The 144,179-nt window shown below is 38.2% G+C and overlaps 7 protein-coding genes and 3 non-coding genes across 14 annotated transcripts; 3 read left to right on the forward strand and 7 right to left on the reverse strand.

Moving 5' to 3' along the window:
• Nucleotides 1-18,232: 18,232 nt before the first annotated feature.
• On the reverse strand, nucleotides 18,233-20,487 carry rps11 (ribosomal protein S11). The gene is made up of 5 exons (XM_030141498.1): nucleotides 20,417-20,487; nucleotides 19,790-19,930; nucleotides 19,491-19,566; nucleotides 18,800-18,929; nucleotides 18,233-18,432 (listed from the first exon to the last, which is right to left on the reverse strand). Exons 1-5 carry the CDS (start codon nucleotides 20,429-20,431, stop codon nucleotides 18,309-18,311), a joined length of 486 nt encoding a protein of 161 aa, XP_029997358.1. The 5' UTR covers nucleotides 20,432-20,487; the 3' UTR covers nucleotides 18,233-18,308.
• On the reverse strand, nucleotides 18,534-18,618 carry LOC115425047 (small nucleolar RNA SNORD35). The gene has a single exon (XR_003936178.1). It is a non-coding gene; the product is annotated as a small nucleolar RNA SNORD35 (small nucleolar RNA).
• Nucleotides 19,038-19,122, reverse strand: LOC115425044 (small nucleolar RNA SNORD35). Its single transcript, XR_003936176.1, has one exon. It is a non-coding gene; the product is annotated as a small nucleolar RNA SNORD35 (small nucleolar RNA).
• On the reverse strand, nucleotides 19,646-19,729 carry LOC115425043 (small nucleolar RNA SNORD35). Its single transcript, XR_003936175.1, has one exon. It is a non-coding gene; the product is annotated as a small nucleolar RNA SNORD35 (small nucleolar RNA).
• Nucleotides 20,488-23,429: 2,942 nt separating the features above from the next.
• Nucleotides 23,430-26,659, forward strand: LOC115424312 (apoptosis regulator BAX). The gene is made up of 6 exons (XM_030141496.1): nucleotides 23,430-23,540; nucleotides 24,378-24,426; nucleotides 24,513-24,674; nucleotides 24,797-24,932; nucleotides 25,028-25,132; nucleotides 25,241-26,659. The coding sequence occupies exons 1-6, from the start codon at nucleotides 23,510-23,512 to the stop codon at nucleotides 25,337-25,339; spliced, it is 582 nt and encodes a 193-aa protein (XP_029997356.1). The 5' UTR covers nucleotides 23,430-23,509; the 3' UTR covers nucleotides 25,340-26,659.
• A 2,470-nt stretch (nucleotides 26,660-29,129) lies between these two features.
• map3k14a (mitogen-activated protein kinase kinase kinase 14a) lies at nucleotides 29,130-47,058 on the reverse strand. 5 transcript variants are annotated; one of them, XM_030141475.1, is made up of 17 exons: nucleotides 41,247-41,417; nucleotides 41,033-41,150; nucleotides 39,781-40,050; nucleotides 39,611-39,689; nucleotides 39,286-39,496; nucleotides 38,583-38,969; nucleotides 38,280-38,414; nucleotides 38,060-38,189; nucleotides 37,745-37,873; nucleotides 34,438-34,542; nucleotides 34,188-34,345; nucleotides 33,950-34,100; nucleotides 31,921-32,229; nucleotides 31,728-31,837; nucleotides 30,246-30,384; nucleotides 29,652-29,752; nucleotides 29,130-29,556 (listed from the first exon to the last, which is right to left on the reverse strand). In XM_030141475.1, exons 3-17 carry the CDS (start codon nucleotides 40,034-40,036, stop codon nucleotides 29,395-29,397), a joined length of 2,562 nt encoding a protein of 853 aa, XP_029997335.1. In that variant the 5' UTR covers nucleotides 40,037-40,050; nucleotides 41,033-41,150; nucleotides 41,247-41,417; the 3' UTR covers nucleotides 29,130-29,394. The 5 variants fall into 5 exon arrangements, with proteins under 5 accessions (XP_029997335.1, XP_029997336.1, XP_029997338.1 ...); XM_030141476.1 differs by lacking the exons at nucleotides 41,033-41,150; nucleotides 41,247-41,417 and adding an exon at nucleotides 47,023-47,058; XM_030141478.1 differs by lacking the exon at nucleotides 41,033-41,150 and having other exon boundaries at nucleotides 39,286-39,500; nucleotides 39,618-39,689; nucleotides 41,247-41,418.
• Nucleotides 47,059-54,742: 7,684 nt separating this feature from the next.
• gpatch8 (G patch domain containing 8) lies at nucleotides 54,743-81,543 on the forward strand. Its single transcript, XM_030141465.1, is given in 14 exon segments — nucleotides 54,743-54,873; nucleotides 58,735-58,812; nucleotides 66,377-66,449; nucleotides 75,513-75,580; nucleotides 76,768-76,854; nucleotides 76,981-77,124; nucleotides 77,224-77,354; nucleotides 77,692-78,394; nucleotides 78,396-78,536; nucleotides 78,538-79,001; nucleotides 79,003-80,228; nucleotides 80,231-80,349; nucleotides 80,351-80,443; nucleotides 80,446-81,543. Coding segments are annotated over 14 exon segments (4,470 nt in total). The 5' UTR covers nucleotides 54,743-54,828.
• Nucleotides 81,544-82,999: 1,456 nt separating this feature from the next.
• Nucleotides 83,000-87,533, reverse strand: gosr2 (golgi SNAP receptor complex member 2). The gene is made up of 6 exons (XM_030141494.1): nucleotides 87,360-87,533; nucleotides 87,087-87,151; nucleotides 86,256-86,364; nucleotides 85,639-85,771; nucleotides 85,368-85,508; nucleotides 83,000-84,220 (listed from the first exon to the last, which is right to left on the reverse strand). The coding sequence occupies exons 1-6, from the start codon at nucleotides 87,386-87,388 to the stop codon at nucleotides 84,059-84,061; spliced, it is 639 nt and encodes a 212-aa protein (XP_029997354.1). The 5' UTR covers nucleotides 87,389-87,533; the 3' UTR covers nucleotides 83,000-84,058.
• A 14,090-nt stretch (nucleotides 87,534-101,623) lies between these two features.
• On the reverse strand, nucleotides 101,624-106,477 carry wnt9b (wingless-type MMTV integration site family, member 9B). The gene is made up of 4 exons (XM_030141489.1): nucleotides 106,311-106,477; nucleotides 105,458-105,711; nucleotides 103,713-103,978; nucleotides 101,624-102,246 (listed from the first exon to the last, which is right to left on the reverse strand). Exons 1-4 carry the CDS (start codon nucleotides 106,394-106,396, stop codon nucleotides 101,785-101,787), a joined length of 1,068 nt encoding a protein of 355 aa, XP_029997349.1. The 5' UTR covers nucleotides 106,397-106,477; the 3' UTR covers nucleotides 101,624-101,784.
• A 3,867-nt stretch (nucleotides 106,478-110,344) lies between these two features.
• Nucleotides 110,345-117,313, forward strand: arf2a (ARF GTPase 2a). The gene is made up of 5 exons (XM_030141497.1): nucleotides 110,345-110,414; nucleotides 113,139-113,293; nucleotides 113,416-113,526; nucleotides 113,641-113,765; nucleotides 115,200-117,313. The coding sequence occupies exons 2-5, from the start codon at nucleotides 113,149-113,151 to the stop codon at nucleotides 115,359-115,361; spliced, it is 543 nt and encodes a 180-aa protein (XP_029997357.1). The 5' UTR covers nucleotides 110,345-110,414; nucleotides 113,139-113,148; the 3' UTR covers nucleotides 115,362-117,313.
• The last annotated feature ends 26,866 nt before the right edge of the window (nucleotides 117,314-144,179 follow it).

Genomic DNA, 144,179 nt, shown 5'->3' on the forward strand with positions numbered 1-144,179 from the left:
GCACATTCAGATTATGCTCAGTGAGAACTGGGCCACTGTGACAATGTCTCACCGAGACGGTGGGAACTGAGGTCATGCACAAATTGGATGGTGCTTTCTCAGGGGAAACAACTAAGTGAAAATTAAAACAGTGGAAAGCAACAAAAAAAAAACACAACAACAACAACAATCTCCATTACAGTGTGGTGTGGTGAAATGGGTTTTCAAAATGCTGTAACTGCGGTTAGCCACGGCAGTAAATTTATGGTCAGAACTCATGGTGAAAGAGTGGAAATGTTCCCCCATTGTGAAATGATAAAAGAAAGAAGCAACACACAAGAGCATAAATAACTACTTAAAGCAGAAGTGATTTTTCATGTGTCTTCATAGCACATGAAAATCAAAGTAATCTCTGCTTCATCTCAAACACAAAATCACAGTAGCCACATGTAAGTCCTGATAAGAAACGAGATCCACCAGAGGAGGCGAGATGGAGAGATCAATTACTTTGAGGTTCCCAGGATCCAGGCTCTCTCCAGGGAGAGTGGGCTCCTGCTCCGGCGCTGCGTGGGTCTCTTAACTGTCATTATCAGCGATGGGAGCCACAATAGGTCAGAGAGATGAGATAACATTGTGAGCAGTGGAGCAGCAGGTGAGAGGCTCAACAGGGCGCGATTAGGTATCAGAGTCCCAGGGTGTAGCGTTGCCTCAGGCCTCCAGGGCCCCGGCCCCGCCATCTGCCAGGGTGAATTCCTCTTGGTGTTGGGAAAAACGCTCAATAGCTGCACAAACTGCTGCTGTGGGGCGTTGCTTTGAGTTACTCTGGTTACCTTTTATAGTAAGAAAGTGTTACACTTGACGTGTCTTTTGTTACAGTCTCAAACACAACCACAAAGAATGCGAAAAACCCTTGCAATGAATCGAATGTCTATTTTTGTAGTACTGCTCCTTAACTTTTTGCCCTTACTTTTATGTGATGTGCTGTGAACTGCAGAGTGTGCTTTTTGGAAGTATAATAGAGCAGGTGAATGGAGACAGTGAACATAAGGGACTGTGAAGTATCATATAGGGCAGGGGTCTCAAACTCATTTTAGTTCAGGGGCCACGTACAGCCTAATATGATATAAATTGGGCTGGACCAGTAAAATAATATAAACAATAGGATAAAAACTTATAAATAATGTTGACGCCAAAGTTTTTTTCTATGTTTTTGAATGAAAATAAAGTCAAATTCTGTAATGAAAATGTTTACATCTACGAACTCTACTTGAACATAACATGAACATATCTGATCAACCTGAAAATTCTTAAGAAAAATAAGTGCAATTTCAACAATATTACACCTTAGTTTTTCATTTATACATATGCATCACAACACACAGATCACAGTGGATCAACAAATACACACAACATTTAGTAACAGGCAGAATATTGGTACAATTCCACATACTTCTAATAAGAAATTTCAGGTTATTCGCATTTTTTGTAAAAGGCTAGTCTGTAAATGTAAACATTTTTGTGTAATTTTACTTTTTTTTACACTACAACAAAGAGACAAATTTGTAGTTTTCATTATTTACAGGTTATTGTGATGGTATTTTACTGGTCTGACCCACTTGAGATTGAATTGACCTAAAATGATTCTAACATCCTTCTAACATCGTACTTCTTGAAAAAGGAAATCTACAAAGCAAAATATTTAAATAGTATTAGATAGTAAAAACTACGGAAGAGGATTAGGGCCATTAGTAAAAGAAAAAATAAGGTCCAATACACATATTTTTTATGATTATTCTGAGAAAAAAGTCAGAATCCTGACTTTAATCTCAGAATTCTGATTTTAATCTCAGAATTCTGACTTTTTTCTCAGAATTCTGACTGTTTTAAATATATATTTTTTATTATTATTGTTCTGAGATTAAACTCAGAATTCTGAGGAAAAACATCTGAAATTATGACTTTTTTATCAGAATCCTGACTAATCTCAGAATTCTGACGTTTTTCTCAGAATTCTGACTTTAATCTCAGAATTCTGACTTTTTTCTCAGAATTCTGACTTTAATCTTGAAATTCTGACTTTTTTTCTCAGAATTCTGACTGTTTTAAATATTTTTTTTTTATTATTGTTCTGAGATTAAAGTCAAAATTCTGAGGAAAAACGTCTGCCTGTTTTCTCAGAATCCTGACTAATCTCAGAATTCTGATGTTTTTCTCAGAATTCTGACTTTAATTCCAGAATTCTGACTTTTTTCTCAGAATAATAATAAAAAATATATATTGGACCTTAATTTTTTTTTTCCAGTGGCCCTAAATCTCCTCCATAAAAAAACTGTTAAAAAAAAAAAAAAAGACACACACACACACATACACACCACGCCCCTCACCCATTCAGTCAAGTCACACATTCACACATATTTCGTAATAATATTTGAGATTAAGTAAGATTTCAGCTGTGTCCAAAACCTTCTTTCTATTACTGTATTCCATCTACAGACCTTTATCATCTGTAAGGCTGTGAAAATAGTCCTGCTTAGATATGTAGTCCAGGTCTTGCAGGTTTTCTGGACTCCAGTTTTTGGGGCTCCACTGTACGGTCATCACTCAGTGAGAACACACCCCAGGGATGCTCTGATGACAGCCGTGCTGGATAGTTCACACATGACCTAAGAACGCTGCTGCACGCAAAAACCCTGTCCTGTGACCTGCCAGCTCAGCTCACACTTTGATCTGACAACGTGGTGTAAAATTGGAGATGCCCGCTGCACAGATAGAAGCCAGACAAGCAGTCTATCTGACAGGCAGGCATGAACACAGCTGAACATGAGAATATTGAATTAAGAGCCGTTTAGGATGCGGCTGCGAGGCTCTCAGTTTACAAGACAAGCCAGGTGAGCAACGATCAATCAAAGTTTTGTCACTGATCCTATTTTGATACGTGGCTCTGCAGGAACCAACCAGCAGGTCAGAAACTTTATCCATCACATCTTTCACTCACATGGAAATTTAAAGTCAACAGTGTAAATAACCAGTGTTTTCCTTAGCCCATAAAGACCCAGTGCTACTTTTGTGGCAGTTCTCAAATTCATTTTTCTCTATATTTAACCCATAAAGACCCAAATATCCACTGGTGATCTAAAGCATCTACTGATCTAAACTGTTTAATACCTGTTGATCCACTAATCCTATCAATAATTGTAAATCAGGGGTGTCAAACTCATTTTCTTCCGGGGGCCACATTCAGCCCAATTAAATCTGAAGTGGGTCGGAGCAGTAAAATAATAGCATGATAACCAATAAATAATGACAACTTCAAATTGTTTTAGTGCAAAAAAAACGTTCAGTTATGCCAATATTTACATTTACAAACTATCCAAACAAAAAGGATGTGAATAACCTGAAAAAAATGGAATTTGTTACTAAATGTAAGTACAATTTTATCAATGTTATGTCTCGACTTATCATTTATAAATATGCACAAAACATTTAGTAACAGGCAGAAAATTGTTAAGATTGCACTTAATTTTCTTCATTTCTTCATTTTGCTCAAGTTATTCACATGTTATTGTTAAAGGATAGTTTGTTAATGTAAATATTTTTCATAATTTAATGTTTTTTGCACTAAATCAAAGAGAAAAATTGATGTTGTCATTATTTATAGGTTATTATGATATTATGTTTTAGTCTGATGCCCTAACTTGCACTTTGCAAATTCATCCCGTGGGCCAGATTGAAACTTTTGGCGGGCCTGTTTTGGCCCCCGGGCCGCATGTTTGACACCTGTGTTGTAAATAATTGGTGTAAAATACAGTTTGTCATCTTTTCATGGTCATCAGATATGACCCATTTGGACGTTCAGAGGCTCCGTAGTGAACGTGGAAACACTGTCATCTTCTACAACACTGATTCACCAGTAAAATCCATGGAGTTGGATTAATGACAGTGGATGGAGACACTTATTTTATGCTCAGTTAATGAAATATTTTAAGGAAAAAGTCACTTTTTATTCAGTTTTCTCTGTTTCTGATGTAATAACACTTAACTATAATTTGAGCTGTTATGACTATCTACATGATCAGTAAACTAAAAATAGGAAAATACCTGATTTTCACTGGGAAAATGCAAAATAGATGATTATTTTAACATAGATGGTGGCAAATCAATTAAGTAATGTTAAATATAAAGAAAAAAATATAATTTGGGAACTACCACAGAAGTAGCACTGGGTCTTTATGGGTTAACCTCTCTTAAGTGATCTATCATTGTTTAGTATAATATTATCCTCAGTATTTTGCATTGTTAAGTGGAAATGAGGTATTTTCCTGTGTTTACTGTACTGTGATCATGTTGATGTTCATAAAAGCTCAGATCAAAGTTACTAGGAAAGGGTTATTATATCAAAAACAGTCAAATACATAATTAACTAAATGTAAACCAATCATCTCTAACCACTGTCATTGATCCAACTCCATGGGTTTTACTGGTGAATCAATCTTGTAGAAGATGACGGTGTTTCCATGGTAACTACAGAGTCTCTGAACATCCACATGGGTCATGTCTGATGACCATGAAAAGATGATAAATAGCATTTTACATTACGGCTAAAATTTACTTAGGGGGTCAAATGAGTGGCCATTTTTGTCAAAAAAAAAAAAAAGTTGTAAGAAATGCATAGAACTGTGTTGAAATAATGCTAATACATTTGTGCACAGACTACTGATATTATTTGACAGTGGAAGCTATATTTTCAGAAATATTGGATTTTGAATAGTATGTGTATGTGAAAACTTTTGCTGGTGGACAGACGTGACATTACCCATGATGATCTGGTCAGTACCAGTACTTTATTAGTTATAAACTTATATACTTACTATTGCTAATTCTCCTCTTATACATAAATGTTAGAATTGTGGATCTAAAACAATAACAGCTGACGCAAAAACACAAAATGTGGCAGTGGACGGATGTGACATGGTTGTTACAGATCCCATCACACTGATGCTCGGCAGCCATGTCACCGTTTCCACAAATGATCCCTGTGCAGAAACTAGGATCAGAATTATTTATTGTATAGTTCATCATCATACTAAAGAGTAAATAACAATATAGAATTGTTATTTCTTTATAAAAATGCTTATTATTAGAAAACTGTTGATTTAAAAAGTGATGTGTGACATTCTTAATGTATGTATCTGCATAACATAAGCAGGATGGATCAGCACCATACTCCATATTGCAACCTGTAAAAATAAAACGTGATATTTAGGATATAATCTGGTAAGAAAAATTGGGGAATCTAAAAGAATAGAATATTTGTTTTTCAGGTAAATTCAATTAAAATATGACTTGGCCATTTGTGACATGAAAAAATAGCATTAATTGTGATGAAATTGGACATTTTTGACCTGAAAACATAGTTCATATGACCATCAGCGTGTTGCAACAGAACTGAAACCCTGTAAATTTGCATAACTTGCATTTACCAACACAGAGTTCCTTTGGGGATTCACTTATATTGATTTCTTATCCACAAAGACATAAATAAGACCTCTAAGCAAATTTTAGCTGATTAATTATTAACATGTATTGATAGGATTAGTGGATCAACAGGTATTAAACAGTTTAGATCAGGAGTTGATTTTGGATGTTTGGGTCTTTATGGGTTAATTTAAAGAAAAAATGAAGAGTCAGCATCATCTGACAGAGATAAAAGAAATGTGCAAGTGAGGAGCAGCAGCCACATCTGTTAAATCACTTAAAATCAGTTAAGATCGTAGATATCAGACACTGATTACTGTGACCAGAACCTCTAACCTGAACACCATAGATCTTGACATGCTCATTATCAACCGTCTCTACTTTCACTGACCCAAAACCAGTATCAGACTTCTGCAGTAATCCATCCCTTTGCATCTATTGGTACAATTTTCAGGCATATAATCATTTATGTGTTGCCTCATACAACGCCAATATTTTTTTCAACAGGATGCCGTCAGACTCGTCTGTCTTTCCTCTTAGAACACTGGCTGTCTTTGTGCGGATCTGGAGCGCTGATGACATGTCCAGATGTAAAGGGTGGCCGTGTGATGACCCTCAGTGGCGCCCACAGTGTTCCTGTTGTGCATAACGCTGCTGTTCACTGATGGGTGAATATAATAATAATAACAACAGCAGTTACAAAAATAACAGGAAGAAAGAAAAAAACATACAAAAAAAAATTTACAGGTTGCAATTAATCACAACACTACATCTGCAGGTGTTTAGGGAAGCATGAGTTAGTCTGGAATTCACACTAATAAAGAACTTACTTCTTATAAAGTCTGATTTAACCCTTTACCCCTAAGACATTATTTCAGGTAAATGTGCTGCTGTGAATTTGCGTCTGTTTCAGTGTCATAAAAGCTGCTGTGAGTATGTGCTCATGTTCCTTTTCTTCAGTGGTTTTGTTTTACTGTTTTAGGGTCAAAACAGGGTGGAATAACAGAAAAAGACAAAGAGAGACATTTAAGTTTTACAGATTTTTACTAAATAAAGCACTCAGAATGTACATCAATAAGAGATCTAGGGTATTTAACATGAACTGTGAACTGGAACACACTGAACAATGACAAGTATTTGAATTTTTTGGCCATTAGTTTTCTTTTTCTTTTTTCCAAATCAGTCCAGCTGCTTTTTGGTACCTGGTTGAACTCCAAAAAACAAAAATAAAGGAAAATTGCCACAACACTGGATACAACGGGGAGGGGGTCGCACACACTGAGCGTGCTCAGATGTCAGCTTGTTTGGAATTTTTCTCTATTGAGCAAATGCTTTCATTTTTAGGAATATTTCAAATAATACATTTAAAACGCCCACCACAGACATATCAGGAGTAAAAGGGTTAAAAGATTTAATGTATGGTGTAGTTTTTACATTAACCCTTTCATGCATGAATTATGAGAACCTTAGTCAAGATGGTTTTCGTGAGTGTTTTCTTTCCTCTTCAGGCATGTAAAAACAATCCAATTGCTTTTTTTTACCTCCGCCAAGGAGGTTATGTTTTTGCCAAGGTTTGTTTGTTTGTCTGTTTGTTTGTCTGTCCGTTAGTGTGCAACATAACTCAAAAAGTTATGGACAGATTTGGATGAAATTTTCAGAGTTTGTTGGAAATGGGATAAGGAAGAAATGATTAAATTTTGGTGGTGATCGGGGGTGGGGGGGCCCACGGGGGGGGCCACTGATCAGCCTTGGCGGAGGTCTGCGCTCTCCGAGTGCTTCTAGTTTGTTTTTTTTTGTTTTTTTTTGTTTTTTTTTTTTTAATGAACCTATTTTTCACGGAGTTACAAGAATGTCCAATATATGTTTATCATTTGAAGTAAAGAAATGTGTATTTAACATCAGAAAATGATGTACTGTGGGAAAACTATTCAATAAAACACTTTTAATGCTCCTAGTCTGATGTTTTCTCATATTTTTACATATTCTAATACTAGTTGTTACTCACTTTATGAAGATATTATGCAAAAAAACAAAAACAAAAAAAATCAAAACTGCTCTAAGAACAATTAGTAATTGATTTGCACTAAAACATGCTGAAGCAGAACAAGTTTAACAAAACAGTAAAGTTACAGTAATGGTATAATTTGCAACTGAAATACAGCCAGTGATGCATGGCGTCCAATTTAGTGGACATGTTTAATTGTACATTTCTTCCAATGTAATATAAATATCTTGAATTTTTAACACTGCTATTAATCCTTAGATGCTACTTGATGCTAGCATATTTTTTCTACCTTGAGGGGTGTCCTGATATAGAAGGATTTACCAGATATTCCTGGGATGTTCAGCATTTCTGACTTCCTGTCAGCCATCTTGGTTATGAGTAAAAAAAAAAGAAATGCACTTCCCATGACTGTCCAGTAGATGACAGTGTATGGGATCATGTACAAGCATTCACTGTGCTGGCAACTTAAACATCAAACCCCATAAATATACAGGGGAACAGCTTTGGAATGGCTGTCCACTGTAATGACCACTATGCATGAAAGGGTTAAAATGGACAGAGTAGCAATAGCTTGATTCCTCTGCAAAAATAAAACCATTGCTCATTTAGTGTCACATTTAGTACATTTACTGTCATGGCCTATGAGTCTGTTTGATGCCAAGATAATATTTGTGTCCAGGTATTAGGAGGCAGGATTGGTTATCAGCTAATTGGCGGCATCTCAGCCCACTGCTTCTACAAATGTTTAAAAGATCAGCGTCTACCTCATTCCAGTTGGACTCTCTCCGGTGCCACATCCAGCCACTCCACTGTTCTGTTGCAGATCTCAATCTGAGTTCAGATCTAGTAACTTGTTTGTATATAGTGTGTAAATAAATGGTTTCTCCCCTCTTTTGTTGCATTATGAGCCAGACGTAACAAAGCTGGGGGCTCATCCGGGATTTGAACCGTGGACCTCTCGCACCCCAAGCCAGAAGCATACCCCTAGACCAAATAATACAAAAACACAACTGCAATGATGATGCAGTCAATCAATCAATGTTAGCCCATGGTTAGTTGGTAAATCAATGTGCTATTATCTTTTAATAGGTAATGTATTACAGATTAGTGTTTATTTAAGTATGGTAATTACTTCATTGTTGTAATGAAACATTTAAATACTTTTTATCACCACTTAACACTACTACAAATCAATATAAAGTTAATATATATGCTATCAAGCAAGGGATCTGTAGCTGTATGTTTATGCTGCCATGGTCTGGTAAGTTACAGATTGTTTCAAGCAAAGAGATCAACAAATTTGAAGGACTTTTTCCCACACAGTTGTTGCAGACCATAATCATAAACCCTTGGAGAGAATACTAACTACTTGTACTTTTCTGACAGATGTAAATATGATTAAATAGTTTTATAAATCAGAACATGCCAGTGTTTAGGCATGCAGTGAGGGGTAGTGAGGGCTTTAAAGTTCATAATGAACCTCAATAGGAGTGGTATAAGTATAAATCAGGGTTTGCAAACATTTTTTAAGGTCATATTCAAGCTCTTTTCAAGCACTTTTAAAGGTCATATTCAGATTTTTCAAGCACAGCATCGTATCACTGGGGTAAAATACATATCTACAGGAATGCATATACTCATGATTTTTTTTTTTTTTCACTTTTTATCACAATGGTGCACATTTTATTATGCTACAAACATCTAAAATTATGTTTCATAAGAGCAAAAAGTTTAGAAATTAAAGGAGAACACAAAGTTTTATCCAAAAACAGGCAATCCACTTGCTGTTCTTCAGACACACTTTCACCAAGACAAAGATTAAGATGAAAATGTACCTTCTTTTTTGACATAAAGTTTTATTTTTCAAGATGTATCACTTCTCTGTAAGTAGCTTTGGTTTACCATCTAATCTGGCAGAGTTAATGTTAAAAGTAAACAAATAAATCATATCATAGAGTTATAATTGCAAGCACTTTCAAGCACTTCAACTCAACTTCAAGCACTTTTCAGACCTCGAAAACACAACATTGAAATTCAAGTATCTTCAAGTATTTCAAGCACCTGTATGCACCCTGATAAATAAATAATTTTGCAAGAATATATTCAGATGTATCACCCTCTTAATCACTAACATTTTGATCAGTAATCAAGTAAATAAGTTATTTCATCACATATTTTAGCCCAGTAACTGAAACTAAATACAGTTGTTTCATACTTTAAGGGCTCATATTTTGCTAAACCCACTTTTATCAGTCTTTGGTGCATTTATTTGTGTATTTGGACCCTAATAGTTCATAACGTTTGAATTTGAATCCTCCAGGTGCTGCAAAGCTATCTTTATACTAATTCCAGCAAAAATCTAGTGGACTTCTACAACCCGTTTCACTACCTGGTAAATTTGTTACGTTTTATAACTAGTTACATCACGGCATTTGCACATATAAGGTCAAGACTTCCGATGAACTTTTCTCCAAGTACGACTTAAGTGTTTATCAGCAGCAGCGGTTGTAGTAAAAGCTGAAAATATGTTCAGACTTCGAACCGATTACCTAAAATGTTCAGTTGTTGGTTTTATTAACGAACACAAGTAGCTGAACAGGACAGAAAGCACGGAGGGGGTGGGGCTGAAGTGGCTCATTTGCATTTAAAGGGCCAGCGCTTAAAACTACCTTTCTGGTATCATTAGTCAGAAATAGGGTTAAAGATGGACCTGCGGAGTTGAACGAATGAATAATTCAGACCCAGGCATAGAATTTATAGTTCATGTAGACCACAGGGAAATGTTTTAAAATGCATAATTCCATTTAAAACAGCTAAATATTATTCCTTTAATTATGATGAGTAGATGCATATACAGTGCAAAGAAGAATGAATAAAGGAATAAATGTATATTCATCTGAGTTTCACCTTTGTGTCCAGGTCTAGTTGAGTGTTGCACAGCTTGCGATGACCTGATGGCCTGTTGTTCAGAGTTGACAGAGGATGGAGGGCTTTATCTCTTACGGTCCAGCTCCTCTAGATAACATGACCTCCATCTGTTCAGCTCATCAGGTCTGATGCTGCTGCTGCTGCTATTTCTGCAAAAAAGCAGTTTGGGTGCTGCTGACAGACCCCTAGAAAACAAGGGTCCAGCATGGGACTATACAACCCCCTGCTGCCCAGACCCCCGCTGGGCCACCAGAAGGCCTATGTTTTGATAGTGGCCATTACCCTCATCTGGGTGACCCTCTGAGCTAACATCCCTGCCATTAGATACACAAGTAAGCACGACCGCAAGTATGCACCATGACACTGGGTAAACATGTTGGCGAAGTGGTGGAATGTGAAGTGAGTAAAACAAGACAGTTCAAAGGTTTGTGTGTTCGACCGCAGACAGCGGAGAGACGTCCATCCACATCTACTACATGGGTGGTAATGTTTACAGACTGCTGCTGAGGAGTAAATGTGTTCAAATGTGTTTCAAGCGAAAATACAAAGAGCTAGAGTAGAATTTCCAGACAATATGGTGCACTTAAGCACCTCTCTGTGAGCAAACAATAAGTGATGTATGGATTTAATTTCTACAGAAGCACTGCCTCAACAGGACATGTGTTTGGTTATGGTGTCTGGGTTTGTTCCCTCTCTACAGAATAGATTTGTTTTGTACACATAGAAGGCCATCTGCTGTGACCCCGCTAACCCGGGTGGGTCATCAGATGTGACGGATGAAGCCCTAAATCTTCATCTACAACATTCACCCTCACCTTTTGGTAATGGCTCCAAATGGAAAACTCAAAACAAAACCAAAAACTGGCTTTTCAATCACTGTGACTCACACCAGCACCTGGAAAATGTGGGGTTTTTTTTGTTTGTTAAAGGCAGTATTTTGAGTATCAAGATATTGTTGCAGACTTGTTGTTGATTTGATTGATTTTGATGTAGTGATTTATTCCGAACATGCAATGAAATTTAACATATATGTAAACAAGTAAAAAAATAAATAATAATACACAAATCAACAATCAAGACAATCTTAGAAAGAAGAACATAACAATAGTTCCATTTACATGTCCAAAAAAGGGTGGGAAGAAGTGCAGATTTGTTGATTCCCCCGCAAAAATAAAACCGTTGCTCATTTACTGTCACATCTAGTACATTTACAATAATACAAATATAGTATTGCAGTGATAATACAGTTAATTAATCAATGTTAGCCCATTGTTAACTGATAAATCAATATCCTACTGTCTTTTAATAGGTAATGTATTACAGATTAGTGTTTACTCTATTGATGTGTAATGTTATATGAGTAAGGTAATTATTACATTGTTGTAATGAAATATTTAAATACTTTTCAGATGGAAAACTCAAGTGGTGCCAGGCACAACAAACCCCGCCCCTCGCATGTATTGTAGCTTATTTTGGCATCGATCCAGCTGACGTCATCATATGAACTGCCTTTATATATGTGCCAAGTTTGAAGTAAATCAAAAAAAAAAAAATTATGTGTTTATAGACATTTGAAATTTCACCTATTATAAGTAAATGAGAGAGAAAATGATTTTAAAAATTCATAAAAAATTTGACCTCGACCTACTTTTCCCAAAATGTAATCACATCTATTCTAGGTCACTGGCAATCTATAAACCCAATTTGGTATGAATTCAACCAACAGTTCTGCCACTACAGACAAACAAAACAAACCAAAAACAATACCCCTTGCCTCCCCTTTGGGCAAAAGTGACAGAAGTGAACAAACAAATGTGACAATTTTCAAAAGTGAAAACTGTAATGTATTTTATTATATTGTTGTTATTGTCATCACTCGCAATAAGGATGCACGGGACGTTTATTGCAAGAGTCAAGTTAAATCAAAGGACTTTAAACAGAAACATAAAAAAACATGTCTTGTAAAAGATAGTATCACAATGACAGTGTCGGTGTCTTTTATAATGTTTCATTGCCTGGTAACACTGATGTTTGGGTTTACTCATGCGACAATCTACTCCATCATGTTCATACAATATTAATTTTCCTGTGATACAGAGTCAATACATGATTGATGAGAAAATTATAAAAGCTGATGTTCGATTAAATTAAGACCAAAAGTGATTTCTTTAGCTTAAATGGTGCAAAATGTTAACATCAATTAAGTAGGCTAATTAATAACCAGATAACATGCAACCTATTCCTTGGATATTTCTGTCAGAATTATGTTTTGTTTTTTTTTTACTTTTTGAGGGATCAGACTTCCACTCTCACATTGTGGCAGTGTGTCTTCATGTGGACTGGGTGGCCTGCTGGGCTGTTTGGCTCCCTGGGGTGCCTTCTGGTAACAGGGCCTGTCTCCTGCCTTCATCATCATCATCACTCACTCACTTATCCATATAGTTGTGATAAGTGTTTATCATATAGTTCCATTGATGGTAGAGTTTCTATCATTTGTACTAACTGTTGTAGTAGTAGTACATCTACTGTTAATACTTATGTAGTAGTAGCAGAGGTGGGTAATCAAGTCAAAGTCCTGCCATATCTTGGTTTCAACCTGTTCACTTAACACAGGTGATTCCGCTAAGTATCCCATCTACCTGGATGAGGAGTTCTGCTCATCAAAATGGGCTGGTTCACTGCGACTACAGGAAGCTCAAATGGACAAAAAGTGGAATCAATGGACTGTTTACAGAGCTCAGAATGGTGGAAACACTGGATAATGCGAATGTAATGAAATGTGTGTAATGTGCCCAAGCAATGTTGGTTTATTTGTTTTTTGTTGTTTTGTAAATATATGTGTTGAAAATTTCAATAAAAACTTCAGTGGAAAAAAAAAACAAAAAACGGCTGGTTCAGGGAATAGGTTGGGACCAATACATGACAGGACTTTGACTTGATGAACCTGTGATTACCCACCTTTGTGTAGTAGTAGTAAGAGTCATGGACCTTTGTTCTGGTTTTTAGTAATTATACTAGCACATACTGATCTACTTTTTTTTTGTAATTCAAGTTTTTATTGGAGTTTTCACTTGGTACACGACAATCAAACAAAATTACTTAATGTTAACAAATAGGGCTTCTATACAAACATGAAAAGTATCAAAAATACTACAAAACGTGGAAGGTCCCAAGAAGAAGAAATTAAAATAAATAAAATAAAATAAAATAAATACATACTAGAGGGAAGTAGTTCAGCTGTCATCCCACTGATTGTCAGTTATAGTTATGTAAGACCAGAATGGCTCCCAAACTGGCGCTGTGGTCCCATCCCTATTGTTAAACTTATGCTGCATACATTCATATGAAGCTGTCTTTATCATCATGTTGACCCATTCTTTAAACTGTACGGCTTTAGGGGTTTTCCAGTGTTTAAGAATAATCCTAACTACCACTGAGACCCCAACCATGATAACAGAAAATTTTCCGTTTGATACGTTAGCTATATGTCCTTTTTTTTCAGGCAGCTGATCTATTTTTGACTGTTCTAGTTCTAGTGCATCAATTGCATCCATGTGTCTCCCCCTACTTCCCCCCCTTCTCCCCCAGCCTGTCCATCTCTCTCTCTCTCTCTTTAACCCCAACTAGTCAAGGCAGACGGCCATCCTCCAGGAGTCAGGACCTGCTTGAGGTTTTTACCTGTTAAACGGAAGTTTTTCCTTCCACTGTCACCACTCACAAGTGTTTGCTCCTGGAGGTTTCTGTTGGGTTTCTGTAAATTGGCTTGAGAGTCTAGTTTCGACCAGCTCTATATGTAAAGTGTCATGAGATAACTTTTGTAATGATTTGGTGCTATATAAATAAGTTTAATTTGATTTGATTTATTGAGGGAACATCCTGAGACCGCCCTGCCCTCCTGTAGCGCCTCAGCCTGTGGAGCGACAGAACTGGGAAAGCCCCACAACTAAAGAGGCCAATCTGTGGTTAGTTAGAAGCTGAGACATTGCTGTTTAGGTAAACAGTGTATTATGTTTGGATCTGTTAATGCACACAACAAAACATGAGTGAAAACTGTAATAGAGAGAAATATTTGGTTATTTCAAAGCAAACATGATGATTCACATAATGAATGTTAATGATGAAATGATGGGACTCTGTGCACGGCTCAGATCACATTAACCACTTTCTCCCCTACACGTCATCGCCATATGTTCCACATTGACTGGAGGACTGGGAAAGAGTATCTACAGCATCATTATGTTAATGATGACGCCTCTGCTGTGGCACTCAGCAGACAGACGGAGGAGTGGGTGGAGGAGGGAGGGGGGTGGGGGGTGGGGTCGCTAATTCCCATACAGAAAAGCTGTCATCTCTCAAACATAAAGAGGGACACATGCAAATGACTCAGCTGATGCAGACAGGCCATGAATACACCGCCATCTATGCTTGTTGAGTGTTTGTATCTGTATTGTGTTTCTGTGGATCTCAGACACTATTTAGCATCATGAAGCCTGAAACTGGACAATCCAAGGAGGTCATGTTGTTGCTGCAGCATCATTAAGTGGGATGCTCTGGACACTGGATTTGTCCACATAACAGGCTTAGGCTTCAAAAGAAACGTGCAAAAAAAGACCAACATATGTCACATGTGTTGGTCATTTTTCCACATGTTTCTTCCATGGCAACTACACTAAGTATCTTAATTCTCTGACAATAATTCCTACTGATTTGTTGTTAGAAGCATGTGCATGAGTCTTTATGGACAGCAAGTAATGCATTTTGTAAAGACTGTAAAGTCCTTGAAGACAAATCACTGATGTGTAAAGTTGGGCTGTATAAATACATTTTAAGTGATAAAAGCTGAGCTCCATCCTTCTTTTCTTCAATTTCTTGTTCATTTTAATGCCTGGTAGAACTAAAGTTATAATTCTTTGGACAAATATAATGATAACAAAAATAGCTCATAAGATTTTAATTTCAGAGCTGATATCTAGTCATTTTCCATGGTTTTCTTGATAATAACCAAAATCACTTCAGTTCTTACATCAATATCTATGGCATTGTACTGCCAAAAATAGTGCTTTTAGGCATTCCATGGTTTTCTTCTGTCTGTTTTAGTCACATGACACACAAGAGTTAGTACTTAATTGCATAACCATTGTTTTTGATGACTTTTGGTGGTGTAATAATTTTTTCACCAACTGTGTAAAGATGGAAGATTAAATTAAAGATTACACTATTTAAGTGCTGCTTGAAGTATTTCAGGAAAAAAAATCAGGTGGTGGATTATGTATGTATTCCTTCAGGAGCAGGTGTTTCATTTGAATAATAATATGAAACCTTGCATTGTACATTGAATTGCATTGGGTATAGTTGAAAACATGAGAATGAAGTCACATTTTGTTTTCTTGTATATGTATGAGTTTTCATGTTTTCTTGCAATCTGTTTTATTTCTAAGGACTAAAGTAGGATTATTTTGTTTGTTTTGTTGCATATTCGAAATAAAGTAAATTGAACTTGACTGAACTGCTCCACTCATCGGCAGTTGATGTCACCAGTACAGCGGTTATATGTCGCCCTCTGGTGGAAGTTTACTATAAGAGGAGCCATGGTAACTTGTGAACCACTTGGGGGCACTGTTGTCCACAGATATAATAAAATGGACAATTAGTGTGTGGAAGTACGTTTAAGGTTGGATCCATTTCATGATTCTATATGGAACTTGCTTTATTAATAAATTGAAATTTCACTTCAACTTCTCTGCTAGCTCATAGACTGAGACAGATGGAGAAGACAAAGTCATCTACAGATGCACAGTTCAACCTACCCTGAAACACCCAAAAAGTAACCTGATGCACCAGAAAGTCAACTGAAATAATGGAAGTCAGAGACATTTTTGGCCAAACAGAGTAACTGACTATATACAAAAATATCCATATCCAAGACTTTAATGATCACATCCTCCTACTATTTATTACATGGAAAATTATTCATTTTTTGAGTTTTTTTTTTAAATAAATAAATAATTCATAATTTGAATAATTAAGATGGCATTTAAAGGGTTAACATTCTGAAAAGGATTGGATTGTTAATAGTTTTGAGTAAGTCTGAAGCTGGTAAAAAAAACAAAACAAAAAAAAAAGAAAAAAAAAGGAATTTTTGTGCATGTGCATTTTTGCAGGAAGGTGTCCAGAGGGGGGTAAATTAAATATGATGAAGGAATAAGAGTTAAAAAGAGACTGACGTTTACCCCTCTCCTCTCAAAAATGTAATCAGATTGTGGATTTGTTCAAAAACTGCTGCTCAACAAAATGGTTATGGCTGTGCCAACGTCACATGAATACTACTACCTGCTTCATTCACAAATTCTCTCAATCTCTGCCCACACAGCGACCATGACAGATGAATGTGAAACAGAAGCTTATTCATCCACCTGAGACCCAGGAGAGCAAAAGTTTCAGCTTTTTATACATTAAACAATTGTCTTGATTGGAAACTGCATAATGCCACAGTTTTTTCAGATACATTTTTAAAATATTATTATTATTATTTTTTAATTGAATGTTCTTTGCAACGGACAGCATTTTTTAAGTAAAACTGTGAAACTTTTGTCCCCTACAAGACAAAAATACATTGCTGGGTCTCAGGAGGTTATACTTGTCATAGCCAGGCTCATGGACTGACACAAACAATGTTCTGCTATTTACCTGGTTTTCTGTATACTATTGTTGGGGGAAAATCACATTAAGTTCTGTAATTTTATATTACAATACTTGTCCTAGCATTTGCTGCATGCCCTATTATAAATTAGTATAGATCAAGACACCAAAAATAGTATTTAAGCTATTTTCCCAACTTCATTACAGTTAATAGGGATATAATATTGGAAATTAAAAGATACTATTAAAGTGCATTAATCATGCCTCATTTAATTACCAAAGTGCTAATACCATATTATTTTTAATCTTCTATTAAAAATTTGATTTCCATCTGATTAGAAATTCTTCCAGACCTACAAATTACTTGAATCTAATTCTACAGTGTGAGCATGGTAAAAATACACCAATTTCATGTACATTTTTTTGAAGTTTGAAGTTCAGACCTAAACCAAAAGGATCTTCAAGTGTAGGTTAAGATCCACATCATCTGTAATGTGTGAAAATGGTCCATTGGGAGGATTTTAAAAAAAAAGTCTATTTATGTACTGAAAGACTTGAATGACATTTAGACAGTCATTCCAATTTCTCAGTTAATACCAAAAGTGGACAGTTGTGTGTCAAAAAGACATTAGTTAACAAACATAAATCAATGGGTAGATGGTAATTTTACAGCAAGTTCTAAAATGTGTTGAAAAGAGCAGCGCAGAGCAAGGGACTTAAGTTTCTATTACAAAAGCAATGTTACTGGCAAAATTGTCTCTACTCTGCAGAATTCGACTCTCATGTTGACTTTGTTACAATGCTGTAGGACAAACATGGAAGAAAGAGGCAGGGGGTCTGATAATCAAAGCAGAACTGGAGGGCAATGCATTTCTCCAAGTTATCTTAGCTATGGTTCCAAATGTGAGAAGTCATTAAACCTCATCATCTACTACTGTGTGCACTGCCTCGACACAGACACACGTGCTTTGATGACAGTGTGACCTGAACAAAAAATGTCTGTCTTGTCAATATGTCAAAAGTAGACTAGCCGATGCATTAAAAGAAGTTTCAGATCAAGATAAACTTTATTGTCCCATATGGGAAAATTTATGAATGTCAATGCTATGAATAAACCAGTGATGGAGGATACTGCGGAGGTGCACAACTCCATCCCAGATTTTCAAACATCAATGTGAAACATTTAAAAAATGGACAGCTGAAAAAGCTATTTAAACAATGTGATTTTATTTGACATTAAGGCAAGTTCGCAACAGCAAGCTTCCTTTCAGTCATCTTGCACCTAAAACTTTTGAAACTGCTTCTTTGCTCCAGCAGCTTTTGTCACTTTGAGGACGTTGAACCTCACGGTTTTGCTGAGGGGTCGGCACTCTCCAACAGTGACAATATCTCCGACTGTGACGTCTCTGCAGAAAAAAAGATCAGTCAGACTAGAAAATACAGACTGGTAGGAAGCCTTCTGTGTGCCAACAATGATTTAACTGTCTTTGCGATGAGTGTGAAAACCCAGGCTGCATCAGCGTTGCCATAAGGCAGTGTCGTCAGAACCCAGTGGGCTTGGAAGACCATCGTGAGAAAAAGCATCATTTGCAGCAAAATATGTTATTTTGTTCCAAGTAGATTTACTCCAAGTTTTTTAGGAGTCAACATTTAAGTTGCAGCATGATGATTTACGTATTTCCTTTTGTGGCACATTTTTAGTCAAATGAAACGACATTCTTCAGTTTCAAGTCTGGAGAAAAAAAAAACAAAAAAACAAATGAAGTGTGGTACCTGAAGCAAGGAGACAGATGGACAGAGATGTTCTTGTGCCTCTTCTCAAAGCGGTTGTACTTGCGGATGTAATGCAGGTAATCACGTCTGATAACAATGGTCCTCTGCATCTTCATTTTGGTCACCACACCTATAGAACAAACAAAATGTACAGTATTGTTAACCAGCCTAATAAAATCTCCAATCTTTGGGTCAAACTACTAAGATTTGTATAAATATCTCAGTTAATTCAATAACTGTCACTACATCAGTGTTGCCATTAGGCATTGTCGTCAGAACCCAGCAGGCTTGGAAGACCATCGTGAGAAAAAACATCATTTGTAGGACAGTCATAAGAAACTACACAGAAATGAAAAACTATTTTGGAGATATTTAAACAAATCTGTCAGAATAATTCATTTTTTTGCTCAACAGTTCAAAATCTGAGGTAGTACTATGAAAATACAATGAAAGAACTATACTGGATGAACAAAGAGTTGTTTACTGCATGTCCCTTTAAACACTAACCCCATATTCCACATTGTGTTAGCCAATTATGTGTAAAGATGCTGAAGGGTGTACTCATTTAAGTAGACTTCAGTAGAATTCCCATTTAACTCAAGTAACTGATACAAAAACAATTTCATATTAAAAAACACTTTATGAGCCAATGTCAATACCACAAGATTAATATGTATAAGCTGTGACTGACCAGAGAGGATACGGCCACGGATGGAGACATTTCCAGTGAATGGGCATTTCTTGTCAATGTAAGTGCCATCAATAGCCTGGAGGAGAAAGGACCATTGTTAGTGTTATCAATCCAAACATTTTAATCTACAATACAAATGTGAAAATTGTTTTAGAATTACTGCATCAGCTTTGCCAAAAGGCACTATCGTCAGAACCCTACAGGTTTGGAAGACCATCGTGAGAAAGACATCATTTGCAGTTTAAGACCTAAACAGCTTTAGGTTTATGTTGTACAAGTTTGCAGACAACTCCAGTTACCTCTCTTGGGGTTTTGAAGCCCAGCCCGACACTCTTGTGGTAACGGGGGAGCTTCTCCTTGCCTTCCTTGCCACCATCAACGGCCAGAACACGCTTCTTGTTCTGGAAGATAGTGGGCTGTTTCTGATAGGCCCTCTCGGTCTGCAAAACAAAAGAAACAATCAAGTTAAGACATTCTAAAGCCTGAGACCGCACTCACTTCTCCATATTTCCGTAGATCCGATGAGCCCTTCCATACATCGTCCCCTGACCCGGCTAGCTAGCGTAATTCTCTTCACTGATACCTCAAATTTCTCAACAGCTAGGATATACATTTAGCTAAGTGACCTAGTACATTACCCAATGGACTAGAAACAAGAATCACTGACTTTCGCCGCTATAGCAATGCTAGGTTAATAGCAGTCTGAGGTAACGCTGTTAGCTTCAATGCTAACTCAACGGCACACGAGGGGTACACAGAACAGCAACAACAAATGTGTAATATGACGGCCTCTGTGTGGCTATAAATGGCTCCGGACTGTGTATTATTCACTAGAAAGGACAGATACTTGATATAAGCTCACTTATATGTTTAATGAAATGCTTATATATCGATTTAAAACCACCACGCCGTTTTCCAGAACGTACTTGTGCATCCGCCATCTTTGCCTGCCGAGTCGTAAAGAGGCCTGTGCATGCGCGCGACGGACGGAAGTCTGCGAAATGCAGGAAGTGACGTTATAAGAAAAAGGTGAGGCTCCAGAAAATCATATCAACATGTTTTTGTTTTTTTTTTTGTCTGAGGAACTTTAACTAAATTATTTTTTTGTTTTCACCTTTTTTCCCCCCAACTTTATTAATCAAAATCTGGTTTTACATTTCAATCACTTTCATACAAAAATACATATTTTTTCCAGACTGAGCAACATTTTCAAAATTTAAGAGAACAATATTAATAAAGAACATCATAAAATAAAATAAAAATTAAATTAAATAAATTAGAATAAAATAAATAAAATAATTATCAAAATAAAGTCAGAGGTCTAATCAGGAATCAACAAATTTAAATTTTCATAGACAATCAAGGTTTGTTTGGTTTTTACATGTCTTAGTGTCTTTTTGAAATTTGCCATTTCATTTTTGTAAATTGAGAACAGTGGGGACTTTAACTAAATTCTAAAGATAGGAAAATGTGAAATTACATCTTGAATATAAAGAAATTTGTTTATTTGCCCAATCTTTTCTGGCAACAATTAAAAGAATGACTTATTTAAAAAGTATGAGACCAAAGTTTGGTACAGACAGTAATAATTAATACAATGTGATTGCACAAATGACATGAAGAGAAAATACAATTTAGACAGAAATAACTACAAAAAACGCTCATACACAACTTATTGGACATAGTGGAGCACTTTGTTACTTCAAAGTGTTATGTTAAAGATAAATACGAGTTTGCAAAAGGTGAACTGTTTTTACTAATCTTGTCATTTACTGATTTGTTGGATACCATATCATACCATACCATACCATACCATACCATACCAACTTTATTTATACAGCACTTTAAGAACTTTGCAGCTGGGCAAAGTGCCGTACACAAATCATGAAACAAGGGAATAAATGAGTAAAACAGTGATATCACAGGGTGCAAAGCGGGCTAAAAGTCTTTGTTCTTTATCAGGACTTTAGTCTTTAAGATCAATATAATTATACATTTTTGTCCAACAATCTTTAGTTAATAATGAAAGGATATAAATATACAATTTGTGCATTTAAAAAGATGTATAAATCCACTATAATAACAAATTACAGAACATTATCTGAATAAGTGAATATCTAGTTATAACACAGAAGTACACATAAAATAAGATATTATTGTGATGAATTAATTATCATAAGAAGATATTATCACATTTATTGAACATTGTATTTGTAGTAAATATTTAAAGTGCATATAAATTTTATAGTTTATAATAAAAAACGGTTGATTATGCAAATCTGATTGTGCGTGAGGTGACCAAAAAAATGTATGTGAATGGTTTGTATGGATGTTATGTGTTACTATAAAAAATATACAGAAGAAAAGGTGTGTTAACAAAGCAAAGGACACAGATTTAATTTAATTATTAGTTCGTATAAAGGGGTGGGAGTCAATAAGTTATACTTCTTCCCACTCCTTTTCGAGTGCAGAAAAAAATTGTTTGACCATGTTGTATGGTTCTTTGTTATCTGATGATTCTGTGTGCTCGAAATAAAACTACACTACAACTACTACTATTACTACTACTACTACTACTACAAAAACGTTCTTTCCATTTCCTTTCCTTTCATTTTCTATGTTATATTGCAAATGAGGCCTAAATAAACTCAGTATATTCTGAGACTTAATTTATATAATAAATAGAATACATGAAAAAAGCTACTAGCATGTATTTATTTATTTATTTATTTATTTATTAACTAACCCTTTCATGCATAGTGGTCACTACAGTGGACAGTTATTCTACAGCTGTTCATGGATTTTGTTGTTTTAGTTTCATATCAGCCAACACAGTGGATGCTTATGCATCATCCCATACACTGACATTGAAAACATTACTGTAACTTTGCTGTTCTTGATAAACCTGATCCAACATGTTCGAATGTAAATCAATTCCTTGTTATTGTTATTAGACTGTAATTAACAACAAAAGTTTTTTTTGTTTAGTTTTGGTGTTTTTTTGGCATATTATGTCCATATAGTGAGCAATAACTAGTATTAGAGTACATTACAAACAAAAAGTTAAGGATATTTCTTTTATTTAATTATTATTATTATTTTTATTTATTTATTTATTTAGGTCTTTTTTGTGTGTGTCATTTTTGCCACTTGTAAATAAAACTATGTCTGGTCATTTAAAAAAAAAAAAAAAAGTGTTTCAATTCAGTTCACACACAAAGAAGTAAAAAGCGTTGTGCAAGAATCCCAACTGAAAAAAATTGCCCAAAAATTAAAAATATCCATAAGTTTTTATTTGTAGTGTATGTTAAAATGTGAGAAAACATCAAATAAGGAGAATCTAATGTTTTTATTTCATAGTTTTCCCACAGTATATCAGTAAATACATGTTTCTTTGCTTCAAAAATTAAACGCATGGTGCCCAGCTTGGTGGACATTTTTGCAACTCCATGAAAAAAAGCTTCATAAAAAAAATAAATAAATAAAAAAAATAAAAAAAAAAAGTTTCATTAAAAAAAGAAAAAAAATTATTCGTATTGTTTTTTTGTTTTTGTTTTTTAAAGAGGAATAAAGAAAAAAATTCTTGACTAATGTTCTCATAATTCATACATGAAAGGGTTCAAATCGATCTTTGTTCCACATAACATATCAAAACTTGTTGAAGTTTAGTCCGATAAAATAACATAAATACAAATAGTCAGTGATAAAAGTAATTAATTTTCTATCTTTTATTCGAAATTTATTGCTTGGTTAGATAGATATTAATTATAAAATTGACAATAAATGTACGATTATAAATCACAATCGAACCGCATTCACTATTTTACGACATTTATTCCAATAATACTTAATAAACGTGCAAAAACACCGGCCGTTGATGAATCATTGTCACGTCACCGTCTGATGGATGAGCTAATCCACGAAACTAGAGCCGCCCTTCCAGTTCCATCTATGTCCACAAACAACAAAAATCGTCACATGATTGTACGGAAGTGCTAACAATCTAAATAGAAGACAAGATGGCATCGCACCCGGGAGGAGGCGACCAAGGTACAGGCTACCGACAGAAATATTATAAAAAATGTTTTTCACTGTGTCAGGGTTGATAGCAGTGGTCTAGTTCCATATTCCCTGCTTCTTTGACTAACAACGACTGATTTATGGCTCGCATTTTCTATTTGCCCGATCGCACTCACATTAGGTCAACTGATGTAAGCGGTTAGCAAGGCAAGTTAGCTCAATTAGCCTCACGTTAGCTAGCAGTTATTACTCTGCGTTTTACCGATAGCATGTTTAGCTAATTTGAAAAAAAAAAAAAAGATGCGGGAGAGTGGCTAAACAAACACGTCTTAATAAAAGCGCTTGAGACATGTCAGGATTCTTCGTTTTATGTCTAGAAAGTCTGATTCTAATGTTTTTTTTCCGATCCGGAGCTGGTTGTCATTATGTAATATTGTGTAGACATAACATTGTCTAACTTTAGCTAAAATTGTCCTAGCCTAATTAACTTGCCCAGCAACAATACCGTTCTATAGATAGACATGGTTTCGATACGGTGCTTTCTTTTTTACGATTTAAAGGTATCTTTCAGTTTCTTTACACGAAAAAAATGTGGGAAACAGTCAAGTATTAAAAAAAATTGAGTAACGATTAAAAATAAAATAATGTTTGTATAAATTACCTGCATTTTCAACTGTAGTATAAAGTAACAATTTGGGTAATTTTATTGATTTGAATAAGATTCATCACTTGTCATCTTAAAGGGTTAAAGAGTTAAATTTGTTTAACAATGAATAACAAAACTTCGTCAGATGAAATATAAGAGGAAGTTGCAAGCATAAACTGTATTTTTTCTTCAATGATTTAACACTGGCTTTTATTTTTCAGCCAATTCTAAAGATCAGATGCTGGAAGTAGGAGCAATTTTATTAAAGGAGTAAGTATAAACTGTGCATGTAGTATCCTCATCAGCAAACATTAGAATTTAGTATACTTACTGTTTCTCTATGTCGTCCTGTTTAGTTTCATATATGAGCGAGTTAAGAGACATGGAGATGGCAACAGTGTAACAGTGACCAGGGCACAACTGGGTGGATCACAACTGTGTGACCCAAGCCAAAAGAGACTTGCCAAGTGTCTACAGCAGATCGGAGATGAGCTGGATGGGAATGTGGAGCTCCAAAGGTATGATCTATGTTGGTTAAGTTCATGAAATACCTGGTATAAAAGTGTTACAAACTCCATTGTATCTCAGTGTGAAATTTATAATCAACCTGTTCCTATTTGTTGAATGTTGTCTTTCCCAGAATGATAAATGATTCTGCGCTCAGTCCTTCGAAAGACGTGTTCGTGAGAGTTGCTTGTGAGATCTTTTCAGATGGAAAATTCAACTGGGGCCGGGTAGTTGCACTGTTCTACTTTGCTTGTCGACTAGTTATCAAAGTAAGTGAAGCAGCATGTTAAACCTTACCAAACCTTATGCAGTAAGTAAAATAAATAGTATTTTGTATTGCTAACTTATATGTAAAACTTGTCAGGCTCTTGTGACCCAAGTTCCTGATATCATCAGAACCATCATCAGTTGGACCATGGACTACCTCCGAGAACATGTGATCAACTGGATCAGAGAGCAGGGTGGCTGGGTAAGGATGAACCAGCAAATGTTTGTAAATTCTTGTTCACGTGGCTGCTTGTATGGTACTTATCAATATCTGAACCTGTGTTGTTTTTTGTTTTGGTTTGGTTTTTAGGAAGGTATTCGTTCTTACTTTGGCACTCCCACATGGCAGACTGTGGGTGTTTTCTTGGCTGGTGTGCTCACCACTGTTCTGGTCATTCGCAAAATGTGAGCTGTTCAAGAACAGACAGATGAAAGATGAAAAGGCCTGGAATGGAGGGAGACGGGGCAGGAACAAGGACAAAATCAGAGAGGAAAACAATAAGAAGTCTTGAAGAACTGGAAGAACTTGTATTTGGAGATGATAAACCACCCTTCGTCCCTGCCTCCCATTCATGTGGAAGGACTGGGAGTTTGACTGAATGCACTGTTGTGCCCATGATCTCTTACGCCACAGAGGAAGCGAGCAGTGCATGAGTAAATGCACCATAATGGGCTGGAGAGTTTGTCAGACCTGAATGGGGTATACATTTTAAGTAATTTATTTTTACGGTACAGATTTAAACAAGTCACTGCAATCTGTTTTTGATCCTATTTGCCTAAAGATCCATGGACAAAGTTCCCCCTGTGCATTATTTTCATTACAGTTCTTTGTTCATGTCTGTTTTCTTTTCTGATCTTCCCGTTCTCTCCGACCATCTCATCATGGTTTCTTGCTGTCATATGTTCATATGTATTTGTGAGTGTTTACTGGTGTAAATTACTGATGTAATGATCTGCTGGCAATCAAAGTGTTGAGGGTGGTCCCCAAAAAGTTGAAATATTCTTTTTGACAAGTAAGATTAGCAAATAAGATGACACGCTTAATAAATACACATAAGAGGTTGTACAATAAATGTAAAAATAAATAATTTTGTTGCTTCCTGTAATTACATAGCTCAACCTTTTTTCTGTGAATTAAAATTTGAAACATCATAGCCAAGAACTATGTACAAAGTTAAGTTTACGTGTTAAGATAGTGTTGAAATTAACATGATCTCAGATGATTGTCAGTAAGTTAAATTTAAATTCTCTTGTGTAACTTGTTGTCACATGCCTCCTTTGGGCATTTCAACCAGCATTGTGACCTCAGCGTGGTTCACGTTGACATATATTCTGCCTATGTTTGTTTTTTTTCTCGCTTTGTGGTGCAGAGCCACATCATGAACTGACATTTCCTGTGGTCTGCAGAGGATGTTGCACTGCAGACAAAGTACTCTGAATGCTCACATATGCTTACCTCACTTTATACATTTTCAAAGTACTGTATTTTTGTGAGCTATTCAAACAGCAATCTTATCTACACAGCAAAACGCTTTTTATACATTTTTCTTGTTTGTCAGTGCCTTGGTGGGTTTTCTTTTTTTTTTTTTTTAAACTACAAAAGGAATTTGATATTCTGAAATTTTCACCTTTTCTATCACATTTGTAAAGCTTGATATTTGTTTCCCTGAAAATCTTTTTGCAGTGACTTTGTATGTTGTAAAATGGAAAATAAATCTTTTAAGAATTACTGTTAGTATGACCGTTAATCACTCAGAAGGACCCAACAGAATCATTTAATCCCTGGAGAGAAGAAGGAAACCACAAGATTAACAGTTATTCAAATTTACACATGGTCTATGGATAACAGGGCAAAAATAGTAGTTAAGTTTTGTTTTTTGTTTTGTTTTAAATGTTCATTTAGTTTTTATTGAAAGAGGTGATATATTTCCAATATTACCATTCATACAGATGTTATTTATCTATTAGAGACCTTTTCGTATTATTTTATACATACAAAAGTGTAAAAATCAATATACGAACCGGGTGTTCACAGTTTCGGTATTTCTCACTTAAAAACAGTCACAGCATGAAAATACCCCTGGGTTCTTTAAACATTGCACGTTTATGCAGAAAAACATAAAACAAAAAATAAATACAGGGAGATTATAAAAAAAGATTACATTTTTAGAGGAGATACAAATTCTGGGTGGCTTGAGTATACAAACTTGATCTATTTGTCCCATCATTTTCACTTTTTCACTGTATTTTCTCTCTCCACATGGATTGTCATTGCTTATGTACAAGTTGAAATTTGACCTGATAGTAGTAGAAAGTCCAGGACATTTTCAAAACAATTGTATCAGTTATCTCCTTAAATTCATGAAAAAAACATCTTATGGAATATGTAGGAAATTATCTTTGAGCTGTCAATATGTTGAGGTTATTTCTGTAAATTTAATGCTCAGTTGTATGATTATCTTTGTTTAAAACCTAACATCATCAAAGCTAGTTTTGATGGAAATTGGGCCGTAAAATAGGCCTATGAGTGCTGCTGATATTAAATACAGGAAAGCCAGTTACACCTGATCTCATACTTTAAAGTATACCAATGCAGAAGCTGGAATTTTCTTTTTTTTAATTCTCTTTTTATTGGGATTTCCCATGGTTCACATGTTTATTCACATAACAATTCGCCATTCTCATCCATTCATCTGAAAATTACAATTGTATCACACAGCGATACGTCAGTGACTCCACAGACAATACAGATAAGGATGATTGGTCTTTCCTCAGCAAAACAAAAGATGTAATTTATACAATACAAAATTAACCCATGGAGGCCCAGTGCTACTTTTATGTCAGTTCCCAAATTAATTTTTCTCTCTATTTAACCTTTCTTAAGTGATTTATCACCATTTATTATATCATTCTCTGTATTTTGCATTTTTTTCAATGAAAATCTTGAATTTTCCCATATTTAATTTACTGATCATAAAATCAGATGTTCATAAAAGCTCAGAATAATGTTGATTGTCATAATATTGGAAACAGAAAAATGACAAAAAAAAAGTGACTTTTTCTACAAAATCTGTCATTAACCGAACATAAACCAAGTGTCTCTGTTCACTGTCATTGATCCAACTCTACACGTTTTACTGGTGAATCAATGTTGTAGAAGATGACAGTGTTTCCACATTCACTATGGAGCCTCTGAACGTCCAAATGGGTCATATCTGATGACCATGAAAAGATGAAAAACTGTATTTTACACCAATTATTGACATGTATTGATAGGATTAGTGGATCAACAGGTATTGAACAGTTTAGATCAACAGATGGTTTTGGTTGATGGTAGATGATTGGGTCTTTATGGGTTAAGAACTTAACTCCCTAGAACAGGAATACTGGGGTGCACCTTTGTGATAATAAAAAAAAAAATTAAAAGAAAAAAAAACATTGATACAAAATGGTTAAAAAGAAAAAAGGGGTGAAATAGACATTAGACATGGCTTTAGAAAAATAATGGTTGAACTGGTGTAACATACCTAATCCATCTTTCCTATCTTTTCAAAAACAGACCTTGTTAGAAGCTGGCATTTTCATATAATTTTTTTACAGAAATAATTTTAAAGACAAAAAAAGAGAAAAGAACACTTTCCCTGTCTGAACCTCACCCTAGTGGGGTACAAACACTCAATTTAGTCAACTATTTTCAGTTGACTGAATAAAAACTGTCTCTGTGCACGAAGTGAACAGAGTGATCGATACAATGATGCTATACAGGGGTTGGACAAAATAATGGAAACACCTTCACCTCAAGATGATAATGCCCCAATCCATACAGCTAGAATTGTTAAAGAATGGCATGAGGAACATTCTAATGAAGTTGAGCATCTCGTATGGCCGGCACAGTCCCCAGACCTCAACATTATTGAGCATTTATGGTCAGTTTTAGAGATTCAAGTAAGACGTCGATTTCCACCGCCATCGTCTCTAAAAGAGTTGGAGGGTATTCTAACTGAAGAATGGCTTAAAATTCCTTTGGAAACAATTCACAAGTTGTATGAATCAATACCTCGGAGAACTGAGGCTGTAATTGCCGCAAAAGACGGACCTACACCATATTAAATTATATTTTGTTGATTTTTTAAGTTGTTTCCATTATTTTGTCCAACCCCTGTAATTGTGAATGAAGTGAATTAAAACAACACACATTTCTTTCTGCTGAATGTGGTTTATTGAATAGGAAAACATGTTATTGGGTAAATGTAAACATCACAGGGGTAAAAATGGCTCAGTGGCATGACTGAATCGTATGTAAATGCAAGACATAATCTGGCAGTTACACATCACCATGACCTTTCTTCAGATTTAAGACAGATATGCTGAAAGCGACAGATCAAACCTTGGTCCCCAGACAACACACAGAAGGCGCAATTCAACAGTAAGTGTGGTGTACAACAATTAAGATGACACTGGGCTTTATCTGGTCTCCAGCACACCGTCTCTGACCCTCCATTTCCATCCTGGACTGAAGTCAGGAGCAGACACACAGCAGAGCTCAAGCCCAGACTCCTGCACTTCCTCATCATGAGCAATCTGCTGGCCCTGGAGGGTCTCCAACGTGAAAACCCTCTCGGATATCTGAGAAGGAGAGACATTAAAGATACAGTGAGATCTGATTCTTTAACAAGGACTTAAATAGTGTGCAGCTCTTAGAAGAATCTGCTGGTCCTCACCTGATCACTGATTCCTGTGGCGATGTGGCCCACCTTCACACGGCGAGTCTCTCTGATGCGGATGCTTCTCCTTTTGAAGTCTCTGATACACACGTCCACTCCTGAGCACAGAGAGAACCACATGGTATCAGTGCTTTGAAATGTTAGTTTTGGGCTTTAAATTAAAGGGCTTAAAATACAGAATATTTCAAAAATGGGAAAATTATGTGAAGCGATACATACCAAATGAGACTATCTGATTTAATGTCCTTTTTTATTTTTATCTTTTATTCTGTATTACTATTGCTCGTAATCTTTCTTTTCTAATGAGTGTTTTACAAAGCTAGATATGTCCATGCTGTTCTCTCTCTGGATGTTTGAAGAAAAAATTAATAAATAAATAAATAAATCAGTTTTAATCCCTAAGAAAGTGGGACAGAGACAACCAGAAATGTTTTAGCCTCATTGTACCTTGTTTAATGGAGAATGTGTTTTTAAATATGTACACTGTGAGGAATATGTAACAGATTAATGTAACTGGAAGACGTTGTGTCTCATGCTTCAATAAAAAAAAAAACAATAAAAAAGAAAAGAAACAGAACATTTTGTATCTACCTTCAAAACAACAGGGAGGTGGCAGCTGCGAGTGACCGAGGAAGTCCATGCTGAAAACCTGCCCGTCCGGCTGACTGCTGTAGGAGAAGACACCAGAGCTGAAGTCATCTCCTGGGCTCAGAGACCAGCGGCCAGAGTCCTGGGAAGAAAAAAAAAAAAAAAACATCGACAGGTTCATTATTACTTCAGTCAAAATGGTTTAGCGTGTATTGTTCATGAACTCCAGTCATAGTTTTCATCTATTTTAAATGTCTTTTCTAATTTTTCATTTCAATGCAACATGTTAGACTTCTTGAAAACCATGTGACCACAACTGTCCCTGTGACTGACCAAAGGTTTGTTCTAATTACTTTGACATACACTGCATCCTCCTAAATGATAGCACATGGTCAGGTTATCAGACAACACCCTTATCATATTAACATAACTGATAGAAGGATTTCAATAGGTGCGTGCTATTGCTCTTTTTCCATCTTTTATCTATTTAGCACCACAAGCGCCAATTCTTTCAGAAACTTTCATTAGCTTATAGTTATGTTTAGCCTTTCAGTTTATTTTATGGTTTCATTTTAGTTACATAAGTGCCAAAGTAGTTTTACTTTTAATTTTGCTTTTATTAATTTTCATTGTGCTTTTAGTCTTCTGTACAGTACTTTAGTCCACTGTGGTTGTTTTAAAATGTTTTATAAACAAAGTTGGATTGGTTGGATTGGATTAATTTTATTTAGAATTGACTTGTTTCAATTTGGTTTTTATACAACTTTAGTTTTTCAGTTAATATGAAAGTCTGATAAACATAGACTGGCAAAGTTCTTAACATTGTTCGATCCACAGCATAAACTAGTGCTACTCTATAAAGATATACTGTCTTTATAACTATTTAAAGTTGAGCTTTAAATAACCTAACACACCAAACCTAATGTTGCTCGCAGCTCTATTTCATTTTACTTTTGTGTAGCTTGTTTTTCACAGCTGGTTTTAGTTTTATTTAATTATAACAGGGTTCCTAAGGTTTCTACGAATTAAATTTAAGACTTTTTAAGACAACATAGAACAGAATTTAATGCCCATTTCACAGCCATACTGGAAAAAATTTGCGATTCGTACAACTTAGGAAAATGTATTTATTTACTCTAATGCCTTGATTCCCACCATCACAAGTTATTCCTCACCGGGGATCTGCAAAGTTAGCGATAATTGGTTCCTAATTTCAATATAAATTGTCAGGTTGGAACTAAGTCGACTAAGTTACTTTCTTTGAAGCTTGGACATTTAAGAGACACATTTAAACACAATACAGCCAACAAGTTTAAGGTAATATAACTTAAGACCTACCATATAAACTCTAATACCTTTTAAAGATGCAGATTTGTAAATTCAAGACTTTTAAGATTTTTTAAGACCCCTGTATAACCCTGAAAAATATGGAAGCTGTTGCATGATGAAATGAGCCCAGACAGATAGATGAGCACTCTAGGTTACCTTTTTGTCCAGTTGGTCTCGATTGGAGTAATAGTCACTACTCAGGCAAGACAAGAGCTGTTCCTGCATCTCAGCCGAATGAAGCTGAGACAGACTGCTCAGGTAGAAATCTGCACACAAACAGAAAAAAATAATGAGGAATTCGAATGGAAAACACACCAAAAAGTAGGCAGAAAACTGACCAAAACCATACCTCGCTCCAGTTTGCGCAGCTCAAGTTCAGACTTGGTGGTCACCTTGCTGCCAGTCTTGTGGATCGGTTCGTAAACAGGTGTTTGCAGACGGAGAGGTGAGCCCAGATCTGACTTATCACAATTAGCTTCATCTTTTTCGTCGTAGCTCTTCTTCCTTCTCTCTGGAGTCTGCACTTCCTCAATAGACTCCTGATTGTCATCCTCATCCTGAACGCTGCTGTATATGTGTTGGACGGAGTCAGGTGGTTTGTTGACAACATACAGGGGCTCTGTGTACGGTCCTCTCACTGGGCTGCTGAGTCCTCCCACTGAAATCAGACAAACACAATTAACCCTTCACCAGCTGTCTAGGTTAATGTCTTAGTTAGAGTAAATGCTTTAAGTATTGTAGGTAGGGTAGCATTGGTATGAGATGCTCAGATATTCACATTCACAGAGTTTCACGATATGGTACTGAACTATTATTACCCCGCCACCCAAAGGGGAGGCAAAGGGTATTGTTTTTGGTTCAGTTTGTTTCTTTGTCAACACTTTAGCAGCAAAACTATTGGTTGAATTCATACCAAATTGGGTTTATACACTGAACAAAAATATAAACGCACCACTTTTGTTTTTGCTCCCATTTTTCATGAGCTGAACTCAAAGATCTAAAACTTTTTCTATGTACACAAAAGGCCTATTTCTCTCAAATATTGTTCATAAATTTGTCTAAATCTGTGTTAGTGAGCACTTCTCCTTTGTCCTTTGCTGAGATAATCCATCCACCTCACAGGTGTGGCATATCAAGATGCTGATTAGACAGCAGGATTATTGCACAGGTGTGCCTTAGGCTGGCCACAATAAAAGGCCACTCTAAAATGTGCACTTTTACTGTATTGGGAGGTCCGGGGGGGCGTCAGAAAACCAGTCAGTATTTAGTGTGACCACCATTTTCCTCGCACAGTCTTCTTCATGAATTCTCTGAAACAGCTTTGGAGATGGCTTATGGCAGAGAAATGAACATTCAATTCACAGGCAAAAGCTCTGGTGGAGATTCCTGAAGTCAGCATGCCAATTTCATATTCCCTCAAAACTTGTGACATCTGTGGCATTGTGCTGTGTGATAAAACTGCACATTTTAGAGTGGCCTTTTATTGTGGCCAGCCTAAGGCACACCTGTGCAAAAATCCTGCTGTCTAATCAGCATCTTGATATGCCACACCTGTGAGGTGGATGGATCATCTCAGCAAAGAAGAAGTGTTCACTAACACAAATTTAGACAGATTTGTGAACAATATTTGAGAGAAATAAACCTTGTGTGTTCACAGAAAAAGTTTTAGATCTTTGAGTTCAGCTCATGAAAAATGGGAGCAAAAACAAAAGTGGTGCGTTTATATTTTTGTTCAGTATAGATTGCCAGTGATCCAGAATAGATGTGGTTACATTTTGGGAAAAATAGGTCAAAGTTAAAATTTTTTAGGAATTTTTTAAATCTTTTTTTTCCCCATTTACTTGAAATGGGCAAAATTTCACGTCTATAAAAACATCAATTTTGTTTCAATTTACTTATTATTATTATCATTATTATTAGTAGTAGTAGTAGTAGTAATGTTAAAAGATTGGAAACAGGACTCTTTTTGGTAGAACAACCTCTAAATATGATTGAAACTTTTGTGGAAGTATACTGTCACCTTCCTGAAATAATTGCCTAAATCATCAAATACTCAGTTTCTGGTTAAGTTTTTTGTGTTTCCTGAAATATCTGAAAAGAATGACTTGGAGAGTGACAATATGCAAAAAGTCTCTTTTTCTAACATGAGGTTTTAGAAGTTTTACATTTCTTGAAAGATCAAAAGACATTATAAAGAAATAGGCCTTTAAAAAGTAATCTGTCTATAGAAATAAATGAGCCAAACTGTCTTTGCAACGACCTAAATGCGAGGGAAAAACACGCTTGCCCTCTTTTTAATACTTTAGATAAGCAAATGTATAATGTATGATGACTGTCTACTGTTACACCACGGTATGCTTTCAAACACTTTTGCCTACCTTCTTTCAGAGCTCTGGCAGTTTTTGCTTTGAGGTCAGATGCTGAGGCTCTCTTGACTGGATCCTTCTGCAGTCCTGCCTTGATTACTTCAGCCGTGAGAGGGTTACAGTCAGTCGGGATCTCTCTCAGAGGCGGCGGCTCGTGAGCAATCTGCAAAAATCACAAAATCGTCTCAATAAAGCACTGGTGTGAACGCAGCAAATTCAACATCTGTAATGAAACAGCTGAGCGCAGTACCTTCAGATAGAGTCTGCAGGTGTAGTATCGAGTCCAAGGCTGACACCCGTTGATCATGTGAAGAAACATACAGCAGCTGCTCCACACATCTGCTTTGGCTCCGCGGGGTTCACCTTTCACAATCTCAGGGGCCATATGTGTCTCTGTACCCTTCAGATCTGTCATAATTTGGGGAAACAGTGAATTTAGACACATTTTCAATTTATTCCAGTACGTCTAAAACATTGCTCTAAAGCTGAACGCTAAATACCTTTGGACCTGCTGAGGCTCTGTCCCTGTTTGTCGAGCCTTTCTGCGTGTCCGAAGTCACAGAGGAAAGTGTCCTGACCGTCGTCCGACAGCAACACATTGTCAGCTGTGAGAAACAAGCAGTAAAAACAATCTAGAATGTTAATCTTGGCGCTTCTCTGATCTTGGTTGATTTCCAAGACCTAAGCAGTGGATGATATAATTAGAAGTGAAGCAGCTGCACAGACACAAACAGTCTGGACACAAAGGAGGAAAACAAAAGGGAAAAATTAAGTCAGAGAGGGACAGCTGCTGTAAAACACTTTAATGTGGAATGGATGTGGTGGGGAGTCAAGAAAACAGGCAGAAGAAAAGCAGATTTGCTGTAAGCCCTGTTTTTCAGTGATGTTTTCAACACCAGGTGGCGCCTGAGCTTCAGCAACCCAAACTTTCTATTTATCCATCCTTCTCTTAAAAGTCTTTTCACTGCTCTTCCTCTTCTTAGTATTTTCAGTTTCTTTTTTCTGTCTCTTAAAACTTTTTTTCAACTCTATTTTGATCTAGAACTTTCTGTCTGTCACCGCGTTGATCCTCCTCCCCCATCCTCTTGCTAACAACTTCCTGCTCCTCGTCCCATCCCCCCCCTCTCTGTTTCGTTCTCCCTTTTCTTTCGTGCTCTCCTGATTCTGTGCACATGCGCCGTTTTCAAAGTGCAGCGGTGAGTCACACTGTGGGAAATTCCCAGCCTGTGTTTTCTGCGGTAGTCTAGTTTCACAACACAGGTGCTGAAGATCGAATCTAGTCTCTATCTATGACACTTGTGTTCCAAAAAACACCTGTACAAAGACACTGATTAGACAGAGACTTAACTCCGTCATTGTGTTTTTGTTTTCCATCATGGACCACAATAAGTAAAAGTCACATTGACACATTCTGTTTTACTGTTATTACACTCGTGCCACTTTGATCTGTGTATATTTGCTCTGAGGAAACTCATCTTGACTCATCATCTTATCTAATACCAATAACTGTTATCTGTTTGGGAGGAGGTCGCGATTGTTAATTTTTCTGTCACTACATTTAGATCAATATTTAAAATAATAATGATTATTCTGAGTTGTTACCATATTGATATGATGTATACAGTTCCGGAAAAAATTGTTAGACCACCCCTTGTTTTCTTCAATTTCTTGTTCATTTTAATGCCTGGTAGAACTGAAGGTACATTTGTTTGGACAAATATAATGGTAACAACAAAAATAGCTCATAAGAGTTTAATTTTAGAGCTGATATCTAGCCATTTTTCCATGGTTTTCTTGATAATAACCACAATCACTTAAGTTCTTACATCAATAACTATGGCATCGTACTGCCAAAAACAGTGCTTTTAGGCATTCCGTGTTTTCTTTTCTGTCTATTTTAGTCACGATACACACAGGGGTTAGTACTTGATTGCATAACCATTGTTTTTGATGACTTTTGATGGTCTAATAATTTTTTCCGCGACTGCACTATGACTAGTTTAGATTTTAGATGCTACATTCAATGGTTGTGAAAGTGCTCAGTTACAAATTCAATTCTTGCCTTCAAAATGTTAATTAAGTGAAAGTCTAAAAGTATTGGAAAGAGTATATCCTGCCATTAAATAATATATATTATTACATTATGAATTATGTATTAATGTGTTTTCCTTAATAAGACATCATCTTATCTTAAAAATAAATCTACAAAGTAACAACTCCCTAAAGTTACTTGCATTATTGGACTAAAAAGTGAAAAGTAGAAAACAGAACCTTGTAGAGAGAAGTAGAAAGTAAGTAACTAAAAAATGTAATTAAGTACTAGAAAAAGGTTCTCAGTTATCTTCTACACCATCTCGACTTCCAGGAGAAATGAACAATAGCTCAAGACAAGAGACTGAGGCTATATCCATATTAATATATTTATGTTGTAAAATGCACTGCTTTTGTTACATTTATGCATAACATCTATATTACTTTTGTATTTTAACCTTGAAAAAGCTGAAACTAGGAATGCACTGATTGCACAATTCTTGGCCAATAGCCGATGTTAATACCGATGTCAGCAGTTATTTTATCCCCCAGTAACAAAATAATCATTATATAAATATAAAAGAAGTTGCTATTTTAAAGTCTTTCAGCCCTTCATCACATGATCTTTGAATGAACACAGATGCAAACATACAATCTGGTTGATATATTGATGCATCCCTTGCTGAGACTTTTGGAAATACTGAGGGTCCTGTTCAAGTTTGCAAGCTCAAACAGAAACTTTTAGAAACAAGGACACATTCATTATGAGACTTTTTCTAGCAGATGACAAGCTAGTCTGTTTGTCTTGTCTTTGCAAGCAGTTCCTGTACAGTTAAATTAAGGTTTTTCAGCTATTCAGCTAATTCACGTGACATTATCAGCTCTACTTATCATGTGATATGTGTTTCAGGCATGTTAAAATACTAGGATATTTTCTCTGAAACTTTGTAAAAATGCTGCTACTTAAACCGCCACTTTAAAGGAACTATATGCAGTATTTGTACTCTCAAATATTTAAAAAAAAAATAGCTAAAATTACCATTAGAGTAATCATTAGATTAGATTTAGACTTGTACGGGATATTTACGTGACCATTAGAGGGAGTAGTGAGTCATTCTGTTGGTGAGGAAAACTACACCACTGGACACAGGTCTAAGTTAAATAAATGCAGTTTGATGCTGAAGTTGCAGCATTTGTTCTACACAAATGAGTTTTATTATGAAGTTCTGGGGTTCAGACTAAACTGTGACAGTTCTGACCTTGTTTGGACACTTACAGACAGATCTTTGGTGTAGCTACTGACACAAACCATACAGAAAAGAGGTGATTTGTGGTTATACTGTGGCCGTTTTTGGTATAAAAACAGACCTAAGCTAACAGAGCTATAATGTAAACTATCAGCTGACGCAGCACATGAAGATTATAGGGCACAGCATTATTTTGACCAACAATCAAAATAAGCAGCTAAAAAAAAAGGAGCAATGAGTTTTAGTTTGACAAAGAATACCATAATACAGATGTGTGTAAACAATCAACTTTATACTTTATTCAGTGAGTAATACAGACTGTGGATCCCTAGTGTTGATTCATTGGTGGTTCTGGTAGTGTGTTATGGTATGTGACTTCCCAGTGTTGTTGAGAGTTTGGAATACCAATACTACATAGAACCCCTTGAAGACAAAAATGTATGACTATGGATTTAGCTTGAATTTATGGCATTTTATACAATTATCACAAAGAAAGAATAAGTGAAATAGGTCAAATATCATAACATACCTTTTATATCTAGATGTGCTACTTTTTTCTTCATCAAGTACTCCAGTGCTGTAAGGACTTGGAAGTGGTAGTGGAGACTCAGGTCCTCTGGCAGTCGTCCACGCTCCGCAATCAGCTGGCCCAAGGAGCCTGGAATAACAGATAAGGTGAGACCATAATACGTGCTAACAAAAAACATCTAATTCTGCTATTCAAGCCAATCAGGTGCTGCAGTGATAGAGGATATTATTCATCACATCTCAGCCGTCAATTTTCAGCACCAGTGGTGAATACTGTAAGCATGAGCTGTGTGTAAAAGGTTAAAGGCTCATTTACCAGATTTATGGTCCATCAAAAGGACAACATTAGGCCCCTCTCTGATCACTCCTAAGAGTTCCACCACGCGAGGAGACTTGAGGGTACTCCACGTACCCGCCTCCTCACTGCTGAACCTCTTAAGGGCAATCTGTGAAGAAGGAAGGACAAAAGCGTAAACAATCATACAGACAGAATACACTTCAAAACTGCAAGGCTTTAGGAAAAAGAGGTGTCTTACCTTTTTGACAGCAAATCTGAAGCCTGTGTTGACATCTTGAGCACTGTGTACTTCGCCATAAGAACCTTGCTTGATGAACTCTAAGAAGACATACTCCCTCCCTTGTCTGTATTCGGAGTCCACAATCTGGATTTGCTAATAGGAAGAGAGAAACATAAATATTTTAGACCTTGACACAGAGACAAAAGTATCAAGTATCTTTGATTATTCTTATATAAGACAATCAAAAGGGAAACATCGCCTCGAGCAACAAGTTCCTTAGAAAAAACTGGTTATCAAATAAAAAACTAAGGCAAGGCCTACCTGATTGTAATAGACTAATCCTTCAGTGGTGATAGAATCAGCTGCTGACAGCTCATCTTCTTCTTGTCTCGCCTCTCTTTCCACCTCTTTAAAGAAGTGGCCAGTGTAGCACGGGTCCCCCTGACTCACGCTGCCCCTGAGGCCCGCTAAGGCCAGCGAACAGTCACCAAGACTGCTGGAGGAGTCCGAGTCGCTGTCCTGCCCATATGAGTCAAGGGGTTCACAGATCAGGTCCCCTCCACCCCAGCACCTCTGCTGTAGCTCAGTACTTCTGTTGTATCCCGATGGGCTATAGATAGACGACCTCTGACCCTGATCGTCTGAGCTTTCTATGCTGCTACAGCAAGAGCTACTGAGGTTGCTTCTGTCATCAAGAGATGGCTCACCCTAAAGGAAAAGAGCATCAGAACATCCAATCAGAAAAGTGATGTCCTCTCAAGTGAGTTTATTCAGGAACTGAACTTTTTGAGAAATGAGAGGTGGGTGTGACTATATTCAGTGATTCATATTTACAACACAGGAAGGCTAGCGCTTACTTGGAAATATCTAAAACCACGAGCACATTTCTCTTTTTTGTTAAGATGATTCACAATGTAAGCGCTCAAAACAGGACTAATTTGTGCACTAACTTACTTCTCACTTATGATACCATTAAAATTCTTTCACATCCAAGTTGAATATATAGTATGACCAGATTTCATACCAGGATCCAACTTCCACTCTCTTGTTCAGGAACTCCAGAAGGCACACGATGTCTGAGGCGCTGTTTCTCCTTCTTCGTCTCCAGTTTCTTCTTCCCCTTGCGCTTCTGTCTCTTCCGGGCCTTCTTTCTTGGCGTGACCTGTGTTGATGAACTGTTTGGCTCCTGGATGGAAGCTGTGGTCGGGCAAGCCACGTTGTTGTGTTCTGAGACACTGAACCAGAGTAGGACAACATTGTAAATTTACTAAATGGGATTATCATTGTCAGTTTAAACACGATAAACAAATAAAAGGAACTGAAGCAATATCATTGAGCTAATGTCTCACCTGCTGTTGAAGCAGTTGGGAGCAGGAACATAACGTTCGAAAACAGATGGAGAAAACTCTTGAGAGTCCTGGGGTTGACCTGGAGGAGAGGACTGTGTTATTGAATTGTCTATCCTGGCACAGTAATTACATTTATTATATTGGAACAGATTATGAAAAGATATAATTACTTTCTTGTGCAATAAAGCCTGAGGTCTTCAATGGTGTTTCTCCAACCTGTGCCGCAGACCCTTGCGACACAACTTTATTAAAATACCTTAAATAATTATAGGTTATTAAGTCGATTTTGCTGTCTTTCGCCTCTTCGCCCTCGTCTTCAGTGTCTTGGTCCACAGCTGAACAGGATGGGTATGATCCCTTCAGCTCAGCCTGGGATGACCCGGAAAAGGGCGCTGTTGAATTGAAAATCCTCTGCCTCACCGCCATTTTATCTAATGGATCTAGAGGAAAGAAAATCAATAATATGGCATGAGAAACCTTTGAGCTTACAAGAACATTGATGTTAAATATACTACTTGTGGCGATACACATCATAGAAGCCCAAGAAATTCTTAGTGGTATCTCTGTCGTCACAACCAAATTTTTATATCAAAAGTGACGAAAAGCACTAAGTAAGTTCAGAAAATTACTGCTGCATAGTCATTCACATAGCTGCTCTCTATCTTTACTCATTAATGGCTTTTATAAATGTTTATATTGATGAATCTGAATGTGTTTGTTCTTGTAAAACATGTAAAACATTTTTTCATGATGGAACAAACTACTGTATCGACTAAGAGAAGCCTTAGGCACCAAAAGAGCTATAAAAGGGACAGCAACAATCAAAATACAAATAAAGAAGTTACAGTTTAACTTATTAAAGGGCACAGATCACCATTTTGAGAACATTGAAAGTCTGAAAGTTCTGCGGTGAGCACAGAACACAGGAAATTCAACCCTTCCACCCTGGCCTTGTTTTGACAGTTGCAACCGTCTTGTCAGAGGAAGTGAAGTACAGCAGATCAGGCAGAGCCAGGTTGGATGTCTAATAAAGATCTGCATGACTAACTACCAGTGACTCGAAAGGTCAAATCGTCACAACGCGGATGACCATAAAATCAGCACGCTCTATCACACTGCTCTCATGTAAGCTCTTGTTACATGCATAAAATACAGTTCACTTCAGGCATCTAAAGGGTATTAACTGTAAAGTGGGCCTGCAGTTTCAGCATGTTGCATCAGCGTGTCCGTAACATTTGCCTCCTGCTTCTCCCTGTCGCTGCACAGTTTATGGATGTTTATACACATACATCGCTGACAAGCTATATTTGTATCCAAAGATTAATCCTAATATCCTGACAACAGAAATCACATGGCTCTAAGAGGATACCCCACTAATCTTTACCCAGTCTTGCTCTAGTTCAGGCTTTAATAATGTCGTACCTTGTGTGCCGACTTCATGCGCTGCAAGACAACAGTGCCATTCAATTGTCACTTCCTTCTTAAGACACTGCACCGGTCCTCTAAAGCACCACTAAACACCACACCCCAAATGAATTTACTTGGAACGGAAATAGAGAAAAAACGACTGCAATAAACAGACAAACCACAAAAACATCTCTGTGTATGTGTGAGGCTGTGGAGTTTGCAAACATACCCACAGATGCCAATTCCAGATTGCTTTCTCTTTCCCTTGGACTAGCTCTGAGTCTACATTTGTAAAACTAGGTGCTCTGTTTTTCAGCCTTGTCCTTCATGTTCTGACTCTCAATAATGTTTCGGCTCAGTCTTTGCTGCCGCACAGCTCGGCTTGATGCTGGCTCACAGCCAACCAGGGGGCGGAGCTGGCTGACAATGACTTATGGGAAATGCATCTCCACTTCCCCTTATTTCCCCCTCCCTACGCTCCCTCCAACAGGGCTGGCTTACGTTGCTTTTCCCTCTAACTAGATTAAAGGATAATTTTTTTGCTTATGTTTTTGATGATCAACTGTTAACCGCAGACAGTGACAAAAGGAGATCATGACCCTATCGGGATAATATCAGGCTTTACTAAGAAGACAAGCCAAATATCATTAAAGTGTTCAAAGCAAAAGCAGACATTTACCAACAAAGTCAAAAAACCTGCAGAACTGTCATGTTTATTGTATTCACATGTTCCAATAATGGATGCTCTGTGCAGTTTATAGTACAGACACTGTGTCATTTATGATCTTAACCTTTTAGTACAAGACCACAATGAAATGTAAAGAGTTTTGTGACCTTTCATGTGCTCTGATATGTTAACAAGCATGTTCCTCTGGATAATACACAGGAGTCTGTCACACGTTATGGCACATCCACTCTCCTCTATTCCTCATGACTTACAACTGAAGGACGACAATAAGACAAAGTTCCCAACCACCTGGTTATAAAATCCTACAGTCTGACATTTGATATTATAAGGATTGTCTTCATGGAAAACATTTGCAAGACTTTGGAGCAAATATATGAGCTGTCAACTGTGAGGTATCTAAGAGGAAACTGTTGCCTTTCTGTATCTGAAATGATCTTGCTTACTTTTTTTCAGCAGCAAAACAACCTACATATACAAGAACTGCTACAGAACACAGGAAACTCAGAAAACCACTTAAGAGGCTTCAGCATTAAGCATGAACAGAGGGTGAATTCAAGTTATTTACTACCTCCTTAGTGATAAGGCAATTATTTAATGTCATGGCAACAATATCTTAGGCAACACAGACTGTAAAAGCAGAGCAAATACAGGATTTATTGCAGGGACGTTGCTGTTGATTACACTAGATATGATATAGACTAGTCACACAATAATACATTATTTTAAATATGAAGTGGTAGAATCCATGGCTGTCTAGTTTTGCAGAGAAATCCAGGGCTTAACTCCACATACAAGAGGTGGCTATATTGAGCGGACCTCTGCTGTACACCCACACAGATTAATGAAATTCCAAAGCCTTTAGTAAGGGCAGCGCAAGGGGACGCAACCTGAAGTCGGCTGCAGAACACACACAGCCAAGCATTCCTAAAGAGAAACACCGGCTGCTTCTCAGGAAAATGTCACAGCTAGGACTAAAGTGGTTTCAAGAACCATGCTATCATTGCACGCACAGGTTTACAACGTGCTTTGTAAATTATAAAACCAGACCATTCTTCATCTACTGTTAATAATTACTACAAAGTGGAAATATTTCATGTTGTAGCAGCAACGTGTGCATATATTTAATCACAACGCTGCAGCTTATTTTCATTTATTGTTCACTTATCACAATTTGACAATGATAAATGATTTAAACTAACTGATAATATTCATTCATCTTCTGAACCTGCTTTATGCTCACTAGAGTCGCGGGGTTGCCAGGCTGCCAAAATCCCAGCTACCTATGGGCAAAGGCGGGGCACACCCAGGACAAGTCACCAGTTCATCGCAGGACTGACATATAGAGATGAACAACCGATCATTCTCACATTCACTTTTACAGGCAATTTTAGGTAGACCAATAAACCTATCAGTGCATGTCTTTAGATGGTGGGAGTACCCAGAGAGAACCCACACAGAAAGGTCCCTGGTTGGAATCGAACCCAGGACCTTCTTACTGTGAGGCAACAGTGCTTTCCACTGCACCACCCGTGTCGTCCTAATAGATAACATGCTCTCAGAAAATGTTAAAGCTGCGTATGACTTTCGTCACCGATTTTTCATCAAATCTGTAAAACCTGAGTCATACACACTTAATTAAATCATACATAATATTAAATCTAAATTACAATGTTGTAGTAAAGGTACAACACAAATCATTACAGAAGAAACACTGCGTTAATTAGTTTTCAGATTTGTATGTTAATCAGTCACAATTTAAAGCAGTGTATGACTTTGGTCACCAATTTTTCATCAAATCTGTAAAACCCCAGTCATAGCCTAAGTATCACGAATCCGTAAGTCTATCCATGATTACGCACCTGAATCTCTTCCCTCACGGTGAACAATTTTGACGTGTACTCCACCATAAACAATCCATTTGTTTACAGACAGAGCCCATATGTCAGTCAGGCATTTTCGGAAATTTGTCGCAAAGTGCATTGTGGGAAGCCAAGCTACACGCAGCCGCAGTAGCTCGAGGCAATGAAGACGTTTCTGTGTTTGTTGCCGCTGCGGCCATAATGCGGCTGCGTTTTGCTACGTTTCCTACAATGCGACAAATTTCTGAAAATGCCCAACTGACATACCGACTCTGTTTGTAAACAAATGGACTGTTTGTGGTGGAGTACACTTCGAAATTGTTCACCATGAGGGAAGAGATTCAGGTCAGTTATCACAGAAAGGCTTACGAATTTGTGATACTTAGGCTATGACTCGGGTTTTACGGATTTGATGAAAAATTGGTGCCCAAAGTCATACATTGCTTTAAATTGTGACTGATTAACCTAAAAATCTGAAAATTAATTAACGCAGTGTTTCTTCTGTAATGATTTGTGTTGTACCTTTACTACAACATTGTAATTTAGACTTAATATTATGTATAACTTAATTAAGTGTAGTCTATTGCCCATGTTAGAGCATCACAATACTGAAATTTAAGATGACAACTGCAATAGAAATAATGAATATTAAGAAATTTTTTATTTTCTCTCTGTTCTATTTTGTATCTTATAATAGTTCAACTCCATTGAACTCATGGCAGAAAAAGGGCACAAGATGATGTCATTAGAAGAGTGAGAGTCACACAGGAGAGGACAATGTGTTAATTATCTACCACAGTTTTTGTTATTTTCACACAGCTGTTATTACAATGAGGCGATCTTGTAAAAATTGTATTATCTCTACTTCTGTAATTACTGAAAAGATTTTTTACATTATAACCACAGATTTAGACCTGAGACACAAACAGTGATAGACTTGAGGCAAAACTAGAATTTCTACATTTTTATACTGTAAAAAAAGAGATAAACAACACAGAATATGTACGTAAGTGAAGCTAAAATTCATATAACACTAGGTACAGTAGGCTACATCATGAGATACTTGATATCCAAAGCAGTACTGGGAAGTAGAGATAGAGAAAATAATCCATTTGGCTGGTCAGCATCCACAGAAATCAGCTACAGTAAAGACTGATATTACATTTTTGCACTGGAAATAGTGACTCTGTGGGAAAATAACAGGTCAAAAGATAAAAATCACTCCCGCATTGATTTTTACAGTTTGATTCTCAGTTACTCAGTTGTAATTCAGTTATAAGTGATTCAGACATATTCAGTTTTGTATTAATTTATCACTTTGTCTTAAGTGATAATACAAACGTCTCTTAAGTGATAATACAAATGTTCAGTTGATGTGTCTTTTTAGTAAAGTGAAAAATCATTTTAGACATAACACATTTTGCCTAATGCATAAGATGGGAATGATGGAAAAGATGGGAATGACATCATATTCATCGGCTCTGTCCTGCTCTAAACCTATTATTATTACTGTGTAAATCTTATAAATTCACAACCGTGCGACATTAAAGAGAAACAACCAAATAAAAATGTACCGTTTAATGTGTTCAAAGTTGGTCTTTATTGCAACTTTATCAATTCTACTGTTGACAATGAAGTTACATCTAACTGTGTACTGGAATATGTGTAGACATTCACAGAAATGGCATTGAATCATTCCTGTTCTCTGCATTTTGTTTGTATTTTGCAGTATTAAGGAGAAAGGACATTTGGTCTGACAGAACACTACAATTTCTTATTTAACAATAGACCCAGGCCAGGGCTGTTAAGCTGTAAATGCAGGCCATGAGTTTGACTCAGGTCCAAGAGGGATCTATCACAATCATGTATTCGTTAATGCGGACAAACAGCAGAACTTGTGTCTGTCCATCCAGCGCAATCTGTCCAATCTCACAGGACTAACAAAAGTAGATATGAGAGAAAATGATTTGTTAAACCCATAAAGACCCAGTACTACTTTTGTGGCAGTTCCAAAATATTTTTTTCTCTATATTTCACTTTTCTAAAGTAATCGATCATCATTTTACTATAATATTATCTTCTGTATTTTCCGTTTTTTTAGTGAAAATCAAGTATTTTTCTCCAAATGGGTCAAATCTGATGACCATGAAAAGATGACAAACTGCATTTTACTAGGGCTGTGTATTGGCAAGAATCTTGCGATACGATACAAATCACAACACTAGGATCACAATATGATATATCACGATATATCATGATACTGTTAAAAAGGCAATTTTTCTGTTTGTTCTTTTTTTTAAAATGATAATTTCCTCGAAGAATTAAATTACTCCAGAAATCTGCACAAATACTAAACACATTTTTATTTGATCACAACAGGATCTAATATTATATCACAAAATTTCCCTGTGTTAAAACTTAAATTCTGTTTTACAGACATTACAGTTTAAGATCCTGTTCAAATGTTCATATTCTATTAGTTCAGAACTAACATCAGAACATTATTTTAGTTCAATCCCAAGACAGGAACTAACATTATTTAATAAAAGAGTGTTAAATAATAATAAATAAAATATGAATACAAAAACCCCCAAAAATGAACCTCCACAATATCCGCATTTGAATAAATACCTAAAAAATATCGATACAGTTCTTTTTAATTTTTAATATCGATACAGTATTGTGAAATGAAATATCGCGATATACTGCAGAACCGATATTTTCTTACACCCCTAAATTTTACCCAAATTATTTACATGCATTGAGAGGACTAGTGAATCAACAGGTATTAAACGTTTTATATGAGTAACAGATTTTGGTCGCTTGTGGATGTTTGGGTCTTTATGGGTTAATCAGTAATATGTAATTTGGGAATTCTGAGGAAAAAATAGTAATGGGAATTTGGTGTGTTCTTTGTATCTATGCATGCTTTATATATATGTATGCTTTTAATTAATCCTAATGGTAGTTTGATGTTAGGACTCTGTCATTTGACATTAATAATAAAACAAAGCACGGGGCACAGAAAAAGTCAATAGTGTCCAGCTGTTGTTCTAACCATTCACATCTGGATTCAAAAGGCGGTTTAGAAAAAAAAAAAAAAAAAAGTTTGGCGAGCTGTTCATCTTACAGTAACAAACACCTAAATCAACAACATTTACAAAGTTATTTTTTTCACCTGCGATCACAGATAAAAACATAATGTATTTAACTGTAACTGTTGTCGAAAGGCGTATGAGCTCATAAGGTCGAAATGATAACTTCCTCCTGTGTGCATTCAGCGCCATTTCATATCAAAACTTAGGCCCGTACATCTTTGCTTTTCACCGTGAAGACGTACAATACATAACAAAAACTATTCTCACGTTGAAAAGCAGAAAACACCGTCCTAAGAAAACTGTTTACTTGGTTAGAAAATTCATTTTAAAGTAAAAACATATCGAGTTTTCTTCACTTACCGACCTTCCAATCAGTAGGCGTCGGCTGTACGTCAACGCGAACGAATGTACGCAGGTGTTTCCGGTTTCAAAATAACCCGCCCCTTTTTTCAATTTACAGTTAAACATAAATATATAAAGATACTAAATTCATATTGGTGCTCTTACTGTTATCTACCCTTTGTTTTTATAGATTACGGGCTATTGTCCCGTCCTAATAACAATAGCCGGTTTTTATATGCTTTTATTTTGAAGAGCTTCCTGTTTGCATCTTCTGTAATCTGACACGGAGCTCTGAAAACACAAGGAAACCATCATGAGGTGTGAGTTGAAATGACATTTTAAGCAGCCATTCTCATAAGATACACTTCATTCCACATTGAAGACCTACATTTTCTATAAAATACAAATTTCCACATATCATTCCATTGCTCATTTTTTTTGCAAGTTTTCAATGAAAGGCACAGATCACACAAATGCATTATTTTTACAGTCAAAGTTACTAAAACTCAGACATCATAGACCTACAAATAACACAAATCATATTCAAAGCCAAAAAATAATCTACTACCAGGAAACATAAAGAAATTAGTCACTGAAAGGGAAGGGAGTTATAATTTAAGGGGTAGATTTAATTTCAAAATTCAGAGGGCGCGCACTACTAGGAAAAGTTTAAGCATATCTGTGTGTCGTGTTAAAGTATGGAATAGACTGAGGGAGGAGCACAAGGAATGTTCAAACATAAGACAATTCAAAGACACTTATAAGAACATGTTTTTCACAAGATATAGGGAAGAGGGTTATTAATTGTCACCATATGTTCACTGTTGTTTATGTATATATTTCCTTCCTTGAGTTAGTTATTATTTGTTTATTTATTCACTAGCACAACTAAGAAAGGCACTGGTAAAAGATTATATGTGTATTTGTATGTTGTGTATATGTATAAACGTATATATGTGTATATTAGGGCTGAAAGATATATCGTTATCGTATCGATATCGAGATATGAACATTCAAGATATTAATATCGAAAAAGCAACAATATAAACGATCTAGATTTCCTCCATGCTCGCCCTGCATGTACAGCTCTGGAAGTCACAACAAATTGAATTTATTTGTACTTTATGTTAATGTTGATGACTGGCAGTGAGTTCTTATAAAAACTGCACTTTCCACATTCTTTTGTATTATGATGTTTATATTTTTCTAAAAAATGCTTGGTTTTCACCGAACCCGTAGCCATATCGTATCATATCGATATCGAGATATCTGGCATGAATATCGAGATATGAAATTTTGTCCATAACGTTCAGCCCTAGTGTACATGGATGAATGAGTATGTGTGTTTGTGTGTGTGTGAATAGATATATAAATATAGAAGAGTAATGTAAAAGGAAGAGGGACATATATTATTAATAATATTGTAGGGAGAGGGGGTGGGATTAAATAAATTGCAGTTCTTCCCACCCCTTTTCAGCCATTTAAATGGAATTATTGTGCTTTTCTTTTGACTAAGATTGTTATGATTCTTGATATTTGTATTATTATGTATGTTTTGCTAGTGCATATATGTTAAATTTCATTGTATGTTTGGAATAAATCACTAAAATCACAAATCAATGAAAGGTAAAAACATTCCTCTGCAATTGCATGGTGTCTTTAATTTACTTACTTACTTTTAATTTTCTGTTGTGTCTGTAATTCCTCTTTGCTTCTCACCAGGATATTTTTTGACTGTTATCATTCTATTACCTTCAGTGTTTAGTCTGTTTCATATTCATAGGACAAAAGTTTATCCAGCTGAATATTTAATACCACCATTGGCGCAGATCTACCACAAGATGGCGCCATAAACTACTGAGTTAAAGGCATTGTGTCTTAGCACAGTGCATAAATGGCTGTCTGGTTTGAGAAATATAATCATTAAGGCTACCAGTGATGCAATGAAAATAAGTTGTCTTTAACCCTTTCATGCATGAATTACGAGAACCTTAATCAAGATTTTTTTACTGAGTATTTTTATTCCTCTTAAATTAGGCATTAATTGTGCAGCTTTTTTATGTTTTTAATCTATTCTTGTATTTTATTCTTTTATTTAGGTTTTATCCATTCTTCTGTATTTTTATCTGTCTATTTAATTTTATTTTATTATTATTTTTATTTTATTTTATTTTATATTTACAGTTGTTCTATGTCTTTTAATCTATTCTTGTATTTTACTCTGTTATTTAGTTTTTTATTTATTTTTCTGTACAGTACTTTAACCCACTGTGCTTTACAAATAAAGTTGGATTGGATTTAAAAAACAATTCATTAAAAAAAATTTTTATGAATCTACTTTTCATAGAGTTGCAAAAATGTCCACTCAGCTGGACACCTTTTGTTTAACTTTTGAAGCAAAGAAACATGTATTTACTAATATGCTGTGTGAAAACTATGAAATAAAAACATTTTTAATGCTGCTAATCTGATGTTTTGTCACATTTTAACATACCCTAATACTAGTCATTACTCAATTCATGGAGATAATATTTAAAAAAAAAAAAAAAAAAAAAAAAAAAACTTTTGGTGTTAATTACAGTCTAATAAAAATAATAAGAAATTACTTTACACTCAGATTTGTAACTGCAGATCAGTTTTATCAAGAACAGCAAAATTACAGTAATGGTATCAATTGCAGTGTATGGGATGATGCAAGAGCGCCCAATGTGTCAGCTGATATGGAATTAAAATAACAAAATCCATGAATATACAAGAGAACAGCTGTAGAAAAACTGTCCATTGTAGTGACCACTATGCATGAAAAGGTTAAGAGCAATTTTGACATGCTCTTACTTTAAACATTCCATTTCTATGCTACTTTATGCTCAATTGCATTTCAGAGGGAAGTACTCCGTTACTTGCATGTATAAGACATGTATAATGACTTGTACATGTCGAGCTATGATGAAGCTACTGTTACTCTTCACACAAATAACATATTGACTAACAGCACATAAGAAATACAATATTCACCATTATTCCACAAGCCATTCAAGAGTCAAATAATTTCCAGTCTGACTAATGAACTCATTTTCAGTGTAGCCCTCAAAAACAGTATTTTAGTTTGTGTTTTTACTGTTCTTTTATGGACGGCATAAATGACTTAAAATGTCAATATATAGCAACCCTGACATAGAGAAGAAAGTTATTCAGTTGGTCAAATACCAATCATTATGGGACTTCAGCTTTCCATATTATGTTTCGCTGTCCTGTAGTTTAAATGCCATCTTTACTACCATTGGCCAAGGCAGGGATGTCAAACTCATTTTAGTTCAAGAGCCAATATGATCTGAAGCAGACTAGACCAGTAACACTATAGCAAACTAACCTATAAATAATAACTCCAAATTTTTCCTTCTTTTTGTGAAAAGAAAGGTAAAATTAAATTTTAACAATATTATGCCACAGCTTATCATTTATGTATGTGCATTAATTCCACTTAGTTTCCTTACAAAATTTCAGGTTGTTCAAGGCTGTTTAGATATTTCTCATTTTTCACATCATGTAATTTTTTTTTTTCACACTAAAGCAAAGAGAAAAATTTGGAGGTGTCATCATTTATAGGTTATAATGCTGTTTTTTTACTGGTCCGATCCACTTGAGATCGTATTGGGCCGTATGTGGTTTCTGAATTAAAACGAGTTTGACAACCTGGACTGTTAGCCCAAAAAGACCCAAGCATCCACTGGCGAGCAAAGCATCTACTGATCTAAATGTTTTAATACCTGTTGATCCACTAATCCCATGAATACATGTAAATAATTGGTGTAACATGCAGTTTGTCATCTTTTCATGGTGATCAGATTTGACCCATTTGGACATTCAGAGGCTCTGTAGTGAACATGGAAACACTGTCATCTTCTACAACATTGATTCACCAGTAAAACCCATGGAGTTTGATAAATGACAGTGGATGGAAATGCTTGGTTTATGTTCAGTTACAGATATCTTGGCTGAAAAAGTCACTTTTTCTGCTGTTTTCTTTGTTTTGATATGATAACCTTTGAATTAACTGTGCATTTTCATGAACATCTCAGTTAAGTATGAGAAATTAGATATAGAAAAATACATGATTTACAGTGAAAAATGCAAAATACAACAAATAATATTATAATAAATGGTGATAAATCACTCAAGAAAGGTTAAATAGAGAGGAAAATTTATTTGGGAACTGCCACAAAAGCAGCACTGGGTCTTTATGGGTTAATATCTTCAGTATAATTTTTGCACCTCACAAATTCATCCTACGAGTTGGATTACACCCTTAGGTGGGCTGGTTTTGGCCTGGGGGCTGCATGTTTGACACCCCTGGGTTAAGGTGTTGTGCAGTCTGATGGTGGTGGCGATGAGGAATCTTCTGTATCTGTATCATTCAGTCCTGCAGTGAGGTGAGTCATCCACTGCCGCTAATTCTCTGTCACGAAGGAGATGATCTATATTGTCCAAGATTGTCCCCATCTGATTCTGTGTGCATCTCTTTACCACAGCTCCCAGAGAATCTATCCTCTGATAATACCAGATAATACTTCGGTACTTTTACTACAAATGCAAACCAATGAATAAGTTACTACATTTGCAAATAAGAAAAGTGATTTGCCTTCTTTGTGTGTATCACAGCTGATGAAGGTGACACAGAGTTTGATGTTGATGTCATCTGGCACTAGATCAGCCAATAATAACCAGTGTTCAACTTGGACAGGTCAGTCTAAATACAGACTTAAAGCTTAAGACATTGAGGGGTTTGGTTACTCTTCAAGTAACATTGTAAGTTCAGGACTTTGCAGTTTTTTTTACATGAGCAAGAGTATTTCCATCTGAGTACTTCTACCATCTCTCATGCCTTTGAGTGTTTATCAAATTCACTGACTTATGTTTATGTTCTTTAATATAGGATAAGACCGAAAAGTTTAAAATCCATGTCGTAATGTGGTTTCTTTTAAGAGTAAATCCAAATAACAGTGGTGTAATAGGTTCCAGCTACTCAGTTGCATATATTTTAAAGCTAACACATGGGTAGAATGAATATAGGAAATTGGACTCCGTTCTTTAGTGCCAAGTCAGGATATTTCAGGAAATATTTTTGTTATGACACCTGTGTGATCAAAAGCCAAAGGTCAGCATTATGAAAAAGGACTGTTTAAACATCAGAGGGGGGAAATTTATTGAATTCTTCCATATACTGGCAAGCCTTTGTTAGAAGATGAAATATGCTGTCATGCAAACAATATTCCATTAGACGACCCTTAGTTTTGGTTACAAAACACATTCACCATGGTATTGTATTGTATCATGCTACACAATTCTTATGCAGTGTCACAACATTCATTTCTGTCCAGAGCTGCTATAATATTTTTGCGAAGATCTTCTATTACAATGGGAAAGCTGAAACAGTGTGCAAAGTGTTCTTAATCACATCCCAAAGATCCTCAATGGGGTTCAGTGGCCAGTCTGTGCATGAAAATGATATCCCATGCTCCCTGAATCACTCTTTTATAATTTGAGCCTCACCTATTTGCTCTGTTAAATTTAGATGCAGACTTTTTTTTGGCCAGGCAGTGTATAACAACAACCCATTTTAAGATGCTAATTTCAGTCTTAGCTAACGGACATCAGAATTACGCAATGTGGACTGGGGGAGGATGCATCTGGATGAGTTACTGTATGCATGTTTAGTCACTGCATTATGAGCATTAAGCAATTAATTTGTCCCTGCAGTGTTTTTATATAATATTTAGATTCATGTCACTGCTATATTAGTGTACATTACATTTTACTTCTGTATATCTTCAGGGTTACATTAATTTCAACTATGTTATATACTGTTGTCCAGCATTCTATAAAATCATAATATATTTGTAACATTGTTGTCCTGTGAGAACTGTCTCTAAAAAGTCAGGTTTTCATGAGCTGAAAAAAATGAAAAGACCTTGTTTTTACATTTATGACATTTATGACAATGCATTTTCAAGCTAATCCAAGGAGTTTCAAACATTCAGGATCAACACATTTAGGGGTATGTGGATTAAACACTAATCTAAGAAACTATCTAAAGCTGTCGCACAAATGTACTGGAGTAAAAGAAACAACATGTATCTGTGCTATGTAGTGGAGTGCATGTGTATAATTGCATAAAATAGAAATATGTACCAAAATTTGCACTTAAGTGCTGTTCTTATTTAAAAGTGTATGACCTTATATAATGTGCAGTTGTTAAATAACATACCTCAAAATATAATAAGCAGTTAAAATTAACCATAATATATACAAAAGTAAAATACAACATACATACAGTCACAGAAAAAAATGTTAGACCATAATAAATCATCAAAAACATTGGTTATGCAATCAAAGCACTAACTCCTGTGTGTATCATGTGACTAAAACAGACAGAAATGAAACCATGGAACGCCTAAAAGCACTGTTTTTGGCAGTATGCCATAGCTATTGATGTAAGAACTGAAGTGCTTTCGGTTATTATCAAGAAAACCATGGAAAATGGCTAGATATTAGCTCTGAAATTAAACTCTTATGAGCTACTTTTGATGTTATCATTATATTTGTCTAAACAAATGCATCTTTAGTTGTACCAGGCATTAAAATGAACAAGAAATTGAAGAAAAAAAGGGTGATCTAATAATTTTTTCCGCTTTACTTCAATTTTACCAGTAACAATTAGATGGTGTTTACTTGATTGTTTGAATTCAGAAGATTTGCTTGTAGATACGTATTTTCAATGTAGTACTGATACTTTGAATACTTCTGCTTATGAATATAATGATTTGATCATTGTATTCACTTAAAACAATATAACCTTACATCTCAAAATGATCAACTAGAGAGGAAATATAATTTAGAGTGAGAAGAGGTTGTCATTAACCCTTTCATGCATAGTGGTCACTACGGTGGATAGCTGTTCTACAGCTGTTCTCTTGTATATTCATTGGTTTTGTCGTTTTAGTTCCATATCAGCCAACGCAGTGAACGCTTATGCACCATCCCATACACTGCAATTCATGCCATTTCTTTAACTTTGCTGTTTTCTATAAACCTGATCTGCAGTAACATACTTAGCATAAATCAACTGGTAATTTTTAGATTGTAATTAACAGTTTTCTTAAACAAATAGCTTTTTTTTTTTTTTTTTTTGCATATTATCTCCATGAAGTGAGTAATAACTAGTATTAGAGTATGCTAAAATATGAGAAAAGATCAGATTAGCTGCATGAAAAATGTTTTTATTTCATAGTTTTCACACAGAATATCATTTTCTGTGACTGTGTTTTAAATATATGTTTCTTTGCTTCAAAAATTAAACGCATAGTGTCCAGCTGAGTGGACATTTTTATAACTCCATAAAAAATAGGTTAATTTCAAAAATTTCAGTCACATTGTTTTTTTTCATGCCTAAAGAGGAATAAAAACACTCAGGAAAAAAAAAATCTTGACTAAGGTTCTTATAATTCATGCATCAATGGGTTAATACAGTGAATATTAAAAAAAAAAAAAAAAAAAAAAAAAAAAGATGAAAATATATTTTACATAAACTGAAACACTATTTCTCTCTAGACAGAGGCTACTTAATAGACTTTCATTGTTATTGTTCATTATAAACATGTCAGTGTTGTGGGCTAAGTGGGTTTGGGATAGCAGATTTCCATGAGTAATATTTTGGCAACAAGGTGTCTGTAGCAGAGCGAGTCCCTCAGTGCACACCATCACTACAAACGCGCTTCTGTCGGACACGGACGGAGCGAGCAGAGAAGCTGCTGCTGTGTTCAGAAAATGGCCGACAGATTTTCTAGGTTCAACGAAGAGCGTGATTTCCAGGTAATGCATGCTGTAAAATTAAAGACATCCGAGTGTTTTGTCGTGGCGGGATACTGGAGCGAATAATAACAGAGCTAAATGGCACGGACAGACGTAACATAACAACAAACAGAGGCGCGCAGTTCGCTCTGTAAATCGCTTGCTAGTACTGCAAGCTAGCTATGCTAACGCTAGTGAACAAGGCTAGAGCACTGCGGCTCTTCTGAATTTAACTTCCCTTATGTCTATGTGTTTTGCTGCGTACGTTACCAGACCCCCGTAGTGGTTAATGAACAGTAACGTAGGTCGGTGCAGACTTGGTTAAACCTCTTAACCACGCATTACAAATAGTTATATTAAAGACAAAGCAGCTCGTTAGTGACCTTGGTTATTTATCGACATATGCTAACGATGGATAGCCCGTATAGCTAGCTAGATAACTAGCAGCAAGTACGCACATTGGGGAGCTAATTGTAGCAGCAGCAGGCAACGGCTATATTCGTTTGACAACTACAATACAACCTCCATTACTAGTTAACACTGTGCAGTTATGTTTTTGTAATAAACTGTCTGTTTTACTAGTTATTAACTGGCGTTATTTCAATCTATTCTCGCCAGATATGTGTAATCTAAGGAACATTATAACATACCAATTATTGATTATACATACTGGTCATGTCTTTTACTGGTTTCCATTGACATTCTGACTTTGCCCCAATTTGACAGAAACATTTGTGGGCTTTATGTTAAACTTTGCATTATTTCATCATTCTTGAGCTGGTCAAGTTCACATCAATACAATCTCATTGTGTTATAAAGTTTTGAAGTCAGTGTGTTCTGGTGTAGGCCTACATCCCTATTTGACTCCACTTTTGAAGATATATATTGCTGGATTAGAAAAACAGCCCTGTCATAACCATCTTGGTGCTGCATTGTTGTAACCTGGTTTAAGGTTGTGTGTTTATTACATTTGAGCTTGCCACTAGTACATTTGAGCTGAATTGCAACATTTCACAGCCTATGTGTGAGCTGTTTGGTTTTCAGTTGTGTACTTTTCATCTTAGACCACACCCGGTTGAAGTCAGACATTTGTAGAATGTAAAATAATCCAGAGTTATCCATGTTTGTGTGTACTTGCTTATCATTTAATTTTGTCATTCATGGCAGGTATTTCCATCTGCATAATTTTTTTTCCCTGTTTTTATAAACACAGGCATTTCTTTGTGCTTTTTTAATGCCACCTAACAGGTTTTTAATTCCGGGAAACACTGCTGATGCTTGCCAATCTGCTAACTAGAACCACATGTTGTAACAACTGTCTCAACAGTCATCATGTCTGATTGTGATGTCTCTATTGTCTGGCTTAGGGACGCTGCTGTACCTGAGCTCCAGCTGTCATCCTGATTAACCTGTTATGAAAAATGTACGGCACATGTGTGGGGAAAAAAGTCTAGTAAAAGTATCTGGTCATTAAATAGAAGCCCATGTAACTTCTGTGTGACATCTTACTCTTTTTTTTTTTTTTCCCAACAATGGGGTTGTCAGGGTTGGATTAATGGGTTAGATGTCTATCATATTTAAATCCCAACCCAAATTGAAATGGTTGTCTTTACTCCTTTAGAGGTTTTTAACTTAAGCAGCCGTATTTTGAGTTACCACTAATACAACCATTAAAAATATGTGTGGCATTTCAGACCACGACAGTAAAGCTAATGCTGTTTGAGGCTGAGTTTATAGGCTTCTGATTTATTAAACATTTTCCGATATAATGTTGCAAAATTTAGGATTAGTCATTTTTGTTATTGGTTTTATCATGTTAGTTTTATGTTACTGTTTTTTTATCGTTTGTTTTCCAGACAACTAACTCTACTGCAGCAGTATTTTGGTGCAAAGTCAAATGTTATGAACCTCGTGACAATTTTAAGCACGAGTGTAAGGAAGGTTTTATTGAATTACTTGAGTTATTTAAATCTGCTGTGGTGGTGTCCAGTGGGAACTCAGTATTCTGCTAATTTGTCAGAGGGAGCTGAAATGCTGTGTGGTCTGAATGAGTCTGTTGAGGGCTGCTTCAGCTCAGCACAGTAGAGCTCTGTGTGAGAGCTCTACTTTGGAGGCATTGATATGTTCAGTATTCAGAAAGTTTCTCTCTCCATGGACTATAGTTTGCTGCCAAGCAACATGATGTAGGAAACACCCACAGACAATCTACCTAATACCTACAGCGCAACCAGTCCAACAGCCCTGTCTCTTTTGTCAATTCATTTTATTGTTGGCACTTTACCATAATGCTTATCTTGTATTGCAGAAATGCCAAAACATTTTTGTGAGCCCACATAACTGCCCACTGTTGTGAAGACGTTAGCCATTGTCATGCGAATCAGCAGACTCTGTCATTTCTTTGTATGTGGAGTTGTGTACCAGAGTCTAAGCAATGAAGAAGCAGACAGCCTTAAAAATAAGAAGTCATTGTGGTGTGTGAAGGCTATGCTGATAGCACATTAAGTGGTCTGGGTAGAAAGTCAAGGGGAGTAGAGGTGGTGGTGGTGGTGGGGGGGTGCAGAGAGCCATTGATTTGTTCATAAATAAATCCTCTGCTCTTCCACAGCAACTCCCTTTCTCATAATCCCCAGCTTCACTCATGCTGATGCAGGGTCCTGTTTCATCTGAATTAATGACTGCCAGTGTGGCATCAAATCACCTCATTGCTGTGGGTTGATTTGAACAGTTGCTTATCTCTGCAAAACCAGAATCCCTAGAGAATGTGGCGGTTAAAGCCTTTAGCAATTGCATGAGCCAGCTCATGTTAGTATTGTCTTTTTTACAGACATTTCCATTAGCTAGTTCTATTCCACAGCAGAAAAGAATAACCAGGAAGTGTTCCAGGCTGTTAAATATTTTGCAGTGATCCTCCTATGTAAGTCCCCAGTGATACAAAAGCAGAATAAATATCCTGGTGTATGTTTGACTGTGAATGTTTATTGTTGCATTAGATACAGCTGTCAAACCCTTTAGCTTGTAGCTGCAAGCACTTGGTAAATAATACAACACACAGCAGACTATTTTTGGATTCCTTCAGTTTTTGCTTGTGAAGGTCAGAAGAAAACAGACTCTTAAACATGACCTTCCTCTCTCCTCTGCTGCTGGAGAGAGGAAGCCATCTGTCTCAGGGCAGAAACTGCTCTATAAACACTCTCCTTTTGGTTGGAGTAGAAAGCCATTACTCATTCTCTGTCCCACCCAGGAACATACGCAAATGCTCAATTTGTGTAAGTAGAGCTATGCTTGCAATTCAGACAACAAATAGCCTGAGGACGTCTTTCCTCAGTGCATGCTGGCGTCACTGCTGGAATGAATTTACAAAGAAAAAAAAGACACCAAAATACACCATGTCAGCTTAATTTTCTGTCATAGCCACAAGTAAAAAAAAACCCATAGCTTTACTAGCATGTAAATAATCTACATGCACATTATTTTGTGTCAAATACTGTAAATAAAACAGAAGTGATAAATGATAAAATTTGATTTTACACTTACCTGCTGGAGGCTGTAGTTATATTTATTCAGGCCTCATTCAGTTACTGTGTTGTGCTTTGTATATTAAAATCTTTTTACGCCTCGTCTTATTGTTCTGTTTGTGTGATTGACAAATATTCACTGTGAATGACAGGCAGGCAACACATTTCCTTGCACATTGCTGTTTCAGTGTTTTTAAAACCCTGGGATAGGAAAAACACATAGATTTGAATGCAAATTTTGGTGAAACAACACATTTTCTGAGTTCTTCCAGAGCTGTTCTTTATCTCTATGTCTGTGCTAAGCTGTCTGTCAATTAGGTCCGTCTCCTGAATCTCTAAAATAAGGTTTTAAATGTGTGTCACCCAGGGGGGGAATCACTTTGACCAGTATGAAGAGGGCCAGTTGGAGCTGGAACAGGCGTCCTTGGACAAGCCCATTGAATCGGTAAGGCTGCATCCATCATCTGGCACCATTGGACCAGCTGTGAGAGTGGATGATTGGTCCAGGGAGAAATAAGAACCTCACCTTTTACTCCATTCATTCTGTCCATGTACAGTAGATGCATCCAGTGTTTTCTTGAACACAATTGCCACCTAACCTGTAGATTCACTTGTCTCATGTCCATTAATACCCTTTAAGCCCCTCCCACTTCCTTTGTCCTCTGCCTATTACATTTCCTGTGTGACAGTTAAAATGATCATGTAAATGCTAGATCTTTTTTTATATAGGGCTTACAGATAAAAGTTTGATTTTTGTCTTCCATTAGTCATTGTTAGTCATCTTAGTACAATGAGATGAGATGACTCTTAATAGTGTGGAGTGGATAAAGCACTGTCATTAACGGCTATTAAAGCATTTTCTCACTCAAAAGACAATTCTGTCTGTCATAATGATTACACATAGATTGTGAATAGCAGATGTATCTACTTTCAGCCCTGCATTTTGCTGTATTTCCATCATATATTAATGATCTAGTTATTAAGCTGTTCTTTTATTTAAAACAGTTCAGAGGGTGGTACTTATTGCTATATCTTTGTCATATAATGACAATGGAAAAACAGCCTCTTTTTGTAGCGTTTACACTTTTTGTCTTGATATTCTGCAATGGTACAAAATTGTCTGTTTATGAAATGTAGGCAGTGCTTATTCCACTCCATTTAGCAAACAAGAGAGTGCACATTAGATGGTGTGAATGGCTACATTTGTGTTTTGAGTGAGTGTGTGTCTATGTAGCTTAGAATTTATGTATAGTGTTTGTGTCTATAGGACAGTTATCTTATTGTACACAACTTGGGGTGTTCGACATTTCTCTCCTGCAGCGAATTGGCCCCTATTAGCTAAGCAGCAATGACCCGGTTTGTATTTGCACGCTCTGCTTTCTTACTCCTATCTTTAGGGTCCTTGTAACGCTTCTCTGACTGTCTTTCTCTCTCTTTCTGTTTCACTACTGTCACACTCTGTATCTATTCTCTCTCTCTACCTCTGTTTCTTTCTTGCTCCCTCTCTACTACACAGTTATTCGGTGTACAGTACCCTCTGTCATTCTGTGCTGGCATGGTGCTTGTGCAACTGGGACTGCATTTTTCGCTGAAGAGGCACATGGATAATAGCGCAGGCAGTTCTCTTTTTCTGTCTTTCCAACTCTCTCTATCTCCTCTTCTGTCTCTGAAGCACAGTGGTGAGCAGGCCCAAACTCTTCTCACCTCCACAGTTTCAGGCCACATCTGCCAAACGTAGGGGTGTGTTTGTCAGCCAATTGACACATGAAGATCTTTTAGTCTGAAACAGACTTGTTTATTTAATCAATTAAGTTCATTAGTTACAATAAAATGTCTAAAAATTATAAATGCTTTCCTTTGTGGAACAAGGAAATTAGATCTTTGCACCATAAATAAACATGAAACATTTCTGAGTAGTATAAATGGATAAGAATCATTTCAGATATTAAACATAATAGGGTTTTGCAGTTTACAGGCAATAGATCAGACACCAGTTAATATGCACTTAAAATGTAATTTAACTAATGGTTAATTAAAAGAGATGTATGGTACAATGTATGTACCTTAATATAAGTTGTTAAAGCAGTAGTCAAATGGCAGTTGTGCCATACTTGGTGAGCAAACACTATTATTATGTAACTATAAGGTTAATTTTATATGTATTTGATGCCGGAATATGATGTAGGCCTCTAGCAAATCAAGAATATATAAATAATCTTTTCTGGACAATTTTTAGATAAAGCCTACTATGTGTGGGTGGTGGAGAGAGGTGGCCTGCTCACCTGGCTTGAGTGGCTCATTTGCTCCTGCGCTATTATTTGTGGAGAGGCACTGAGGGCTGCGAGGCAGCATCACACAGTTTAACACATCAGTACAAAAACTGCCACATTAGAATTGCTGTCAGCTGCAATTAGGCTACAGTGGCAATGCATGTACACACAAAAAGAAAGTGGCACACCTTTTGTCTACAGGCAAATGAATTGGATAACTTTCTACAACTTAATAAATAATGACAAAATTTTGGCCCTGAATAGCACTTCAGACACATTTTCATAAAACAAACACCTTTCTTACTATGAGTATATAGACCAAAGCTGCAAAATATCAAGATTTTCTATCCTTGTACATACCCTAAAATACTCTATGCATGATCATACACAGGTTTGTCCTGGCCATCTTATTGCAAACCTCTAAGGTGGTAGGAATTATTGTCCACAGGTGCTGCCTCGGCCCAGCTTCCCAGAGCCTCTCCCTTGCCATTTATTGTGTGTGATATATAGGCAGCTAGAGGTCTGTGGTACTTTATTGGGATCTTTTTTCTCTTTCTGTCTCTCCCCCTTTGGTCTTTGCTCTTTCTCTCTAACATTGTTTTTGCATTGCATGTGTTAACTTGGTAGTATTCAGTACTATTTCCTCTCAACACTGTCCTAATCACTACTACAATTTTCCTCCCAGACTCATCCCTCCCATGTCTCCTGCCCCGTCCAGTCCTTAAACCCCAACCCCCCGCCCCCCTCCTTCTCCTCCTTCTCCCCCTTCTCCCCTTGCCCTCTCCCAACCCCATCCAAGAGCGATATGCAGTGGGCATCCTCAGAGCCACAGAAACCACATGTTCACACTGTTAATATAAGAAACACATGTGCCCAGCCCACAGAAAGAATTTTATTTCTGTAAATGTTTTCGTGTTACTGAAGCCTGTTTGGAATTTAGTAACATCAAGTGAACAGCACAGGAAATGGACATGGTAGGGGTTGGCATATCAGCTGTTTCTGAATCTTAAACACAGTAGCTGGTCTCACTTTGATCCATAAAGCGTGCATCTTTTTCCATTATATGTGCTTTGACACAGCTGCTAGTCAGTTACACTTAAGACTTTTATCCCTTATTAGGTGGGAAGAAGTGTTCGAGTAAAAGGTCAAGCTTTTGAAATGCTTGACCCTCATTTTTTACATTACAGGCTCTTCATTTAGCACCGCTCTTAATCCTGCTAGAAGCACAGGGGTCAAGGTCATTGTTAAAGACTCTAGATTGTTAAACACTAAAAACTTCTGCTGGCTCCCTTTTCCAAATCCTATACTCATTTTACACTTTGTTAAACTTCCAGTTGATGAATTGAGTCTCCAGAGTTGTAAGGTAAGTATGTATGTTAAATAACTGTAATGAAAACAACTATATCTTAAGTGTACTGTGCTGTTTTGTGATTTTTTTACCAACATGTAGTTGATAAAATCCCCTTAGGTTTAGTTTGACACATCCACACATACATCAGTGTAGTGGATAGTAGGAGTCTTTTGTTGTATGCCTCTTGTTGCTCTGAGACAGTTGTTTCCATTTAGTCACGCCTGCAGTAGCTTAGGCTGACCAGAACACCTAACGCAAGAAAGTTTCAAAGACTTCTTGAAGAGCAGGCTGCAGACCCCGTCCACCAGCAGCACTTGCCAAAAGACATTCCACAGGGACACGAGAAAAGATGACTATCTGCAGCAAGACAGATCCCTAAAGGGTTTGTCTAAGAACATGCGGAAATCTCAGTAATGGGAGCCTTCAGCCAAGCAAAAATAAAGTAGGTGGCTTAATGTTGAGTCGGAATCACTTACTTTTGAGAATTAGTTTGCCTTTTCCATGTTACACCCTCTTAAGTAATAAAATCGTATGTGCTCTGGGGAAAGGTTCAGTCATCTGAACCAGAGTAATTTGTCAAACACACACACACACAAATGATACTTGGACTCAAGAATTACAACTCTGAGGTCTCTAGGTGGGGTCCCCTGCATATCTCTGCCCTTACCCATATCTTTTGCCATGCACTGTGCCAATGAAAGCACAATGCACACTTAAAAAAAAAAAAAAAACACCCGCTCTTGTAGACCTTTTGGATAACGTTTTCTATTTTTCTTTCTCCTGTATTAACAGTCAGTTGGTGGATTTATTGACATGCCTACCTTTTCTGTTTGTATACAGTATTGTGTTTGTTTAAAAGCAGAGAGAGATTTGCATTTATAAGATTTTAGAGAAGCTAGCAGAATTGCAGTTTAAAGCGTTTGGCCGGTTTCTTACGTTGTGTCACGTGTGACTGTTTTTTTGACAGCCCAGTATTTTAAAGCCAGGTTCGTATGGAAATGCCTTCACTCCACTTGCACTGCTGTTGGACTCGCCGTCGTTGCTTTCATCCGTCTGTCTGTCTATTCTTTTGGTGCACTCATCTGTTGTTCAACACGCAGTCTGCGCCTCATCTCCGCCCTCTAACCTTTGCTGTGTCCATTATGAACTAATCTCTTTATTATTGTCAGCAGTTGCGACTGGTGCTTCATCCAACATGCCCTTCCTGTTTTCAGTTTGTTTATAAATTTTTCTGGTAGCAAACAAAACAAGTGATAGGGATGTTATTTAATGTAAGATGGACTTATCTTCTCTGAGCTTTCAGTACACATTTCTTTGAGTACTGCTTAGTTGGACTACATTTTGTTAAGTACAAAAAACAGCTAACAATGTAGCACCTGCTTTCATTTTTCAGGCTGTTTTTTTTAATATTATTTTCCACCTTGCTCCAACTTTCATAGATCAACCTATCCCAAATCAGTGAAAATGTTCATGTGTGGAGCGTTGTTGCACCAGAATACTGCAGTAAGGGACAAGAACATGCCTGATGATGGTGGGAGGGGAGGTGTTCACTGCAGCATATTCTGCAGTGTTTCTTTACACAATGAACCCAGGGGATTTGGTGTCCACCAAGCAGAAAAAAATTCACTCACCTGGCCTTCAAATCCGCCAAGTTACTGCCTGACAGAGAAGTTTTATATAAATATATACACAGCAGCAGAATGGTAATGTAGCTTTTATTTTCCCTCGTTATGAGTTGATACAGCCAGGCTGTCTCCAGTTTTCTCCCCTCAATGTGAGGCCCAGTACAGATTCCTCTCTTATCTCATCCCACAGCGGAAGGGATCTGACAGTCACACTGAGTAAGCACAGCTACAGCTCATACATCCATGAAATGGAGGGAAAAACACCAACCCCTAACAGAAACAGGAAGTGAAGCCATTTAGACTCCCTTGTGTATTAGAAACAAACTTCAGCTAATGTTTTGATTTATTTGTCTCGTTCTGTTCATGATGGTGAAGCACCATTGCACAGTTTTTTATTGTTTTGTTTTGTTTTTTAACAAATGACATAATTTTTCTTTTCCAGAAATGTTAAATAAAGCAACACTTTGCACTGAAGTATTAAGAGTAAACATATTTCAAAATTAAGACTATGTGGGCGGAGATGCAGTGTGTGCTGTGTGTGTGACTACCACTCCCCTTCACATGCACTAACCCATTCAAGCTCAGCTCACCTCCACCACCCTAGAAACCTCACCTCCACCATGGCTCAGCCTGCTCTGTTCTGCCCCCTGTCACAACCTCCTCTTTTTGTCAAAGAGAACTAATCGAGCCCTGTTGAGCCATCACCTTCCTCTCTGTGCCTGATCCACTTGAAACTAACACAGTTGGAGTTCTGTTACACTGCGCTCCACCTCCCAGCCCGCCCCATCCCTCTGTATGTGTACCATTCACAGTGCACTACTAACACCGACGATCCTTTTTGTTAAAGTATTTTAACAAAAAGCTGCATGCTGTTTTTCTGTTTTGTTCAAACCCCTTCACTTTCTGTTTGTGAAAGTTGATGTCAATCTCTTTGTGATTATAAATATCTTTTTGTTTGGTTTGTATGTTTTGTTTTTTCTTTTTTCTTTTTTGGTAGAATGCAGCACTCTGGTGAATGTTAGTCAAGCTTGGAATAGTTATAATCACAACAGAAAAACACTGCTTATTAAGAAATCTCATTGTTTCCTGTTTATTTGTGCTTGAGGATGTACTGTAGTGTGTAGTGGTGGGACGGTCTTGCATTTCACTAAATGTTTTTGTTTTCTTGCTGACCCATACTAGTGATACAACAGACTCAGACATGCACATTTGGCCCTGTAGTGTGATAGGAGTTCCTGTTGTGCATGTTTTTGCTCTTCTCTGTAGCATCTTTGATTCATTGTCAGTTGCCTGATGTCGTCCACGTGACTAGCCACATAATGTTTATACTTCGTCGTAGTAATCATTAGTGCAATAAGAAAATTAATACTTAAAAGCAGATGACATTACTCCAGTTCAAGGTAATAGCAGGCGTGTAGTTTATCATTAGTTTAGTGTTTTATATTTTGAAAATGCTTAGTTTTTGTTTCTATGCTATTAGTTTGAGTACAAGTTGACTTTTTTGTCAGGGGTAACATTAAAAAAAAGTCAAAAATGTTTTAAAAATGTGTGAATAACCACCTAGAAATGACATTTTCATGATCATTTTAGTTTATTTTAATTACTTTTATGTACACACAATCTAGATTCAGGTTTTGTTTTTGGTGGCACCACGTTTTTACTTTTATAAAATTTTTCCAACCGATTTTTAGCATTTTGTTTGGTTGATCTTAATCTTAAAGTGCACAATTGTGTGTGTTGTGTGTTAGGTTAAAGTCATCGGAACTGTAAAGCATGTTTTCTGCTTTACAAATACTCATAATATCCATGAAAATGTTAAAACTGGTGTCAAACTAACAGTAATTTTTTTTTTTCTAATAAGTTTAATTGTGAATATGTGACCATTTTTGGGACCGGACCAGAGATGCTAATGGTGCCCAAAAACATGCACAATAGTTTCTTCTAGCACCTTGAATGGGGTTACATGCACACAATGTCTCCCTCTCTTCACCTGCACACCCACATATCCCCTCACACATACATATTCTGTCCAGCCTGGGCCTTGTAATGGTAATCCAAGGCCCACTAGCTCCACTTCTGTCTCTTCCTCTTGCTATATTTTTTGTGACAGCTGCATATGTTTTCATGGTGCTCCCCCTTGTCATGGTTACGGAATCACAGCAAGCTTGGAGTTTCTGGTCTTCGTTTTGTTAATGCAAGATTTCCATACCTGTTCTGTGTCACTTTTCTTTGTGTACTAAGAGCTCGCCCTGTAGTGGTTCATATATGTATGCGTGTGATACATATATTGCCCTCTCCTTCCTCCTCCTCCTTGTTAACTTCTCAGTCAGTCGATGTGACTTGATGTGTTATCTTTATCATTACAAAAAACAGATATGCTCATGCCCAATTTCTTAAGAAGGTATTAAAACTGCACTCCTTCTGTAGGAGGGTATCTGTAGTTTACAGGCCACACATAGTCTCATGTATGCATCATAATGGAAAACCTGACCTCCTCAGTCTCCCACCCTCTATCTCCTGTCACCCCAACTGCCCTTACCGCTCCTTGTGCTGGAAGACACTGATGTTACACGCTGTAGGTGATGTGGATGACAATTATGAGGATGGTGATGGTGGTGGTGGTTGTGCTGATGATGATAGTGTGATCTGAGTGGTATTTTGTTTTGTTTGTTTGTTTGGTTTTTTTTACCCGTACCCACGGGGAAAAGCTCCTCTTATTATTGGAATATTTTTGGTTTTTTTCTCCTCTGTTCTCTCTGCTAGGATAACATCGGGCACCGGTTGCTTCAGAAACATGGCTGGAAGTTGGGACAAGGACTTGGCAAAACCATGCAGGGTAAGGACTCACTATTTGTACACCTATATTCAATGTATGCTGGTGGTACTGGGCCACTGCCTTCTGCCATTTACTTTCCCCTCACGTCATTTTATTTCTTTCCTTTAATCCGCAAACTGTATACTTTCTTCCCACACTTCTATCTCTGAAACTCCTTTCTTTGTTGATTACTCTTTGTAGTGAATTGATAAACAGAGATAATGTCAGTTGCCTCTGACACCGTTGGTCCCTCAAACTCAAAGGGGGAGGAGATTTTCCTGATGTCTTGTAATCGATAGGGTTTTGGGGCCGGGACTCTGGGTCAGGAGATGCAAGCAAATAATGCTTTATGTGGTGTACTGCCTTGCAAGATTTGAGAAAAATTGCACATGCATGTAGAGGTTGCCCATGTGTTGGTATGCTTGTGCCATCAGAGCACTTAGATATAGTTATGATCTTGAGCCACAGGTTAAAAACAAACATACTCCGATGAGCTTCTATGTCTGGGTGTATGTCTTAGTCAAAGGGGCTAAATGTTTCTTTTGTTGTGTATTTCTGTGCACATAAAAAAAGAGCGCACAGTTGAAACTGGAATCACAGAACAGCCAATATTTTTGCCTGCAACCGTGTTGAATGGAGCCAGATCTCCGTCCAGCATGGCTGCCTCTTTTACAAGAAAAGAAAGTACTTGAATTCCCACGCGAACAGGCAGTCCTTTGGTCTTATCTAGGTCGGTTGTATTTCACATCAAAGATTAGTAACTGCTGGACTCGCATACAAACCAGGGTAGACTGGAGGATTTGAGTTTTAGACTCAGTTCAAATAATGCCCTGAGGTTTCATGAGAGCAGTTTACTGTTTATTGATAGTTTTTATAACATCTATTCTCCGCAGTATCTGTAGCACGAATACATTCAAACGACTTTAGGCGTGCTGTAAGATGATGTGCCCTTAAAGGGTACCTATAATGAATAGGAATGCACCGATACCGATATGAGTATCGGCATCGGCTCCGATACTCAGTGTGTGTACTCGTACTTGTAAAAGACATCCGATACAAATGCACCGATACCACTTACGGCCGTGTGACATTCACAGTTCAGTGCAGCAGGTACATGGTGGTGGCATAATGTGTGGCGAGTGTGGAGATTTTTCAAAATAAATGACGGTGATAAAAGTAACGCTGACTGCAAGTAACGTTAAAGACACAGACAGACACGGACGCAGCGTTCTGTCCGTCCTGTGCGTACATTCCATCCGTATACCAGGTGCTCGCAGATGCGTAAACAGAATGAGAATACCAGCGGGTGTATGGAGTGGTGCGGAACGCCGTCAACAGAAGTGAAAACGAAACTTAGTGCTCATTTCTCTTTTCCCTACCTGCTGAAGCTAAGCTTTTAAACCTTACCAGTGAAAATGCAGCAATATTAGTATCACATTAGTGTTGCCTCTGTCGTCTCCATGTTTGTTATTACTGACTTTCTTCTTCTTCTCAAAAAACTTTCCTCTTCTTCGAGGTATTTGTCTAGTATGGTTAATTAAGAGTGGCGCCCCTTGGTGGATTAATTGAGAAATGCTCATTCCAACACATTAAATGTCAGTCGCAGCACTTTGTTCCAGTCAGACTAATGACAACGACAATAAAGCACATTTACAAAAGGAACTAAGAACTGGAATGGGATTATAAAGTACTCGTATCGGTACTCGGTATCGGCAAGTACTCAAATGTAAGTACTCGTACTCGGTCTGGAAAAAAGTGGTATCAGTGCATCCCTAATAATGAATTCTCATTGCTGGCTAAATCAAAAGATCACATATCTTGCTAATGGTTAAATATGGAACCCAAAGCCACCTCTGACCACCACACGCAATCATACACCAGTGTGAGTGACACTGGAGGCAAGGTGGATGAAGTGGACAAGGACATAACAGCACATGACTAGGACAGAGCGTGATTCAAACCGCCAACCCTTTAGTCATTGGACGACCCAGTAACTGTGGCTCCTGAGCCACAGCCGCCCCAACATGTTGCCTCCTTCGGAGCCTGTTCCACCATCGGTAGTGACCAAACCTCGTAGTATTGTCCGATTACCTGGACTGAAATGAACTAGTAACTAACTGGTGTGCAGCAGATACCAGATTAAGATGACACTTTGTCGGTGAGTGCGGAGTTGCATCTCTAGGGCAATAGTGGAATGCTAAGCTTATGGCAGCACATACAAGCATGAACACGTACTTTTAATTTAATCTTGCTTACTGACTACCGCTTGTTTACTAGTGCTCCATCACTCAGAATCAACATTGTAATGTCACTTGTGGCTGCTCCCTTGGGTTCTGCCCACACGCGTAATTCATGTAATAAAAAGATCCAGTGTGGTACATTTATGGTGATTTTTTTTTTCTTTGAATTTGCGCCTCTCTTGCTTGTAAGTGATGTATAAAGCACAATTAATGCAGCAAACATGACCAGTACAGGTACACTTTAAAAGCCATCTGTAGTTTGTGATCATTAAATAAACTGTGCAAGTTGTAGAAACCTGTAGACCAGAGAGCAGTTTACTTTCTGAGACAGCTGTAATTGGATGGCCTTGTCGGTATTGACTCGCTGTAAGAGGAAACAGGCGGAACGGAGCAGAGTGTGTGGGTTGGTCTTGGCTATCGTCAGCACCTCATTAGCTCAACCCTGCTGTGCTCATAGGCTCATTGGCTCAGAAACAGTGGTGCATAGCCTTGGCGTGTTTCCACTGAGCCCCTTCCTGTATCTTCACCCTCTTCAGTATCTCCTCTTCATTCTTTCCGTCATCTCACTTGCTTCACTCTTTTCACTCTTCCATCACATCCTCACCCTCTCTTCCAAAAAGGGTGATGAATTGCATTGTCAGTGAGCAATGTCATCACTGGCAGACCACTGAGTCCTTGCAGGCTGCTAAGTATGGTGCTTGTTATGCACATGATTTCTAACAATTAGTCCCCTTCTTCTCCGCTCTGTATCATTTTCTACCATCTATACTATGTACTGTATCTAAACCAGTCTAACATCTTCATTTCTGTAGCTCTCATACTTTTTCATCTTTGGTTTTGTAAAATTCTAATTCTTACTCAAGTGCCTTGGAGTTCTTGTAAAGCCAGGACACACATCTGTGCTCCATATCAGCATTTTAATGAGTAACACAACTTATTCTGCAAAACTGGGTTTCCAGCACACACCCAAACCAAAATGTCAGCAAGTTACAGCACAAGTACAGGCTAACATTTGGAATGAGAAAAGGTACAAAGAGAGTTTAGACCTGCTACATAACTGAGTTTCTAAGCACATACAGTAGATTATTGAAATTCCGTAGGTCATATCCATATTTTACATTTGTTGGTATTTCAGGGAATTGCATTTTAAAATTTGTGCAGTTGTCAGACATGAACATAAAACTAGTCTGTGAAAATACATAAATATCGTAACAGAAGTTTATGTGATCATTTGGAGCAGGATTTTTTTTTTTTTTTTTTTTAATTCGTGTTGAGACTTAATGGAGTATCCAGACATAGTTGTAATGCTAAATGTTGCCTTGGCCTACTTATCTGTTTTGTGCTTTCATTTGCCCAAGCAGCTTTTAAGTGCAATTTGATTACACTATTGCGGTTGGAAGTCATTCTCACATCCAGCTGGTGTTCTGAGACTGATATTCCTCTGTGTGAAAATCGCTGTTATCTTCACTTAACTCTGCCCTTGACATCACTGTGTGTCTGATTGAAGAGCTGATAGATGATTTGTTGATACATAGACATTAACTCTGTGTCTTAGTGAGCTTATTGAGACACAGATCTGACAGCTGGCTGCGGAGTGGTCTTGTATCTGGCTTAGCACCTCTCCTTCTTGTACATATATGGCCTTTGTTCCCCGTGTTGTCCGATAGGTATTCTGAGTCTGACGATGGCCAGGGACCAGAGCGGACCGGGAAGCTGCTTCTTTCCTGGCTCGCTGACAAATGTATGGAGTCTGACAACACAGCAGCAATTTCTGAACTTGCCATTTGGTGTCCACAATTTATCTTGTGGCCTTGAACTGCTCGATAGAAATCTATTTAAGTATGTGTGCTTTGTGATGAGGAGAGAAAAAGTTGCAGGGGCTGACTGTGCTTTTGTTTTTGCCGCTGGCACCAGTGATGTGTGGTTATATAAGCATCCTGCTTTGTGGGCAGATGAGACTGCAGCAAAATGTGGCCAGTTGTTGTGTAGAAATTAATGGCCTACTGTTTGGGCATACTATTTGTATTGCTGATATAGTCACGAATTGGCTGCAACTCAACAGTACCATCGCATCACATTCAAGTCTGCTGGATGATCATTACAATTCTCCTCTCCTTTCCTGTCTTCTTTGCCAGAAGAGAAGGATTTTGATATTTGAAGTGAAAGCATTGTGTCCCCTTTTTAAGTTTTTCACTGTATTGACTTTGTTCTTATTCTTCTTTTGTCCTTTTGCCCCTTTTTAGGTAAGGTTTGTTGGAACCCCTCTGTATGTCAGTATGTGTATGTGTGGGTGTGTTTTCCTTCTCCCACTCTGCAGTTGACCTTAATGTAACACCCCTTTTACAGTGTACCGTAGGCTAATGGCCTCTATCAGCTTCCTCCTCTTTGCTTCATAATCACTAAACCTTTATTTCAATCTGCTAAAGAATAAAGTGCTTCGATTCGAACAAAGAACAAAAATCCATTTGAAATCAAGATAGATTTAGGAAGCCATGATTCCATCACATCCCGTAGAATAATCATTTCCACGTATTTTAGATTTTTTTTTCCTCTTTGAGTTTCCGAGGCTGCTGTCGGGTATCTGATTGGCTGTAACCACGGCTCAGACTTTGAATGGCTTGCAGAGTAGACAAGTTTTCCCCCCTCTGCTTGTTTGCCTGTTTCTACCTCCAAACCTGTGAAACTCATGTGTATGTGTGTGGTCTATGTGTGGGACTGAGCTGTGTGTGCGTGTTATGTGTTACTGACCGGGCCAAAGAGTCAACTTACAGGGAAAAACCTCACCACCCGTCTACACCCCAAATGTCTCTGTCCCCATGGTTACACACTCCCATCCTCCCCCTGTTTCTTTACCCCTCCTGCACAGCATGTTTGTCCCAGAGGTGCACTCCTGCCTGCCTCCAACTGTCACACTCACCTGGGGCTTTAAGCAGTGTTGGAGGTAAAACAGTTTCACATGATAGTGTGAAATGTAACACTCCAGATTGATGCGCAGTTCACATTTATACACACAAGTCATAAAATTTCTGTGTAGGAATGCACTCTAAGCACTGCTCAAAGCCTTGCTGGCTCTCTCCTCAGGTACATTTTATGTGTGTTCATGTGTTCACTGTTCCGGGGTTAAGCACATCTCAAAACCAGCTTGCTGGCTGTAGGCTAGCGAGGAAATGAAAGATTCTCAGGGAGATTTGCTAACTGGGCTGACAAGTGTCTGCGAGGCAAAAAGCTCAAAGGGGGAAAATGGTGGTCGTCCCTAGAGGCATGTACTGGCTAGATATTTAAATATGTAAGGAAAAAAAAAAATTCTGTACCAGACTTTGAAAAAGAGATATTACCTTTGATTCCAGATCTTTTAGGTGTTTTTGTTTATCATTCCCTCACCCAGCACAGTTCCTCCAAGAGTACTTATCTGGTGGGATTTTTAATTTTTTAAACACGGTTAAGGTGAAGGTGACAGATGTCGGGTTATCACTAATACAAGGAGTTTTTGGCACACTGTCCAAGAGGTAATAGTCTGGTACCTTTGGGGCACGTTCTGGTTGAGAGAGCAACAGAATGCCAGGCTAGGAGCCTGGGGACTGGGACGAGTGGCTGGGATAGAGTGGTGAGAGAATATCCCTGTAAGCACCTAGCCCTGAGTGAAGGGATGAGGGGGGTGGGGGGTGACACACTGAAGCCCCTCTGGTAATGACCCCCCTAAACCCCACAACCACACTCCCAACCCCACCCTCCCTTCTCTATGTGCCTCAATCTTCCTGCTTAACCAATTGGTGTTTCTTTTTTACAGCGATTTGATCCTGCCCATGTTGTGCTGATGGTAAACTTAGTGGTAAATGTTATTTTATCCCCCAATTGAATTGTTTTTATTTTGTTTGTTTGTTTTGTTTTGTTTTAATTTCTCCCATTTTTTTTGTTTTCCTCTCATCAGAGCACCAATGCTACATAGGCTTTCAATTCTCTCTGTATTAGTCCTCATTCTGCTGCTTGTATATTATCATGCATATGTATTACCTTTAGAACATTGTCATTTTGTTTGTTTTCAGTTTTTTTTAACCTTGTGATTCACACCCTGTGATTTAGATGCACATTGTTTTTGTCTGGTCCCTTTCTTTTCCACTGGAATGGGTAATGTGGAAGTATTGTCACTGTGTTTAAAGATTGGTGATAGTTTGGGATGACTGTAATGGTTCATTAATCTTTAATTCTGGGCCTGACTTGTGACTCCATTCACACAGACCACTGCAGTGGCTAACAGACCCACTCTGTTTTGGTTTCACTTCTCTGAAGCTGTTAGGCAAGAGCACGAGCACACAGGTCTATCAGTAGGTAGTTTTGTGATCCAGATATTGCACCACCAGTCCTCTTTTCTCACTTTTCTCAGTGGAATAAGGCCTCTACAACGATGCCGCCAGAGTTAGGTTTGCAGTAAAATCCCTCTTAACTGACAGACACTGCAGTGGGACTGAGAGTCCAGGCAGGCCGTTACATGTTTATCTGCCCATGCATCTATGATTTCAGACTCTATATGTCATTGGGCTGTGATGGCTAAAGTAACAAACACACATTTTATGAGGAACAAATAATATGAAAAATGTGTAAAAAAAATAAATAAATAAATAAAAATTCTTACCTTCCTGTCCAGAAAGGTAAGAATGTGCCAGGAAGTAGGTGTACTTGCATTGTCCACAAAATAAATTCCTAGGATAAGGAAAGCCAAAAGCCTTTAAATTAGTGGTGGGCGAAATGATCACAAGTATTCATTATATAATCAAAGTATTTTGTAAAAGGAGTTAATTGTTTTGCATGGCTGAGACTATTAATAGTTGTGCCTTGTTCTCGCTATATATGGTGATTATATCATGAAGGCTTTGATGAATATGGGGTTTGCTTGGCCCCATTAAATGATGAGGAATATGGTGAATGAAGTAAGCAGTATGCACAAAACAGCTTAATTTAATCAATGTTAACAGCGCAGACTGCAATATAATAAAAATAGAATTTACAAATAAAAAGTTTAACACCCACTTCCTTTTCAAAACTAAATGTTAGTTTTATTGTCGTTATAAACTAATAAGAAGGCAACACAATTGATACGGTTCCTTCTAGCAGCAAACCGTATCACTGAAGTTCACTTTTATTATATGGCCTGTCAATGCGTTGTATAATTTTAAATGATTTTATTTTGTTTATATCTTATTCTCTTGATTTCATTATTCTATTGTTTGTTATTATTGCAAAAGATCACATATTATTGATAGTACAATATTTGCTGCCTTTGGACGCATTCAATCTGTTGGTTCAGCTATACATATGACAAGTCTATACATTGAATGAAATTAAAATCGATTCATTCAGGATATCGCCCAGTACTACTTTAAATGCATAGGTTGCCAATGTTGTCTCTGGGTCTTTTCAGCACAGAGCATTACTTTTGCAGGAAACCTTTAATTTTTAGTCAATTCGATGAGAAATTTACACCACCTGCCTTTCTTGGCTAAGTGTCACAACAGTTAACTGGGGTACATGTTCAAGTGAAATGCTTGTAACTATTCCATATGCCCAATGGTATACATGGAAAATTGATTCATGGAAGAACACTAACTTGAATATATGGGAGGAAAAAACTGAAACCAAACTGAATTGATAATCAGTCAGATTGATTATTGTATTTGGCTGGCAACAGGAGCAGCAGATTAGTCCAAATTCTCCTCTATGCATTTTGTTTTGAGATTCCCCTGTCTATCTGTCTGTCTGTCCTCCCCTTCCTTCTCCTCCTACCCATACCCATGTTTTACCAGGTAAGTATCCCCATCCCTTGCACTGTCACCATGGCGATACCTGGCCTGTGACGTCACTCTGCTGTAGTTCAGTGCTTGTGTCCTTTTTTAATTTTACTCTGTCTTTCTCTCTGCTTTGTTTGGCTGATTATGAGTGGATTAAGCAATTCTGTGTCAATCTCCAAAGTAGTTTTGATTTTTATATATTTTATATCTTTAATGTTTCATTCTGTTTTTTTTGGTTGTCTTTGGTTTGTTTATTTTTCTACAGTTAATTTCCTTCTGATCTAGCTCTTTTCACAGCTTACATAACATGGCTTTAGTAGACAGAGGAAAAATATTACTCATTCATGACAAGGAAAGGGGCCCAGGACGAGGGAACAGATTTGGACCTTAGGACAGTGAAAGGGACAATGGTCAGTCAGCCTGCAGTTGAGAAAGAGATGATGCAATAGGCCTTAGATAATGTTGGGATGTTTTGGGAGGATGTCGCAGTGGCGCTCAGTGAGCAGTGGCAGCAGCTGCGCAGGCCTGTTGCAACTCCCCTCACACACACATACACAAACAGTCCCTGAAGCTGTCCTTGATAAACTTGGCATTCTGGTTTAACAGGACTGCAGCAGTGAACGGATGGAGGAGGGGTGGTGGGCTGCACAGCTCCTGTGTGTTAGATCTGGACAAAGATTAGCTTAAAGCTGATAATCTTGTTTCTTTGTTTTTCACTATAAGATACAGTACTACTAAATATCCCAAATGCCCTTGACTTCACATAGTCCCATAGGAATACAGTAGACGCAGATAATTTGACCTGCTCCAAATGTAAATCAGCGGCTAGATCAAATATAACATGGAGGCTAGATAAAGTGGTCTGCACTTGGTGGCTGCAGTAAGCTGTGAGAATGGCTGGTGTTTGGTTCACTGTAGCTTTCTGGTCTCTTTGCACTTCAAGGCAAAATTCTCTAACCCCAGCACCCTATGCTCTATAAGCAGGCTGTCTCCGAGCTGGTCCTCTGTTCCAGGCAAAAAAAAAATCTCACCTCGTCCTCTCTCTGTCTCTTTTCCCTCAGGACGCACTGACCCTGTGCCCATTATCCTCAAATATGATGTTATGGGGATGGGACGAATGGAGATGGAGGTAAGATGCCTGTGGTGGTGTTGATAAAAGCAGTATTGTTTTAATTTGAGGGACATAGAAGAGACAGTACATAAAGCTTAAAAAATGTGCAATTGATAATTTTTTTGTTGATCTTAATACAAACATGATTGTAACAAATGGTGAGGGGAACTCAAGTCACCTAATTGAATCATGCCACCTGCATAAATGAGTCAGGAAGATTCCTGTTTGGGTTATCTTCACTTGATGGTAACTTGATGACATTCAGGGCATTCCTGTGCTAATGATCCTGTGCACAAAGCAAGCTCTGTCTAAAAAACTGTTGGATGTTTAATAGGGTTGTGGATTAGTACCAAAAATCTCCTAAACTAGGATATAGCTGTTTTAAATCCAGAAAAAATATATTGTGACATTTTTTATTTTTTTTAATTTAATGAATAGATTGTATACATGACATGGAAAGCCCTATTTTTTTTCTATCACAATTATCTGCTCAACAAATAAAATGTGCTATTTTTCCCCATTTAACTTGGAACCTTTGTGGAAATTTTCAATGATGTAATGAGAAGAAGAAAGAAGTTAAATAGAAAACACTTTTTCAAAAATATAGTTGCAGACATAATACACAAAGACAGGCATTCAGATGCTACTGCTGTTTCTCTCACCTGCAGCCATATCTGTACTGTTTGATAATGATTCTTGAATGGTGGCAAAAGAGTATAGTGGTTTTGTTTTTGCACCACACTTCACACCTAAGCTACATATGTGCAATATGAGAGCCTCTCTTTCAGAGACATGCTCCTTGTTTTGGTTTGGCTGGTTGGAGTTGGAGATACTGCTCTGTCTTGTTCTTTTTTCTGTGTTTGTTTGTGTTGCCCTCATGCAAATTTGCTCCCATCATCCATGTGGTGTTGAGGAATCCAAAGCGTCACCCAAGTGCTAAGAAATACTGCCATACAGGGTGATGTGCAGTACATCAAAATAAATGATAGAGCACGATGTGAAATGATGAATAATGTTTTTCTACCATCACATGGCATATGTTGTCATACTACACAGCTCTCATCTTGAACATCTTAACTGCTGTGAGACCTCATGTCTTTCCCATCAAACACTTATGGGAAGACACTGGCAAAGAGCTTCATGCTTATGAAAGGCTGTTGTTTTGTCATGTCAGAGTGTTATAACAGCTGTTTTTGTCCTTTTAGCTGGACTATGCAGAGGATGCCACAGAGAAGAGAAGAGTGCTCGAAGTTGAGAAGGAGGATACTGAAGAACTGCGACAAAAATATAAGGTATTTGATGAGTCACTCTTCATTTACTCAAGGAAGTATCAGACATAAAATGAGGTTTTTTTTTGTACTTCTTGGAAGCACTCTTAAGATTCACTAATTCCCTGGTGTTTTTACATCCAACAACAGGACCAGATGGAAAAGGAGAAAGCCATTGCAAAGGCTCTGGAAGACCTGAGGGCCAATTTCTACTGTGAGCTATGTGACAAACAGTACACCAAACACCAGGAGTTTGACAATCACATTAACTCGTATGACCACGCTCACAAGCAGGTACTGTCACTCTGCACTCTTTATGTTGTTATGTTTTGCCCCTTTGAGCGGAGATCCTTACAGGCTGTGTTTCTATTTTGTGTTGCTTTTGTAATACAGAGGTTGAAGGAGCTAAAGCAGCGAGAGTTTGCTCGAAATGTGTCATCCCGCTCCCGGAAAGATGGAAAAAAGCAAGAGAAGATGCTGCGACGTTTGCATGAGTTGGCTGAGCAAAGAAAACAGCAAGACCGGTAAGAGTATGTTCCTGGAGTGCCCTCTTCTGGCTGAAATTGTAACATGTCCACTGTCCAACACCAATCAGAAAACAGTATGATTACTGCACATCACATAACATATAGATAAAAAATGCCCTGTCTGCTATATGTGCAGAATACTTGAATGAATTTTACCTGCTGATCTCAAAATGTAAGGATTTTTAATTAAATAATAATAGAACATTAGAAGTAATACTTGGTTCTGCTAGGACCCTCAAGAATCAAATATAACTTTTGTTTTCACATTAAATCACTTGAACTGCTTTGGTAAGAAATGTTTATCCTACTTCATGTTGTCATTCTTGTGTTTTAGGACTCCTGGAAGTGGACCTATGTTCAAAACTACCACAGTGGTTGTGGATGGAGAAAAAGCCGAAGAGGGTGATGGCATGACGCCTGAGAACACCACTCTGACAGACGGTGCTTTGGAGGGATCATTGACAGATAAAAGTGGGCAAGCCTCCCCAAAGCCTGGCCCAGCAATCAGCTTCTCTCTGGGGAAAAACAGTTCCTCCTCCCCCACCCCCAGTGGCGCATCCAAAGTCAGCGTGTCCTTCTCCTTTGCAAAGAAGGCTCCAGTAAAGCTTGAAACAGCAGCTGCAGTGTTTGCAGATCATGGAGAGGAGGCTATGGAGGAAGAGGAGAACCAGGAGGGAGAAAAGGTTGGAGGACAAGAGGAGACATCTGGTTGCAGCACAGACAGCCCCAAGGCAGGATCAGGAGGAAGTGAAGGAGCAGATGGAGGTACAGCAGCAGGGACAGAAGAAGTGCCGCAACCTGACGATGGCGGCTCGCTAGCTTCTACCCTCAACAAACTAAAAATGATGATGAAAAAAGAGGAAGGATACGCTGGACAGGAACCTCAGTACTATCACTATGTACCTCCTGCTCATTGCCGGGTAAAGCCTCACTTCCAGTTTTTGCTATTCATGAAGGCAACTGACCAGTGTCAGAGTAAAGAAGAGGAAGAGGAGGAAGAGGTGCAGCAGGAGGAGGAAAAAAGTCGAAGAGAGTTCTGAACAGCTGGAGCCCAGTGTAACAGATACAAAGACTGAAGAAGAACAAGATAATAACAACACTTCAACCCCTGACCCAGAGCCCCAGTCACCCAAAGAGAAGACAGAGGATGTCGCTTCATGCACAGTAGACACAACCTCTGCTGGACCTCCTTCCCCACAAAAAAACAGAGACTACACAAGATACTACAAATTCCAATTCAGGCCCTAAAATTCCCACAGGTCCCTTTTTTCCTGTTTTAAGCAAAGATGAGAGCACCACCCTACAGTGGCCCTCGGAGCTTCTTGAATTTACAAAGGCTCAGCCTTCCCTGTCCTATAGCTGTAATCCACTCTACTTCGATTTCAAGTTGTCCCGCAACAAAGGGGCACGTGGTGGGAAATCGGCAAAATCACCTAAACCTAGTGAAGAATCTGATGAGAAGGTACAAGAGGTAGCAGTTGCAACAAGTGAAGGAGACACAAATAAACCAGGGACAAGCTCTGACAAAGAAAAGACACTTGTAAAAGGAGAGACTGGCCAGTCAGAAGGTGATGAGCAAAAGCCTGCAACTGGCAGCACCAGTGCAAAGAAAAAGAAAAAAAAAAGAAAAAGCATAAGAAGTCGTCAAACACTCAAAACGCAAAGGAAAAGAAAAGGGAGCAGGAGAGGATGGAGAGGGGGAGACTGAAGTAACACAAGAGAAACCTAAAAAGAAGAAAAAACACAAACGGAAGAAGAGTAAAAACAAGGCCCCAGACCAAGATGAGGCAACAGGAGATGAAAAGGAGAAAACAAAAGCAAAATCTGAAGATAAAACCACTTCTTCAACTCAGCCAACAACTACAGTGGGAGGAGCAACAGGAAATACAGGATCAGTAGAACTTGGGAAGAGGAAACGTGCAGCAAAGGAAGTGCCTTCCAAGTCTGGAGCAGAGCAGGGAGGATCTGGAAAAGGCAGCGATAAATCTAACTCCTTAGAGGAGCACAGCAGCACCAAGAAACAAAAGACAGACTCCAGTGCACCTCAAAGTGCCTCTTGCTCCACCTCAGCCCAAAAGAGCCCCGGTCCTGGTCGGCCGCCAAGCAGTGAGAGTGAAGAAGAAGGTGGTTCGACTACTCAGCGGTCACGCCATCACAGGTCGAGCCCTCGCGAACAGCGCCGTCACCACAGCGAGGAATCGGGCCGATCCTGCAGCCGTTCATCGAGACGGGGAGAAAGGCGAGGAAGTAGTCGTCGTCACCATCGTGGCCAAACATCTCGAAGTCATTCATACTCAAGCAGCTCAGAGCGTTCCTCAGCAGGCAGCAGTGCTTACAGCCACCGCAGTCGTAGCTACTCAGACAGCTACAGTGACTACAGCAATGAGGGCCGCAGACGGAGGCACTCCAAACGTTCCTCAGACTCCGAATATGAGAGGAGGGGTAGTCGCGGACGCAGACGATCCAGGAGACATCAGTACTCGTCTTCCTCATCTGAAGACTCTCGTTCACGCTCACGAAGCTACAGTCGTAGGAAGAGGCATCGACGGCACCATCGAAGCAGCTCTAGAAGTTCCAGCAGTTGGAGCCGCAGTACCAGTGCCAGATCCTGGAGACGCAGCTACAGCCGCAGCCACAGCTCCGCCAGCCGCTCCTCCAACTCCACTAAAGGCTCCCCTCATCGACGAGGAGCCAGGAGTCGAGGGGACAGCGACACACACCGCAGAGACTTCAATCGCTCTCGCATCTATCGTTCCCAGTCTCCACGTTCATCTTCATCACGAGGCCTTAACCGCAACACGCATTCATCAAGTTCACAGATGCTGAGGCCAGGGGGGTCCAGAGATGCAGGGAGAACAGAAGAACACCCTGACTGCCACGACAGCTGCTAGAAAAGGTCCAGTCTAAAAAAGGCTCTGATGATCCTGCCACAGGAACAAAATCGGGGATTAAAATAAAGGACCCGCCACAGGGCTACTTTGGTCCTAAACTTCCCCCCAACCCTGGGAAGCAAAGCCATGCTGCCACTGTTTGGTAAACTTCAGGCAGGGAAGAAACCACTGATTCCCCTCACCAGACCTGATGACAGGGAGAGAAATCAGGAACCGGGAAGGGTTCTGAGGCTGAGGGAGAAGTTATCCTGGTGGAGCCTATCAGGGAGTTCCCTCCTCCACCTCCACCCCCAGCTCCACCAGTCCAGAAGGTTGAGGAGGCTCCTCAGAGCACAGTAGTGCAAGAGGAGACACAGCACACCACCACAGAAGCACGGGTACTTCCAGAGCCTAGGCCTTTGTTTGAACAGGAGCCTTCCATGATAATGCCTCAGTACCAAGGAGAGGCAGAACAGGACCCGAATCAGAATCCCATGATGGAGTCCCTCATGCCAGAAATGCAGCAACAGCAGCCACCCATGCATGCCTACCCTGCTTACCCACCACCCAGCTTGGAAGAAGATGGTCTGGAGGCCGAGGAGGACGGACTGGCTCCATTAGAGAGTCAGCCAATCACATTCACACCAGAGGAGATGGAGAAGTACAGCAAGCTGCAGCAGGCTGCACAGCAGCATATCCAGCAGCAGCTTCTGGCCAAGCAGGTCAAAACATTTCCCTCAGCCGCTGCAGCTGCAGCGGCTGCTGCTGCTGCTGCAGCCAATCTGGCCCCAGCTCCACCTCCACCTGCCCTGCAGCAGATCCACATTCAGCAGCCCACAGTGTCTGTGGCCTCTGGTACCTCCATCACCACCGTGCAGCACGCTATTCTGCAGCACCACGCCGCCACCGCTGCAGCCATGGGCATCCACCCTGCACACCCCCACCACCCACACCCCGCCCACGCGCAACTGGCCCAGGTACACCACATTCCCCAGCATCACCTCACCCCCATCTCCTTGTCTCCGTTGGGGCCTTCCCTCGGTCACTCTCTGGGACACTCACTGGGACACGCTGGGCTGATTCCTGCCCACCCGACTGCTTTCCTCTCTGGCCAACCCATTCATATTATCCCAGCTTCTGCACTTCATCACACACCCTTAGCCCTCCACCACGTTCCACACACAGCTCTTTACCCCACACTTTTCACACCTCGGCCGTCACAAGCTGCTGCAGCAGCAGCCCTGCAGCTCCACCCACTCCTCCACCCAATCTTCTCAGGGCAGGACCTTCAGCACCCACCTAACCATGGCTCCTGAGTAGTGATGCAAGTGAAGGTTTTTACTGACAGCCTCCACCCACTGGAAAAAAAAAAAGACTTAACCTGAACCAACTTGGTTTAGGCTTTTAAACAGTCTTTGTGACAAGCACGCCATGTCAGCAGTTTTACTGGGCGACACAGTGCAGGAAGTTGTTGACACAAAGTGGCAACACCGGAGTTGGTTTCGATAAGGACACTAACAGTTTTCTTTTGGTTCATGTACGATTTTTTTTTTTTTTGTAATGTTTTGCCCTGAATTTTTAAGACAGGGTGTAGTTTAAAGATACCTCCTGAAGACACTGGGGTTTAATAGAACATTTTTTGACTGACAAGCCACTGGAGTTTTTTTTTTTTTTTTTTAGAGGGGGGATGTTTTGCTTTTTACAGACAAAATGTTGTTCTCACAGCAGGTTTTGTTCCTTTCAGCTGCCAAAGAAAGATTAAATGGCTGAAGCTGTAAGCTGAATCATGTTAGGAGAACAGGAGGAGGAAGTGGTTTAGTTATATCGATGGAACTGCAGCAACTCTGTAATGTAACATCAGACTTTCATAATCTGTTTTCATATGACTACTTGCTCTTTATTCAATCCTTTGTCTCAGCATAATTTGTAATGCAGTAACTTGTACATACATCAGTGTCTAATGTGAAGAGTCCCATCAATGATGACCCTTTGAAATTACAACTATGGTGTCCAAATCGGTATGATGCGTCACATGAACAGCCCTTCTCTATCACAGGGGAAATGTGATGTTGGGGTTTTAATGTCCCTATTAGTCTGAAGCAAAGCTCATGTTTCTTGTGGTGAGGGTACACCTGAATGAATTGCACTGATATCTGTACATCAAGATGGTGCTTTTGCATCATGTAACAATAAGATTGTAGTATACTGCAATAATGTATTTTTGTTTTTAAATTATTTTCCAAAATGCTCTTTAAAAGAAGGGCTGTGTTTTGCTTTTGTGTAATTTTTGTAAATAAAACTGCTGTAGATTAACCTGTTAACATTGTAGAGGTTTGAGACTGCTTCGGGGGGGGGGGGGGGGGGCAGACAGACAAACTGAATGGAAGATGGACACTTGTGTATTGTATCAAGGTTATTTCTAAATTACCCTGGCTAAGATGGGCTGGGGTGGCAAAGCATAGCGATCTGTTAAACAGTAGCGACTCTGTATTTTTTAAAAACTGTTTCAGCAAATAAAATATTGAGTTCATGTGTCTGGTTATGTAATCTGTAGAGCTAAAGAAATATGTACTAGCATACAACGCAGCTCAAGATGACAAATCAGTTTTCTAGGTTCTGTCACTGCAGACTGACTAGTTGGAGAGACACTAGATGGTGCTCTAGGGCATAGATTGAAAGGTACTACATGCTATCATACAGTGGAAGGACTGTGTAACAGTATTTTAGAAGAAAAAAAAGTTTAAACAGTAGAAAGAGGCATTGGTTGATAAATCAAGGAAATAAAATGTGATTTATTGTTGTAAGAGAATTAAAACACTCACATAGTGAGACTAGACTCAAGCATAAAAGAAATTACAGATAAGTGACAGATTAAAGAAAAAACCTGACGGGAGCGGTCTCTTCCAGGATGACGGTGAGGCAGGAAGGTTCACTGAATGGTGTGATGAGTATGAAAATGATGTGAATCATGCTGAGGCCGTCAGTCACCAGATCTTAGATGTCACTGTTTTTCACCATTATCAAAACACCAAATAAGGGAAGAACCCTCCAGTAGAGTTTACAGACTTTCAGAAACAATACCAAGGTGCAGAGACATTCTGGAGGCACATGATGGACCAACATTGTACTAAGACATTTCATATTATTTTTTTCCTTTCATTTGTCACTTGTCTGTACATCACAGTTGCACAATCACTGCTCCCAATTTTGTTTTGTCTTTTCTGAAAAGGTCCTTGTTGCTGCTTTCTGACTCTACATCCTTAGAATATGCATTGTAAAACATAAAACATATTTTCCAAGGAACATTAAAATAATGGACAACATGATGCTGGAACAAGTGTTTCCAAAGTATTATTTCTATTTTTCTACGAACCATACTTTGCGAGGCAGAGTGACAACAATATTACTGACGGGTTAAAGAACAAAATAAAACATTTCACTGGAGGCAAAAGCAGAAAGTACAAAGTTAAGGTTGGATTTGGGAAAGCCATGTGTGTACAGTCATAAGTAATCTACAGTTTCAAAGAGGTTTTGATACAAAAACTCTAGATGTATGACAGTGGTTGGAGGAAAGCAGCAGACCTAAGATTAGAAATGAAATAGTCTTTCAGAGCTCCGAGTGGAACAAAATACTGTTTGTAATTCGGCCATTCTTTGAATTTACAATTTTGAAGGTGCCAAAAATGTACGGTGGTAAGCAAAATACTGTGGCACTACTGGTTTTTTTAAAAACGACTTTTAGCAGATGTTATAAATTCTGTTTTCATATCACAAGGGATGAGATGAAATGTCCACCACTGATCAAAGATCGTCTTTATTTGTGGATGGTGGTCAGCCGAGGTATCGGATTACCAGGAAAATGAAGACGCATGTCAACAGCATGCCACCGATCATGATGAACTTATCTTGAGTGGCTCTCCTCTCTATCAGTCTCATCACTGTGTTTGACAGCCCTAACATGTTGGCCACATCCAACATCTTCTTATGGGTCCCCTGTGTGGAACAGAAACAGAGCCATACTTATGTCAACAATTATAGTCACATGTTAGATTAGGCTTCAATCCTGAGAAATATACACAATGTTTTGAGAAATGATGTTATTACATGGTCACATACAAACCACGCTGCACTAATTAATCTGATTTTGGTAAGTGCCAACACCCTGGCTGACGCGCCACTCCGTCAGAAGTTTCCGATGGCTAGTCACCGAGGCTACAGTCACACCCTGATAAGAGGAGCCTTAAAGCTAGGACCATCTCCTCCCTGGAAACAAGGACTCACCGTCTAATTGAGCATGTACACTCCAACAATAAGACTATTGTCATCGATTTGGACGTCAGAAACTGGGTCCTGGAATACACGTAATAGTTAACCTATGTATTCACAGGGTTTGTGCAAGTTTCAGCAAGTTAAATTTAATACTGTTATTACTAATAAGAATACAATTCAAGACATAGCCCTGCCTTAAAATCTCTCCACCTGGATTTAAATAAGCAAATAGTTAAGAGTCCTCTATTTGATTACCACTGCAGTGATTAATGTTTCAGCTGCAAAAAGTTCTTTAACTAATGCAGTGAGTAGCTTCACATTTCTTAAATAACCGTCAGTTGTTGGGGAGCATAAAGATTAGGCAATGCCAATATTCAACAGGTTTGAATTGTCACAGAGTGAGTGTGAAACATCATTTTACATTTTCCAGAGTCCGGATCTGAACCCATTAAGAATCTCTGGGTTGTGGTGGAGAGGACTCTATAAAATGGTTCAACTCTCCCACTGTCAATATAAGATCTGTCATTTATTGTGATGGTGCATAAGCATTGTGTGGCATTGTTTATGCCACAGTCAGTATGTCATGTAATAAAAGTTAAGGGGGTCCTATGAAATGTTTTGTGTGTGGGACTCCAGATATGCTGGTGACTCTTTATGGCGGCTTTCAGATTTTCTGGGTTCTATAAGTTCCCTATCTGAGTGTTTCCTTGTAGAAGAAGATAAAGTAGGATTCAGATTTCAACTATGTACTAAACTCAATAAATTTTTAACTCCCGTCAAAATCATATTTAAGATACTTTAAATTAAATCCTTTAAATTAAGATTACTGGATTTTCAAGTTTTTAAGGCTTTTAACTACATTTCTACAAACCTTCAGTGTGGATCTTTGATCTCTGAGACCATTGAGGATGCTGCTGCCACTGCCCAGGAGGTCATCCATGCCTCTATGTGCATTGTGCAAATTGGTGTTTAACTGTAGGGTCTCGTCTATGGGGATAGAGGTGTCTGCATCCTGTTGAACAACAACAAACATTTTAAAAATTCCAATATTATTCAGCTGGAGACTAGGACACTGTGTGCTTACTTCACAACCCACCAGCCTCAGCTACTCATCTCATTTGTTTAATGTAAATTGGACTTGCATTAGTTGTGAAGGTTCGACTCATAAGTTCCTCCCTCTCTCTCTCCTGGGCCTCTCTGGCATAGCGTCTGTGCTGGAAATTTTGCAGTGCGGTTCGGAGGTGCTGAACATCATATTTAAGCTGGTCCACCCGCCTGAGAAAGGGAACAGATACAAGTTATTCAATATTGGTCAAACGCAAAATATTCTTGACCAGAATATCGTCTTTAATAATTGAAACTATTTCTGAGTGAGGACATTTTTTTCTCAAATCTCACACAGTTGGAATGAAGAGGAAACAACTCAAAGTCTCTCATAGTCTCCCCCTCTTCTCAGCTTCAGTCAGGCCCCTTTAAAGATCAACTAAGATCACAGGAGAGCTGTGGGATGGGGTGTACCCTGTCCCCTAAGGCCTGTTTACCCAGCTCAGAAATGAATCTTTGCCCAATGCAGCAGGAATGCTGGTGATGATGGAGCTTCTGAGGAAATGTTTTCACAGAGCCACGTCGCCACAGGGCAGGACAGGGCTGCCTGTCTCATCTTCTACACCCTCCTCAAGCCTTTATGAGATACTGTGTGGCTCATCCTGCCAACTCTGGGGCTTTACGATCACCATCAATTGATTCAGTCCACACTCACAATTTGGCATTCTGGCGGCGGTTTGGTGGTTCCTTGCTGGCCAGGATCTCAAGACGTTCTAGTTGATTGAAAATCTGGTCGATTCTAGCTTGCAGCTCATTCTCTAACACTGAGAATATGAATGAAAGAACACAAAGTGATTATTTATTCTGTGTGTTAGAGCAAAGACATACACATCATTCATTTGTTTATTTATTAGGATCCAAACTAGTGGTGCCTACAAGTACAACTAATCATCTCGGGGTACTGAAATTAAAAAAAGCATTACATTCCACCCAAATCATACATTAAAGTTCACAAAAATTGACTAAAACCATATATTAAACATCAAATGCAAACTTTGAGACATGCAAGCAGAATACTTTGAATCCTCAATTCACAACTTACCACTTTAAGATGACAGCAAACTTCACTTGAGTCATACTCAGACCCATTATAGTGTCATTATAGCATCTGTGTAATGAGTCCTTATCATTAGGCTTAACATGCCACATCCTATCCTGGGTCAAAATCCAAGCTGATGTCATAATTTGGGAAGAGGAGGGGGGAGTGTCTGCTGCCTGGCTCCCACCATTCATTATCTAGAAAAAGCCCTCCCGATTTCTGTCACTGCACCCACCCTGCTGCTTCCTGTCCTGGCACCAGCCACACAACAAAACAATCAACCAGAGAAACCAGGGACACAACAGCCCCCCTTCTGCCCTGTCACTGTAGCAGGAAGGGTGACGGTGAGGGTAATGGACTTGAAAAGGTGGCAACAACACTGATCTGTAGCTCCAAAACAACATACAAAGCAATGTGGAAGTAAATAATGAGCAGTATAATACTCACAGTGTACTGATTGGCGGTCTGTCTTCTCCAGGTTGCCCATAAGCGACTGAACCTCTTGGATTTGTCTAATACAGAACAGAATGAATACGGTTAGAGAAAGAAAAATATAAGTGGCTTACAAAGTGAAAGAATACTGCTAAAAAGGTCTGATAACCAACTATAATTCCTGTTCATTTCATTTAATCACAGGTGCGGCTGAAGTTAAATAGCATGTTATTAGCTAACGTTAGGAGCAACTAGAGCTGCAACTGTAAAGAACAGAGAAACACTCACTTATTTGTCTGATGATAAAGCGTCTCCATGTCTCCTTATCTGCCGCAGAACCGGGTTTCCCCTTTCCTTGTAACTTTTATTCTTTCAATACCTTTATTCTGACAGGTAGCTATGTCAGCTAGTTAGCCAACTGCAGTGGAGTGTACACGTCATCAGCAGAGCTTTGTGTACGGAAATAGGAAAGCGGAAGTGAGGCTACGTCACCAAGAGGAAAAAAAAAAAGAAGAGCACCCACTCTGCCTCAACTTCCTCGGACACTATAAATACAAGTCTTAGTCTGTACTTCGTAAAGAGTTTGTATCAGCTAATCAGCCTTACCGTTTTGTATAGTCAGCTCATAAGATATAAACTAAAGCTTTAGAGTGTATTTTCTGGTGTGAATGCCGTACTTTGTAACTTTGTTTGACGTGTTACTTCTGCCGTTGACAATTTACGATCTTTGATTTCACACTCTACAGAACAGTCAGTCACCACCTAGTGTTTGTACATTCTTTAGCAATAAAAAGTAAGAAATGTTTTACATTATAAAGTATAACTGGGAGTCAGTATGCAATCATTTTACCTGGTCAAAGGTGATTACTGATGTGTACAAATAGGAAGAAAATGAAGAATGTGACTTGAAAGCAATATTATTCCAACTTTATGGGTAACTTAAGGATAAGCAAAGATACAAGTTTTAAAACATAATGTGAAATAGCCATATTATCTTTTGAATATTTTATATGGATTTGTCATGGGGTAATATATGAAATTCTTCCAACTTCTAATGCATTTTATGTAGTGATAGAATACGGTTCACTTTATTTACCCCCTTAGGTAAATTATTAGGCCAGCAGCTCAGAGCACAAAAAAAGTAATTCATGATGTACAGGTAAATAGTTGCATTGTTGAGTAGTATATTTAAATGGCATATGTAGTAGAAAATAAATCCTGTTTACTAGATTAAAACCCTCAATAAGATCTCAGAGGAGGAATGGATCAATATCTGGAGAACTCAACAGTCAACCACTTCTTCAAGAACATAGAGGGAACATTGCTGGAAAAATATAATTCGATTTTTCATAACTCCTAAAATTACAGCTAAATATATGTCCAGAGTTCAACCTTGTTGGAGAGACTGTGGAGATATCAATGTAGATCATGCACATGTCTTTTGGTCATGTCCTAAACTTGCATCATTTTGGGATAATGTATATTCAACAATTGTTAAGATATTGGGTTATGCAATTCCTAAAACATGTTTGGTGATGTATTTTGGATGTATTATTAGTAATAATGTTAGAAAAAATGATAGATATTTGTTTAAAATACTATTAGCAGAATGTAAAAAGGCTATTACCAAAAAATGGTGCAGATTAGAACCACCTACAACTAACGACTGGATACAAACTGTGATTGCAATATTTGAGATGGAGATTCTGATCCATAGATTGAGGACTCAAGAAGAACAGTGTCATGATAAATGGAAGAAATGGACAATTTTCACTTCAACATCACACTACCAAAAATAATTGTTAGTCACAAGGTTTATTATAGTCAATGTATCCCATACGTCCCCCATGTTTGTTTTGTTTTGTAATGTACATAAAATAAACAATAAATATAAAGTTAAAAAAAAAAAAAAAAAAAGCTCTAAATAAGGATCAAGTCTATTTCCCTTTATTCGGTTAATTAAATCTTTCATTCTGTTTGATATTCTCTTAAATCTGATAGCTGACAGCTGTGATATCAGACATCCTTTCCCTTACTAAGACAAGCTGTGTATGCATATAGCATAATCTGTTGACATATGACAGGAAAGACTCTGTGAAACATGTCTTGGGGCAACTTTTTGTCAGCTCACTCTGACTCAGTCTAATTAGGCTATCCTCTTTTTCCACAAATAGGTGTCAGAATATTCCAGCCTGTCCATCCAGAGCTTCCTTCTTGCCTCAGGTCTGAGAAACCAAAACTAATGATATCAAACTTTTCATAGTGAGGTGAGATTACAAGTCAGAGATTAGTGCATTGAGGATGTCTAAGAGTGAGGAGACAGAATGTTTGTGAAGCCTCCCGTCATAGATGAGTACTGTGTGAAAGTGGTCTGATTGGATTTCCCAGAACAAGCTGTGAAAATTTCACAATAGTTCCTCACTTGGTGATTTAGTGGGAGGAAAATCATCCTGGGGCACTGCCTGGCACCTTAACAAAACCACATCTCAATCACTTTGCTCCAGTCCTCCATCACAGTGCTGTCTATGAATTTGGAAGGGGAGTGTCGAATAGTCAAAGTAAATTTAAGCATCTTTTACCAAGTGAGTGTAGTGAACTGATACAAGCTCCTGTTTTTTCAGTGAACGCTCTGTTTGTTTACCTCATGGAGCAGCAGAGCAATCAGAAGTCAGCTCAGACAGTTTTCCATGGTTGCCTGATGGTACTTGAGTTGATGGTTGTATCTTCAGGCTAGACACTTCCCAACAGAGGTCCTTTTCACCCACCCCCACATGCCAGAAACCTTGAGATCTGTTCATGCCACTTCTTGCTCTCGCTGTTCACCGTTTTCGGTTGTCATAACACATCCCCAGGGCAAGTGGTTGGATGTGCATAGCTTTAACCTGTTGCTCAGAACAGAGAAGAAGTAGAGAAAGAAAGAGAGGAATAAGCCCCCCTCCCCAAACTGTGTCTGAGCGGTGCACGAGGCGCGTTTACCTTTTTTCTCAAGGTCGTGGGGTTCCTCTCTGTCTGTCCTTTATCTTTCAGCCCCGAGGAAAGGATGAGATGAGCTTACTGGTTTTTCCTCCACACCTGAGCACCACGGGCTCAAACTGGAATCCAGACTCCAGGTGTGGAGCACAATCATACGACTGACCAACACTTGATATTTGGGTATACAATAACTTATTTGATATATTTATGTCAAAACTGTAGGTTTAACCCAGTGGTAGAAGATATTCAGAGAGTAAAAGTACCAATAGTACACTTGAAAAACATTCAAAAATGTATGAGAAGTATGAAAAATAAAAGTAAAATCAATGATAGCGGTGTTTTACTGATATATATATATACATATGATGTTTTTTGATTCATTACTGTTGTGTTAATGTGTATGTTGTTTATGCTGTTCTTTAGTTTAATCTTTGGAAATTAATTAGTTTCTATGAGATATGGTAAAGACAACTTTTTATAAGGTTAGTGAGAGCTTTTTCTAATTTCTTTAAATATGTATTTTCCAGCGAATCTGTTTTTGTTTTTTGTTTTTTTAAGTTTATTTAAGAACACAAGAATGACACAAACATTCACAATCAGCATATTTGAAGATTCATGGTTTCCACTGGTGAGGACAAGGAGGAAAAAGAGCTGTCAGACAAATACAGTTAAATAAAAGTACAATATTTCCTAGGGATGCACTAGTTTATCCGCTGGACATCAATATTAGCACATTTTTGCTGATATCGCCCAATATTGGTGTTCATATATGTTTTTATAATTTGTCTTGTTATATTAAAGGGTTTTAATTTATTTGTATGTGAGATTCTGTGTTCATTCTGACATATGATGAACGGCTGAAAAGCAAAATAAAGAAACTGAAAGTCACATTGATATCGAAATCGAAGTGTGAGTATCAGCCAAGAATTCTGTGATTGGTGCATCCCTAATATCTTCCTCTGAGATGTAGTGGTATAAAGCAGGGGTTCCCAAACTTTAAATAGTCTTGAAGCTACATTCCTACCAACTCTTCCAATGTCAAAACCGTGAAAATCTTTCTTTTAATGTTATATTTCACTTCTTGTGTCGTTCACATCATTTACAGCGTGGTACATCTGCATAGTTTTTTTTTTTGCTTTATTTAACCAGGTAAAGAAAACATTCTTGTTTACAATAAAACCTCTTGAGGCAAAAGGGATGAGGGGGGGGTCACAAAATGTATATCCATAACAACATAAAAATGACATGACAAAAAAATACAAGGTGATTAAAAAGTACTAAAACAACTAAGCGTGTTTTTGTTGCTTTTAGTACAACTGAGACTTTTCATGACTTTGTTGAGATGAATATTTCTAAACTCACCACGGAAACTCTCTTTCTCTGTTTTAATCAAGAAAATGTATTTCCATACACTGTAAAAAATATAATAATAATAATAATAATAATAATAATAATAATAATAATAATAATAATAATCGTAGAATTAACACCAAAAAGTTGTAAAATTGCAACATAAAAAAACTGTAAGTGAAATACAATGCAAAGTTGTTTATTTGAAAATATTTTTGTGCTAACGATTAATTCAAATATAGCTGTAGTTTTTACAGGAAGAGTATGTTCACAAAACCAGATTTGCATATACAAATTATGTATTTCTATTGTTTTGAGAAAATAAAACTGTAAATTGAAAAACAATGCGGTACTGTTTAAATTGCAAGACCATAATGTTGAAATAACAGCCTATTTGCTTTTTTTGTTTTTAATAAAAAGTAATTAAAAAAAAGTAAACATTTAACGATTTAACATTTTAATTATATCAATTAGCAAGTCAAAATATCTCGTCACGCTTAAAATAACATATAATCATCAAAAGAATAACTTTTCAGTGAGATGTAAGAACTTATATTTAGACAATAGAGCTTGAAAATCTTATTTCAAGAAATCTTACCAAGATAATATTCATTTGTTCCATTGACAGATTTTTTGCTTGAATTAAGCAAAAAGCAAATCTTGAATAAACAAAAAAAAAAAAAAAAAAATCTTGAATTAAGCAAAAAATCTGCCAATGGAACAAATGAAAGTTATCCTGTATAATTTGTTGAAATAAGATTTTCAAGATCTATTGTCTACACATAAGTTCTTACATCTTACTGAAAAGTTACTCTTTAGGTGATTATGTTTTATTTTAAGTGTGATGAGATATTTTGACTAGAAATGAGAAAATACACTTTGTAAGATTTTGATTTTTGCAGTGCAGTAGGGCCTGGTGGCTTTCTAAAGCACTTTGGGCACCATGAAGATGTATAAAATCTGCTATATGAATGCAGTCCATTTACCATTTAAATCTGCATGTGATGTGTTTTTTACTGCATTGTTCTGGTAACCACAGCTGCTGGTTTTTTTCCGTAAAAACAACAGTATTTTTTTTGTTTTTTTACAGTGCATTACATAAGGGATATATATTTTTTCCTGTGACGTTTAGAGACCGAATAATAGTAATAAACACCTCCATGACCCATTTTGCATCCTGATTCTAGGTTTGGGAAACATGTGTGTATACTCCAAAATTAAAGTTGCATTAAAGTTCAGACATACCAAATAATAGAAATCAGTCCCAGTATTGTGAAATGTTTTGGAAACTTGCTGATGCTTCATGAATTACTGCAGATAATTGAATGAATAAAGGGAAGTACCATAGTGTAGCCTAGAAATATTTATTTCAATGCAGACCTGGAGGCTTGGATTTATACATTTTAATCTTAAAGAATTTAGATGGTTGTTCATTCTTGAAATTTGAGCGATTTAAGTGTGTGTGCATGTGTGTGTGTGTGTGTGTGTGTGTGTGTGTGTGTGTGTGTGTGGCCACTGGCTCATAAAGGAATGCTATTTCCTGTACCAGGCTTTGCTCTTCTGGGGTCCTTGCTGGAACCTAACAAAATCTGGTGCTGGATCAGTCCCCCTCTTGGGGTTAGACAAAATGGCAGCAGAGTTATTGTTCAGTGGAGGAATAAAGCACTCAGTGTACTCCATGACTGCCCCTCATACCACTGTTTTGCTCATCAAGAGAAAATGATATGTTATTGAATCACTTGTGTAGTTAATGATGTTTTCCAGGCAATATAATACATCATAACTCTGCAATTATTGCCCAAGACAGACAAAGTGAAGAAGCCAATTATGAGGAGCAAAAGTGCCTTGGGTCAACAATTTTTGGATACCAGTCATTTTTTGAAGGCACACTGATCTTCTCCCTCCGCCTTAGGGAGATGATCCACTCGTCTTTGAAGCCGTGATGAGACGCTGAATGAAAGCAAATGAGGGCCTGTCAGAGATGACAGCACAAACTCATAAGCTCCCACTGTTTCAGTGAGTTCTGGTGGGGAAGGGATCTTTTTGACCTTATTTGCTACCCTTCTGCAGTGTCTTTTTCAATAAGACAAGGAGATCAGCCTCATTGTTTCACTCTCTGCTCTGTTTTGTCTGACCTCAGAAAGCATGGAGCGATCCCACAGCTGCCTGTCATCCACTCACACACAGCCCCGTGGCCATACCACCTGTGACACCTGGACCTCTGTGGATGAGAGATGCTGTCCACCCCTTCGGTCGGATGATGGCTTAGCTGGGACGGGAACACAAACAGCAACATGGCACAGACTGATGCACGGGGTTTCCCCCCATTTTGCCAGGCCAATTACACAGACTGACAGCTTCCTCCCCACAGTCATGCACCCACTCTCAACCACACTCTCATGATCAAGTCATATGTGTCAGTTAGGTCGGGGTGTGCAGTTCCCGGAGCTCAAAAGATAATAGATTTTGACGGTGTATTATTGTGTGCCTGAATCCCCTTAAATGACAGCGATGATTTAATAAGTACTAGCGCTCTTGAAATAGACAGCATAATTGTATAGCTATAGATATTACATGTAATCACAGACTGCGCTCCAGACTTATTTTTCAGAGATGTTGCTTGTTGAGGGAACATTTGGCTCTGCGTTTTATCTGTGTTTTTCTCTCTCGGACATTGTTGCTCTGGGAAAGTTTTGTTTTGATTGTAATGGAGGTCAGCCTGTGTGTGGGTAAAAGCTGAGAAAAAAGCAGAGGAGTGCCATACATTGTACAAGGGGGAGTCAGTTCCGAAGGTGCATGAGGTCTTATCATGACCTATCACTGTGAATGCAAAGTAAACCCTGGCGTTAGTGCTGCAGGTGTTTCTGTGCAGCAGCAGCGGTGCTCATGGGAAAAGCCTCCCTCAGGAGTTTCCCATTGAGAGCACCTTCTGTGGACTGGACTAAACCGGAGGGGAAAACAAGTAAATAATTTTGTCGGCATCTTTGCTGTGTGAAATCAATTTGTAAGCAATGCAGCTGAACAACAGGGCTGTATTATCTGCTGTATTATTTTTATCCAGACAGCAGTGAATTACATCCTCAAGCATCTGTTGGGTCAGTTTGAAGCAAATACAGAAATCACAAAGTGCCACAATGCAACACCATGAGTTGCCAACGATAACTAGTGTTGTTTTTGACAGCCTATTTTAATTTTGGTTTTAGTCTAGTCCAGGGGTCTGCAACCTTTATTCCAAAAAGAGACATTTTGCCCTCTCTTCCACCCAAAAAAAATTGTCTAATAACAGAGCTTAAAAACTTTTAAAAGTTTTAATCTTTTTTTTTTTTTTTTTTTACATTTTATCTGTTACAACCACTGAATACAACAAACAGAAGTGCAGTGTGGAATGGATTCTATAGTATGATTACTCTAAAAGTACACAGTAAAAGTAGTTCATAGTATTTGTGCTCATAGTATATGAAGTACTAATACCAAAAATGCCAAATTCACGAGGTAGTTATCGGAAAAAAAAATAATTTTATTCATCATTGAATTTAGTCTTAAAGCCTATTTCAGACAAAAAACAAACACTTTTGGAGCTTGGAAGGGATTTTTGAGTATGATTACTCCAAAAGTACACAGTAAAAGTAGTTCATAGTCTTTGTGCTAATAGTATATGAAGTATTAATACCAAATATACCAAATTCATGAGGTACTTTTAGGAGATCATAATTTTATTCATCATTGAATTTAGTCTTTAAGCCTATTTTAGACGAAAAAACAAACACTTTTGGACCTTGGAAGGGATTTTTGAGTATGATTACTCCAAAAGTACACAGTAAAAGTAGTTCATAGTATTTGTGCTCATAGTATATGAAGTACTAATACCAAATATACCAAATTCATGAGGTACTTATTGGGAAAATTAATTTTATTCATTATTGAATTTAGTCTTAAAGCCTATTTCAGATGAAAAAAAAAATGTAGCTTGGAAGGGAATCTGTTGTAGGATTACTCCAAAAGTACACAGTACTCATACTCATACAGTCGCTCTATGAAAAGTATCACTATTCATGGAAATTATTCTCTTCAAAACCTGGTCTAGTCTTTGTGCCAAACTCTGATTTCAGTCTTTATTAGTTATAGTCACGTTCATACGTAGTTTTTCTCATCTAGTCAAATTTTAGTCAATTAAAACTCTGAGCATTTTAGTCGTATTTTAGTCAAAATAATACATGACTATTTTTGTCTAGTTTAAGTCAACAAAAATGGATGACATTTTAGTCTTGTTTTAGTCAATGAAAATTGTATTTTAGTTTCTTTTTAGTCATGCAATTCTATTTCATCTGGTCAATATAGTCTTGACAAAACCCACATTTTCTTTTAGTTAAACCCATTTTAGTTCAAACAAGGTTTTCTCAAGAATCATATTATCGTCGATAACAGTATGATTCTTGAGAAAACAAATATGATACATCATGAAGAAAAGATAACCATAAAATGTAAAAAGCAGGAATTATGCACTTATTTGCTGCATCATGGTGTTAGAATGTGACAACTAAGATGAAATAAAGTATTAAAAAAAGTGCTATCTTTAACATATAATGACAGCAACTTCCATATCCAAGTGTTCCAAGAAGTAGTGAGTCTTCTGGGTCCAATTGGAAAAGAAAAAAAGCATCAATGGCAGCAGAGTATCAGTAATATATTCCAAGATGCAGTGCTGCAGATTCCACTTTAACCCACAGAGACCCAGTGCTACTTTGTGACAATTCCAAAATAGTTTTTTCTCTATATTTAACTTTTTTTTAAGTGATTTATCACCATTTACTCTAATATTATGCTCTGTGTTTTGCATTTGTAAGTGAAAATCAGGTATTTTTCTGTATGCAATTTGATGATCATGTAGGTGTTCATTGAAGCTCCAATTAAAGTTGAGGGTTATTATATCAAAAACACAGAAAATTGGAGAAAATGTGACTTTTAGTAAAATATATCATTAACTGAACATAAACCCAGTGTGTCCATCCACTGTCATTGATCCAACTCCATGGGTTTTACTTGTGAATCAATGTTGTAGAAGATGACGGTGTTTCCACGTTCACTACGGAGCCTTTGAACGTCCAAATGGGTCATATCTGATGACCATGAAAGGATGACAAACTGCACTTTACACCAATTATTTACATGTATTGATAGGATTAGTGGATCAACAGGTATTAAACAGTTTATATCAGTAGATGGTTTTGGTCGACGGTGGATGTTTGTGTCTTTATGGGTTAATGTCTGTGTAAAGTAACTGAAGACTTAGTTTTAATGTCATCTAAATATGGTGTTTTAGCGGTTTTAATGTGCGCTATTATTTTTCTTGTCATTTGGCTTTTGACAGCAGTTGGAATATGAATAGAATTATTTGTATTACTGCACTTTTATTTTCTTAAAATGCTAAAAGTTGCATGAATCACAAAACTGAGATTGTTGCTTCCTCTTCCTTAGGTTTGATGTAATACATTCGTTGTTTTTTCAGATATTTTATTTATTTCATTGAATTTTTTTAGATGTTTCAACAGGTTATGTACATTGACACCATGCAGTAGCTGCCATTTTATATGTGTGGATGATCTTGCACATTTTGTGAAGGAAAACTTTATTTGTCATTTCATTTTTTTGTCTTAAATTCATATGGTCAGAAAAAACTGAATCATTAAAAACTGATTTTATTGAAAAGGAATTCAGCAAATACTCTGCTGATCGCAGTTTTTTTTAGCTTACCGGCCGATAGGTCGTAAGCTATTGTCGTCATGTGGCGTCTGTCGTCGTCATCATCTGTCATCCGTTACAAAACTTTCAATTTTCTTCTTCTCCAAAACTACAATTCTGATTGACTTGGTATACAGCTTCTTTATGACGATGTCAACAAAAGTTAGTGAAATTATTTGGATCCGGATCTGATTCTGGATTTGGTGTGACTTTGAAAAATTTCGCCATTATAAGAGATAGGAAGTGGAGCGATGCAATAATAGTCTCTGGTATGTCTGTCCATCACCTAACCCTCTGGACCACACAGCCCCCCCAAATACCATGATAGATGACCCGTCTTGAAATACCATATTTTCATTCCAAAGGCATTCAGGCTCCCTTTGCTGCATATAGATCCTTAAAGTCCTTCCATTGTTATTTGATATATGAATATATGAATATATAGAATAATATGTGTGAAACACTTGCTTCAACAAAGCCAGGTCTATCAAAGAATAAATCCAGACCGTCCATGCTTTCAGCTTGGGCTATTTCTGTAATATAATAAATACACATAACTGGGTGATAATAAATAGCATCTGGATACATTTCCCAAAGCTTTTAATTTGGCCGGTAAGCTACAGGGCCATTAGTCCTACTTTTTTTTAGGTAGCATCGTATCCGCTGGTGGAAATCCATCATTTCAACACTGCTGCCCACTTAATTGACCATCACACATGTACACACTGCTCTACACCTCTACATCTCATCAGCTCCTGTGAGGTACTCAGTCCACCCCAGCTTCTGAGTCCAGCCCCCCCATAGAGGTATGCACTCAGCCTTGTCATAGCTCTAGGCAGTGCATGTTCTTGTTGTGGGTTGAGCAATTGCATTAGTCATTTCACATTCCAAATTCCTACCCCATGCCGTATTCACAATTCTCTGTCTCTCCCTCTCTTCTGCACCGAGTTCGTTTCCTTCCTCTTCATCCTCTTCATCATTTAATTTTCTTTCTGTGTGATGTCAGGGTGTGGGGATTAGGCGCTGTATTGATGCTATCTAAGTAGCTTCTCTTCAGAGGCGGAAGTCTAGCAGGGTTTAGAGGTTTGACCCAAGGCTGAGGGGTTCCAATTACAGGACGGTACTACGCTTTGTGTCCTTGAGCAAAATATCTACCCAGCTTGTTATGCTTCAGTTAACATCTACTGTTCTTATACAAATTAGTGATGTATAAACCTGAAAACTTTGTCGGTTGCCATGGATAATATCTTTTCACTATGCAACTAAAATATAATATTTATCTCAAAAATGCCCCCGCTATGGTGCACTAATTCATCTCCATCCATCAGAGCACAGTGTTCGGCTGTGGCCCAGGCCGGCATAGTAACCTTTACCTGAACCAGGCCAGTACAGACACGGGAGATAGTGTTACCACCAGCGTCACCCTACATTGTATTTTTCATTCAGGGCTTCAGGGTGACAGCAGGCAACTCCAGCAGCTCCTGCATCCACCAGACCAAATGTAACCCACACCCGCACAGGAAAACCTGAATACAAACACACACTTGCGTATCACTTCCACTGAAGTGACCACAGGTGTGCACACGGCAGGTATGTTCACACACATATGCAAAAACCTTTTCTCTGCCCTCACCTGTCTCTTGTCAGGGCTGTCTCAAATACAGACACAGGACCTTGCATATTACACCCCTGTTCCATCCAACCCCCCACCCAGCTCAAAGCAGCCACCCTCGGGGCTTGTGCGTGCGAATCCGGCTGTGGACTCAGCAGCCCCCATTGCTGCGCCCCCTCCACTAAGGGTACTGAGGGAAATGAAAGCTTTAGGAGTTCATTATAAAACAACAACAGCAGCAGCAGGGGATAGGCCTCCTGGGTCCACAAACTATCCCTTCTCATCCCTCATTCCGTATCCTTTTCCTTTATGTATCTCAATATCTCAAACCTGGTCCACCCTGCTCTCTGTGACACACTCCTCTGTCTCGCTCCTTATCCCATAAATCTGTCGAGGAAAATGCTGATTTTTCAAGGCAACATTCATGTGGAATAAAGTTAAATATTGATATGAACTTGTTTGACCTCACTGTAATTTACATTTCTTGTCTGAGATGAATCATTTGCAATGTAAGACAGTATGATGTCACAACATTTTAGCGATTGCCACACTTTAAAGCACAAAACCTACAAAGTCACTCAAACATTTTGTCTGATTTCAGGATAGAAACACAAATATGAAATGAGTACGCAAATTTGGCCTGTCTCACTGTGTTATCGCATGGGCCTAAGTTTATTTTATTTGACAGTTTATTACATTTGATATAACCAAGACTTGCCCCTAAGACATGTATTATATTAATCACATTGTGTGATGATGGGCTCCAACAATACCATGTACTGTACATACATAAGAGGAGCTTTCCGATCATTAAACTTGAGAAAAGAACCAGTCATTTTGAAATTGTCTTTTAATTTTGTGCCATACTTGGGATCTTTAAGTTAATGTTCTAATAAGGAATAATAATGTGTAATCATAGTAATTAGAGTGGAGCATCAAAGGCACTATGGTGCTCTATAAATACCTCATACAATAGCCCTCTGTATGCTGTAGGTTCACTGACGCTTTGCATATTAGTGGAGAGTTATGATTCAGGGATAATAGCACATAAACTGCTTTCTTATCATACTGGAGCAGCTGATTGTTACTTTCTCAAGTCGTTAAATGGGGGTCAAACGCTCTGTTTGTAGACGGCGTTCTTCTGAATCATCATCTTTGTCATCATCCTCATTATCATTGTCATCATGGTTTGTGTGTTGGCCAGAGGCACAACACCTGTACACGTGCCCCCCACACCACCCCCTCCGCCCACCTCTCGCCTGTGACTGGGCGGTAGAAGACGATGCAGTGAGACCACAATGATTTCAGATGAAAAGAAGGGCAGGGCAGTATCGGCAGGAAGTGGTTTTGTTGGATAGATGTAGAGTGCAGAGTTTAAGCAGGTGTATTGCAGTCACCGCCGTGTTGCGTGTGGAGTGTGAGCATGTGTGTGTGAGGAGGGTAACCACCTGCAACAACTGAACAACACACAACACATGGCTTTTACAAATGTATGTCGATTTATTAATTTTAGTTTTAAATAAGAATGTAAGGCTGCAAGATTTTAAAAAAACAAAAAACAAAAAAAAACAAACATTTGAAATATGGCAATATATTACCAATTTCAAAAGAACTGTACAAAAACTTGACTTTAAAGCAAAAGACAGGACATGTATGTACAGAGAGAATAACTCTGCATAGGTCATAAATCTTACTAATATTTGCCAAAAGATGAAGTGAGGTAGAAAATTACGATTCCACATGGAAACGCCTGGAGCCCCGATATGAGTTATATTATCATATATACAGCTCAGAACCGGATCCAACATGCACTTTTGACCTGCATACTCACATGGATAAAGTTGTCTCAGTTATATAGAGTTAGGGACTAAACACGGCCATTTTGTTGATTAGCAATTTGCAGAAACAAGGAGCACGATTGGCCCACTTCAAAAGCTTTTAAAGCAAAGACTTGGCTCAATTACACTGAATAGTTCAGTTATAGACGATTTTATACTTGAAAGTGTAGCGTACTGTGTGCCTCTAAAAATAGACAAAATGACGACGAGGAGGGCCGGTATGTTCACAAATGAAAGTTGTTTTCATTCTTGGTTGCAGTGATTTTCAAAGACAGTGTTTAGGGTTTTATTACTCCAGGCATTTCCCTGTTCTGTTGAGAACACATTAGGCTACATGTAGAGATTTCCATAGACATTTCCATAAGAGCAACTGAAGCCCAGCTTGTTTCTTTACACAATAACCCTGATAATGCATGTAGTTACAATGTATTAGTGGCATTTATCAGCCCTTGAAGCTTCCAGTGACTCTTATTTAAACATATATATATATATAAACTTTTATGATAATTGTGCACTTTTTTATCATATGTAGCAGGAGCAACATAAGTGCCTTTTATTTAAAAAATAAAATAAAATAAAATAAAATAAAAACCTTAAAAGTTCTCCGTGGCAGAAAATTATATAACACAGCAGACAGAGAGACAGACAGGTAGATTCCTTTTAAGGCTTTTTTAGCCTCAGTGGCCATAGTTGATTATAGGTGGGTTAAAGTATAAAGCAGCAGGATGACAAAGACAATGACTGATACAATAAATAGTCAAGTGAAATTGGAAAATTACAACACAATAAAGTCAGTGTCAGTCAGAGCTCCCACTCAGATCAGACGAAGATGACGCTGTACGGCTGATGGCGTCCAGTTCAGTCCAGTACCTTTTTATTAAGAGCTCATCCGAAGGGGAAATCATGCCCCATTTTCCCAAAAAAAGAGGAATTTCAGTGCATCCAGCTAGTGAAAAGCAGAGTAGTATGTTCCTGCATGTCAAATCAGTGATGATTAGCAAATAACCAGCAAACAATAAGGTTACGATTGTGTTTTTTCGTCCCAAAATTACATGAACCTCAGAATAGAGATTTGTAAAGATTCTGGTGAGAGATCCTCATAGTATAGTCAATACGATGTAAGAGTTCAGTTATTTTTTCGCTCCTCTGATATAGGGATCATTCTTTCTAATATGGAAGTCTATATTTTTCTGTCCTCTGCTTATGCGTTTTTGCAGGTGTATACTTCCTCCTCCCTGACACACGTCTGACACTCCACATGGCAACACCAGCGGACCTGGCAGTGGCAGGAGAGGCTGGTGAGACGCATGGCCGTGTTGTAACCGCGTCCACAGCACAGGTTTTGACAGCTGGTATCTTTAGCGCAGGAGCGGCCGCCGGTGCCTGCAGAGTAGCGGGAAGGCCTGCAGAAGCTGGGGGAGTCTTCCAGGTAGACCAGGTCAGTAGTGCGGAGGCTTTGGCCGTGGCGTCGAGGCCCGGCCAGCTCAGACTCCCCTGTGGCCGCGTTGGTGACGCTCAGGACTCGCACTGCCGTGTCATATCTGTATTTAAGCAGCCGTCCGGTGTCGTGGAAGGGCGACAACTGCTTCCAGCAAGTCCGTACCGCACATGAACCAGAGACACCGTGACACTTGCAGGTGGTTTTCAGCCCACTCTTCACTGCCTAAGATGGGATGGGAGAAGAAAAAAAGAAGAGATGTCAGTTCCTTCAGCTTGATTCATTACCTGGCCTCTTATCTGGGAGGTCTATCTGGACAAAATGAGCCAGTTTCCTGCAGGGAGGGCAGGGGGGTTGGTAGTGGCAGTCTGTAGTTACTTTGCCTTTAGCCCATCTCAGTCAAAAATTTTGACATAATGGATTGAGGGGGACTGCCGTATTTCATTAACCGTACATTGCTCACTTGGACAGCTCCTGCAGATTCTTCTTTCTCAATGTGTTGAAACTAGCTCTGTCTGCATCTCCTGTCTCTTTTCCCTAAAGCCTCAGGCGGAGGTGACAAACAGCGCAGACAGTGGAATCTCTCCACCCTCTTCTCTGTACATGCCTGCTCATGGAAAACATTGATAAGAATTTCTGCGCAAGAACTGCCAAAAATATCGCGCCGCTTTGCGATGGCGCCTTTAATTTTGGTTAATCATTCATTGAGCTTGATGGTCAGTGATGAGAGCGTGATCACTCAGCCCTAGAGCTCTTGTCTTGGTGGAGGCCAGAGACAGGTTATGGAGCACAGGGGTCACTCTGAGAGGGAGGGGTGAGTCAGAGGGGGCTTCTGGGTTGCATACTTCCTCCCTTTACAGGTATGAACCCCTCAGGGCAGCACTGCTACTGAGAAATGGGGGCCACACCGACCACTTCATGTTTTTGTTAACACGGCTCCTGGTCTCTTTTTCAGCCACATTAGTGTAAAGTGAGGAAAACATTAAACTCAGTTAAGATAAGATAAGATAGTCACGCTTGGTTGTTCCTGTTGTGTTTTCCTCTGTCTGCACCAGCTCTAACCCTAACCCTTCCTTCTTACGTATGCACTGCAGACTCAGGACCCCGGGGCCTACTTTTCAGAGCTATACACAGTGGTGGTTACAAACATTAGGTGGATTTATGAAGAGCACAGTGATCCAGTAAGTGGAAAAAAATGCTCGCTCGTATATTAAAAAGAGGCCATGGTTATAATCGTTCTCTCCGACATGAGACCTTTAATTTTCTGTAGGCCCGCACAGCAAGCTTTATCATGCCTGCGAACACCTGGCTCCAGTGATCCCGCAGCCGTCTTGTCTCCCTACTACACTGCCTCGCCCACTGCCTCTGTTTTATCCACTAAGGCCAACAACTGCAGCAAATAAGGGGGCATTTGTTTGGCTGGCATTGACAAATATGCAGCAGATGATTGCAATTCTGTATCCTGTGACGGCACTGGAGTGTGTCAGAGGTATAATTGTCATGTAAAATTGCAGACCAACTAATTGAACTAAGTGTAGCTTAGGTAAACATAAAGTTTTTGATGCCTTGGGCTGGGGAGGAAACATCTCAATAACATGATGAGGACTCTGCAGTGCTTAATATTTAGCATAAGAACGCTTGATGTAATATTTTCCCCCCTCTTCCGTCTGTTTATTTGTTCACACACTCACCCGAATTCCAACGTTAATGTTGTGGGCGTCAACCTGAGCCCTCAGGTCCTTGCTCACTCTCTTCTGGCCGAGGAACTTTTTGAGAAACTTGGTGCTATATTTCAGGTTGTCACCGCAAACCCCCCACTGCCAGGCTTCTCGGTGCTGGATGCCGGGGGAATCGTCGCAAGTGCACCTCTCCATTCGGCCTGAGCTGCAAGCTTTGGCAAGTGCATGGGTCAGCGCTGCAGAAGATACTGCTAGCAGAAATGCGGTCTCCTTGAACGCTGGAACAGATGGAACACACATCAGAAGAGACGGATTAACTTGGAGAGGGAAATGAAAATGCACTGATACATTTTTCAATATCAGAGGGCAGGTTTGAAGAGCTGAAGGCTTTAAATAAAAGTGTGTTCTGAGTGTGTGTGTGTCATTAAGCAGGCCTCTTTGCCAAACTGTTTGTACGTTGTCATGGTTTACTACAACCACAGCGTTATTCTACGAGTTTTGTTGTGTCATAACTCCCCCTCTGACCTTTCCTTTTGGTTACTCACTGTTATTTGCTTCACCCAGAGCCGTTACCAGAGTATATTTTGATCCAATTAATTATTATTTTGACTAGGAAGGATTTTCCCAGATCAAAGTGGATAATCACGCCACCCTTTTCCTCTGGGAATGGGCGCTTTCCCCAGATAAAAATAACCACAGGGCTTGAGCACTCTTCACCGCACCACATTTCTTGGCTTTCTACTCCCTCATTACCTCTATGCTGACCTGTTCATGTTCTCCCACACACTGATATCCATATGCATAAGGCTTCAAACGTCCTACAGCTGAGGCACAGACCTGAAGGGGACTGGAACGCCATATCATGTGGCAATTTAATGAAGTCATGCCTTGTTTCTGCGTCAATTCATGCAGAAATATTCAAGGAAACAGTTTAAGAACAGCTTTTTTTTCATGTGTCAAAGGTGATTTAGTCTATGAGGGAAATATTAAGTAACAAAGAGAACAGGAAGGATCTGAAGGTGTCAGTGGGTGTTATCTTCATAGATATTTTAACAGTTGGTAGATGATCATGACAAGTGTGACTTCAAACATTCAGTAACAATTATCCAAGAAAGGTCTAAAACTTAGAAAGTATTCAAGATCACAACCTGAGTAAGTGATCAACAGGTAACTGTGATGTAATCTAGTGATAAAATAAGACTTAATAAGCAACAAGCAACAAAAACATAATTAAAATCAGTTCCATCTAAAGCCCAGAGTGTCTATTTTAAAATATTATGTCCTATAAAATGACTTTACATGAATATATTTCTCATAAAAATGTATATTATAGCTTTATAAGATTTATTACATCTCTGCATGAAACTATTACATGTCCCTCAAGAGTCAAACCTGCAAATCACTTGTTATTATTTCAGTTTTAAGTCACCTGTCTTGAACTTTTAAAATGCTTTTTAAGTTTCTAGATCCAAACAATGTGTCAGAGTCGGATCTAAGGAATTTTAGGGCTCTGATTGGAGATACAACATGGGCTTTTATTCAAACAATTGCATGTAAAGTAAATGATAATGAAGCGTAAACAGATGATGTGGCATGTCTTTAAGAAAATGAAATGTCCAGATCAGATGGATGGTGTCTGGTCCAATGCGTCTTAATGAAAAGTGCAGAAAGAACCCATGCTTGCAAACTATTACCACTTTGGGTGAAAATATACTCTGTTGGTTAAAACTATTGGAGAAAAAAAGTAAATATCATACCTCTTTTCAGTAGGCTCCCTCTGCCATCCAGACTGCAGTTCCAGCGCTCATTCCTGAACTGGTACCGACACTCCAAGAGGCTGAGGCGCACAGATTCCCGCAGCGTCTCGGCTAAACCAGGCTCCCTGCGACAAAGTCTCTTCTGCCGCCTGGTCAGAGTCATTTGCTCGCACTGCTTCAGGTGGGCCTTACCGTTTGGAGGCTCATTGGAAAAAGGGCCTGGTAAAAACACCAAGGGTTCCCGACCTGTCAGCCTTAAGGTACAAAGAAAGACAAATCTGATTAATAAAAAAAAAGATTGATCATCAAATGAGTCTCTAAAACTGAAATACAGGGGTTGGACAAAATAATGGAAACACCTAACATTGTGGCATCATAGAAGGTGTTTCCATTATTTTGTCCAACCCCTGTAAGTAGCAATATGTTTTTCACTGCCATTATTGTTAGAGCTGACATAACAATGTTATCAGTTACTGTGGTTTATTTTGCTACTTGCAACAGTTTTTAACAACAAATAAACATAAAATCTGTTATTGGTGCAATCAAGAGACACAGTCACACAATTAAACTACAAACTATCAAAATGGCCAAAATATTTTCTTAAGATACAACCATGAGCGTGGCTTATAGCATCAAATTCACAACAATTTCCAACGTGCGAAGGTTTCCAATAAAGCAAAACATAAACATAGCCGAGGTCAATAGCTTTTGCGTAATTACGCGTGCGTAATTTGGCACCGTATGTGCCATATGTTAAAACAACTAAGCAATATACTGATGCAAATGGGCAAAAGTAAAAAAAAAAAAAAAAAAAAAAAAAAAAAAAAAAAAAAAAAAAAGCAAAGTGGCTGACCCAAAATAAGCTGCAGTGTGCGAAAGAAGGATGCAGAGCGCAATGAGTCGCAATAAGCAGGCGGTCCGTGGGAGCCTGGAGCGCATGGTGCCGGGTTGGCGCTGCTCTTCATCTCGCTGATTCTTGAACGGAGAAAGTCTTTGCCGTCTGGTCGGCGCACCTCTTTAAGGGGCCCCACACACAGACTTTCAATCCGGTGCGCCGGGCCCAGTGGTCCGCTGGGAGGCAGGACCCTTTTGGGGGGGGGGTGTGGGTGGTGGTGGGGCGCAGCATCTTGGCGCATCCTCATTGGATTGGATCTCAGTAATGTTACTGTATGTTCCCTCCCACTGTAACGCCACCCAGGTGGACGGTGCTTCAAAGTGGCTGTTTTGCCTGTTGTAATGGCCTAAATAAATCTGGATGACGCACCAATACAACAGGACATCCGTGCCTCTTATGAGGTGCATGTAAAGGTGAAATCATGGCTGTTATAACGGGCTTATCTTTTGTTTTTTTAGCATTTCATTTGTGATCAATGACATTTGAAGCAAACACTAGAATCTTAAATTCATTGCTGTCCTTTCCATCCTCTTACACTTAGACATCTTAGAAAGTAATCCATGCTCAGTCTGAAGTTATACAAAACAGGAATTATAAATTTATAGCCTCACAGCATCTAGCACTAGAACTACAGATGAATGCACAGTAATAAAAAAAAATAATTATAAAAAAGGGAATCATCCATTAAGTCTTAAATAAATTATACAGATTCTGTCTGTTTCATTAAACCAGGCTACACGTCCTTCCCAAACATGGAATGGCCTTCAGAGAGAAAATTCAGTCATGGATTGGGCCCCATCTACTGGATTGAGTGCAGAAATTCAATGTGATTACATTTTTTGGTGCCTGAATGATGATAGGGCTAAAAGATCTCAAATCAGTAATTATTTTCACCTCAGAATAGCTCAGAATAGCTTTTTTTCTAGCACCTTGAAATGTATTTTGCTCTCTGTTAATTTGCTTGAGTAATGAAAATATCATAAAACTCTGGTTATACTTGAGTCAAAGTCACCTGTTGAAAATAGTGGATTGTAATTTATACATATATATATATAGACTATACATAGTATAATAACAGTGTTGTGTTGGAAAGATCACACATTTTGGAATTATGCCAAGAGTCATGTATAACTGTTACCTGAAAAGGTAAAAGAAATTGCTCACTCTCACAAGATGTGCATTCCAAATTCATATTACATTTTTATTACTAAAAAGGAAAAAAATGGCCTAAATATTTTGGCCTCCAGCTTTATCACACACTTAAAAAATCTTGAGGGAGAAATGTTTATGATGTTCTACTCCCCTTCATAAATCCAATGGTTACTCTGCATAAATCCATCAAACATTCACATGAGGAGGACAAGATCTCATCTGCACTCATTTTAAGAGTCAATTTGTCTTACTTTATATTAGCATCCCCTAAAAGAAAAAAGAATCTAATATAATAATTTTCAGATCATTTTACAGGAATTTGAAGTAATGCGTAAATATGCAGGTCAAGTTTAGACACATTGAAAACAAATATCAGACAAAGAAGTTAAATATTAGTTTTGTCTCTATATTTTTCCCTGTTTTGCAATTAATTTTGCAAATAGGCATGACATGAGACAGAAGAAAGGACTGTAATAATGAGAGGAGTTGCACTGAGTCACACATACTTGTTTCACTGACTTAGTTTGAAATGAAGCATAAAAGTTTAATAGCTTATAGTTTTAACCATCACTATTACATGTTATAGTCATAGTATAGTATAGTATAGTATAGTATAGTATAGTATAGTATAGTATAGTATAGTATAGTATAGTATAGCAGGAGTTCCCAAAATGAGGTACGCATGCCCCCAGGGGTACTTGGAAGAAGCCCAGGGGGTACTTGAAATAAAAAAAACAAAACAAAACATTCATTTATTGAATACAAACTAAATAATGATAATTAATGCTGAAATATAAAACACAATAAATACATTCATATAATAGTTTTATTTGCTTATTGGATGCACTAACCCCTAACCACCCTAACCCTAACCCTAAACTTAAGAAGAGTTAAATATAGAGAAAATAAAACATTTTGGAACTGCCACAACAGTAGCGCTGGGTATTTATAGCTTAGTGCAGTGTTTTTCAACCTTGGGGTCGGGACCCCATGTGGGGTCGCCTGGAATTCAAATGGGGTCGCCTGAAATTTCTAGTAATTGAGAAAAAATTAAAACTTACCAATAAAAATTTTCATTATATAGTCAAAATGTTAACCAAAATTCATGTTTATTTGCAACATATTATAGTAAACTATTATATGATCAAAAAGAAATTAATTTTAGCCAAAAATAGTCTCTGTTTTGAATGTCTGTGGTCGCCTGAAATTTGTGATGTTAAAATGGGGTCAGGAGCCAAAAAAGGTTGGGAACCACTGGGTTCGTGAATAAAGTGGTATTTTGCAGTCCCTCCAGGATTTCGCGGCCAACAATCAAAAAACATTTTTTGATTTAAATGCCTGATTTTACAGCAGCTTTTCCAAAAAATTGTGGTGAAAGTTGCGATGATTTTAGGCTTCTTTTATTAAAGTCACAGGAACCTCAGCATTTGTAAATTACCTTGAACAGTCTTTTTTTTTAGTTTTTAGCCATAAAAAGCACCAGGAAGCCATGATTTTAAACAAAAAAAGGCTTTCTTTCATTCATTCATGTATTTGTTTTGAGCAGCCAATGAGAGCGGAGTGTCACAGAATACCAGCCAATGAGTGCGTAGCATCACAGAATGGCAGCCAATCAGAGCGGAGCATCACAGAACATCAGCCAATGAGAGCACAGCATCACAGAATCCCAGCCAATGAGAGTAGAGCATCACAGAATGTCAGCCAATGAGAGTGGAACATCATAGAATGTTAGTCAATGAGAGCACAGCATCACAGAACACCAGCCAATGAGAGCGCAGTGTCAGAGAATGCCAGCCAATGAGAGTGCAGCATCACAGAACATCAACCAATCAGAGCACAGCATCACAGAACGTCAGCCAATGAGACTGGAGCATCACAGAACGCCAGCCAATGAGAGCTCAGCGTCACAGAACATCAGCCAATGAGAGCGCAGCGTCACAGAACGCCAGCCAATGAGAGCGCAGCGTCACAGAACATCAGCCAATGAGAGTGGAGCATCACAGAACGTCAGCCAATGAGAGCGAACCGTCACAAAACGCCAGCCAATGAGAACGCAGCATCACGGAACGCCAGCCAATGAGAACGCAGCGTCACAGAATGCCAGCCAATAAGAGCACAGTCACAGAACGCCAGCCAATCAGAGCGCAGCGTCACAGAACATCAGCCAATCAGAGCGCAGCGTCACAGAACGCCAGCCAATGAGAATGTAGTGTCACAGAACGCCAACCAATCAGAGCACAGCGTCACAGAACGCCAGCCAATGAGAGCGTAGCGTCACAGAACGCCAACCAATCAGAGCGCACCGTCACAGAACGTCAACCAATCAGAGCGTAGCGTCACAGAACGCCAGCCAATGAGAGCGCAGCGTCACAGAACATCAGCCAATGAGACTGGAGCGTCACAGAACGTCAGCCAATCAGAGCGATGCGTCACAGAACGTCAACCAATCAGAGCACAGCATCACAGAACACCAGCCAATGACAGCGCAGCGTCACAGAACACCAGCCAATGAGAGCGCAGCATCACAAAACACCAGCCAATGAGAGCATAGAGTCACACAACCTGAGAGCCTAATCCTTAGTTTTTCTCTTTCCTGTTGTGCTGTTACACAGTTATAGCAAACGTTTTTTTAAATAAATAACTTATATGTACAAATGCAATGTAGAGCAACATCACTTTCATCCAAATACATGCAGTACGTTATTTTGCCTTGTATGTCGTCTCTGACTCCTCCATCGTGTCATAATTCCAATTCCACTCCAATCCAGTTGATGGCGGTAAGACACTATTTCTTTTAGTTGATGTCGTCATAAAACACACAGTCGGTGAAGAAGACGACGACGACGACGCCGGAAAGCGCCATTTTGTTTTAGAACGGGACCAGGAAAGAGCCAAGAAATATCGCCTGAGGTAAAACTATCATTTATCATAATTCAACAGAACTGGGTATATTTGGATACACAATAAAACTAGGATACAGATAATTTAAATGTAGTCACATATAAATTGTTTCATGGTGTAATGGAGGTTGAAGCGGGAGACTTGAAGAGTTCGGCGGCTATTTCCGTAGCGTTACCGCTAAACAACTTCGGCACGAATGTGTTTTTAGGGAGTCTTTAACTATCCGGATGGTTACTCAATAATACCATGGGAATTTACCATAAACTATAGGCATTTTAGTATCACTGATTGTAGTTTTTTAATAACCAGGGGCCAATGTGGTAACTTCGAAGGGACTTCCAATGTAACACACTAGCTTAGGTGATGCGGGCTAAGCTAGCAGACTGACACTATCAACCTGACATTTTTTGCTTTTTTCAATGATTGGTGTCCTTCTACCATTACCATACTTATAAACTGTTGATATTGAGCCGCGAGTTAACATAATTACAGATGCTATTTGTTAAAAGCATCTAGTAAAATGTCATTTAGTCACATTTTTGCAGTTCCGTGGGTGGTGCGTTTACAGACCAACCCGATCTCGGGAATTCTTAAAATTAAGGATCTTTTTTGTTAACTTCATATAAACTAAGTTAAACGTACTCACTCATCATGTCAGTTGTCGTCATTAAGACAACGCCCGCAGGAGTTTGTGGTTGGTTTAATATTATTTTCTCTAATTAACTTGTTAATATCGCTTTGTGGAGTAATAATTACGTTCTTGGCACGCTGATTAATCAAAAACGTTTTCCAACTCTGAGAGAAAACTCGTGGTTACCCAGAGCCATCCAAAAATATTTTAGTGTTTTGTTATCTTAACCGAAGCCTGCTTTTCCAGTTGAAAGACAGGATCATCAGGGTATTTAACCAGTACTTCCTTATTTGCCTGAGAAACAGGACGCCCAACTTTAAATGAATGAACATATATATAAGATAGATTTTAATGGTGTTCGATTAGTACTCAACCTAATTCTGATTTAAGAACGAATAGTAAAAGTAAGACTGATTGCATTCCATACTTGTTGGGCCCGGCCTTGGGATACAGTCTGCATATTTGAATTATGCTTGAATGTACTTTTCAAATAAGAATCACATTAACAACACAGATGGTTTTGGTGTGAAGTCAAAATACAAATAGAATCACAGTGACGACTCAGAGGCATGAAAACATGAGCTCTTTACAAGTGTGGGCTAATAGAAATTATTTTCTTCATTTCTTGTTTATTTTTGCTTAAAAGTGATGTTCTCTTTTCTTTTTGAGCTTCCCATATTATGATTGTAATCCATACTTTAAATTATTTACAGGGAAATGTCAGCTTTCTAATCAATATTCCTGATGTTGGTATAGTAATCCTAAGGGTGCTACACAATGTTTTGTTTATTCTGATGAGCCAGGCCTTTTGTTGCACTTCTATTGTATCTGAAAGTCTGCCTCAGCTGATTCATACAATTATTGGCAGTGTTTTCTATTGTTTACACATTAACAGTCATAATCTTAAGTGTTTTAAAATAGAAGTGGATAGAACATGTTTGTGCCATTATTAATGTTACACTTGGTTGCCTTTTAAGTCATTTCTTTCATTTCCTACTTTAATTTTTATTGCACAATGCTATCGTGACTCTGTAAGCGGAATGATGTTTGCTATGTTCTTGTCACATGATCATCCTCAGCTGCTGGTTACAAGTACAGTTGTGAAGTTATTTGGAGAAGTATGAGTTAATTACACTAACAGAAAATGTCCCCATAACCAACCATGTTGCGTCTGTCGAAGCAGTTGAGTAAACTTGGTTCTGTTGTTTTTTCTTCAGAGTTTTAAGAATGCTGTTGTACAGTGGTATTTCCTACCAATTGCAGTCTGGTTATATTTCAAGACTGACAGTAGAGAAGGTTTTTGTGCCAGTTCCTCATAATTCATAGATTTTGTAATACTGGTTGTCTAGCTTTGTCAGCAGTTACATAGACAAAATTTGTCACAGAAGAGGTATAAATGTAATATTTGTCTCTACAATTGCTGCTCTTTTTCACTCATCTTCTCTCTTATCTCTCTTGGTTTTCTTCTGAAGAGCAGGTATGCGCTATCTTTTACTTAATTCGGCATATCGCTTTTGCATTCTTCATACGAATAAAAACATAGCTGCGTAGAACAAGCTAAGGCATGCTATGGCACCGCTGTCAGCGGCCCATGTGAAAAACACTTAAACACTGGGGTAAATGGAGGTTTGTAGGTTGATGAAATTGAGCAAGCTAAAGAAAATATCTGTTTCTTCATGCATTCATGTCTGTTTGGTTTTTTTTCCATTGTGTATTTGAGTTTGCGTATATTAGAAACCTTTCTTTATATGCGTACCTGTACTCAGGTTATGCTGAGTTGTCTAGTAGTCATCAAGTAGTTTCACTTTGACCTTGGGAGGAATATTGATAGCAGCTGAGAATGAGTGACTAAGAATAGACTTGACAGTTGGCATGAAAGCTCTCTGTAATTTGTAAAATGAAGATTACAATTAATATATGAAACAGCAACAGGAAACTAAAGTCTGTCTGCATCAATATCTTGAAGAGAAAATTCTGTAGAGACAGGTTCAGATGAAGGGCTTCTCAAGATAGATAGTGAAATATACAATCTCTGTAATTTTTTTTTATTTTGAACCACATTTTCAGAAATTTTAATACTCTCATCATTTGTCTTTCTGCAGGTTTGCCAAGATGGGGAATTTTGGGAGTCTATTTACTAGATTGTTTGGCAGGAAGGAAATGAGAATTCTGATGGTAGGATTAGATGCTGCTGGAAAGACCACCATCCTTTACAAGCTCAAACTGGGAGAAATCGTGACCACAATCCCGACAATTGGTGAGCCTTCCTCTGCTTACTCAAAAGAATTTACATTTTTAATTGTATTTTTAAGAAAAAGCCTTAAAATTGCTCTGTGAAAGCTCAAATCTAATGATCTTGTCCATCTGTTCTGTTTCCAGGCTTTAATGTTGAGACTGTAGAATATAAGAATATCAGTTTCACAGTGTGGGATGTGGGCGGTCAGGACAAGATCAGGCCCCTGTGGAGGCACTACTTCCAAAACACACAAGGTCAGAAGCTTCCATATGTTTTCAGACTTCTTAAAGTCAAGGTTATTTGTTAGTATTATTAGTTGGTATACTTTTTCTCCTCATTTAATTAAAAACTTTTTCCTGTGTTTTCAGGCCTTATTTTTGTAGTGGACAGTAATGACAGGGAGCGAATTGGTGAGTCAAGGGAGGAGCTGATGCGAATGCTGGCTGAAGATGAGCTGAGGGATGCTGTGCTGCTTGTGTTTGCCAACAAACAGGTGAGAACCTCCTCTAACAGTCGGCATTCATCATTCATTGTAGACAGCGCTGTCGCAATCAAGAAATTTTAGCCAGCAATTGATTATCTGACAAACAGTGTGACAAATGGATTGTTGTTTTTTGTTGATTTACGCACTAATGTTTCAGAGAGCACTGTATCTGTGGTGCATGAGGGATTTGGGGGATGGTTATTAGTGAAAATAATTCAGTTCCCTGTGAGGTATAAAATTAATTTTCATAATTTACATTACGAGTCAGTCCACCACTATGTTTTCAGCTCCCTATGAGACTATGGTGCGAGAATATGACTATGCTAGACCCCCACTATCTTAATAATTTATGGGAAATACAGGCCGCCCTTTCAGTAATAGTACACATGCACAATATGAAGAAGAGGCATTTATTTTCAGTTAACTTGGGTGCATATAAATATCTGTCAGACCTTTATGTATAATAGAAGATAAGCGCCTTGAGACAAATGGATTGTGTCACTAATCCTTCATATTAAACAATAGCAGTCAAAGGCGGTGTGACAAGATGGTGTTGTTAAGAGCACCCATTAGATCTCAAATGGTGGAAAATGATGCAACTAAGATGATGAAATATGATATTTCTTAGTTTCCAGCTGGTTTTTTTTTTTTTTTTTTTTTTTTTTACAGACCTCAAATATCTGACATCTGTACTATACATTGGAATTTCCTCCTTTTTTTCATAATCAAAGTTTTTATTGGTTTTTGTTTATGACAAGAAACACACAACATGCATATCATTATAACAGCTAACACTTTGCACTGTACACACCCACTACACAGCCAGGGCAATGAAACAGAAAGCCAGTAAAAGCATTACATCACAATAATAATACAATAAAATAACAGAGGAAATAATACATCTTGAATAAAACAGAAATAATACAAGATGCATAATAGAAATTTAAAAATTCGGGTGGGATTTATGCATGATAATACGTTTATTATGGGGCACTAGTCAGTTGAAATTGAAGAAAATGAAGAAAATGGGACCAGACCTGGTAGAATTTGCCCCTACTATCATTCAGTCTTGCAATGAGATCCTCAAAGGAGGCTGTCTGTCATCACCTTAAGCCATTCTGTAAAACCAGGTCTTACTTGGCTTTTCCAATGATTCTTACAGCTGAGATAAATCCAGCTAGTGCCAAGGCAGACTTTGCTGTAGACACCCCTGGAGGTAAAAGGGACCAGTCTCCTAATAGACATAGCTGGGGAAACTCTGGTAATGGCATATTTAACCATTCTCCAATAGTTTTAGTATACATTGGAATTTCTTACCATAGGAATTAGCAATTGCCAAACAAGTGAGAATGCAAGGATAAAAACCTTATTAAAAGGCTGTCCTGGCACTGGGACTTCTATACCACAGTCTGTTATTCATTGATTTGGTTCCTCTTCTGTCAGGACCTTCCAAATGCCATGAATGCCGCTGAGATCACTGATAAACTGGGCCTGCACTCCCTGCGCCAGCGCCATTGGTATATCCAGGCCACATGTGCCACCAGCGGAGACGGTCTCTACGAGGGTCTTGAATGGCTTTCAGGCCAGTTAAAGAACGCAAAGTGATGGATCAGTCTGCTTCCTGTCTGTGTCATGTGCCTGGTCTACGCAGCATGATGGGAGACTACACTGGTCCTGATCTCATTCCTCCTTCTTCCTCCTCCTCTCTTCTTTCCTTCTTTAAGTGTCGGACTTTTGGCCAGTGCTCTCCTGCAACTGTGTACTGTATGGATGAGACATTTTGTATGAATGAATGTGTATGTATGTATGTATGTGAGTGGGAGCATCCCTGCTGTGCCTTGAACAAAGTTAACTCGCAAACACCCGTCCCTCTTCCCAACGTCGTCAACAAAATCCATAAGCACTGGTTCCCGCAAAGCAAAGTTTGGCACATGATGTGTTAATGAGCAATGAATGTCTAAAAAAAAAAAAAGGAAAAAAAAAACAGAAGAAAACAGGGTGACGTTATGCAGTTTTTCCATCTGCTACTTTTGTCAAAGCATTTAGTTTTTGGATGCACTCAGCATGAAAGATGCAAAGTATATTTCAGTGTAAAATGTGTGTATGTACGTATGTTCACACCCCGGATTAAAATGTTGGGTTTTTTTGCCAGATTTTTGTTTATTATTGCAGGCAGTGAAAACTCTTCAGCAACAACTAGAAAGATGCTGAAGATTAAGTTGAGTTTCTCCAATACTGTACTGTTTGATGGTTTAATTCCTCCAGATCTGATCGTGATATTTTTTTTTAGCCTTGTTTGTACACACAGCACATAAAAAAGGCAATAAATGCTTAAGTGCATGTTTACATATGTGGAGGCGTGTTGTGTACTGGTTGTGAGTGTGTTGTTAGGGTTTACTTATTTGTTACACCCACCACACACTTAACGATTGCGCCTTTTTTTATAGTTGCTCCCACTCTTTGTTTTTATTTCTTAGTCAGATTTTCTCGCATCTGTTTCTTTGGGTTTAGGATTGTTTTGTTTTTTTTCCACTGAGGTTTTTTTTTTTTGTATTTTTTCCCTTTTGTTACTGTTGATGCATGCATGACCTGGTTTACTTAATCATGAGCTGACGTGCCAGGTTTGAAGTCTTTTGACTGAAATGCTCTTGGGACCAATCGGTCAGCGTCAGAAAGGCCTCATCGTGTTGTTTTGGTTTTGGACTCACCTGATGACTGAAGCCTCCATTGTTTTCCAGAGGACACACACACACACACACTCTGGACATGCAATTTGTAAGCGCTGTGATGGGTGAATTGAAGGTCTCGGCTTCACCACTGTTAACACCTCAGTGTTTCAGGTTCCATGGTGTTTTCCTCCCTTGCTTTTCCTTCTAATCATATCCCTCTAATAATTCCATTTGCACAACCCAACCAGCTTGCACAATACAGGTCTATGTAAAGCCTTTGGAATGACTCCTTACACAACAAACTCCTCCATTGCTGTACAACAATGGACCATTCAGAGATGTTGAACCAGTTCATCTAGACACAGAGCTTCCCTCACAATATCCCAAAGGCTCGTCCAAATGAGAACCAGTCCTGAACTGTGCGTGTCCCTGACTGAATGACGACGACTGTAATGGCATATCACACTGACCTCCAAAGGGAAATGAGGGTGTCCCGTCCCATCCCGCCCTTCCCCCCCATCTACTTTTCTATAACTGGACGTTTAATTGTTTTTTTTTTCCTTATGTAATCTTCAGGTCTAGAACATTTGGGAATGGAATACTTTGGGGTTTCTTTGTCTTTACTTTTAACATCCATACAGTTTATAGGGTACATGACATAATCTGATACACAACAAGAAGTACAAATGTATAGAAAACAATGTAAAATGTGTTTTAAATTAACATGATACATCTTTCCTCATTCAGATGTGAAGCTTTAAGTTTTTCAGGATGGTTTCTGTTCAAATGACAATTGTTCATATGTATTTCTTAACTACCTTTATGCTTTTTAAAAACTCATCTTGTAACATCTGATAAATGCACTATAATAAAGAGATATCTATTTAACAGCAGCTTCAACGGACTCCTCATTGCAATAGTTTTGTGTACATAGATTCGTTCATTTCATTCGTTTATTTCGAGCATTTACAGAATACATGCAAATTCAAAATTCCAAAAAAAATCATATCATTATACTTGAAAAGGAGTTGGAAGAAGGAAACTTATTTAATCTCACCCCCATTCTCATTATCAAATAACATTTTAAATACTCCTGTCCTTTGACTTCAAGCCAGAACAATGAACAAAATAGGCCTAAGCCAAATTAGAATGAACTCACTTGACAGCATTAGCATTGCATGTCTAAAATGTGTGTGTAAAAAAAAAATAGAAAAGTGCATTCCTGGTGCAGTTACCACAGGTAACAGTTAACAGTCAATTTACATGATAATAATTACATACCAGCAATGGTAAAAACTAAAATACCACAAGTGGTAAAGATCCAGTAGACATGTAATTCATCTGTTTAGAGCAGGGGTCTCCAACATGTCCGGCCCTTGGGAAGAATTTGTGAAATGCAAAAATTCCACTAAGATATTAACTATCATTTTAGTTCAGGTTGCACATACAGACCAATCTCAAGTGGGTCAGACCAGTAAAATATGATTAATAACCTATAAATAATGATAACTCAAAATTTTTCTATTTGTTCATGTAAACGTTTTCATGCAATTTTCATGTGTTTATACTAAACATAAAAAAGGAGTAACCTGAACAAATGTGAACAACCTGAAATGTCTTAAGAAGTACAATTTTTCCAATATTCTGCTTGTTATCAAATGCTTTGTATATTTGTAGATCCACTGTAATCTGTAAGTTTTAATTTACATGTGTAAATGATAAACTGAAGCATAATATTGTTAAAATTGCACTTATTTTTCTTAAGAAATTTCCGTTTGTTTCTGTTATTCATTTTGTTTTAAAGGATAGTTTGTAGACATAAATGTTTTGATAATGTAATTTAACTTTTTTTCCACTCAAACGTAGAGAAAGGTTTGGAGTTGACTGTTTATATATTATTATATTATTATTTTACTGGTTCAGCCCACTTCAGATCAAATTTGGCTAAATGTGGCCCCTGAACCAAGAGTCACATTGATGTTATGAGCAGCTCAATAAGTCACTCCTGCCTGTTTTGTGTTTGACAAACTGAATATTATTTACCATTTGTTTTATTGTATCCAAGTGGTGCATATCTGGGTAAGTCATAGAAAGTCGAATTATAAAAAATTGGGAAAATGCAAATAAGTACAAAAGTGTTAAAATGTAAATACTGTCGAATGAGTTGATTCTAATTCAGTATAGGTTTTTTTTTTTCTGTTTATTCCTCTGTCTTGGGAGTGGGATTAAATAAGTTTTCTTCTTCCCACTCCTTTTTGAGTGTAAATGAATGATTTTGGAATTTTGAACTTGCATGTATTCTGTAAATGCTTGAAATTAACAAGTAAATGAAATGAAAATAGGAAGTTAACAGAGTGAGTATATTCAGTAATTCTAATATTAATGCAAATATTTTTTTTAATAAAATTATCTGATATTTGGTTCTATTGAACAGTTTAAGGCAGACATTAAAGTCCATTAAGCCTCAAAGACAAACAGCCACCACTGACCAAAAGCATCTACTGATCTGAAATATGTAACTTCTGAAGCACTCATCTAATCCTATTGGTATATGTAAATAATTAAGATAAAAGGCAGTTTTTTAGCTTTTCTGTCGCATCAGATATGACCCATTTGGATATTCACAGGCTCTGTTGTGAACATGGAATTTCCTCAGTACTGATATAACATTTGGATTCACTTTGAGCGTTTATGAACATTTACATGATCATTAAATTAAATATAGGAAAATACCAGATTTTGACTGAAAATGCAAAACACAGCGTAAAAAATATTACAATAAATGGTGATAAGTCACTTGGGAAAGGTTACATGTGGAGGAAATTTCATAATGTAATTGTCACAAAAATAGTTGTAGGTCTTTAAGGGTTAAACACACTAATCACAGCAGTTATTCTATTTATTGATGCTGTTACTGCTAATTGTAGCATGAAAGTCATATTGATTGACATTTATTTATAATCATTAGATTTTAAAGACATAAATTATGCTGTTTCCTTCTGTGGCCACTGGAGGGCAATAGAGACACATTATTTGATATATAGTTAAAAGTAAAAGTCACCTTGCAAGTCATATGTTACTAGAGAACTTGTGTTGTTTCTGTACTCTTTGATATTACCATGTTTAAACTTACTGTAAAAAAAAAAAAAAAAATCAAATAAAAGTGATCCATACACAGATGGGTGTTTGTAGGTTTATGACTTACAGCTGCAGTCTGTAAAAACACGTGGCTGGACAGGATCACTCCAGCATTTTAATCCAGGTGTTCCACATAAAAGGATTGATTGATAGATTGCCACAGATCAGATAACACATTTCCTGTCACTAATGGGAATAATTTGTAGACATGCTTCGCCTCAGAGGCCTAACTTTGGTAGTGACATTTTGGGTTAATGAAGACTGATGATCCCGTGGGAGATGGGACTACAGAGGTCCTGGAGTACAGTCAGGCGGAGGGCGATGATGTGAAGATGAAGGTATTCTCATGACAGTCAAAGTGCCTGCAGATTTCTACTGGCCAATTCTCCACAGAGTTGTTACCTTGGAAACAGCACCTTATGTATTTATAGAGAGTGCCTGTGTAGACACGGAAGACACGGACCCTGATACAGATTTTCACTTAGCCTGGATGAGAAGGGTGGACAGGGTGATGAAAGACAGTTATACTTTTATTTTGCTGAGTGTTTTTTTAATTGAATGATGGCTGCTCAACAGAGCAACCATCTGTGGCTTTGTAAAACATGGCTGTCGTCTCAAAGTAATGACGTGTCTGGTGAGTTTGCATGATGATGACATCCTTGTAGAGGCATCATCCTTTTTTGAAGTAGCTGCTGATTCTTTACACGCTCTTCAAGCTGTTAATATTTTTTTATTTGAAACCATTCTCTTTGTAATTGAGGCTGAGGTGAGCCGATCATCTCCTTTATGCTCTGTGGATCTAAATCACTTTCACCGGTTCAACACATTTGTCATCTGCCCTCGAGTCCCTCCTACAGAGGCTGCCTCTGTCTCGCACATGCTCTGACTGTCAAATGAGTCTGAAATGACCTGAAAATGATTGAAATAAGATATGTAAAATCATGCTTTCTCTGCACACGGGGTTACACTTGACCTGTAACAGGTGCTCTCCGTGGATCCACTAAATCTAAGCTTGATATGAGGCATCACACTCCTTATTTTCACAGCACATTAACCCTTCATTCGCCCCACTGTGATTGCTGATTTTCAAGCATCCTCCTTTTCCTTAATCCATCCCATGGGAACCCAAGCACTGCACTAGTTATTTTCTACTGACAAGCTAAAGATCAATGATCAGCCTCTGAAGGATTTTGGGAACAGAAGAAGGATTCAGCTGGGCTAGAATGTTACAATAAACAACAAAACGAAGAGGTGAAATTCTGTAAAGCTAATTAGCCAATCGGTAATTCTTGCGTTTAATAATTTGGATTTCTGTCTCTGTTTTAGTACTTTTTTCTGTCTTCATGCCCATAGCTTGTAGCAGTTATGCTCAGGTCAGTTGAATTTCTTGGCATGTAGAAGTCACAGAAGGTGCTCAGCGGTGTGTCTGTGGAAGGGCTGGTGATCTAAATCCTATCCATCCACCCACACATGCCAAAGGAAAACAGAGTTCACCAGTGACTACACTTTTTTTCTTTTTTTTTTTATAAAAGCACCTCTTTCTTTATCATCACCATGGAAACACTGAATTTGCCCGTTTCGATTAACAGTGGGCTATCAAAATGGCCCTTTGAGGCCCTTTCATTTTACATAGCGGAACGGCAAACATAAAAGTGCAATCAGGGTCATTTATAATAAATACAGCTTATTACAAAGTATACATTTACATGTACTGGAAATTCATGCAGCAGAAATTTAAATCTCTTCATTTTGTGATTAGTGCAGGTTGAATTATTTCTTTTCTAAATGGAAAAGAAAAAGTGCTGACAGTGCAAATATGAGATAATGACCCCAAATGACTGCTGTGACCTGGTTACATCTACAACACACAGGTGACAAATTAAAGGAAAAGCCTTATTTGTGTCGGCTAAAATTTGCTTAGAGGTCTTATTTATGTCTTTGTGCATAAGAAATCAATATAAGTGAATCCCCAAAGGAACTTTGTGTTGGAAATGCAAGTTATGCAAATTTACAGGATTTCACTTCTGTTGCAACATGTTGATGGTCATATGAACTATGTTTTCAGGTCAAAAATGTCCAATTTCATCACAGTTAATGCTATATTTTCATGTCACAAATGGCCAAGTTATATTTGAACTGAACTGACCTGAAAAACAAATATTCTATTCTTTTAGGTTCCCCAATTTTTCTTACAAGATTCTATCCTACATATCACATGTTTTATTTTTACAGGTTGCAACATGGAGTATGGTGCTGATCCATCCTGCTTATGTTACGCCAATACATACATTAAGAATGTCACACGTCACATTTGAAATCAACAGTTTTCTAATAATAAGCATTTTTATAAAGAAATAACAATTCTATATTGTTATTTACTCTTTAGTATGATGATAAACTATACAATAAATAATTCTGATCCTAGTTTTTGCACAGGGATCATTTGTGGAAACGGTGACATGGCTGCCGAGCATCAGTATGATGGGATCTGTAACAACCATGTAACATCCGTCCACTGCCACATTTTGTGTTTTTGTGTCAGCTGTTATTGTTTTAGATCCACAATACTAACATTTATGAATAAGAGGAGAATTAGCAATAGTAAGTCTATAAATTTATTACTAATAAAGTACTGGTACTGACCAGATCATCATGGGTAATGTCACGTCTGTCCACCAGCAAAAGTTTTCACATACACGTGCTATTCAAAATCCAATATTTCTAAAAATATAGCTTCCACTGTCAAATAATATCAGTAGTCTGTGCACAAATGTATTAGCATTATTTCAACACAGTTCTATGCATTTCTTACAACTTTTTTTTTTTTTTTGACAAAAATGGCCACTCATTTGACCCCTTAAGTAAATTTTAGCCAGTGTGGCTTCTTTGATAATGACAATGCATTTGTCCTTAGAAGGGCTCAATTAATGTTTTAATGGGTATATGTGACAGCATTCATGATGACCAGTCCTCAACCCAAATAGGCGTCTGCAATCCCACTGCAGGTGTTAATGCTCAATTCAGATTTTTTGCTGAAATTAATTTTTTGTGTGGTTGTTGACATTATATTGTAAATGGGGGCAGCTGTGGCCTGAATGGCTGGAGAGTCAGCTGGACAGTTGGCTTGTAACCGATGGGTCACTGGTTTGATTCCCTGGACTGGTGAAGAGTTCTTGGGTGATGTGGCCGTGAGCAAGGCACTTAACCCCCCCATTTGCTCCCCAGGCATCTGATATGGTAAGCCGCATGCATGATCTAGTGATGGGTTAAAAGCAGAAGACAAATTTTGGTGTGTGAACCCCTACTGACAAAATAAAGATTCGTATTTCTTAATGAAATGTGATTGCAATCAAGCTCACGTTTGAATAGTCGACACCCCTGAAGTGACGTCACATTATGTTTACAGAAGCAATTATTGATCTTTTCAGGTCCTGCCTCCTCCAGCATTCAGTTGTGACGTCTGCCGCATGATCGATGATGATGTAAAAGTTGGATGAAATGCAACGACTGTTCAGGCTGAAATTGTGTCGTAAAACATCTGATATGTATCGGATTTAGGGCCACATAAGAAAGTGACCTGGGTTTGATTGTAAAAAATCTGATTTGTCATTAAAAAAATCAAATATTGGTCACAAATGGGCAAAAAAGTCAGATTTAGTCCACTTTTGCCTGCAGTGTGAACGTGGCCAACATTAGAATTTTGACTCTGCACTACCATTAAAACCCCTGTCAGAATGGTGATCATCTCTCCAGTAGGGTTCACGAAGCTGAGGAGCATTTAAGCTGTTTTTTCTTGTGTTTCATCTGTATGTCTAACACACCCGGTGGTCCGTTTAAGCAGTTTGTGCTCCATTCGGTCCTGCCAACACTTATTTTTGGACCAACTTGTAATAAAAAATGTGAAGTATCCTTTAGCTCTGTTTCTCACCACTTTCTCATGTGAGCTGTCAACATGAAGCTCTATTTTAAGCCAAATGCTGTTTGGGTTTTTTGCCTCTGCAGTCCAGGAATTTTGACAGATACATGCTGATGCTATGGCCTGAGTTCACTAAGGGAAACTTGTGCATAATACCTTATTTTGTGCTTGAATTCATCACCTATAACTAAGCTGGGATTGGCTGTTTGTAAATGTCTAAAAATGGCTCAGGCTGGGCATAATAAGTCAGTGAAAATCAGCATTAACCCTTTGATACATGAATTATTAGAACCTTAGTCAAGATTTTTTTTCCTGAGTGTTTTTATTCCTCTTTAGGCATGAAAAAAACATAGAGATTTTTTTTTTTTTTTTAATTAACCTATTTTTCATGGAGTTAGGAAAATGTCCACTCATTTGGACACTGTGTGTTTAATTTTTGAAGCAAAGAAACATGTATTTATAATGCAATATCAGAAAGTGATAAACTGTGCAAAAACTATGAAACAAAAGCCTTTTTGATGCAGCTAATCTGATGTTTTCCCACCTTTAGTCATACTCTAATACTACTTCTTACTCACCTCATGGAAATAATATAAAAAAAAAACAAAAAAAAAACTTTTTTGTTTAAGAAAACTGTTAATTACAGTCTAATAATTAGTAGTTGATTTACACTCAATCATGTCATTGCAGATCAGGTTTATCAAGAACATAAAGTTACAGTAATAGTATGAATTGCAGTTTATGGGATGGTGCATAAGTGTCCACTGTGTTGGCTGATATGGAACTAAAACAACAAAATCCATGAATATACAAGAGAACAGCTGTAGAATAACTGTCCACTGTAGTGATCAGTATGCATGAAAGGGTTAAAATGAGTTCAGAGTTTGTCACAGTAATGAAAAATGTGATATTAACCACCCTGGTGAATTTGAATGATGACAAAAATATTAAAGAATGCAAAATAAATCCTCAAACTTATAAATATAGCATTATACTCTGAAATGTTGAGGTGATGGATGCTCTACACAGAAGAACTACTGTAATATCTGAGTAATTAGTAAACCTATAAAAATATTAACTGTCAAAAGGAATATTCACAGCAAACAGCAGAAAGCAGCAGTTTCCCAATGTAGAATCCAGTTTTCTAACCCAACAAGAGCAACCTTTTGACTTGTAAATTCTTAGGAATAAATCTTGAGCTTAAGAAACAACCTGGTTTAACTCTGTCTGCAACAGAATATTTTTTTTTCTCCTATTTTATGCAACTTACCAATGTTACTGACCTACGTAAACTAGAAGTGCTGATGCTAATTCATGCTAACAGCAGAAAGATCCAGAACACATAAATAAAGATTGACAGGTTTTAACGTCCAACTCCAAGTATTACATAATTACACATTCATGAAGCTGTTGGTCAGAGGATTTTTTGTCCAGAGGTAAAAAATCTCAAGATATGATCTGCCACGATGAATATAATTCATGAAAAATGAGCCCTAATGAATATATTTGCAGATTGTTGCATTACATCTAGACATAAGCAACTGTGTGCATGTATGTTCACCTTTATTGTCAATGCATGTTCGAAGGTTAAAAGATGATTGATGCAACATGACAGTCACCTTTTCTCCTTCCTGTAAACAGTGGGAAAACCTTTGCACCCTGCCAAACCATGTTGTCTTGTCCTCCTGCATCCTAGTCACACTTTCATTGACATTCCTCCTCCGCCCCCCTCCTAATAACCTCAGATGGCCGGTTTCCACTGAAGCGAGGGCAGATCTATTGTGCCACAGAATGTGCTGAAGACTTTCTGGGTCGATGAGCCGGCACAGCTGAAATGGAGAGAAGGAAGGAGGGCAACCAGGACAAACTGCCTTTTAGTTAATTCCTTATGGAAAATCAAGATTTTCTCTCTAGACCATGAATGCGGTGAAAGCCAAATCATTTTCATATTAAACCGCCTAATAATTCATACTGCAGTATGTTCAGTATGAGAGCCAACAGTGAAACAGCAGATGTCATTTTATTAGAAAACAGAGGCAGAGCTACTTGCTCAGCAATTTACACATCTGCAATCAGCATCCTGCTTTGGTTCCATATATAAAAGCCCTGAGGCAAACATGCCATCAGCCCTACTTAATCTCCAACATTGTTTTCTCAAACAATTTGCTCATAATATCTAAGCCTCATAACTAATAATCATAGCAATTATATCAGTCTCATACAACAGTCTAATCTATTAGGCTTTCCGTTGCAGGTTTGTGTTTGTTTTGCTTCACACATGCAGAATAGCAATAGTATTTCAGCAGATATATAGGAAGTAATGGCATCATAGGAAGTTGCAGGATATAGAGCATTGCCCATCCAGATGGGTTCACAGTGGGAAGGGTCCCAAGTCAAAGGAAAACTCAACAGCAGGGCGATTACATGACTACTATGATGACAGCCAGGACTGAAATGTGCCGTTTATGTTTGCCAGCATGCATTTGTTACCAATTACATTCCATTACATACAGCAAAAAAACACAACATATACATTTTGTTGTATATTAGTACATCATTTGCTATTGTGCTGTTATTTCGGGCTGATACATCCAATATTTTTTCACCATTATCTCTTGAAAGTTGTGTTTTGGTATCAGTTGGACAATCATAATGTGTTAACCCTGTATAGGGCACTCATGGAAATACTCTGACATTCAAAATTTTAACCTAACTGTGTTATTGGAGGACATTTTTAAGAAAATTAAAACAAAGAGAAAAAAAAAAAAGTATTGTTACGTAGAAAATCAAGGTTCGTTAAGTTACCATATTTAATTCCTTACCTGTAAGTGACCCAAAAAAAAAAAAAAAAATCAAATCCAAGAAGTATATATAAAATACAAGAAAAAGAGCATGGTGAAAAGAACATCTATTTTAGAACATTAGAACAGCACAAGTGCTGATCCAGACACCTGTCCACATCCACATTATCCCTTTGAACATCATTCCTTACATTAGTACCATTACTTCATGGTACCTAACAAAGCAGGTACACTCACAGTTCATGCAGAGGTGGACCTTACAGACCCTGTAGACCACATTGGACCTGAGATTGTTGACTCACTGTCTTCACCAGGGGCGTAGAATTGCATAGGGACGCTAGGGACACGTCCCTACCAATATCCAGCCACTACTGTGTTGTCCTTACCAATCCAACCACCGTCCATAGTGTTTGGTCAATGATTATGGCACACAAAGGGTTAATAGTCGGTCTCTGCTAGAAGTCCCGCCTCTAACCTAATTATCACTCTCCGATTGGCTCTGCGGTTTTGCTGTCGTACATGTGATTGGCCGTCCCTGCTGTTACTCCATCTACTTGTAAAAGCTACAGTTACCCGCTAGTTGGACAGGACAGGGAAAAAAAAAAAAGAAAAAAAAAAAAGTTGGACCGGACAGGAGGCAGTTCGTATCTCCAACCGCTTAACGTAAGTTGTCAAGTTGCATTTGTTCTGCCTGGGTCACGTCAGTTAGACGGATTTGAATATCAAAGGTGTCATTTACACTTACATTTGTACAGGTGTCTGTTTGCCTGCATGCATGCGGGTGTATGCTTGTCTGCGCGTGCAGGGGGTTCATGGCATAGGCTAACATGGTAATTTCACATTAACTGTCTTAAAAATAAATAAATGAGAGGGAAAAACAAAACAAAATAACCGGAGCCTCCCAGGTTAGCTCTCCCAGACCGGTGCTCACTGTGTGTGTGAATGACAGAGACAGAACAGAGCTGAATGGCAGACAGGTGTTGAACTAGCATCCAGGTAGAAGATGGAGAATTTATCACCATGAAAAGGTCTTCCAAGCCCTTAGCTGCACTGTTTGGAAGCAGAGAAAAGAGTAGGCAGAAAAATGATCCAATTACAGAGGTATGTAACCTTTTATAATGTTAAAAAATGTTTTATGTCGCTAGCAACAGCTAGCTGAACTGGACTGAAGCAAAGTTGGCTAATAATGGAACTGTAGATGATTAAGATATGAGATATGGGTAATCTCAGCTTCATGGAGAAAAAGTCCTGCCGTGTTTTGGTTCTGTCCTGTTCACTTAACACAGGTGATTTCACTAATTATCCAGTCTACCTGGATGAGGAATTGTGTTCATCAGGCTGGTTCAGTGATTGGTTGGAACAAATATGTGGATTGGACTTCTACTCTCTAGAGCAGTTACCCTCACCTCTCTTGAATCTTTCTCTCGAGTCTTACCCACATATTTGTTCCAACCATTCACTGAACCAGTTTGATGAGCACAATTCCTCATCCAGGTAGATGGGATAATTAGTGGAATCACCTGTGTTAAGTGAACAGGACTTTGACTTGATGAAACTGGAATTACTCATCTCTGGTGTTAATATGACTACTCCAAACCAAACACCACTTCTACTTTTGGCACAAGCAAATCAGCTTTACATTCATCATTGTTGTGGTCCACACCAGGTTTTGCAGCCTACTTTCCCTCCCTCAGCTCACACCTGCAACCACTTCCACACCTGCAGTTCTTCAGTCGATGAGCATGCCATATAAGCAATTCAGTTTCTCCATTCTTTGTCTGATTGTTGCTTTTATTCAGGAAGAAGATTTCAAGTCCCTCAGTCTGCATCGTCCATGCTGCTTGAGACTTCTGTAAGTTTTATCTGATGATTCCTGTGTTCCAAGCTTGAGTTTAATATAAGATTTTTGTGACGAAGATTCCTTAGTTTTTTTTTGTATCACATTAAAAGACTTTGTAATAAAGACTGTCAGACTGATTGTACTGTGCATGTGAGTCCTTACCTGCTCCCCATCACAGTCATAAACTTCAAGATCTGCACAACGTTTAATCTTCTTTTCTTTCTATTGTCAAGGGGAGCCTTTATTGGGGGGTTAACTTAGCCCAAGAGCTGCACTGGACTCCCAAAGCAGCCTTCCCCACAGTCATCTCCTACTTCACCAGAGATGTCATTATCATCATGGTTGCAAATATCCATTTTTAACTGTCTTAAAATTCATCCATTTGAGCTTGTGGTCTTTGCTCCTGAGCTGGCCTTATTGTGGGTTAACAGGTCATTCAACTGATATTTAGCTGCACACTGTTAAAATAAAAATAAATAAATAAATGGGGAAAAAAAAGGTAATGTTCTGGTAGCCAGGGCGCTAAAAAAACAACGTTAAATAACGGAAAATAACCATCTCATAAAAATACGGTAATTTTCCATAATTAAAATACAGTTTTTTGCCCTAACTTTACATAAGATTTTGCTTTTTTTTTTTTGGTCTTTTTAATGTTTAATAAAGAATATGTACATGTATTAAAACAATCCAATTACCCATAAATATGTATGTATATATATATATATATATATATATATATATATATATATATATATATATATATATAAATTAATTTTTGGTGAGACTAAGTTGTACAATCCACTGATTAAAAACTGTATTTTGACAGTTTATCAGTGCTTATGCATGTTTTACATTGACAAAAATATATTTATTCAACATTTTTGGTGTGAAACCTCTCGTAATTACACAAGACATTTGTTAATTAACAAACAAGTCTTGTTAAACTTACAGAACAAATACTACTTTTATGGTTAATTGTCAGTAATTTTATCTGGTTTTTATATATATATATATATATATATATATATATATATATATATATATATATATATTTTTTTTTTTTTTTTTTTTTTTTTTTTTACAGTATTAAACTTTAACAATTTAATCTTGTAAATAGAAAAGAAATATTTGTGAAATTACGAAACATTTGCAAATGTATTTTAACTGTATTTTTCTGTGAAAAAATTCTTTTTAAAAAATGGAAATTTTAGTTACAGTTTTTTCATATTTTTACACATTTGATGTGTAAAATCACAGTCTATTTTTGTCATTTCATTGATATTTTTCTGTGTCTTAAAAATACAGGAAAAATCTGTAAAATAAACAGTGAAAATTCTGTTAAGTTACAGATGTTTTTTACAGTGCAGATACCAGTGCTGTTAACAATAAATTATTTGCTTGAGTTTTTAGGTAGTAGAGTGTCTTTTTGGATATTTCATAAATCACAGTATCTATGCCATATAGAATATAAATGACTACAGTATAATTAGTAATACTTATGTTCTTGGTTGACAAAGAGTATCAGCCTCTGCGGATTTGGTTAGTTTGCTCAGTAGGAGCAACATTCGTTCTTTATTGTCTCTCTAAAAATAATGTATTCATTCATTTTCACTGTGGGATTTACATGTGCTGTTAAGTCCTGCTGGGCAACACATTTTTTACCAACGCAAAAGTAACAGCAGTTCTCAGATCATTATTTAGGTCAATTCATTTCCACAAATACAGTCTGAATTTGCATGTCCTTTTTCATCTGCGTATGTACGTACACTATACATCCTCTTTTAATGACACTCATTTGCATTTTGTCCATGAATAATCTCATTTGATTACATCTAAGATTAAGTCTCTGAGCGACCATTATCATTTACATAAGTGCAGTTACTACTGACAGTAAACAGTAAAACTTAATAGCCTTATATTCCCCAGGACATTGGTTTTATAAAGATTGGTGATCCACTGTTGTAGAGTAGAAGGTCAAACATTTCTGAGATGAATTTCTTCTTTGTTTACGTGTATTTCATGACACTTTGATGAGCTAGGATGCATTTTTAAAGAGAGTTTCATTTGTGTAATCTTAAGTGGACATTTACCACACTAAAAGATCTTTAAATGGTAATTTCCGCTCAGTTTGTGACGTGTAAATATAAATGTGTGTTGTTGCAGGGTTTTCAGAGCTTGTTTATGACTGAAGTGGACAGGCGGCGCCAGCTGACAGACTGATGTATCCTCTTCCGGAGCCTGTGAACCAGCTGGACATGATGGACAGTCCAATGTAGTGTGTAAGTCATGAGCAGCCTGAGCATACATTATTCATCACTCTCATCGCTGAAGAGGCGGTGTATCCTCTTTTATCTCTCATTCTCCCAGCTTTTTACTTTCTCTCTCTCTGTTCCACCTTTTACTTTCTTAATTCATCAGCACCCATTAGCTACTATAGCAGTTATTAGAGAGAAGAGGCTTCCTCTTTATGACAGCTGGATCTCTCTCATCTAATTCCTAACAGTGCCAACTCTGTCCTATCTTTAACCACTGATATCACTGTCTGAAATGAACTTTTTGACCTACCAAGGACTCTAGTAGATCAAATGTATGTGAAAAATCCTAAGGCCAAGCATATTCTTTACCAGCCAAGATATTAACACTTTCATGCATGAATTATGAGAACCTTAATGGGTCAAAACGCAGTAATGTCCTGTCAGAGAGCGAACTGTAATTGATTGCAGTTCCAACATTTGCTTCAAAATAAAGTAGCTCCTTGTTTTGGATAATCCCATATGGTCCAACTAAAGCAAAAATGAATTAAAAAGTAAACTAGAAGCACTCGGAGAGCGCAGACCTCCGCCAAGGCTGATCAGTGGCGCCCCCCGTGGGCCCCCCCACCCCCGATCACCACCAAAATTGAATAATTTCTTCCTTATTCCATTTCCAACAAACCATGAAAATTTCATCCAAATCTGTCCATAACTTTTTGAGTTATGTTGCACACTAACGGACAGACAAACAAACAAACAAACAAACAGACAAACAAACCCTGGCAAAAACATAACCTCCTTGGCGGAGGTAACAAACAAACAAACAAATAATCCATGCATATATAAGAGAACGGCTGTAGAATAGCTGTCCACTGTAGTGACCAGTATACATGAAAGGGTTAATATTCTCAGTATTTTCCCTGTCTACCCAGATCTCCTGTAACTTATGTGTGCCCATTAGCCCATGTAAAGGCTGGGCATGTTTTTATGCAAAACACAATAATAAAAACATTCATTCATTCATTCATTCATATAGTAGGCATATACTTGGAAGTCCCCCCAAAACAGTTCTAGGTCTTTAAGGGTTAAGAAACACTTTGGTGCAGAATAAACTAGAAGCACTCGGAGAGCGCAGACCTCCGCCAAGGCTGATCAGTGGCCCCCCCCGTGGGCCCCCCCACCCCCGATCACCACCAAAATTTAATAATTTCTTCCTTATCCCATTTCCAACAAACCCTGAAAATTTCATCCAAATCTGTCCATAACTTTTTGAGTTATGTTGCACACTAACGGACAGACAAACAAACAAACAAACAGACAGACAAACAAACAAACCCTGGCAAAAACATAACCTCCTTGGCAGAGGTAAAAAGTGGGTCAGATGGTCTCTAAAATGTCCCGTCAGAGAGATTTTGAATACCATGTTTGACCCTAATCAAGATATTTTTCCTGAGTGTTTTTATTCCTCTTTAGGCATGAAAAAAACAATGCGATTGAACATTTTTTTATTAACCTATTTTTCATGGAGTTGCAAAAATATCCACTCAGCTGGACACCATGCGTTTAATTTTTGAAGCAAAGAAACATGTATTTACTGATACACTGTGTGAAAACTATGAAAAATTTTTTTTAAAATGCTGCTAATCTGGTGTTTTGTCATATTTTAACGTACTCTAATCCCTCACTTTATGGAGATAAAATGCAAAAAGAAACCTTTTTGTTTTAAGAAAAATGGTTAATTATAGTCTATTAACAATAACAAACAATTGATTTACGCTCAAACATGTTACTGCTATCAAGAACAGCAAAGTTACAGTAATGGTATGAATATCAGTGTGTGGGATGATGCATGAGCGTCCACTGTGTTGGCTGATATGGAACTGAAACAACAAAATCCATGAATATACAAGAGAACAGCTGTAGAATAACTGTCCACTGTAGTGACCACTATGCATGAAAGGGTTAAAATACCCTCTGTGTCATATTAATTTGTTTCAGTCCATTTTACATCATATTATAGTCAGCCTCTTAACACTCCTTCACCTCCAAACCTCCACTGATGTCTTTGCCTGTCAAACATCAGCTCACCCCTTGTAAATATTGTCACATAAATGCTACTTGGTCTGCAATACATGAGGAAAATCAGCGATGTGCGATAACTGTGTTCAATACTGCGTTGATGATATGACTTTCGATTAATATATGTGTGTATCTTTGGCTGCAGCTCAGTTGAAACCTTGTTAACTGTGCCGGTGTTTGAAAAGAGAACTTTAATCTCATTAAGTCTTTCTTCATTAAATAAAGGTTTACAAAATAGCAGCAGAACAAAAAACAACACTTGTGATGGTGTCAGTGTGCAGAATTGCTTAAATATTAAAAGGATTTTTCAATAAATGAAAACATCACTGATAGATAATAATGAGTTTCACTTTGAATTTGTTGAGTTTAACAGGAAGAAGCAATAATCTTGATTTTTTTTTTTTTTTTTTTTTTCGCAACAATTTTCATAATGTTCAGAGGCAGATTTTGATTAATGGAATTAATCTAATGTACAGTCATGAAAAAAAATATTAAACCACCCTTGTTTTCTTCAATTTCTTGTTAATTTTAATGCCTGGTACAACTAAAGGTACATTTGTTTGGACAAATATAATGATAACAACAAACGTAGCTCATAAGAGTTTAATTTTAGAGCTGATATCTATCCATTTTCCATGGTTTTTTGATAATAACCAAAATCACTTAGGTTCTTACATCAATAGCTATGGCATTGTACTGACAAAAACAGTGCTTTTAGGCATTCCATGTTTTCTTTTCTGTCTGTTTTAGTCACATGATACACACAGGAGTTAGTACTTGATTGCGTAACCGTGTTTTTGATGACTTTTGATGGTTTAATAATTTTTTCCGCGACTGTAGTTCCTATCCCTACACAACAGGAACTAGCAGCAGTCTGGTAGCTTGATTTCATGGATCCGTTTTTGTACTTTTACAACTATGCTTCTGTATTGTGATTGTTTAATGATTGACACTTTGATAGATAGTTATTGTGTGGAAGATGCCAATCAGAGGCAGAGGGGGGCTTGTCTTTGTGGAATAAAGGTGTGTTTGGTAGAGATTCCTAAACATAGGCTGTTATTGCATGGCTATTTCGGTACAAGCACTTCCCTGCTGGTGCCTTCTGAGATTTACTCATCAAACAGAAAATCTATCAGTATTTGTTGCTATGTTAATGCCCTGGGTTGCTGTACATCCTCTCTATCAGATGCAGCACTTGCACGTGATTTATTTCTGTATGGATTTTTCCTGGGTTGGATTTTCTGGAGCGTTCTTAAATAGTAACAGTGGACTTTGCCCCAGTTGAGGAACAGCCTCTGTATTTGCCACGATTCACAGGAGTCATAATTTATGCTCACAAACAAACATCCAGCAGAGCAGAGCCACAGGCCAGGGTGATCCTGCTGTTGCCCTCCTGCGGTGTCCTTGTCACTCTCACCTGCCACTGCAGACCTCTGGTTACCATGCCAATCCAATACAACTCTGCCTGGGGGCCCCGACACGTCTTCATCATTAGCTCCTGTTGTCACAAGGGGATATTTCAAGTGTTCACTCTTTCCACCACCACCCCCCTACCCACCCACCAACCTCTCTACTACCTCTATGTTTCTCACATACACCATCCACTCCTGGTACAGTGGATGCTTCAAGCACTTCTCCACCCACCCTCCTGCTGGCTCAGCTTGTGAGCCCCACATAGGACCACATCCCTAGACTGCATGTTATTACCATATCATGAGATGTGCCCTAGGCGTGTAGCAATGCAGCGTGTAGCCTGTGTCTTTAAGAGAGAGAGAGTATAATGTGTAATGGAGAAGAAATAAGGCTGAGAGAGAGTGGGAGAGGGAGTGTGAATTTATCATGGGCAAAAATTTGTGCTTCATTCTTAGCAATGTGCTGAGCAGGTCTGCACCGGCATGCACAGCAGCATCTCCAGGCTCATACATACTGCTGAAGACAAGAGTACGCCCCTCTCTCTCTCTCTCTCTCTCTCTCACTCTCACTCTCTCACTCACTCACTCTCTCTCTCTCGTGCACACACACAGCATCTTCCATCTCCCATCACACGCGCACACGTGCTCGCTGTCACACACGCGCAGTGCTGTCAGGAGCGCCGCTTGCTGGACCACAGCCATCTCGGCGAAGGAGGTTCCAGCGGAGGGAAGAGAAAGCCAGAGCGAGAGCAAGACAAAGGAGAAGGAGGACGGTAGAAGGAGAGGGAGCGAATAGGAGTGGGACCGGCACAAGGAAGGAGAGACCCAGCGCTTTGTGAAGAGCGGAAAGCGAGGGAGGAGGAGAGAGAAGAGAGAGAGAGGGGGGAAAAAAAGAGGAGGGGGAACAGGAAACGCGATCACTTTTCAGCTGCAGCGGTCCGTGTCGCAGCATGGGCAATGCACCATCCCAAGGCATGTCAACCCTATTTCAATGCATACTTGTGTAGTAGGTATTTTGTGTGATATGGCGTGTTGAGCTATGCAAACAGCTGGATGTCTCCCTGAAAGCAAAGGGGGATGGATGGAGGGATGCAGGGAGGGAGGGATGGAGGGAGGGTGAGGCATGAGGCTTGAGGAGTGTGATGTTGTGAGGGAGCATCAGTTAATGGGTAGTAGTTAAAACGCCTGGGGGGGAGGCTTGGATGTGAGGTGGAGGGCAAGAGGTGCCTAAAACACTGGGTGGAGGCACCATGTGTGGGAGCAGCAAGAAATGGGAGGAGGCTGGTGTAGAGCAGAAGTAGCATCAGTGAAGCAGGTGGTGCTTGTGGGTGTGAGTGTGTGTATAAATGTGTGTGTGTGTAAAGACAGAGGGAGGTGACTTGTGAGAGAGCTTTTTTGTCAGTGTGTGTAGATGAGCGCAAAGTGTGATGGAAGAGGTTGTGTCTGTATTTTTTTGTGGTTTGCTGCTACTGCTGCTGTCAACCACATGGAAGACCTCTGGGATGAAAAGCAGTCCAGAGGGGTGTGTGCATGTGTGTGTAAGTGTGAGTGTGTAAGACAAATATATGAGTAAAAAAATAAATATAAATGAGAGCAACAAGAGGGAAAAAAAAAATACACTGAAGAAAAACCTGTGGATGTGGGGATGGTTTAATGAGGGGACTATGCAGCTTGCCTTGCCTGAATGGGGGATGGTATTGGAGATGGATGAACGGGTGGGTCATCTCCTTCATGAGAAGCTCTGTTATTTCCCCTTAGGCCAATATCTCTATCTCTAGTTTTCTTTCTTCTAATCTTTCTATCTTTCCTTTGGATTGTAGCAGTTTGTTGTTAAATGACAGAATTTCACACCTTAAAATTCAATCTCGTGATTACTGGCTTGACAAATGTTTGCTTTTGCGTTGTAATTCTGCATGCAGTAAAGCTAGTGTGTGTACTAAATATGTGCTGTGTGAGTAAATGGAAAGCTTACACCTACAAAGACTTGAGGACAATATAGATGAAACATATATAAGATACTTGTGGGATTGAAATGCTTCTCTCACACATAGTGACAGGAGGAAATTCACTGTCAGGATGCAAAGAAATAAAGAGCCTAACAGGAAGGGGTGGAAAAGGGATGAACGCTCACTTTGGAGAGAGAAGGGCAGTGCAGCACAGCTGGGGAAATCAGCCACCCTTCATTTCCCTCTCTAACTCCTCATTCTCCCTCACCTATTACTTCCCTCCTATCTTCCTCCCCTCCTCTTCATCCCTTGCATGCCCGTCACCCAGGGACAGTCTGGTAACGGTTGTGGGGAGAAGGGAGTGAGACAGACAACATGAGAGACAAGGAGAAAATGAAAGGAAGTTTGAAAGAACAGAAGCCAAAAAAGGGGCTTTCACGTAGATGGACAGGTGAGTTGTGATGCTGAGGATTTGAGGCGGCTGGCGTTTTTTGTAACCATGGTTAGTGTCTAAACGCTGTCATTAGACAACAGTAGAATAGTTCTTTAAAACTGTTTGACTGAGCTGCTTTTTCAGATTTCAGATTGTAAATAGCATCAATTCATTCACCTTGTCTGGTCAGTTGCTAAGCAGGTGTGATTTTCTTTTTTTATGCATGACCTTTACAATGCTTCATGCTCAAATGAGGGTTCATTTCTTGTTGTGACTGGTTGATTTTTTAGTTCACCTGTCAGATACTCTTATCCATCTTTTAAAGCGCAGAGGAAATCTGTTTGAGGCCCAGGTGAAGGCAGCCACAAGCTGCAGCGTCATGACACCTTTTGCACAAGCCATAGATCTGTGTGTGTAATGGATTTTTTGCTTTATCACTGACTGTCAAGGTTGTCCTTGGAGTTCTGGCTCTCACTTTTTCCTGCAGGGATTGACATGGATAAGACTACAAACTAAGCCAGAGATATTTTTTATCTAAAAACAAAGAATGGAGGTGCTTAAATGTCACAGATAGAAACACAGTCATCTTGATTTATTTGCTAAAACACAGGATTTCCAGCTGCATTATTTGGGATTACTTTTTCTGCTGGTAGCAATTTGAGGTACTAATTTAACTTAATGCATCTAAACACTGTTACTGAGCTAAATCACAGTCTATCATGGCAAATAGAAGCGTCTTTATAAGCCCATTATAGACTTGTACGGTTATACACTGGAAGGCTAAACTGTAAAGAATAGATTAGGCAGAGCCAAGCTTTAAGCTCAGTATTAGTCTGCCGGAGAGTTCATGCATATCTCGTGTTGCCGTTGTGCAGAGACGACAGATCCTAGTAGCTTTGTGGCTTCATGTTGTACCTAGTATGTTCAGCTTAGGTTTATGTCAACACACATGTCCGTCTGTCAGCTGATCCTCTCTAGTGAGACGGAGCCAGAATTGTGTCTGGGAGGAGTCTGCAGCAGCACAGATACTGCTTCACTGCATGTTGAAGGGATGTTGTGATGTATAGAAGGTGGCAAATGCACGGGAAAGTCGTAGCTGCAGATGATAAGTGATGAGTATGCGACATGTCGAAGAATGGAACGCTGCGATTGACTGAATTTTAAAGTCAAGCTCTTGGCCACAGAACAGTACATTATAATAGACACTTTACAGTCATTAAAAATGTCTTGAGTGTGGTCATGTGGGCATGTAACTCAGTGCATGCAGGTGGATAGGGGACGCATATGTGGAGGATTTGTAAGATTATTACTCAGATTCAGTCATAATTTAGTCATTTTTGTTTACATCAGAAAATATTAGCAACAGATTGATTTAAACTCCTTAATCACAGTATGTGCTAAAGAAGAGAGGCAATTAGGTGCTTTTTCAGAAAGTACAATAGGTTTTGTTTTGAAGCCACCTGAGCTCTGTTCTGCTGTTTGCCCCTCGTCATTTATCCCAAGGACAATACTGAAAGCAGAAGACAGGTGGCTAGTTATTTATCTTGCAAGCAAACCTATACAAAGCCATGCTATATCTGCCTGAGCCTTTGTTGTAATGTATTTTCATAGGTATCAGATCACAAGTAATATGAGTTTTTGTTGGAAATATTTATCTATGAATAAATCCTCAGCTGTTTAGCGGTTGTGTGTGAATCTCAGCATGTTTGCGTAGTCATTGTTTTTTTTTTTTTTTAGTTATACACCTGCTTATTCCCCAAGTCTGAGCCACACAAAGCCCCATGAATGCTTCCTTGTGATTGGCTGGTGATGATGCAATGTTTTATGACAGAGGAGCTGCATGCTTTAAGGGCATTTCCGAAGTAATTGCTCCTGCTGGGAATAGCGTTGCTGGAGTTGATGTTAAAGTAAATCAGCTAAACAAAACATTAACACGGTATACAGATTACACAAATTCCAGGGCACAGCCTCTCTGTGCATAAATGGGGTTGAACTCATAGTAGATGTGAAATGGGAAAATGCCAGTGTTCTCTGTCCAAACCAGCAAGCTGTTCCTTATGTTCGCTTTGCTTCATGCAGCGTCCTTGCCACAGCAAATTGTAAATGCACCATGGCTTGAGCTCACACTGTCTGTACACACTCGCACGCACGTCCGCAAATATGTACATTGTGTCTGTGTATAGCAGTGGAAAACTTGCAGCATTTGGACTTTGTTGAGAAAAGTGATTAAGATATGCCTCAGCAAGAGATAATTGTTCTGTAAAAACAGATTATTTTGGATTTTTTTAGCTGACGTTTCCTTATGGGAAATTGATGTTTCAAGTCATAAATCAAGCTCTATATAATGGGTTGTGCTTTTATTCCTTGTGGCCTTTTGATGAGCATGGAGCATCTCACAGTTGCAGTAGTAAGCACACTAGTAAGCTCTCAAGGTCATCAATGATTTAAGGGTTTAAATATTACATGCATTTATCAAAGGTCCTTGTTTCCATGTCAGAAGTATGTGCTGGAAAGGGTTTGATGTCTATGCACAATGATGAGCTAAAAATACGAGCCATTATGCTAAATTCCTGCGTTAAGTGAAGATCGTACAAGTTGTGATACAATGAGGAGCTTTTAGGGTAGTGTTGTAGCTAAAGAGCAGCAAAAATCTCTAGTTTCAGTTGATGTGTTGACCTTTAGAGAAAATTGAAGCAAGCAAAGAGGGAGGATATTGACTGTTGCTTAGAAGGCTATGACCTTATATTCTCTAAAAGCACACTTGGTCACTGTCTTAAATGCTGCAGATATTTGTCCCACTCATCTCCCGCTCCTACTGGATTGAATTACTCTTAAAAAAAAAAATAGAAAGAAAAAGACTCACGCTCTTGATAGAAAATTAATTCAGTGCACATTTGTTTTTTTCTTTACTACTTATTATAGCGTATCATTTCTATCATAAAGCTAACATATAGAAACGTTTTGATGCGTTGTGTAACTATCAGCATGGGTATCAACTCCCTATTGAGCAGATCAGATAGCGGATACGATGTGGCAGATTCAGATTTATCAGTTACAGAAAATATCCATTACATCCACTCAGTCACAGCAGGCTGCAGACCTAGTTTTAGTACATAAGGAGTGTGTGGCTTCATGTTACCTAACTTTAAAATGATTTAAGGGAGATCCACAGAATAAAGTATGATCTGATCTGAGTGTTTTTTTTTTTAATGGGATTATGCATTTTAAAACATTTCCCTGTGGTCTACATAAACTGTAAATGCTATGCTTGGGTCTGATTTCTTCATTAATTAAACTCCAGAGGCCCATCTTTAACCCTATTTCTGACTAATGACACGAGACAGGTCATTTTGAGCGCTGGCCCTTTAAATCCAAATGAGCCACTTCACGCCCCACCCCCTTCAGGTTGTTGACCGTGCTTTGTGTTTGTTAAGACAACCAACAACTGATCATTTTAGAATCAGACTCAGAATCAGCTTTATCGGCCAAGTATGTGAACACATACAAGGAATTTGACTTTGGTTTTTCTTTGCACACGTTTCAGCATGAACCCAATCACACTTGAACACAGACCTAATATAGACAAACATTCGACTAGAGACAAGGACAACAATGGGATGAGAAGGACAGCTTAAGATGCTACATATAAACGAAAACAGACAAAAAATTACAGAGCAATGCACCGAGGCCTCCGTACGTGATGCCATCTTGATCACTAATTTTAGGTAATTGGCTCGAAGTTTGGACATATTTCCAGTTTCCAAACAATTGTGGGGTACTCGGATAAATGTTCATCAAAAGTCTTGACCTTTTATGTGCAAATGTTGTGACGTAACTAGTCATAAAACATAATAAATTAAGCAGGAATTGAATCGGGTTGTAGAAATCCACTCGATTTTTGCTGGAATGAATATAAAAATAGCTTTGCAGCATCTGGAGGGTTCAAATTCAATTTTTTTTTTTAACTATTAGGGTCCAAATACACAAGTAAATATACCAAAGACTAATAAAAGTGGGTTTACCAAAAATATGACCCCTTTAAATGTGGAATTAAAGCACACTTAGAATTCTGTTAGTTTTGTTGGAAGAGCTTGTTACATACTTGTACACACACAATAATAAAAGAGCCAGTACATGATAAAAGTTTGCTGTGTATCCAGGTGTTGTAATGAGATTTAGACAGAACTCCATTTCAGCTCAAATTTAGTTCATATGATGAGGCTTTAGTACTTGATGATGAAAATACAAGAAAAGAAAAAAATATGCCACTATATACACACACAAGTGCATTTACATACCCATATGCTATACCTGTCCACCCACATTCACATAAGAGATAAAAGGGAAAAATAGAAGATAAAAAATAGAGGAAATTAAAAGTTTTTGCTGACAGTAAGATTGACATTTCTCATTTTCTTGCATTTTTCTAAGGTAATTGTCACGTTATTCTGTCATACATGCCGCATGAGTCACACAGATAATGAGAATACAACATATAAGAACATTAAGGATGCAGATTTAACTGTATTTGCTGGGTGTTTCACTGTAGAACAGGTATCAAAATAAAATGTACCTTGTGCAGTAATCAAAATGCATTCTGATAGCACCTGAAGGCAGTATCTGTTTGTTGTTTTAGTGGGAATAATATTAAAATTCTGAACTTTTTGCAGGAATTGGTTGTTATTTTCTAGTAGATACAAATACTGGATGGTATGGCTAAAACCGGTAATGTGCTTTTAAGTCAGTTTCACAGTGTATCATGGTATTTTTTTTAATGATTGTGGATTCATATAAGTTTGTGAGTTATTCTATAGAAGTTGAATTGATGCCAACTACTAAATGGGGTTTCCTTTTCAAGACAAAACATATAATTGCCGGGTTATAATGTTATAACCAAAGTGCCAGACCATCAATCGATGCCTTTTTGAACTGTTCCAGCTGTTGTTGAGCTATGCTGCTGTATGCCATAAAAAATTATTTCAGGAAATAGAAACTGGTATGCCTACTCATCCAGTATATCACCAAGGACTGGTAGATAATGACAAAATTAATTAAGTTTATCCTTCACTGCCCATTTAGCTTGAGCCAGTTGGTTAACAGATGTTTGATGGGTATGATGTGTTTCAGGATGGTTGAGGTCCATTTTCAGATAAAGTGGTAAAATATGTTTACAAGTCTAAGTAGAACACATGGTAGAAAAAGATGTGACACATGAACCGAGGTTGTACCTGCAGGGTACTGTGTTCTTGAAGCTTTCTGACAGCAGCCACACCTCCAGAACCAAATGGTGGAACAAAGAGGTCTAATACCCATCAGGCTCACCTGGTGTTTTGTCGTGACCGAAATAGCTTCATGCACACTCTGCTTTTAATACATTCAGTATAAATGGGGCACACAGTGTCAGATTCAAACACATCTGCTTCCTCTCTGCATGGGACAGCAGTAGTCTAAACATAGAAGATGCAGATCAAGTTGCACTGCTCTCCTTCCCACAAGGTTGTTTTGTTACATAGACATGTTTTGTGGTTACTATTAAACATTTAAAACCAGGTGAATGCTTAAGAGGGTTCAGAACAAGTTGAGATGAATCGTTTATGAAAACTCCTGAGCAGAGGTTGGAGTGCATTTCTTATTAAGGAAAACCAGATTTAGCTTCAGATACCTCTGGGCTAGAGATTCATTTCTGGCATCTGTGTTGCATTCACAAAAGGTGCTGAACTGTGAAGCTGACAAAACCTGAAAGAGGTGAAAACTCCCTAACATTTACCCAGAAGAATGCGGAAAAGGAAGAACAGGGGTGAGTCAAAGGAAAATGATGATGGCGATACTGTGAATGACACTGTAATCTATTACTGCTCTTTATCAATTGAACAGGCATTAGATTTTCTACAAACTGCTTTCAGTATAGTTCAGGCTTGTCTGCAGATATTGAAACGGGTTTCAAATGCTGACAAAACCAAAGTCATGGTTTTTGCACACCAATGAAGCATACCTGTGATTACTTGGTCAATAATAATGTCCCAAGGCACTAGTGTCCACTTATACGTATCTTGGTTTTCTGGTAGACCAGGAGCTTTCTTTCCAAAACTACATCAGCAATCTGGTTCGTAAATTGAGGTTGAAGCTAGGTTTCTACTACTGAAATGAATCCTGCTTCTCACCTAGAGCTCGTAAGTACTCGATAACAGCTACTTTTCTGCCAATGTTAGATTATGGCGATGTTTTGTAGTGTTCATGAGTGCTTCAGCCAAATGTTTACAGTCCCTAAAAATGCTTACCATTGTGCACTACATTTTTTTGCTGGTTGTAATCGCCCTACTCATTATTGGGAACTATATGCAAAAGCTGAGTGGCAGTCTTTGAAGTCGCGAAGGTTGACCCATTGACTAACCTTGACTGTCAAAGCTCTTCTTTGTATATTACCCTCATACCTATCCTCTCTTCTCCAAAGATCAACAAGTCAATATTCTTTACGGTCTTGTGATCAGTATTATTTGAATGTACCCAAAGTTAGGACTGAACTGGGGAAGCGAGGTTTCAGCTTTGCCGTCCCCTCTGCCCTTTATACTTCAAATGGAGTTGAAAATACCAGAGCTCGTGTCATTCCAAGCTTTTTACTCTGTTACGGACAAGACAGCGAAAGTCAATTGGGCAGTACCTGTGTTTTTAAATTGCTGTGACCTCAACTAAATTTTGCACTTTAAAAATTGCACAATATGTCTAATTTTCTGTTATTACTATGTTTGTTTTAATTTATTGTCATTATCTGTCTGTAAAACCCGTCTTCTTTCATGGCGTGTGCTGCTAACCTTTTGGCCAGGTCGCCCTTGTAAAAGATCTCCATCTCAATGGGACTGTATCTAGTTAAATAACGGTCTAATAAAAAATAAAAAAAAAAAAAATCCTGAGGTGCAAAAAGAATTGGTAATAGCTTCTTTCTTCTTCCTCAGTTCTCTCTTAGACCGTTTCCTCCTACGTTCTCCTCCCATCACTTCTGATTTTCATTCCCAAGATGCTCAGGCAAGAATACAAAGCAGGCAACACAGGCTCTGATGATTTTGGGCAGATTAGCATCCTTCTGCTACCAACTGGATCCAAATATCCCTCATCTCATTCTGGTCCCTATCTTTATAGACTACTACTACCTTCCCTGCTTTACCCTCATGGTGCTTACTCACAGCTTCTCAAACTAAAGTTGATGTACAAAATGGTAACCACAGATTTTGGTGAACTAATGCATCAGGCATGTCTGGGTTGCCTTAGATCTTCAGTCTGTCTCAGTTAACATTTAAACATCCATCACATCCTCCATCATGGCTGTCAGTTGTGCATTTATCCCAGTCTCTTAAATCACTTGGTCAAGTCTAGTTTCCAGTTTAAAGTATGTCAATTTTCTTGGTTGTGTGTCTTTAGGCTGCATTTTGTCATGTGATTGAAAGTCTCCGCAGTAAGAAATGCTATGCTCTGCTGCAACCATGTCATTTCCTTCTTCATTTTCCCCACTAGGAGCTACCCTTCCCACAAGGAAACCAATTCCCTTGTTATCACACACTAATACACATGCAATAACTTCTAACTGGTTGAGAAGCTGATATGGAGTTGCATTAGTCCAGAGGTAGTCCAGCTGAGGCTAAAAGATAATTTCTCTGTAACGGGGCTGCCGCTTTGTCACTGATGCCGCAGAAAGATTGCATGTGAAACCCATGGATAAACCCAAACTCGCTGCCATAAACAGTTAGTGTAGCGACTATGAAAAGGTCAGATCTCTTTCCCCCCTGAGACAGACCTGTATTCTCCTCATTCATCCGATGCTGCCTGTGTTTTGTGTATCCTGGTCGATCAGCCAGGTGGAATCCATCTCCTCAGTCTGAAGTCTTGACAAGACACCAAAAGCTGTAACATATTTGCTAGACACAATCAGTATGTGACAGACATAC

The sequence above is a fragment of the Sphaeramia orbicularis genome, chromosome 8, assembly GCF_902148855.1.
Source record: "Sphaeramia orbicularis chromosome 8, fSphaOr1.1, whole genome shotgun sequence".
NCBI classification, from domain to species: Eukaryota; Metazoa; Chordata; class Actinopteri; order Kurtiformes; family Apogonidae; genus Sphaeramia; species Sphaeramia orbicularis.

Coding starts and splice junctions, on each gene's coding strand:
- gosr2 (XM_030141494.1), bottom strand. CDS start 87,388: ATGGAGACGCTTTATCATCAGACAAATAA. Junction 86,365..87,086: donor AGACCGCCAATCAGTACACT/GTGAGTATTATA, acceptor TCATATTCTCAG/TGTTAGAGAATGAGCTGCAA. Junction 85,772..86,255: donor CGCCGCCAGAATGCCAAATT/GTGAGTGTGGAC, acceptor TCCCTTTCTCAG/GCGGGTGGACCAGCTTAAAT.
- map3k14a (XM_030141476.1), bottom strand. CDS start 40,036: ATGGCGGTGAGGCAGAGGATTTTCAATTCAACAGCGCCCTTTTCCGGG. Junction 34,101..34,187: donor CCTGCAGACTCTATCTGAAG/GTACTGCGCTCA, acceptor TGATTTTTGCAG/ATTGCTCACGAGCCGCCGCC. Junction 29,753..30,245: donor ACCTCCCTGTTGTTTTGAAG/GTAGATACAAAA, acceptor CTCTGTGCTCAG/GAGTGGACGTGTGTATCAGA.
- LOC115424312 (XM_030141496.1), top strand. CDS start 23,510: ATGGCATCGCACCCGGGAGGAGGCGACCAAG. Junction 23,541..24,377: donor CCCGGGAGGAGGCGACCAAG/GTACAGGCTACC, acceptor TTTATTTTTCAG/CCAATTCTAAAGATCAGATG. Junction 24,933..25,027: donor CTTGTCGACTAGTTATCAAA/GTAAGTGAAGCA, acceptor AAAACTTGTCAG/GCTCTTGTGACCCAAGTTCC.
- arf2a (XM_030141497.1), top strand. CDS start 113,149: ATGGGGAATTTTGGGAGTCTATTTACTAGATTGTTTGGCAGGAAGGAA. Junction 113,294..113,415: donor GACCACAATCCCGACAATTG/GTGAGCCTTCCT, acceptor TTCTGTTTCCAG/GCTTTAATGTTGAGACTGTA. Junction 113,527..113,640: donor CTACTTCCAAAACACACAAG/GTCAGAAGCTTC, acceptor CTGTGTTTTCAG/GCCTTATTTTTGTAGTGGAC.
- wnt9b (XM_030141489.1), bottom strand. CDS start 106,396: ATGCGCTCCAGGCTCCCACGGACCGCCTGCTTATTGCGACTCATTGCG. Junction 105,712..106,310: donor CACACTGCAGCTTATTTTGG/GTCAGCCACTTT, acceptor TTGTACCTTAAG/GCTGACAGGTCGGGAACCCT. Junction 102,247..103,712: donor ACATTAACGTTGGAATTCGG/GTGAGTGTGTGA, acceptor ATCCCATCTTAG/GCAGTGAAGAGTGGGCTGAA.
- rps11 (XM_030141498.1), bottom strand. Junction 18,930..19,490: donor CCGTGGCCGTATCCTCTCTG/GTCAGTCACAGC, acceptor TTTGTTCTATAG/GTGTGGTGACCAAAATGAAG. Junction 18,433..18,799: donor CATCTGTCTCCTTGCTTCAG/GTACCACACTTC, acceptor TTTTTTCTGCAG/AGACGTCACAGTCGGAGATA.